Source organism: Vipera ursinii (genome assembly GCF_947247035.1).
Source record: "Vipera ursinii genome assembly, chromosome: 1".
Taxonomy (NCBI): Eukaryota; Metazoa; Chordata; class Lepidosauria; order Squamata; family Viperidae; genus Vipera; species Vipera ursinii.
In genome coordinates, this window is record NC_139512.1 from 328,835,459 (window position 1) to 328,951,924 (window position 116,466).

Genomic DNA, 116,466 nt, shown 5'->3' on the forward strand with positions numbered 1-116,466 from the left:
CAGCCACCATAGTTCAATCAAAGCTCCAACTGGTTCACTTAGATGTTTGCATCTGCCATATTGACTTTTTTTATCACACTCTGAGATACTCTTAGTAAGGCCCTTTCATATGCCAACAAACTGCTAATCTGACATTGGCACCTCACCCCACCCTTGTGTGTCCCCATGATAATCTCGTGGCCCCCAGGGGGAGCTCCTTCTCTGTGGGCGCCCCGGAGCTATGGAACCAGTTACCGGTTGAGCTCCGGACGGCACCCGATCTGCGCTCCTTTCGCCGCGATCTGAAAACATACTTGTTCGAGCAAGCCGGCCTGGCCTGAGGGGGGATTGGTGGGTTTTTGGTTTTTTTATCATTTTTATTGGGGTTTTTACTATGTATCAATTGTATTTTAATCGGGCATGCATTTAATTATCTTTTAATTTTTGTACATTTCTGTGTTTTATTCTTGCCCTGTACACCGCCCTGAGTCCTCAGGGAGAAGGGCGGTATAGAAATATTAATAAATTAAATTAAATTAAAATAATACAGTGTTCCAAGTTATTTTGGAAAAACAAGCTGACAACTTTACAAGTTGACTGGCTCCACCTCTGCTCATTCTTCTGGGTGGATAAAGGGGCTACTACTTGGTAGGAACTCGAGCCTTGTTCTGCCACTTGCATTTTCTACCTCTTACCCTAAAATTCTCAGCTGACCAGAGATGCAGGTTAGCTACTTCCATAGCAGTGGTTGGCTTCACTGGCTCCACTCCCTCCCTCCGAAAACACCCCCCCGCCGTTTTCCTTGCTGCAAATACAACCTGTTAAGCAACCAGAATGAATTAGGAAAACTCCTGAAACAGCCAGTGCTGTCCCAATCACCCTCCCAAGTTCCAATATGGTTGTGGGCACCCTTCATACTAACTCTGGACAGGGATAATAAATATGATTTCACAACACTGAGTTTGCTAGAAGTACTTTTATTCTCAAATACACACTGGGCAAGGTATTGGCAGGTCTCCCAGGTGCACATCTGCCTGCCTCCCATATTCACCAACACATGGGTTATGTGGGATCTCCTTATGAGCCCCCACAAACCACAGATGACCAGACAGGGGCATGACTCTGGCAGTCTGCCACATATCACCACCACAAAATGTGCCTCAGTACCAAAATGGCCAGTTTGGAATTGGCAGAAAAACAATAAACATATTTGTTTGCCATATTGATAAACTGGATTAGGACATTGGAAGGCAAACAACACAACTGATATACAAAGAGAAAAGCAAAATATAAGGTCCAAACAATTGGGAATGAAATAGGGAAGAGGCCAAATGGTAGCTGGTTTTAACTTTAGCACTTTTAACTTGCTTAAATACAAGGCAACATCCTCACTTTGGAGGTTCCAATGAATAGAGGCCATCCCAAGAAGGCCTGTGCCCCCCACCCCCACCTCATAAGCCTGGCAGAATGTGGAGGTCAACCTTTAGGTGTTCATACTGGCCAGACAGATTCTATCTTGGTAGGGAATTGCCCGATAAAACTGGGTGAAGCCACTTTCAGATGATAACTCATACTTTGAATTGGGTCCAGAAGCCTGCCAGCAGCAGACACATGAAGTGTAGGATGGATGAAATTCGGCTCTAACAGTCGTCCTTTGACGAACATTGCTGCTGCCGCTTGAACCGGCTGTACCTTCTCAGTCATCCTCAAAGGCTGCTTGAATGTAGAGCACATTCAAGCAGTCTAATTGTGCGGTGATCAGGGCATGAGTTGCCATCACTGAAGCATCCTGGTCAAGGTAGAATCATAACTGGCATAGCAGCTGAAGCTGAGCAACACTGCCCCGTCCCCAAAGCCATGACTTTCCTTAGAGGAGTTTCTCATCAACTGAGAAATGGCAAAACCTTGTGGGAGGAATGCTATCCTAACAAGGACAACCAATATTCAGCTTTGGCAGGGCTTAGCCGGAGCTTATTTCATCCCTGCCAGATCCTAAGCACCCCCAGGAAACAATTCAGGACTTCCAATGCTTCAGCTCAGGCAATAGGATGGCAAGAATGGATACCACGCAGAGTTTACACCAGTCTTGTTCCTTGAAGTTTCTGCAGTTGTGTCGGGCCCAACTCTCCACCAGCATGGACACTAGAACGGAAAAAAAAAAGACTGGTTTGTCTAAACGACGAGATTCAGGTTGAGGGACGATGGTTGTTAGTTTTGCGAAACATTATCTCCCAAAACCTTCGTCATAGATTTACGAATCAGTAGCTGACCCACAAGAAGAGGAAAAGAGCCGAGAAGACAACGGAAGTCTGCAAGTGGACCGCTGTTATACCAGGCCTCACCAGCGGAGGGCGCTGTTGCTTCTGTATCGTGGCGAGTGCTCCTCCCTCCCTATATAGGAGACCGAGAGAGGAGGCGGTGGTTGAATGCAGGTGTTGCGTGCGTTGAAGGCGGTCAATGCATGCAGAGCTCATGCTGGCGGTGGGCATGAAGGAGACGTGCGGGTAAGGGGGGGGGGGGGCGGAGACTTACCACGTCACCTCACGAAAGGGCAGCCTGGGAGGCGCTGGGCTCTTCTTCGCTTGAGGAAAGCGAGGTGGACGCGTGTGACCCGCTGCGGTCGCTGCTGACGCTTTCTCCCCTTCCCACGCTCAGCTCAGAATTTCCATTGGCTTTATGGAAACCTAACTCACTCTAGAGCTCTTTGGATAAATGCGACCGCTAGAAGCAAAACCGTAAAAAACCCGAGGCATGTTTCTTGGGGGATAAGGCAGTGAAAAAGTGTTGTACTCCAAATGTATTGCACGGCAGCCCCGTCATCCCCAATGCGCGTGGAAATTTGGGGAGGTTGGCGTACTTTGAATGGCTTTAGTATCAGTTGGCAAGGACTCATACACACGCGCAGAAATATACCGAAGAGAGACAGAAGAAAAAGTATCTTGCATTTCGTTTTCTTTTGAGATCCCTGTGGTTTATCTTCTCCTCCCCCCCTCCCCGTACTTTGTGTCTGAAAGCAAGCATCCACACTTACACCCTCAAGCTAATTCTTATGTCTGAGGCAGTAGATGTTAGTCCATTAAAATTATGGCGAAGTATAGTAAGTAAAAGTTTCAAGGTACTGAAAACTGTTATGCCTTTTTTTTTTACAGAGAACTAGGTTGCCCAATTTCTGCAGTTTTTTTTAGAAATGGAGCTAGGAAGTCTCAGTATATCTACCCTTTCCTGTTACTCCAGGATGCCATGTAGTTAGCTTGTGTCACTGCTCCCCCTCCCCAGCTGTTGATGAGCATACTTATTCTACACCTGCAGAGAATGAGATAGTGGGCCCTAAAGTGGTACATACATTGAATCATTTCTGCCAAGTTATTACATTTTTGAAAGGCCATTTTTTCAGAGGTTCCCAATATAAGGCAGGTGAATGCATTGTCCCCTTGTTTATTCTACATTTAATTTGGTGTATGTAGTTAGGCTCCTGGGTATAGAGAGTGGCCCTGTTTACTATGGAACATTATGATCCATCTTAATTCATTATTGTCACTTATCCCCTCTGGGGCTGTTTGCTTGCTTCTCTGGTAGCAAGGTAACCCTGGTCAAGCATTAGATTTCCTGAAGGACAGTGTTAACAATAAAAGGTGAAGAGGAAAGTTGAGATAGCTTCCTGTTCTGTTCTAGGATGAGTGTTTTACTTGCTAGATTAGCAACTAAAAATAAGGTAGTATCCGTCAGAGGACTCAACATGATTAGGTACATGGCCAAAGTCAGTGAATGTGTTGACTTGTTTACCCTTTTCTAGTTAAGTAATGTGCTGTAGATTTTGGAGGGGGGAAACCATCTCTGGTGAAGGATAAAACAAGAATTCTTTTGGGCATAGTCCACTCCTTTTGCCACCTTGTTCTTTACTGTGCGACCTCAGATGTTTTACTTGAAATTGAGTCCCACTTATTTAGGTTGGGTTTAGATTACTGAGACCTGTGGCTGCAATTCCAACCTTGTAACCAATGACCTCCCCTGTAGATGTTTTTTGGTCTCTGGTTTTATAACAAGTTTTCCAACCTAGTTGGTTTCCTCATGATTTAATCCTAGATGGGCTGGTTTTAAGCTCTCCTTACATACAATATAGATCCCTTTACCCCCACAGATGTTTAACTATTAGATAGTTGATAGCAATCAGGTGCACAATATCAAGGGAGAAAAGATACAATCTTGTTTTCCTCTTATTTCTCCTGGTCATTAACACTTTTGTTGCATTCTGACTTAAGTTCTTTCTCATGAACCCAAACCTCAATCCAATGGTCTTATCCAGGGGTCTTCAAATTCGGCCCTTTTATGACTCATGGACTTCAACTCCCAGAATTCTTCAGCCAGCATGCCTGGCTGAAGAATTCTGGGAGTTGAAATCCATGAGTCATAAAAGGGCCGAATTTGAAGACCCCTGGTCTTATCAGGGAATGTGTCTATAATGTAGGACAGTCTTCCTCAATCTGAGCACTCTCCAGATGTATGGAATCTAGCTAATAGAATTCCTCAGGAGGTGTGGCCATTGCTGAGAATTTTGGGGGATTGAGCATCTGGAGGATGTCAGGAAGGTTAATATAGATACATGGCTAGGCCAAGAAATTATTCATGAACAAGGGGAAGACATTGACACTGGAAGGGAGAGAGATTATGGAATTCCTTTCCAAAATTATATGTAAGCAGGGGTGAGTTCCTGAGTCAATAATTGCTTTGCCTTTCATAATAATCCAGATAGGTCATAGGCCATCTTGGTCATTTTTTGGAAAGGAAGGGTGGGACTTCTTTTGAAAGTGCCTTCTGGTATATCTTGTTGCTGCCCAAATCTTTGTTGTGCTCAGTTTCACTGCTGGAGAAGAGATTGCTTGGTTGTAGAGCATTTGCTTTCCACATAGAAGAGCCTGGGTCTTCTCTCTATCCACTAGTCAAAAGGGATTAGGGATCAGATAATGCGACAGATTTGTGTCCCTGAAACCTACTGCCACAATCAATAGTATTAAGTTAGACAAACAATTTCCCTTCCTTATATGAAAGCATTTCTGCTCTCTGATTATTTGAGATTAACAGTAGATAAAAGGTGGAGTAAACTATTGGTTGATCAGTGTGATTTACAGCAAAAATTTCAGAGTGATGTTTGACAGATGAATAGTTGGAAGAACGAAATTGTGCTGCTGAAATTTTAAAATAGCTAAAAAGAAAATAAGAAATGCCTGATGGTTTGAAGGGATTGTGAACTCAATTCTGGGAATTTCTTGGTTTGGGAAATGAATTGAGTGTGTCTGTTTCACTTTGTTTGATACACTTCAGGATTGTAGTGAGGAAGAAATCTGTTCATTGCTGCTGCTTAATTTTAAAATCCAATGTCTCAAATATAACACACACACACACACACACACACACACACACACACACACACCAAGAGCCCTTAGAAAATTCTGCATACCGTATTTCATCATAATTCCATTCACTGTAGGCTCTTTGCTGATGAAGAACCATATGGATACCACAACATTCAAAAGTTGCCCACTCCTGTCCTAATCACACAGGAATATGATTTAGGATGCTTAAATAAAAGACAAAAAAGCAACTAACTAGAATTTTGAAATGGAGATTATCAGTAGATAATGATGCTGGAAAGTAATGCTAATGTTCCCTCTATAAGCATGACTTACTTATGAATGAATATGTGAAAATATTGTACAGTAAAATAGAAAGAAGTTGGTTAAGGGGATGAGGGTCTGCTTCAGACATTCCTGTATTTGCAGTGATCTGTTTCATACAGTAATGTGCCAAACTCTAGGAGGGGCAACTATCTACTTAGCACTTCAGTCATTCTTAGATGTTGTATTTTCTATAATTAATTGATTCTGAGTCAAACATATCAAAATATTTTAAAAACTACATTGAAAGTTATTAGTTTAATTTATATTTATAATACAATGAAAAAATGGGTGGGATCCTTATTAGTGAACACAATGCAAAACTTACAAATCATTTTATATTTGTAAAAGGCATGCAATAGTGGACTTACAAATAAATGTACTGCAATAATCAAGCCAGGATAGACTGATCTTTAACTGTGTATCTACGCACTAAAGTCTGTAATACTAGGAAAACTGTTAAGAAGATATACATTTCTAAAATTTCAACTAACAGCAAAGCGATGCTGCTTTCTGTGTAAAAACCTATCCTTTTTTTGCCTTAAGATGCAAGCTATCTTGAAAATTGAATTGACATTAGTAGAAACCTTCGTTTTTAATATTATGGAAACTTGCCTTTGCTTGAACTGTAGAATTTCACTTCAGATATGAGACTATTTCCTATAATAGCTTTTTTCCTGCAAATTCTGGACTTTAAATAAGATAAATTACTTCATATGCAATGGGGATGTGAAGAAAGGAGTTGGTTGTGATGGAGAAAAATAAACTCCTTAGTCTTGATTTATGTAAATTTTCTGTACAGAAAGTTTTTGGAGAACCAGCTGGAAAGGCACTACGGAATTACTTCTCCCATTAGTTTGGCACCACCAAGGGAAATAGATTATATCTATTCACAGAAATTGATTGAAGCCCTGAAGCCTTTTGGTGTATTTGAAGAGGAAGAAGAGCTGAATTGCAGGTAAAAGGGAGTACATGTAGTAACTACTGGTCTTAAATGAACATTTTCTAATAAAATAATAATAAATAAATAAATTACCAAAGTCCTAATAGTGAGTTTCTCTTGGTGGAATTACAATAGGATAAACCCCTTGGCACCAATTTTTAGCACTACTTTTAAATGTTTTGTTTATGTTAAATATTTCATCACTGCAGGTTAGCTGTTCTTGACAAACTAAATAACTTGGTTAAAGACTGGATTGCAGAAGTTGCTGAAAGTAAGGTAAGAGGCCTGTCAAAGCTTGACTCCTCCAGACTATTTATCTTGTTTTCAGCTAGAATTCTGTTGGGAGTAATAGAGAGTTAGCTGTTATCTGAGAGACGTTTGTTGTCAAGCTATAGGTACCCTGCCATATATCAGAAGACCAATTGTTCCCTCCATGGAGCTCTTCATCTCCCACTTTCCCTTCCTTCCTGCCAGCCCTATTTTGGTGGCAATTGGGATAATCTTTGAAGCCACAAGACTTGCAGCAAATGATACTTGATTGCTCTGGAAAGCTCATGACCTATCATTGTTGTTAAATCATTGATAGAGTCAAACTTTAACAAAAGCTCTCTTTGCAAAATTTCCTTTCCAAGGTGGAGGCAGGCAAGGCTGAGGACAAGATGTCAACTTGAGTTTTTTTAGTTAGCGAGTGTTTGCTCAAAGATTGGTGAATAAGCTACAATTGACTTGGCACACAGAATGCATTAAATCATAAGTTATGGCTTGAAAATTTCACTGGCTGAAATTACAAAACATAAAACTGAGCAAAAACTACAGTACATTATAGCTAAGCATAATGCCAGAATATGCCAGTCTGTTGTATAATTTCCGTAAATGCACTCAGAGTGGTTCATAGCAGTTGATAAATTGGTTTACAGTTAAGTAGATGTGCTATAAGTGGGGAAAAGAAGGAAAAAGATTAAGCAAATTTTAAAAATACTAGTTGCATCAGAAAGTTCTGGGAAGAGGAAACAGCTTTAGTTAAGACTATTGCCATCTTACCAGTGACGGCAAAACATGGGAATAATGACTATAATTGAAATACTTCTGGAATAGGAGGATTGATGAAAATGTTAAAAAATTGAAGATAGTGGAAACACTGTTGTACCTCTGTGTGTGCACATGTTAAATATAATTGTATACATTATTGGAATCACTTATTTTTTCAAAGTAAAACTTCTTCCTACTTTCCTGTAGAACTTGCCATCTTCAATCTCATCCAGAGCTGGTGGCAAAATATTCACTTTTGGTTCCTATCGTCTTGGAGTCCACACCAAAGGTAAGATCTACCAGATACATTGGACTGCAGCTGTTTACTTAATTTGCAGCTGGCATGGATAGACTATCTGATTGGGAAAGGCTGTTATAAACAGTCTTGAACTGTGAACATATTCATCTTGATCAACTAATTGTTATGACTGTTTTTCGGTAGGTGCTGACATAGATGCGCTTTGTGTAGCCCCTAGACACATAGAAAGATCAGACTTCTTCCAGTCATTTTTTGAAAAGTTAAAAATCCAAAATGGCATCAGAAATCTGAGAGTAAGTCCCTTTGTCTTTCTTTAACCATCTCGGTTGTGCATGTCATTCACTTGATGGTTGGGCAGCACTGTGTGAAAATGGTTTATTAACAAGCCTTGAGAGGTTCAGAAAGGCTGCACTGAAGTGATACAAAATTTGTAAACATGTTTTATTTTGTATTAATTGAAGTTTAGATTCGTTCAGGTTTATGCCCCAAATTAATATTTCTCAACTTTCTTTCCTGCTAGCTGGAAAATTCTGGGAGTTTGAAGTCCACTTATCTTAAAGTTTTAAAAACACCGCTCTAAATGTCCCCCCCCCCTCTGGGAAAACATTTAGATCTGGGAGCTCTTCTGGGTCTTGGAGGGACATATAATGAAGGCAGCAAAGGCAGACAGTCAATTTAAAATAAGTCATTAGTATGTTTATTTCCTATTTATTCATTTTCGTTCTATTGCATCAACAATTACAACTTTGAATTATGGGATGCACACAGGAGGTCTGCCACAATATGAAAGCTTTATTTCTTATCCCCTCTTGTTTCCTTAGCTTTGGGAAGATCCCAAGTACAGAAGCACTGATGTATGAGTAAGAGAAGGAAAAATATTGCTTTATCTAAGCTATTTTACAGAAAGGCTGCCTGTATTTGTCAGTTAAGTTTTTTTTTGAAGATGAATTCGTCAGGATTATTTTTTTGAAGATCCAGAGATACTGGGCCATTCAAGAGTAGTTAATAATAAGGGTAGTTAATTAATAAGGGGTGACCTGATAGCAGTGTTCCAATATTTGAGGGCTGCCACAAAGAAGAGGGGGGGAAAACCTATTCTCCAAAGCACCTGAAGGCAGGACAAGAAGCAACCTAGAACTAAGGAGAAATTTCCTGACAGTGAGAACAATTAATCAGTGGAACCACTTGCCTCCAGAGGTTATGGGTGCACCAACACTAGAAGTTTTTAAGAAGAGACTGGACAGCCATTTGTCTGTAATGATATAGGGTTTCCTGCCTGAGCAGGGGGTTGGACTAGATGACCTCCAAGATCCCTTCCAACTCTTATTCTATTATTCTGTTAATTGTTAGAATTAGGCTTTCTTACACCTTGTCTGGGATGTAGAACCTAGGATTATTATAAACTTTTATAATCTGAACCCTGATATGGGGTACTGGTATAACTTAAATTTTGTTTTAGTAAAAACAAACTTGCTATTTTAAAAGTATGTGATAGATTCTCCTTTTTATTGAGTTATTTAAAGGTTATGTCTTTGGGGACACTGAGATATCTGAGCCCTCTATTTTACTTTAGGAAAAGTTACATTGTGATTGTGTTGCATATCTTCATTCTGGAAGTAGTGAAATAATTCAAAACTACTTCAAGAATATGTTTTTCATTCCCTCCTACAGGCAGTAGAAGATGCATATGTACCAGTAATAAAGTTTGAATTTGATGGTATTGAGGTAAATATAGTTTTTGTCATTATCAGTGGTGGGATTCAGCCGGTTCCCACCACTTCAGCAGAACCAGTAGCTAATTTTTGGTTGCCCAGGCCCAGAATGGACTTCTGGAAGGGGCATCCACACAGAGAACTGGTTGTTCACATATTTGAATCCCACCACTGCCTATTATGTACTGTAGACAGCTTCTGCTTGAAATTTGAATTTGATGATACCGGTTCTCCTTTTTAAGAGCGGAACTTGTTCTTAAAGTGATGTTTGGATAAGTAGACAGGTGCCTATATATATTTTCTCCAAGTGTGAATTAAGAGATGTAATAAACAGCTGAGATTAGGAATGGTTTGGCACTTAGCTTGTGAACTGAAGTAACAGAATTTTGCCAGATCCGCCTGGGAGCAAATTTGGACTAGGTTTCCATTGGTCTTCATAGTGACATAATTGCTAGCATAAAAAAAATTCAGCTAACGTTTATCTTTCCTGGTGAGTAATCAAAAAGAAAAGCATTGGAAAATAAACAATACTAATAATACAATAAAGTGGCAAGCAAATGAAAAATAGCTCTCATTGGAAATTGGAAATAAGGCATTTCTGTGTCAATATATAAAAATAAAGTGATTTTTATTTATTAAACACATTTATTAAAAGACACTTGTGTACTGTAACATATATGTAAATTAAAGGAAGATATATACAAGATCATGTCATGTTAGCAGACTGAGAAGCAAACTTTTAAACACCTTACTAATGAAAATACTGAAATAGAGAAGATATTTACTAATTCACACAGCCTTGGGTTCAGCTAATAAATCTTGAGGATATGGGGAATATAGAAGTAGGTCCTGCAAAAATGAAGTCTGACTATACTAAGTGTAATGAGCATGCAGCAGTTTGTCATGGTGGCTGACATTATGCAGCTTTTTTTTTACAGTTCCAGAAGAGTTGTGTATGAATTGCAAGATTGATTCAGTACAGTATTACACAGGCTATGTGTATGGAATTTTGTGAGATGTTTCTTCTACCTTCTGAGCAGGATACATAAATCAAACCAGAATGTCTGCTACTTGGTAGCACATTGTTAGAGTTACTGCTGAGATACCATTTTCATTTCTTACATTTTAGATTGATCTTGTCTTTGCAAGACTACCCCTGCCAAGCCTTTCAGATAGCCTGGACCTTAGGGATGATGCACATTTGAGAAGCCTTGATATCAGATGCATTCGGAGTTTAAATGGTAATTTAAAAGCTTTCCGTAGTCTGGTATCTTCATGCAGTTTTATAACTTGGCTTGAGGATTCAGGCTAAGAATAACTGTCTTGTCTTCTCAAAGCAGAAAAAGTGGCTGGATGGTGATGTTCAAATGTGTGCATTATCGTGTGATAATCGATGGAATGGATCCATCCATTAATTTCCATTCATAAGCAATGGATGGAAACTGAGAGAAGCAACCTAGAACTAAGGAGAAATTTCCTGACAGTTAGAACAATTAATCAGTGGAATGACTTGGCTCCAGAAGCTGTGAACGCTCCAACACTGGAAGTTTTTAATAAGAGACTGGACAACTATTATCTGTATAGGGTTTCCTGCTTGAGCAGGAAGTTGGATTTAGAAGGCCTCCAAGGTCGCTTCCAACTCTGTTATTCTGTTATAATTCTTAAAGCTTACTGTACGCATGGTTGCATGAATCTTCAACTTCTGAAATTCAGTTTGCTTAAAACATGATTGAATTCTCATACACAGGTGTAAATAGCATGTAACACTTTTCAGCATTCAAAAAAAATGCTTCAGTTCTTGCAAAAAATAGTTTTGCAACAAATGTTCTTCCAAAACCTGAGGCGCTGTGACAGAGAAGAGGGGGTCGACCTATTTTCCAAAGCACCTGAGAGCAGGTCAAGAAGCAATGGGTGGAAAACATTAAAAAGAGCTCCAACCTAGAATTAAGAGAAATCTCCTGCAGTGAGAACAATTAAATCAGTGGAACGGCTTGCCTCCAGAAGTTGTGGATGCTCCATTCCTGGAGGTTTTCAAAAAGACATTGGACAACCATTTGGTCAGAATGATATAGGATATCCTGCTCCAGCAGGAGGTTGAAGTAAAAGACTTTCAATGTCCCTCCCAATCCTATTATTCTATATTCTAAAATCCTATTGGATAAGTTAGGAAGATCATAGTGTTATTGTTGACACGATATGACCAGATTAACACAAAGACAAATTCTACCAGATCTTCACCAAAACAAAACTAGGCATTGGTTTTTAATATTGCTGTCCCAATCCTGCACTGGGCCAATTGCTCAGTGTACCCACACTCAGTGTACCCACTGAATACACCTAGGTGGAAATTTTAAAGAATCTTTATTCTGCTGAAGAAAATGACACAGGATCATCTGTCTCAAAGCCTCTCAAATGTCTTCTGGTGAGGTTTAACCAGCATTTACCACAAGTTACAGCATCCATATGTCACCGGGTCACAAGATATTTTTTCCATGTTCCTTTAAAGTAAATCCTGTATTTTTAACATTTCAGCATTGCACATATACATAATACAATACTCAACAAAGTTACATAAGTTAACTAATGCTACATGTTCCCTACCACAACTTTTCCAGCAAACTTCTCTTTTCAACATTCATATTTAGCCATAATATTTGCAACTCTCTCCTGTTTGCCTTTTGCCTTATCCCATAATACACTTGGGGTTGCAGTTTAGCAAGCTAAATATTCTTAGGATTTTATTGAGCTTTTATCAAAACTTTATTGGGAATTTGGGGTTTTCTCTTTTAATATTCCTGTTCTTAAAACAATTTGGCCATCTGCTGATAGAAATATGATGTATAAAATCTTTATTAATTAATATGCTGTCTATGCATTTAATAAGTTCATGTGTTAAAAGGCTAGTTACTTCAGGAATAAATCCTAGAAAATCTGGAGAGTTTGTATCCATTTCCCCAATTGGAAAGAAAAAACAAAAAATTAAGCTACAGTATTAATGTTGTAGGGATGCGGTGGCTCAGTGGGTTAGGACGCTGAGCTTGTCGATCAGAAGGTCGGCAGTTTGGCGGGTTGAATCCCGAGTGCCGCGTAGCAGAGTGAGCGCCTCTTATTTGTCCCAGCTTCTGCCAACCTAGCAGTTCAAAAGCACGTAAAAATGCAAGTAGAAAAATAGGGACCACTACGGTGGGAAGGTAAGAGCGTTCCGTGCGCCTTTGGCATCTAGTCATGCCGGCCACATGACCACAGAGACATCCTCGGACAAGCGCTGGCTCTTCAGCTTTGAAACGGAGATGAACACCGGCCCCTAGAGTCGGAAACGACTAGCACGCATGTGTGGGGGAACCTTTACCTTTACCTTATTAATATTGAGAGCTAGATTGGCATCAGGCTAGAAATCAGGACATTGAGTTCTGGTTCTGCTTTAGGCACAAAACTAGCTGGGTGATTTTGGGCCATTGCCCTCTCTTAGTCCTAGAAAGCAGGCAATGGCAAAAAACATATTGATGTTGCATGATTGTTATAGTAGCTAGATTTCAGGAACTAGCATTTAGAATAATCCTTGGATATAGAAAAATATGGTAAAATGCTCTGGGTATGAGTAAATCATCTTTTCCAAAAAAAAATCTTTTTTATGTGGGATAACATAAAGACCAGTTTTCGTCATTTTTTTCAGGATGACTTAAGCAAAACAAAGACCTTTGTCCAACCTGGAATGTTTCAGATATGTTAAATTACATTCCACTTACTGAATATGGCTGGGAATTCTTGCCAGTGTGATGTACTGAATCTGGATAGCAGGGTGCTGAGGAATGCTGCTGTAAACCATTGCTTGCCCTTATTGGTGCTTTGTCTATTTAACTTGAAACTTTAATGTTTGTCGGCAGGTTGCAGAGTCACTGATGAAATACTTCATTTGGTACCAAACAAGGAGAACTTCAGGCTGACACTCAGAGCAATTAAACTGTGGGCTAAGCGTAAGTACTTAATACATCAAATTTTGCGCTATCAGCTGCACAACTTAATAGTCCTTGAAATGACTCTCTAGGTTAAGCCAAGTGAGTTTGTCATATATGAATGTTTTCTGCAAATCTTCATAATGGCAGTTGGACTACAAATTTAGTGGATCCTGAAACAAATTTACATGTGTGTACTGTTTGCAAAGCAGCATCTGGATATGTGTTTGCCATTCCTGTTAAATGCTCAAAACCTACTTTAAGCCATAGCAAATAATTAAGCATTGGTATTTGAGGTGGACATTATCCAGATTGTATAAGTGACAGAACAATTAATCAGTGGAACAGCTTGTTTTCAGAAGTTCTGGGTGCTCCATCCAAAAGAGACTGGACAACTACTTGTCTGAAATGGTACAGGGTCTTCTGCTCAAGCAGGGGGTTGAACTAAAAGATCTCCAACTTCCCCTTCAACTCTTGTTATTCTGTTACCAGAATTCAGTCCTATGTAAGAACAAGAATAGGGACGCGGTGGCTCAGTGGGTTAGGACGCTGAGCTAGTTGATCAGAAGGCCGGCAATTTGGCAGGTCGAATCCCGAGTGCTGCATAACAGAGTGAGCGCCTGTTATTCGTCCCAGCTTCTGCCAACCTAGCAGTTTGAAAGCACATCAAAATGCAAGTAGAAAAATAGGGACCACTACAGTGGGAAGGTAACAGCGTTCCGTGCGCCTCTGGCGTCTAGTCATGCCGGCCACATGACCACGGAGACGTCCTCGGACAAGCGCTGGCTCTTCGGCTTTGAAACGGAGATGAGCACCGGCCCCTAGAGTCGGAAACAACTAGCACGTGTGTGCAGGGGAACCTTTACCTTTAACTTTAAGAACAAGAATAGGTATATTGCAGTTGTCTTATTACTACGTCACCTAAAAGCCTCTTCTGGGCCTGGCAAGTAGCACTAAGGTTCCTGTGAGAATTAAGAAACTAGTTTCTTCAATAGTATAACCAAGAAAATATGATGAGCTGTTCCTCATTGGAAATTAGATTTGCACTCACTTTGTTATAAAAATTACGTACAAATTATATCCTGTACTCTGCTGTAATTCCTAATTCATATTGCCAAAAAAGTTCAATCCAAATATTGAAGTCACAGTTCCTTTCTCATTCTTATCAGTTATGAAGGTGCGTTATTGGAACATACATATAATAGCAGACATGACTACTCTTAGCATTTTCTGAAGTTATCCTTAGCTACAGGGGGAAAAAATGATTTGCTTCTGGACACTGAAAGACATTGTTATTTTCCAGCGAGAGTGGAGTAGTTCGTTCTTTTTTAGAGAATCTTTATAATCAAAATGTCAGCTCAATCAAGGGATTGAAACACATGACCTTTTAAACCAATATCTGTGTTTCTTTGCACATGCTAGAGGAGGCTGCCTATGGTTTAAGCATACTGCTGTCTACCAAACATTTTAGGAAGAGGTTTTCTACCTCATGTTAATTAAATGTATGCTTGTTCTAGAGATGTATCCTTCCGATTATATTATTTAGAGTCTAAATGTTTACTGCTTTTCTATATATCACATTCCTATTCGTTTACAATAATCAGAACAAGAACTATTTTTTAAAAGTGTCCTACTTTTCAAGTGGTCAGCTAGCCTCTCTCAGCCTCAGCCTGTCCCTTGTCCAGTCCACCTAGCTGAGGCTGCTGCATCAGGCTATCATTGACTGAGCCCAATCCTGATCAATAGTCCAGTCCATACTTTCCTCTGAAGACTCAAACTCCTCCTCCTCCTCCTCTGAACTGGCATCTGGAGAGGGGTGGGGGGAATATGTGCACTGGGTGTTCTATGCATTGTATGGTTCCTGATTGTGTGGAGCTTTTAGTTGTTAATTAGGATGTTGATGGCTGGCTATTAAGTCATTGATTGTTGTTTCCTTGTGCTGCTGCACCCTCGATTCCTAAGTACCTGATAGGCTGGTAATAAATCAGCACTCCTATTGACTGACAAGGGCCCTATTTTTCATTCTAATTTTAAGTCTGTTCTCTAGCCTTTGCTGAAACAAAGCTTTGAAATAATCACTTGTGTATTGCGAGGCATTTGTCAGCCACCCAGAGCTTTTACAGCACGTGGTTCTGGTCAGACTTCAGACTGCTGCATGTTCAGTGCAATAAATGCTATGATGCTACTAGAGCTGAAGTCTAGGGACCCAAATGACAGGGAGAGATGGGGGATAAATCGGTGGAAGGGTGCTGAGACTGACAGTAATCACTGCAACCTCTTTCCTATTATTAAAAATATTTTATTGCCAAGCTTGGCTGGATATACCTGCTAATTTTAAAAATATTTTTTCAATGTCTTATTCCTTTAAAAAAACACTTATTACTAAGCAAAAGGGGCTTATTATCAAGTTAATCTTGCATTTGACAACAAAAGTAAAGAAGCTTTTGTAAGGGCATTGAATAAACTATTGTAAAATGCATATATAATTCAGGTAGGTAACCTATCTATAAGCTTGAATTACAACCCAGCACATCATCCCTATCAAGCTGGTGGGCTGTGGACAGTGAGACCATAGGCTGAATCTGTTTTCCTAGGCTGGGTTGTCAAATTACACCTGCTCATCTGCTATCCTTAAAGGGAAGTGAGGCAAATCAGCAGTACAGAGATATCTAGTTATCTAACTCAGGTTTGCAGAAAACAGGAGAAGTGCCTTTTAAATTCAACCCTTTCCATTCTTGCCTGGCTTATAACATATAAATGGCCACAAGGTGGAATACTTTCAAAAGGAAAGTGATTGCTAGAATCAAAGTCTCAATGAGAAATATACAGCAAATTGTTGCTGGGGAGCTGAAAATTACCGTAAATGTTAGTTAATGCAGTCTTTGGGCTGATGTGCAAGCTTCTGCTTCTCTTTCAGAATTTTTTAGTGTTTTGGCTTTTCTGAGTGTTGTGCCATGTTAGATTCAAGAGATCTGCCATCAGATTTCATAGTCTGAATTAGTTAAAGGACGTGAAATGGTTCTATATTTGGAAGTATTGCTGATGCTCATGTTTTTCCACTTCTTTGCATTGTGCTCATGTTCTAAATTTCTTTCCTATACCCAAAATGCTGCTTATTCAGTGGTGATAAAAGTAGTAGAAAATTCAATCATCTATTTCTTCCATCTCTTTTAACCTTCCTGGCTTAGAAAAGAAAATGAATTAACTTAAATCAGACTGAATGATTGTGGTCTAGTTTTCTTTTGTCCTGATGTTTTACCAGAATTTGTGGCAGGACAAAAGAATACTAGAACAGACATTCAGCCCAAAAACTCATCACTGCTTCATTGATGCCAGCCATGATAGCCTACACCAGTATAATGAGTAAGACTTTGAAATACTGAGTCACATCTGGGTACCAAATATCTGTCTTTAGGGCGTGGAATTTATTCCAACATGCTGGGATTCCTTGGTGGTGTTTCTTGGGCCATGCTGGTGGCAAGGACCTGTCAGCTGTACCCAAATGCTTTGGCATCAACACTTGTTCACAGATTCTTCTTAATTTTTTCAAAGTGGTAAGATAGATTTATTTATTTATTTATTTATTTATTTATTTATTTATTTATTTATTTACTTACTTACTTACTTACTTACTTACTTACTTACTTACTTACTTAGTAAATGTATAGACAACCCATCCCACTACCAAAGCAACTTTTGATTAATGTATGGGCCTCTACTGTGTAATCAGTGCAGGCTATTTTATAGACTAATAAAACATTATACTAAGCTAGGATTGGCAAGCCAAGGGGCTTGAAATCATGTCTCTTCCTGATAGGTATTCATCCTAGAAAGTTGAAGGTGTATTGTGCAAAGGGATTTGCCTTCTGCTATCCAAACTGGTTTACTAAAGACATTCATCTGCCATAGAATTTCTTCTGAGGAATTCAATTCAAAATTGCCTAAATTCTGGATGGTAGATTGTCTCAGAAAGACAACTATTACTAATAAAGTAAACATGCTCCTTAAAGAATGATGAAAGAATATCATTTTTAAATACCACTCCTGTTAGCTTTCTCCTGCTTCTAATAGGACAAAGTTGCTAGTAGAAGCCAATGCTAGAGTCCTTCTAGGAGTTGCCTGAAATAGAATTCTTAGAATGACACAAGAGAAAAAATACTTAAAGGTTGCTGTGTGATAGCTGCATTTAGTTTAAATTAAATTTAAATATAAGAAAATTTTCCTCGCCATCTTCTTTTTGGAGTACAGCACTGATATTGCTTATAGGCCATCATGGGCCTCAGTCTTATAGTGTGAGTTCCAAAAAATTGTCCCTTAGTGGAACTGCTAAAACGATTTATATTGGGATGTTTTAACTCTTATGTCTCCATAGGTGACCTTGGGCTTATTCACTTTTTGAATTTTTACCCTCCCTTTGTATTAGTTCTCACAAGAATTTTTTGGGGATTACAGAATCTTGCAGGATTCAATCTGGGTCAGTCACCAGAACCAGAGGTTTAGTTCATTACAGTATCTGGTTATACGCCACACAATTAATCTCCCTTGCATTTATTATTTGTTGGCATTAGTATAAAATACGCTTTCCTAACCTGGTAACCTCTAGAGCAGGGCTATACAACCTTGGCAACTTTAAAACTTTGTTGAGCTCAGCTCCCAGAATTCTCCAGTCGGCCATGCTGGGGAAACCCCTGCTCTAGACATTACTGACATACAGTAGGACCCACTTTTGACTAGCATGGCAGTGTTGGTGGGAAGTTATAGTTGTTGTAGTCCTGGAGGGTGGCATATTGGGGAAGGCAGGTATATTTTGTGTTTCTACTGTTTGTAATATAGAATGTGTAGTTCACGTTTTGTCAGATTGCCTTTACATACAATGTTAGCATTGTGTGGAGATTAATATAATGGACAGAGCAAATTCTAAGGCCATCTACAGTGTATGCGTTGGAAACGAATGAAAGAAGTTTAACTGGATTGCCTTCTCTCCAGAATTACCACTTATCTCTCTTACTTGCAGGGAATGGCCCAATCCTGTCTTGCTGAAACAACCTGAAGAAAGCAATCTTAACTTGCCTGTCTGGGACCCCAGGGTTTGTAAAGCACACCACTTTGAGATGACAACAGTACCCATTCTTGTTGGAGGATTTTTCAGTAGCCATTCCTCTTCTAAGAGATTATCTGTTCTGTGAGGGTCTTTGAGTTGTGTGGGGCAACATGGGAGGAGAGGAAATGTTCACAGAGGAGAACAACTAATGTTTGGAACAAAATCCACTTCTAAGCTGAATGTCCCTGTCTCATTTCAAGACAAAACACAGGCAGGGCATTGTGACATTGTGTAATATCCTTTGTAATCAGTTTTGCAGTTATGCTACCACCTTGATTCATACTTTAATCTGAGTTATCTTTTAAATTGCTTTAGAATTATTGGCTGCTTTGGAATTGTCTATTCTGAGTGGAGAAAGGATGTTCCCTTACAAGTAAAGATGTTTTCTCTGCATTTTCTATTGAATGCTAAACTTTAGTTAGCAGCTATAAAGCACTTTCTGGACGTGTACAAAATAGGCTGCCTGGATTATTTTTGGTATAATGACAACAGTCACTGTAAAACAGATTGGTGTTATATTCCCCTGTTTCAAATGGAGGTGAAGGTTTACACTTATATTGGGTTTTCTAAAGGCCAGCTGATGAATTGTTGGCTGGTGAGATTTTTGGTTCATATTCTGAAGATTAGTTCTTCATAGAATCACCCATTCATCTGTGACAGGTAAATCCAGCTGACCGGTATCATCTGATGCCCATTATCACTCCAGCCTATCCACAGCAGAACTCCACATATAATGTCTCCACATCAACCCGAGCAATCATGGTGGAAGAATTCAAATATGGTAAGCCATTTCCATTGCTTCTATATTTCGCATAGCAGAGTAAGAACAGTTTATTATTTGCTGGATAATCTGTTTGAAGAGTTTTGCATTTTCCTCTTCTGAATAGATAAAAAGAAATGCTCTGGATCAGGGGTCCCCAACTTCTGGACCGCAGACCGGTACTGGGCCCTGGCATGCCAGAAACCAGGCCGCACAAACAAGTGAAACCCCATCTGCAGAATGTAGGCAGCACACAAAACCATGCCCCCTCTGATCCATGGAAAAACTTTTCTCCACAGAACCGATTCCTGGTGCCCAAAAAGTTGGGGGGCACTGCTCTGGATCATTTTGTGTTCACTGGCAATCTTGTAGGAATGAATTTTCATTGATCAATATTGTTATTTTCGCAAAGATGGGTGTCTAGTGATAAGTTTCATTTATTTTTCTATTTATTATAATACCACTTCAATCAAAATGAATCTGTGCCACTTACAGAAGCAATTAATGCCAACTAGCTATAGAAAGGGATGCGGTGGCTCAGTGAGTTAGGACGTGGAGCTTGTCGATCAGAAGGTCGGCAGTTTGGCGGGTTGAATCCCAAGTGCCGCGTAGCAGTGTGAGCTCGTCCCAGCTTCTGCCAACCTAGCAGTTCGAAAGCACGTAAAAATGCAAGTAGAAAAATAGGGACCACTAGTGGGAAGATAACAGTGTTCCGTGCGCCTTTGCCATCTAGTCATGCCGGCCACATGACCACGGAGACGTCCTCGGACAAGCGCTGGCTCTTCGGCTTTGAAACGGAGATGAGCACCGGTCCCTAGAGTCGGAAACGACTAGCACGCATGTGCGGGGGAACCTTTACCTTTACTTTTACCTTTAGCCACAGAAAAATACATAAAACTATCCTATGAATGAAGTTATTTCTGTATTAATATCTGGTTGTTACAGATATTTCTTAAAAGGACAAAGGAGACTTTGTCCCAACATTCTTCCCCCGTCTCACCTCATCAGAATTTAGGGAAGAAGGGCATTCTTTGGGAGAGAGGAGAAATTTCTCCTTGAATGTTTCAGGGCTGGAGGGATTTATTAGTGGGGGTAGGAAGATTGACTTCATTCTCCCTTTCCTGCCAGGGGTATCTTTACTGATGTCAGAAACAACAGCAGCATTCAAATGATTGTTGCTGGTTTTTCTTGGTCCTATTCCTATCATTCTAGCATTTTAAGGGAAACAATGGCCTTCTTAAAAATGGCAGCAGAATTGCTCTTTGGACAGGAGAGAATAGGGAGAAAAAAATTCACAGAGAAGTCTGTCTTTTAGTCATCTCTTGTTTCAAGGATTGTAGAAATGTGGCACTGGGAGTCTTGAATTCAATGTGTGGATGGGCAGAGCTATTATTCCCCTTCTCTCTTTTCATATTCATCTCTTATTTCTGATAATATCCATTTATCACTACTGACTATCCAAGATGAGATACACAAAGTGTTCCCATGCAATATGGGATAGGATGCCAGTCCCCAAAATAGAAAGGATTGAGGTGGTAAAGCTGCACCATAGACCCCAATGGGAAGAGTAGTAGAATGGGTGCAGCTGGAAAAAAACAATGGGATAGTGGAGCTTAAGGAAAGTTTTCGATGAGGTCTGTTAAGATTTAGAATTCTTATAATTCTTAGCCTCAATGGCCCTTTGGGGATTGACACTTCTGCATTTATAACTGTTTATTGTAAAGCACTTACCGTAGGTATGCTATCTTTAAACAGGTCTCATGGTTACAGATGAAATTCTTCAAGGAAAATCGGATTGGTCAAAGCTGCTTGAGCCACCCAACTTTTTTCAAAAGTATAAGTATGTGAGATCACTAAAGATTTCAGAATTCACATTTCAGCAACTAAATATTCTGTATTTTAGTTAACGATGCATCCTAAGCATCTTATGGGTATAGGCATATATTAAAATAACAATAGTGGAAATATGGCATATTTAAAAACTAAGTGTCGGGTCAAAGAAATCTGGATGCAATAATAACGTAGCTAGTGATAGCTGGGCAGGGTAGAGAATGCAGTATTGTTAGGAAATATATTTGCAATAGTGACTTGTTAATTTTAATATTTATTTGTTATTTTTGAAATGTATTATCCTGTAGTCAGCTCATGATATGGTACCATGTTACCAAAGTTAGAGAAGTTAATTTGCGCCCAAATAGTTTAACTAATCTTGGCAATAGAACTGCAAATAGCTGCACCTTATCATTACATAAAGTAAGGCAATTCTTCGAGCAACAAATATTGGATGGTTGTGGCAGTGGCATGTTGGCTAATAGACCAGGCTGCTCTTTTCAAATAGAGTGCAGAATATTATCCTGAATATTAATCTAATAGTATCTAATAGTATCTCCCCCGGAGGACCCGGGAGCAAAGGTGCGCCCCCTCCCATGCTAAGGCTGGTCTACCTGAATGCAAGGTCCGTAGCTAACAAAGCCCACCTCATTCGTGACCTAGTGGAGAGCGAGCATGCGGACCTGGCTTGCATCACGGAAACCTGGCTGGGCCCAGAGGGTGGTGTTCCTCTGGTTGACCTCTGCCCGCCAGGTTTCCAGGTGCTGCACCAGCCTCGGGCTCATGGGAGGGGTGGGGGAGTGGCAGTTATCATCAGGGAATCCCTTAGCCCGCGAGAGACCACCGTCCCTCAGATGGTCGGGTGTGAGTCTCTCCTACTGAGATACGGCCCAGGGGCGCAGTTGGGCCTGCTGCTGGCGTACCTACCACCTAATCGTGCAGCGGCGGCCCTGCCCGAGCTACTCGATGCCCTCTCAGGGTTGGTGGTTGAATTCCCAAGACTCATGGTCTTGGGCGACTTTAATCTACCGTCCCTGGGAGGATCGTCAGAACTGGCTCGGGAGTTCATGGCTTCCATGGCGGCCATGGACCTGTCGCAAATAATTTCTGGACCGACTCATGAGAGAGGCCACACCCCAGACTTGGTGTTCTTGTCTGGACGGTGGCGTGATGATATCGGTGGGGGCACCACAACTGTTACGCCCCTGTCATGGACCGATCACCACCTCCTGCGGCTAGACTTCCCCCTTGCCACCCCCCACCGTGGGTGCACGGTGCCAGTCAGATGGTACCGCCCTAGGCACCTAATGGACCCTGATAAGTTCCAGGCAGCGCTTAGGGACACGCATGCACTCCCTGCTCACAGCTCGGCGGATGCCTTAGTGGAAGCCTGGGAAAAGGCAGCCACGGAGGCTCTGGACCGAGTTGTACCCTTGCGGCCTCTGACCCGGCGCAGATCCCAGCGAGCCCCATGGTTCACCGAGGAGCTCCGGGGGATGAAGCGTCGGAGACGGGGCCTAGAGAGCCGTTGGAGATCCAGCCGATCCGAATCCGACCGATTGCGACTAAGAATCCTCACCAGGTCTTATCTCGCTGCGATAAGGGTGGCAAAATCCAACTATTTTTCCACCCTCATCGCATCCGCAGATAATCGCCCGGCTGCCTTGTTCAGGGTGACTCGCTCCCTATTAAACCAAGAGGTGAGGGAGGAACCCTTGCAGGGTCGAGCCGAGGAATTCGGTCAATATCTGCTGGATAAAATTGCTCGGATTCGAACTGGCCTGGACTCCAACTGGGCTGAGATGGAAGAACAAGACATGGACAGTCTTGTCGACGTCATCTGGGATGAATTTGATCCTGTAACTCCTAAGGAAGTGGACAGGATTATGAGAAGGTTGAGCTCCTCCACATGCTTACTGGACCCGTGCCCTTCCTGGCTGGCCTATGCAGCTCGAGAGGGGACACGTGGATGGTTCCTAGCGGTCATCTCTGCTTCTCTGAGTGAGGGTCACTTCCCCACCGCCTTGAAGGAGGCGGTGGTGAGACCTCTCCTCAAGAAGCCCACCTTGGACCCATCCTCTTTAAATAACTTTCGTCCAGTCTCCAATCTTCGCTTCCTTGCGAAGGTTGTTGAGAGCGTGGTGGCGCACCAACTTCCTCAGATCCTGGATGAAGCGGTTTATCTAGACCCGTACCAATCGGGTTTCAGGCCGGGCTACAGCACGGAGACGGCATTGGTCGCTCTGATGAATGATCTCTGGAGAGCCCGGGACAGGGGCTATTCCTCTGTCCTAGTCTTATTAGACCTCTCGGCGGCTTTCGATACCATCGACCATGGTATCTTGCTGCGACGCCTCAGGGGACTGGGAGTGGGAGGCACGGTTCTGCGTTGGTTCTCCTCCTTTCTCCAGGGTCGCTCGCAGTCGGTGCTGACAGGGGGACAGAGGTCGACCCCGAGGCCTCTCGCTTGCGGAGTCCCTCAGGGGTCGGTCCTCTCGCCTCTCCTGTTCAACATCTACATGAAACCGCTGGGTGAGATCATTCGCAGTTTTGGAGTAGGGTTCCATCAGTATGCTGATGACACCCAGCTTTTTATCTCAACTCCAAACAATATCAGTGATGCCCTAGACGTGATGTCCCGCTGCCTGAAAGCGGTCCGGGAATGGATGGGGAGGAACAGGCTTCAACTGAACCCGGACAAGACTGAATGGCTGTACGTTCCGGCAAACCAGGATATTCAGAATGTCCCATTGCTTAACATCGGGGACATGTTACTACGCCCTGTTGATAGGGCCCACAACCTGGGTGTCCTCCTAGACTCGCAGCTCTCCCTAGAAGACCACATAGGAGCTGTGACCAAGGGGGCCTTCTCCCGGGTTCGACTAGTTCGCCAACTACGGCCTTATCTAGACCTGGATTCCTTACGTACAGTCACCCATGCCCTTGTGACCTCTCGCCTAGACTATTGTAACGCTCTCTACATGGGGCTGCCCTTGAGATCCACTCGGAAGCTTCAGCTGGTGCAAAGTGCGGCGGCACGGACACTCTTGGGAGCCTCCCGATACTCCCATATCACACCTCTCCTCCGTGCGCTGCACTGGCTTCCGGTTGCCTTCCGAGTGAAGTTCAAGGTGCTAACAATGACATACAAAGCCCTACATGGCATCGGTCCGGACTACCTACGGGAGCACCTTCTGCCGATGTCAGCACCCCACCGTCCTGTGCGCTCCCACAGAGAGGGCCTCCTCAGGGTGCCACCGCTCAAGGAATGTCGGCTGGTGGCCCCCAGGGGGAGGGCATTCTCAGTGGGTGCGCCGGCCCTCTGGAACAGTTTACCAACCGAAATCCGGATGGCCCCCGACCTCCGTACCTTCCGTCGCGACTTAAAAACTTTCCTGTTCCAGCAGTCCGGCCTGGCATGATAGCGTTAATTGGGGTCCCAGTTTGTTTTCACTATTGTTTTTATTACTTTTTATTGTTCATCTGTATACCTTCCTTCCTCTGTACACCGCCCCGAGTCCCTCGGGAGAAGGGCGGTTTATAAAAACTAATAATAAATAAATAATAAATAATAATAATAATACTGCTAATGCATGGTAAACAAGAAGGAACATATTGATTTTCTGTTTGAAAATGTGTAGATTTTTTTTCATTGTGTAGATTTATGTTATATATTTTGAAATCAGCAAAATATGTTAAGCACTGCATAGGAATTTTAGAGACAGAACAACATACCATATTTATTTAACCCATCTTGTAGAACAAAGATGGCCTTTATATAACTAAGTACCCCATTTTGTGCAGCTCTGTAAATTATAATGAACACTTTCAGTGTTTTTGGAAATATTATTTGGATTCTTGAATGATGCTGAAGCCTCCTTAGCCTTGATGTGGGAAAAGTGTATCAGTACAGTTCAAGGTTAAGGAAGATTTTAGAGGAGACTGTTATAAATAAAGTTAACAATAACTGAAGATTGAGTAGTAGAGATTTAAATAGTTTTAACAATAGTTTTAATAGTTTAATTTTAAAACTAAAACTATTAAAATGTATTACATTTTAGTTCTCTATTTTTCCAGACACTATATTGTATTGACTGCTGTTTCTTCAACTGAAGAACATCATTTGGAATGGTAAGCCTATTTTTTAAATGCTGATAATAATCCTAATATAAAAATCAAAAGAATTTCAGATGGGAATTGAGGGAAAACTGTCTCTTCCTCATAGACTTCAATAGGAGCAGTAAGATTTATTTTCCAAATCGACTGAACATTTTACATTCAAGTATCTACATTAAAAATATGCTATATCATTTACAATGTATGAGAAGAAAAATCAACGTAATCTCATATATTCTGTATAAATTGTTCTGCAAGTTATTCAGGTTATTCTGTTTAGGATTTCTATTTATTTAACCACCTGCTCTGACCTCTGTATTTTGACAAGTTTTAACCACATGATTTCAGATGTGTCTACATGCATGAAGGGATAAAAACACTGAAAAAATTAAAATTCTCAGTCCTAAATTCTCTGCACACAACCACATCAAAAGAGTTGCAGAATCTACTCATTCTAGGCCCACCCATCATGTAATTACTGTCTAATATCAGGTCAGTCCAATTTCTAACCATTTATCGGTTTTATGATTATACTCTACTAAGCCATAATGTAGTTTGTTTGCTTTGGCTTAACATATTGTTTGAAACGATCCATTATGGTTCATAAGTCATAATTCATGGCCAAGCCAATTATGATTTATTTAACAAACTATGGCTTTGCCTAGTATATAAACACAGTGTGCATTTGCTAAAAGAAAATCAGAATTGTTACAAGTCATAATAAAGTTTAGCTTCCAATAAATAAATACAAACAATTGGAGAACACATTTAAATAAAGATAGATGCTTTTTTTGCTGGACCAAGATCCTGATGCCTAGGACAAATGTCTCCATTTTGATTGTCTCCACTGAGAACCGATAACTCTTCCAGAGGATTCCAATGATGTCTCTGATCTTGATCATCATCTTTATTCATCTTTCTCTTCTTTTCTTCAATCATAATAGTCATTTTTAATAGTCTATCATATGTACACATTGCATGCCTCAAATATGAGTTTCTGTTTATACATAATCTCAAGGGAGTAACCAATGGTTAATTAGCCCAGGATGGATTGATTGATTCCTCTTGCTGTCAGTGGTTATTGTGGTCTTGTCTGAATCCCTGACTCAGAAACTAAAGAGACAGACCAGCAGCTTGAGGCATCAAAAAGTAATTAGCACCCACGGCACTTTTGGGAGACAATGAGCCTTAACAAGGGAGACCCAGGGCCAGGTTCTGGTAGGATGCCTCCCTCAAGAACAAGTGGCAGCTGCAAAGGACTGAGCAAAGGCAAATATGGTAGCATGCCTCCTTGAGAGGAGAGGGTACTAACATTGCTAATCCAGCCACATTGGCTGGATCTGGGTCTATATAAGAACTCCATTGGAAAAAAGTCATATACTGGAAAAACTTCACCTGCATTCCTGTCACCCTTGCTCTGCATTTGGACTCTTTCAGACTGGCTCCTGGAATTCTCTAGTGATCAAACAGTGGACTGTTACAGTCAACTCTTGTAGCTCTGCCTTTCTTTGTTCCTGCTGGCAGATTGTTATGGTTCAACTTAATGGATTCTTTGAACTTTTCAAGGTGTAAGTGCTCTTTGGCTTTATTTATTGGTTTATTCAATTCATTCATCCTGATTCTTACCAGAAAAATTATGACAGAGCAACAAAATCCTGCATATTTCTATGTCCCTGGCATTTATTTTTGCTTTAGTGCAGGGGTGTCAAACTGCTGGTCCATGGGTCGGATGCGCCCACCCCATTGCTGGCAATGAAAAAAAAGCTGCAATATGTCGCAACATGTCACGTGATGTTGCGAGTTTGACGCCCCTGCTTTAGCGGATCCAGATACTGTTGTGACTCAGGGCCAGCCTGTGGGTCCGACAGCCGGCTCCGATGTATCGGATGACTCAGATGAGGGGGAGGAGGGAGACGAACCGGCTGATGATGGTTTGGAGGCTTTGCAGAGCCCTCAGCCGGGGACCTCTTCTCAGCTGCGTGAGCCCGATAGTGCGGAGGATGATGACCCACAGCTGGCCCTGTTCAAGGACACCCGACGCAGGAGGCAGTCGAGCAGGAACAAACAAAGAAAGGCTGTGGGACTCCTCGGGAGGAGGCACAGGGAGACCACGCCCTGAGCTCTCAATAAAAGGAGTGTTTGGGGAGGGGCTGGTTGCTGAAAGCAACTCTTCTGCTTGAGGAGACAAGCTCTAGTGTTTTTGTTAATTGAGTAATAAAACTTGGCAGACGCCTTTTAGCCTTGGACGCTCTCCAGTCTCTTCTATCTGAATAGGGGTTTGCCTTACTACAAGGCCAGAAGAGGGCTGGTTCAGAACAGTTTGCTTTCAGCCTCCCACCCCTTACTACTACGATGGATCAGCTTCTTGCCGAGAATGCTCAGCTCACCCAGCAACTCACTTTGCTGGCAGCTCAGGTGGCTCAACTGCAAGCTCAGGTACATGCTGCACCCCCACCCAGGAGGAAATGTCAAATAGCTATGCCGGATAAATTTGCTGGCAATCCAGAACTGTTTCCTGCCTTCCTGGGACAATGCCAGCTTTTTATCAGCGTGAGAGCAGCTGATTTCCCCACTGACCGAGATAAGGTGGGATTCGTGTTGAGCCTTCTGTCGGGAGATGCAGCTCGTTGGGGCACGCCTCTGTTGGCACAGCCTAGCCCTTTGTTGGATAACTTTGGGGGGTTTTGTGACCATATGCGCCTCATGTACGAGGACCCGATTAAGGCGCAGACTGCCACCCGACGTCTGAAAGCTTTGAGGCAGGGTCAGCGCCCCCTACAGGCCTATATCAGCGATTTCCGGCTGCTTAGCCAGGATTCCGCCTGGAATGAGGCTGCGCTCGTGGATGCCTTTCAGGATGGCTTGTCAGAGGAGATGTTGGATGAGCTGGCCCGCGTGGACATTCCCTCAGACCTGAATGGGCTGATCCATCTTTGTCTGCGGATCGATGCCCGGCTGCAGCAGCGAAAGAGTCGCCGTGCCACCCCACAGACCCCTGCTGCTCCTGTTGAGCGTGTGCCCCCAGTCCAGAGGGAGGAGCCAATGGAGCTGGGTGCCGCCAGGTCCCGTCTATCGGTGACGGAAATGGACAGACGACGATCGGAGGGGTTGTGTTTTTACTGTGGGGACCCTGGACATTTGGCTGCTTCTTGTCCAAAGAAGCGTCAGCGGGCATCAGTGACCAAGCCGGCCCCGAGAAAGTCCCCTGCTTTGCTGTCGGGAAACGGCCCGAGCCCGATCTAGACGGCGTGATAGATCGGACGACCCACCACGACCACGCCGAGCGACGCCATTCCGACGGTGCCTGTGAACCTCCACGGCATTTGATTTTGGAGGCACGACTGATCCTTCCTGGCAAGCCAGAGGGGATTCCGGTCCATGCCTTAATTGACTCTGGGGCTACCACTAACTTTATGGACTCGGCCTTCGTGGCCAAATGGGCTGTTCCCCAGTGTCCGGTGGATCCGCCCATGCTAGTGGAGACTATTGATGGTCGAGTGCTCCTGTCCAGGCCTATTACGGCCGCCATGCAACCAGTGTGTATGGCCATCAGTTCCCATGTGGAGGCCATTCAGTTCTACATCACTTCGGATCTGCACTTCCCCGTGGTCCTGGGACTGGCGTGGCTCCGGGCGCATGATCCACAGATCTATTGGTCTCAGAACTTGGTCACCTTCCCAAGTTTGCAGTGCGTGGACCACACCCGCCATATCTGTGCCGGCCAGGTGGAGGGTTCCTCAGGGGTTTCTTTGCCTCCCGAACTGTCCGACTTTGCTGATGTGTTCAGCGAGTCAGAGGCGGACCAATTACCCCCGCACAGGCCCTATGACTGTTCCATTGATCTAGTTCCTGATGCGCCTCTCCCAGTGGGGCGCTTGTATTCCATGTCGGAGCCCGAGTTGGCTGCATTGCGGGACTTCCTGACAAAGAATTTGGCTCGTGGTTTCATCCGGCCCTCGTCCTCGCCAGTGTCTGCGCCCGTGCTCTTCGTCAAAAAGAAGTCGGGCGAGTTACGGCTCTGCTGTGACTACCGGAAACTCAACGCCATCACGGTGCGTAACCGCTACCCGCTGCCCCTCATCCCCGAGCTCTTGGACCGACTCCGGGAGGCTAAGATCTTCACGAAACTGGACCTGCGTGGAGCTTACAACCTCGTCAGGGTTCGGCCGGGTGATGAGTGGAAGACGGCGTTTGGTACTCGCTATGGACATTTCGAGTACACGGTGATGCCGTTTGGCCTGACCAACGCCCCCGCTGTGTTTCAGCATTTTATGAACGACATCTTTCGAGATCTGTTGGACCAGTTTGTCGTGATTTACCTGGACGACATCCTGATTTACTCCCCGTCGCGTGAAGCGCATCATCAGCATCTCCGTCAGGTCCTGCAGCGCCTCCGGAAACATCGGCTGTTTGCCAAGTTGGAGAAGTGCCAGTTCTACCAGGTGACCATCGATTTCTTGGGTCACCGCATTTCTCCTGAGGGCATCGCCATGGAACCGAGTAAAGTTGAGTCGTTGCAGAGTTGGCAACCCCCGCGTCGCGTGAAGGATGTTCAGCGACTTCTTGGATTTGCCAACTACTATCGAACATTCATCCCTGGCTTTGCTGCCTTGACAGCCCCCCTTACCCGGCTCCTGCAGAAGAAGACTCGGTTCCAGTGGAACGCCCCCGAACAACAGGCGTTCCAAGCTTTGAAGGACGCCTTCATGAAGGAGCCCATCTTGAAGCATCCTGACCCGCAACGGCCGTTTGTCGTGGAGGCGGACGCCTCCGACATTGCCATTGGGGCCGTGTTACTCCAGGCAGCGACGCCCAACGGTACCCTTTTCCCTTGCGCGTATCACTCTCGGAAATTGAACCCCTCGGAGCGCAACTATACCATCTGGGAGAAGGAGCTGCTGGCCATCAAGGCGGCGTTCGAGGCTTGGAGGCATCATCTGGAGGGGGCGCGGCATCAAATCGAGGTCCGGACGGACCACAAGAATCTGGAAAGCCTGCAGACCGCTCGGAATTTGAACCAACGCCAGATCCGGTGGTCCCTCTTCTTTGCGAGGTTTGACTTCCGGGTGCGGTACATACCAAGCGGGCACAACCAGAGAGTGGATGCTCTGTCCAGGAAGCCCGAGTACACCCGAGTGGAAGACAAGCTTCCGCCCAGGACAGTGATCCCCGTCGAGTCTTTTGCTGCGGTGCGGGAGCCGGTGGATATACGGGCTCGGATCCGGGAGGCGCAGCAGCAGGAGGCGTGGGTGGCTCAGCGGAAGGAAGAGGTGGGGCCAGATTCGCCTTGGTCGGTCACGGATGGACTCCTGTATTATCGTGACCGGCTCTATGTTCCAGGAGGGCCACTCAGGGGACTCGTCCTCAGCCAGTGTCATGATAACCCGGCTGCGGGGCATTTTGGCCTGTTCAAGACTCTGAACCTGGTCTCCCGTACCTTCTGGTGGCCCCGAGTCCAACACGATGTCCAGTCTTATATCACCTCCTGCGTCCCATGCAGGCAGGCCAAGTCAGCGACAGGGGCCCCGCCTGGTTTACTGCAGCCATTGCCAACGCCCAAGAGACCCTGGGGGGCTGTGTCCATGGACTTTCTGACGGATCTACCCCCATCCTCCGGCTTCACGACAGTGTTTGTGGTGGTGGACATGTTGACCAAGATGGCGCACTTCATCCCCTGTCGCGGCTTACCGTCAGCTCGCGCCACTAGTCGCATGTTCATCCAACAGGTGTTCCGGCTGCACGGCCTTCCCGATAGGGTCGTCTCCGATAGGGGGGCCCAGTTTACAGCCCGCTTCTGGCAGGAGTTGATGCGGGCGTTGGACATTAAGGTTTGCCTCTCGTCCGCGCATCATCCTCAGACCGACGGGGGTACCGAGAAGGTCATCGGCATCTTAGAGCAGTATCTGCGCTGCTACGTTAACCTGCAGCAGGACAATTGGGTGGACTATTTGGCCATAGCCGAGTTTGCCTTTAACAACTCGCAGCACACCTCCACACAGATGACACCGTTCTTGGCCAACGTGGGTTATCACCCCAGGTTTTTCCCCCTTTCTCCCGTGGACTCACCGGAGCCGGCAGCGAACGAATTCATGGCGGAATTACAGGCGATCCATCGGTTGGTGCGACGGCAGCTGGAGAAGGCCAAGGCCGACTACAAGAGGTTCGCCGATCGGTCGAGAAGGGATACGCCTCCATTATCGGTGGGGGATCGGGTCTGGCTGTCCACCAGGAACCTACCATCCACTCGGCCGGCGAGGAAGCTGGACCACCGTTACCTTGGACCGTTCCCAGTCGAGGCCGTCATCAACCCGGTCGCCTATCGTTTAACTCTGCCACGTTCCCTGCGCGTGCACCCCGTCTTCCATCGGTCCTTGTTGGTCCCCGAACAACCGGCTTGTCCACTTCGCCAAGCGGAACCTCCCCCATCAGGACCTCGTGATGGCGACAGCACCCCCGAGTACGAGGTCGCCAGCATCAGGGATTCCCGCTGGCTGAAAGGTCGCTTCCAGTACCTGATCGAGTGGAAAGGGTACGGGCCGGAGGACTTCACATGGGAAGACGCGACCGCCGTTCATGCCCCTGCGTTGGTGACTGCTTTTCACGAACAGTTCCCTTCCCGACCGCATCCGGATCGGCAGACCCGGGGGAAGGGCCCTGCGGTGCGGGATAGTGTTGTGACTCAGGGCCAGCCTGTGGGTCCGACAGCCGGCTCCGATGTATCGGATGACTCAGATGAGGGGGAGGAGGGAGACGAACCGGCTGATGATGGTTTGGAGGCTTTGCAGAGCCCTCAGCCGGGGACCTCTTCTCAGCTGCGTGAGCCCGATAGTGCGGAGGATGATGACCCACAGCTGGCCCTGTTCAAGGACGCCCGACGCAGGAGGCAGTCGAGCAGGAACAAACAAAGAAAGGCTGTGGGACTCCTCGGGAGGAGGCACAGGGAGACCACGCCCTGAGCTCTCAATAAAAGGAGTGTTTGGGGAGGGGCTGGTTGCTGAAAGCAACTCTTCCGCTTGAGGAGACAAGCTCTAGTGTTTTTGTTAATTGAGTAATAAAACTTGGCAGACGCCTTTTAGCCTTGGACGCTCTCCAGTCTCTTCTATCTGAATAGGGGTTTGCCTTACTACAAGGCCAGAAGAGGGCTGGTTCAGAACAGATACTAACATTCTTAGTTAACATCTCCAGATCTACGATTCCAAGGTGTGAACTTTTTTCACTGTTCAGCTTTCACAGATATGCATCACCATTGAGAAGAACCTTGCTTTAAACATTCTGATCTTCATCTTAAGAATATCGTAATCCTTCCTGATCTTGTTTAATAGTGCATCCTACAATTAACATGTTATTTATTTTTCTGTTAACTTTCCAACTATCATTTTAAGTCAAAGAAAATAAAACTATATACCACGATCACTTTTTCATTTTCAATTGTAAATTCACTAATGCTAATTGATGCTGTCATCTTAATAATTGCACTAATCCACATTTTTCATTTCATAACAAGCTCTTTACATTCAGCTAACAAACTGGTATTGTCTATGTATCTCAGACTATTAAGAGTTTCAATTTCCAGTTTTGGTTCCAATTGTCATCTTTAAAATCTTGTCATTCTTATATTTGTTAAGACAGTTAGATTATATTCATCCTTATTTTACTTCCTTCCGTATACTGAGATGCTGTGTTTCCAAAGTCACTACTCATAGTAGCTTCTTGTTAATTGTAAATGTTCCTCAGAGGAATAATCAGATGTTCTGACGCACCATGAGTTCCACATTCTGGCATGAACTTCTTAGTCAAAGTGCTTGCTGTAGTTAATAATACAGAGTTCTTATATTTTCTTGTTCTCATTGTGAAAACATAAAAGCAACATGAAAATTTTCCTATTCCTGGAACTTTCTCCCTTCAGAGTTGAGGTTGACCCAACTTGTTGTCCTTTGATAGGGCTTGGATGACTTGGCTTTATGTCCTGGTTTGGGGCTCTAAGTGTATAAAGGACTTAGAGCCCCAGGTATTATATTGACATTTATGATAACATTTTTTACTCAGCTGCCACACATCTTTAACTTTGTAGTATATTGTAATTGTTTTTAATTGTTTTATGACTGTTCACTGCCCATAATCACTTGTCTGAGATGGGCAGTTTAGAAAACAAACAAACAGACAAACAAACAGTAAAACAAAGGAGCATAAAATAAAATATGTTCACAAAGGAAAATGCACAACATAGATTTTAAAAAAGCTTAGCGCATATGGGAAATTTAAACTGGAAATAACTGAAAACAAATGGATACCAAACCTCACTGAGAAGGCCTTCAAGTCAGTGGATCATTTGAGGAAGAGATTAAAATATTCAGTTTGATTCTTGTGGGAGAAGATCATTTTGCAAGTACTGCGCTGTTACCTGATTCCTGATACCCTTTAAAAATGAAAAACAGTTTTTAAGTTCCACCCACAACACACTGGAAGCTGGAAGTAGCACATGCATATTAAGGTCAAATGACTCCAGAGCAATCATCAATAAAAAACTTTTCTGCAATTTGTAAATAATTTTATTATATGCATTATTATTTTATTGTTTATAAATATTAAATATAGAAAAATGCAAAAGCTACTTGGAAAAGTAGATACTTTTTCTGTTCTTTATACTCCAACTGATTTGCAATATTTGTAAACATTTAGACCTTTTCAGAAACCATACATTTTGCAGCCCAAGAGAATTATCATTATCATTATTTGGTTGATTATGTTTTATGATCTCAACCTGAAGAAAGGCAATGCTGATCCAAAGGCTACTCTGATGGATAGTATATAAACTTAATCCTTTAAAAAAGGAGATGATGTTACCTCATAAATCAGTGTCAGCCTTTTCTCCCAAAGCCTAATTTAAATATAGCTGCTATATGACATGGAGGGTTTTGTTGTGCTAATTATCTGGTGCTTTTTAATTTATTGCTTTTTATACCTGTGTGTTTCAAACTTGTGGTGGATATTTTTATTTCTGAATAAGCATTCATTCTATGGATGTAAAGAATTCTAAATGTTGAAAATAATATTTTCCAATATTAAATCTCTTGTGTTTCATGCATTGCTCCCTCAAATTGCATAGTGCCATGTTTCCAAAGGGAGTTGGGAGTTCTTGGCATTCTGACACATTGCTAACGGAGGCTGATTTTCTCTCTGTAGGATTGGCTTGGTAGAGTCTAAAATCCGTGTGCTTGTTGGACACTTGGAGAGAAATGAATTTATTACTCTTGCCCATGTAAATCCACAATCCTTCAGTGGGAACAGGGATCAGTACAAAGAGTGAGTTAATGTCAACACTATTGTATTGTGTTGAATTGATGTCTGCTTTTGAAGAGAGGCTAACATTGCTAGTTAGAAAGCCTTGTATAGCTTCTGTCTTTCCATTCTCAATTGTTTCCTTGGATAACAAGACAAAGCAAGCAATGGGAAAATATGGGAAGCACATAATTATCTTGCTTAATCTATAGGCACCTTTAGTCCCTTGTAGCACAAAGTTGATTTGTGTCACAATTGATTTGAAACCTTTAAGGTACACCATTGTTAACAGTTGGATTTTATATTTTGTCAAATAGTTGTATGTCTGGAAATTCTCAGTCATCCAAGTCATGATTGTCCCAAAAGTACTTTTCAAAAGGCAACTGGACTTTCTTTGGGAGTTTTTTTTTCCTTGAAGACATTTCACTTCTCATCCAAGTAGCTTCTTTAGTTCTAAAGAAAGTTTGGTTGCCTTTTGAAAAGCACCTTTGGTCAAATAATTTCTCACTCTCTTTTGTCCAGTTATGTGTGAATTGAGATGAATGTGCGCATGTAGATATATGTGTATGCAGTTGGTATGCATGTCCAGCCTAGTTGAGCACGCCATAAAGTCCACTGTTCTCAACACATAGTTTCCTCTTCATTAGAATAATAAAATTCTGCATTGCAAAGTCCATAATTCCTTTATAACATATAATTTTGTTCTTTGTTATGTTGACATCTGAATCTCTGCAAGGAAATCAGTCTAATGCAGAAGTAATTTGCATTTAGCTCTTACCCAGAACACTTCTGGCATTGGAGCATTTGGTAATATTTTGTTTTGTGTCTCCCTCTAGAAATGATTATGTGTCAATGTGGTTTCTGGGAATAATTTTTAAGAAACTGGAGAATGCAGAGAGTGTAAGCGTTGACTTAACCTATGATATCCAGTCATTCACAGATACAGGTAAACTTTTCTCTCCTTAAAAGTCCTGTTCTGAGTAGACCAATATTATTTTAGATGGATGTCTCATTTTAGTGTATGATAGTGCCTTTGACATCTTGGCAACCAAGTGAAATGTCATCCATAATGAGGTGGCTTATCAAAATGAGAAAAGGAATATTTACATATTAAATTTCTATACTGCCCATCACACCTGTGACTATGGGTGGCTTACAACATTACGCCAATATGGCCACAGAGAAGATTTGAAAATGAAGCATAATCCATGCTGAAGTAAATTTCTCCTTTAAATATTTTTTCCAAAGATTTACTATTTTTTAAATATCTTGAATATCTATATTGAACTTACTTTTAGATGAATTTGTTCCCTATAGCCTTGGAATTATTGGCAATAGTGTTAAGTTCACTATAATCAATGGGAGTTTCTCTTAACTATGCATTTATCTTTCCAAGCAGTGTTCTTGGAATTTAATTAGATTCTGTAGTGGGTTTTGCCATTAGAATTAATAGTTGTTTTACAATGGACTCCCCTGGATACATTTTCGCACAAGTCCAATTAGGACTTGTCCTTCCCCAGAGGAAGAAAAATAGGCTTACTTTTCAAAATGTATGAGGGTTTTATTTAGAGATGAAAAGTGCCTTGTGAAATGTAGTTAGTCAGCCTAGAAAATTCTGCAGAAGCTATTTTTGAAAGCTGAACATTGCTGTAAGCAACTTAGGTGTTTATTCATTGGAAAGAAAGAAAAAGCCAAAACTCATGATCATATGTTTTCCAAAGGGAAGCCCTCTGCCCAATAATGTGTTGGAGCTTACTTATACCAGTTTTCCAACTGCTGATTGTAAAATTTTCTGGAATTTTTGCGAGCCACTTGAGAGCAAAGATGAGCCTCCAACCTGACACACTGATCAGCTGTTCAGTGACTATCAATGTGGCAGTAGCAATGGAGCCGGCAGAGTCAATTATTAAACCCTATCAGCATGCCACTGCCTCTGCCTCTATACAGAAACTAGGAAAATTATTTCTTTATATAAAAATATAAACAGTCCTCAACCTATGGTCACAACTGAGCCTGGAATTTTGGTTATATTTCATTGCAGTCATAAATCAAATCACCACATGACCAGACTAGATTTTATAGTTGTTTTTATGATAGTCGTTGAGTGAATCACATTGTTGTAAGTCCAAATCTAGCTCATCGAAAGGGTGCTTTTGCCATTTTTTTTACCAGAAAATAAGAAAAAAACATTACAAAACATGATCATGTAACCATGGGATGCTGCAACTGGTTATAAATGCAAGTCGGTTGTGCCCAAATGCCCAAAATGCAATCATGTGACTACAGGAATTATGTAGCAATCATAACTTTAAGGATGGGTCATAAATAACTTTTTCGAATCTGTTGTAACTTTGAATGGTTGATAAGCAACAGAGGGCGTAAGCTAAGGACTACCTTCAAGATTTATTCAATATATTGGCATGAATCTCCTAGAGTAGAAATGTATCCTATAAACCAGGTAATATAATACATTGGATACAAGGGTATACACATATATACTATTCTAACTATATAAGCTAGATTTCTGTAGGGAGGGAGATCAGTCCCTTCCCCTTTTATTAATTTATTTTTTTCTTTGACAAAATCTGGTTTTAAGTTATGTAAGCCCTTTGTTAGAAAACATGTAACAATTTTATATTAGTTTAATGGAAACAAACCAGCTGGCAGTTGTTGTGTTATAAAATCTAGTTTCTTTTTTTATATATATAAATATTTTATTAATTTTCTATTTTTACAAACAAGTGCTTAATAGACAATGTGTTGACTGGGTCCATTAGTAATCCCATGGTATATATAAGCTTCTTCAAACTAAATCCAATATTACATCATCCAATACATCTCTTTGGGGGGAAAAAACTTATCTAGGCTTTCACTTCAGAAAGGATAGTACCGATTAAGAATCAGATTAAGAATCATTCCAGGAGGAAAAAAGATTGTGGTTGTATCCCTAGGTTCCCTGCTTGTAAAATTAAGTCTACCAGTAAGACAGGACCATTAGACAACCTAAGAGTCTTCAGGAACTGAGATATCAGGACTCATAATGCATATGCATTGCAAAAATAAACTGGATTAGATAATTTTCTTTATTTCTGTTCACTGATCATGTGGCAGAACTCAATGGCTTCATTTTATTACCTGAAGATAGAATAATATTGTAGTAACCAATCTGACATATGCTTTATGGACTGAGAAGTTTGTTCCAGCAGCAGCAGAACAGCAAGTTAAAGGCTGGCCAAAGCTGCTTGAGTTGTTAGATAACTTCTTGACTTTGTCATCTTTGATCTTAGTTTATAGGCAGGCAAACAATATCAACATGTTGAAAGAAGGCATGAAGATTGAAGCTACTCATGTGAGGAAGAAACAACTCCACTTTTATTTGCCAGCAGATGTCTTGCAGAAGAGGAAAAAGGTTGGCCCAAATTTTGGTTTTTCTGACACTGCTTCATTTAAAGTTCTGAATATTTAAACTAAAATTATCTCAACAGAGCGTGCCTGATCTTGGTGGACATGCTTGTGGGGTCATGTTGAAGAAGACAATGGAAAATAATAGTGGTTTGGACACTTACAGCAGTGCAGAAGTTACCACACAGTGCAATACTGTTCCCTCATTCAACAACATGGTGGAATATTGCAGTAAACATTTTTCAAAAGGGATAGAAAGGTAGGTGTTGTGTGGCTGTGTCAAGTGTGTGTCATATGGGTGACATCAGTGTTAGTTTTAAGATGTGAGAATACAAAGTACTCCTGTATATGAGAACTTGGCACTCAGACCACTGCCTTTTCCAAGGTTCACTTCTTGATACAGAGTGGCATGGTTGAGATTCTCACAACTCTGTTCTTCACTGCTCTAACTACATGAAATGGGAAGAATGGCAGTTCTTGAACTGGAAGGATGAGAGTTTAAGTCAGCAATGAGTAATTTGTATGGGTATTTGTATGATTTTATTAGGCCTTGGAAGGCCAGAAAGATATGATATATACCACCAAAATAGGAGGAAAAAATATTCAGCCTGTTCTTTGTTCTTTGAGGGATTTAGTAGGACTTAAGGGACAGGAAGGCCTGGAGGAACATTGTCCATAGGGTCGCGATGGGTCGGACATGACTTCGCAGCTAACTACAACAACAAGGGACAAAAGGAGTGCACTCATAAGAGATTTAAAATACCTGTATTTTGCAAAAATAGGGGAGGCGAAAAATCTGCTGTGTAAAATCATGGTCCCACAAAGTATGATTTGTCCATTCCTGAGCCAGCTTATGTTGTGTTGGTAACAAAGCAGAATAGGTTTCCCAGAGGCTTACTAAACCTGGTCCGCTCATCCATTGCCTTCAATAAAACCACACTACATTTCCCAAACTTTTGTTCACGATTACTTCTTGCATCTTTTTGGTCAAATTTCTGTCAGACACTCTGGCAGTCCCACTTTAAAAAATTATCCCAGGTAATTCTTGTGTTTACTTTTGTTACTTTTACTTTTGAAGAGAGCACAGTTTCTCATATAGATCTCTGAAATGCTTCTTCCAACATTTCCTCACTTTGTTCCATTAATATACTCACTTAATAGTCTCGTTACTTTTATTTTTAGTTCTGGTCACTATGTTGGAAGCTCCTTGTTTAGCTCTCGTCACTCACCCAAGCAATTTGTTTCCATCAAAATCATTAAGCATTTTTCTTTTTCTTTTAATTTTAGCTACCTGAGGTCATTTTGATTTCATTCTTTTCAACCATTTTTTTCCCTGTAGACATTATCTCTCTTTATCCTTATTTTGCAGTAATTCATTTTCCTCACAGCCTCTTTCCCATCATCATTCTACCAAGCATCCCTTTACATGTTTTCATTAATAACTCCGGAGACTTTTTATGACACATATAGCATAATACTTTTGTCTCTTTTTCAAGCGGCTTCCAAATTTTCTTTCCTTAAATCATACAGAATTTCCCTAATCAATTCCCTCACTTTCTCATCATAAATAATCAGATCACTTATGTTTCCTTATTCACTCTTCTTTTTTATGTGTGCTTATGAATAGACTTATTCTTAAACCGTGTATCTCAAATAGACTTTTTCTAAACAGATAAATCCCAGTTGTCATTCTCCTCAATTTCCATCTATTCGTTGTCATTCTCATCCATTTTCCCATGTTATTATGGAAGGCTTTTATCATAATGTCTCCTCATCTCCATGAAATGTTTCTTAACCAGAGCTGCTTTTCACAGATCCGATGTCCTTCAAAAACCTTCCATATCTGAAAGGCAAGAGAAACCATGGACCATCAGTCAGTCAGCGATGTCTGTGACAGGTACTGGCTCTTGTGTATACTAACTTCAAAATTAGCTAGTTTTCTTTTTAGGACCATTAAATTAAAACTTAACATTATTCCAATTTGCAGATTTGAATCTTACAGCTTCAGCAGACACAACTCTGCCTTTAAGTTCCAGTAATGTCTCCATGGCCATAGAGCAAAATATAATTCCTCCAACTATCACCCTTGCTTCTACTCATTCCCAGGAACACCTAGATGGCATAAGTTCTATTAAAAATAACTATGCACATAAGAGAGATCACTCACCAATCTCTGAAGATTGTTTTAAGCGTCTGAAAGATGTAGACAAGGTAAGTGCATAAGTGCCAATGCAGCATGAGTATTAAAATTGATTGTCATAGAGGACACAGTTACATGACTGATAACAAAACTCTGCTGAGGACTACAGCTTCAAACTAAGTGAAAGTTATTTTTGGAGTAACTATAAATAGAGATTCTGATCTCTTGGGAAAAACACCCAAATTGGTCAGACTTTAATAAGGGTGAAGATGTTAGTAGTAATAGCTCTGTAATGGGAACAAGAAATGTTCCTTATCTTCCCCCTCATCTTCTGTGGGGGTTTACAGCTAATTTAACTGATTGTATAATTTATATCAAACAAAAAGATTTTGTTTCCTGGCAATACATACAGGAGACATTCCTACCTTTCGAATTATTATCTTAGCTTAGAAGCTGGGGAAGTGAAGTAAAGAATGAATGAAAAACCAGAATGATGTGTTGTGTGACAAGATGATTGTTTATATTTGATGAGTCTTTGAAGTGTGGAAATGAAGAGCTAAACCTGGCTTTACATAATCTTCAATAATTTGGTGTATTTTATCCAAATTCAGCTGTTATAATATCAAGCTAGACATTGGTGTCAAAACTCAGAGATAGGAAGTAAGGGAAACACTACATTACCTTGTCAGAGTAAATGGTGAAATAAATTGAATGTTGCAATTCAGGACATCATTTGTGTAATGACATCATGATGTATGTGATGTCAGTATGGCTTGTACCTGCTGTCTGTGGCCCACTAATCCTTGCATTTTGGCCATGAACTTATGTTTTTCTTCCTTTTAGCACAGCCTTAAAGACACCCTGACTCTTCCAACCTTTGATGCACAAAGATCACAGGTATTAAGTCAATGTTTGTATTTGGAACAAATATGGAGATGATAACTGATGTCTGAAGACCTTAATATTTATGTGGCTTTCATTTTATTTTTATGTTCTGTAATACACCTATATGCTTTGTAATTTGCTCTCACTGAAATGACACTGCATATAACAGGACTGTGCAGTAACTTAGATTTGAGTGAGAAGAGGTGTTTTGGGGTACACAGCACCTGTCTCTGAGTTACTAAAACAGCCGTGTCTGATCTCAGGATTATGAGGCTGCAGCAGATAGCTCACAGCTCATGTGCTTTCTTTCATCAAATTTGAAGTATTGCCCACACTTAATATATAATTTGTACATTATTCTAATTTTTAGGGGTTGCCATCCATTGCAACGACTCCCAGATTTGTTTATAAGTTAAAAGCTTTAACTCAACCATCTCCTTTCAGTAGCAGTAACAAAAGCTGAGCAGCTGGAGATGACACACCTCTTAGCAGTAGGATTGATGCCAGATGTTGCTTTGATCTAAGCTTGTACTCATATCTCTGGAATCTTGCTTCCCTCATCTGATTTTAGTTTTCATTTGCAGAGGCTTTCTAGTAAAGAATTGCCAGATTCATCTTCTCCAATTCCAGCAAGTGGTATGGTTCGTGTTGTTAAAAACTCCATCAGACTAACTCTTAATCGATAGCAGTGCCTTACCAGGTAATAGTAAATACATTGTGTTTTAATTACTATTGCTTACTTCTTTATTTCAGTTGTTACCCTTACGCTCATGCTTCTCTTTTGAACTTTGACATGCCTGCAACCACTTATAAACTTTTTTAACTCACAGAAAAGATGCCCTGATCCACTCCAGCTTTCTATCAGAACAATTATCTAGTACTAGAATTAGTTCCCCTTTTTGTCTTGTAGGGCTTATTTGATTTTTTTCCAACTCATCTACAAAGATTGATGGGGTTGGATGAGAAAGAAAAAATTCTATCGTGTATGCAAAATTCCAGCTACACTGTGCTATACTGAGTGGAATCCTGATTATACTGAACTGAAATGTTTATAGATACCCAGCACAGTTGTTAAACTTTGGAACATAATTTCTTTAAATCAGATGTCTCACTTAATATTCACCAAATGTGTACAGAAAATAATTCCCAAAATTTCTAAATGATGTCCTGGAAGGCGCTAAATTAGGAAAAGAGAGTGTAGCAACAATGATCAACAAATGTATTCTTGCCTTCTCCTTTGAGAATAAATCTAACAATATGCAAATCTTATAATTTAAAAAGAAAATAATAAGTTTCTGTTTAAAATGCCTAATTTTGAAATATTGACTCAAAAGAAAAAAGATTTTCATTAATGGTACTGTAAGATATTCTTGTATTAAAAGGCATCCTAAAGTTGCTGTATCCATACTATTGAAATAGAAAACAGCACGCAAAGAATGAAGACAGAGACTGCATCTAAAGGATACAGCCTATGATTTGCTTATCGGTCTGTGTCAACTCATAACAGAGCTGGAAAACTCATCTGCCCGACTTCCTGGATAACTGATCCAAGCTGGTGTCAAGGCAATGCTAAGTGGACCAATATTGGCATTATGCATTGTATCCATCCTTGTTTATAATGGCTTAATCTTCTGTAGATTTTTCTCTGCAGGTGATACACTGTCATAATTGTTGTAAAAATTTCAAACTACTATTCTTCCAAAATATGTGGTATGTGGGTATTCTTATAGTGTAAGGTTTATTCCCTTGGATTGGACCTTTATTTTCACTGTGCAAATGCATAGCTTTATTTTAAGTCTTGTATTCTTCTTTCAGCAGAAATGTCTTTGTTATGAAAAACCCAAAAAAAAAATATTTCTCGCCTTTATTTTTCCTAAAGGGGTTGGCATGCAGAGTACTTCGCCCTGGTGTATTTCTATTGTTATCAATGTTATTATAGTACAGGGGTGCAGGTAGTCTGAAGCTCTCTCTTAAATATATTGTTAACACTGTTGTTTTAACCCAAAAATCCACATCCAGTCTCGGTGGTATGCAATGCTGGCCGGTGATCTGCATAGCGGGTTGCCATAGGGGTTCGTGTAAAGTGGAATAATGCACAGGAGTATGTGTGTATATATTGGAGGTGCTTCTACTTTAAAAAAAACCCAATCCATTTGGGATATATGTAGATGTCCGTAAAAAAACTGCTTCCCCTGGAGACTCACAAAAGGAAAACTAGAGCACAATTTCAGTCATTGTTCAGTTGCATTAAAGCCCTAAAATAGTGAGAAATAAATTTAACTTTGATGCTTCTCTCTACACATCCAACACTTCAATTTCAAACCAATGGGAATGAAATATACTTCAGTGTTTAGCCGGATTGCATGCTAATCTATAAATAAAAACTTAAAGAGACTCGTATCTTCAACAATACTGGAATGCAAGCAAAGTAGTTTATTACTTGAATTTCAGAATTGTTAGAGGGCCTTGTAAAACCATAACTCGCAATCCAATCCATTTTCTCTTTCATGTTGAAAGTTCTGAAAATTATTTTCCCTATTTTGGCCCACCTTGTGAATGAGTGTTCTTTAATCTTCTGTGAACTGGGATTAGTAATGTTGGGGAAGAATCATGAGTTTTACTCAAGTTTGAATTCTGTAGTTTTCTGAACAACTTCACTAGAATCAATGTCACCCCCTAGAAGATCACTTGACTCTTCTAGACCCATGTTTCCTTCAGAGCCCATGACCTGCCTGATATGCCAGAAGTAAATACTGTTTTCAAATCTTAAATTTTGTAATATCTGCTTTTGTAAAAAATTATAATCGAAACAAAAAAGTGTATGCAGAATATTTTTGTATGTACTGTAAAAATATTTTTCAAAAAAATGTAAATCCTAGTCTCATCTGCTTTATTTATGGAATACTTAGGAAACACTTTGCTTCTAGGACAAAATAATGGAGGTAACAGGTTTTTATTCTGATAAAATTTGGATTGGTTATTCCCTCAGGAGATGTCTATGGAGATTCTCAGTCATCCAGGTCATGGTTGTCCCAAAGATGCTTTTTCAGGAGGCAACTGGACTTTCTTGTTTTTCTCATCCAAGAAGTTTCTTCAGCTCTGACTGGATGGTGGGGAATGGAAGGATTTATATTTCTGGGAGACAGCTGGTCATTTGCATTCTTTTAGAGAGTCATTGAGCCACTGGGAGGTTTATCTGTTTCCTCAGGGTCATCTGAGTAGTGCAAATAGGTGTGGAGCCTTTTTGTAACTACTGAAAGGACTGTGTTGTATAATTCCCTGAGGAGATGCAAATTGCATTTTGGAAGGATTTAAAACTTGAAGGTTGCAACTTGCTTTGGACCAAATTCAATATTAATTTAATTTTCCTAAATTGCAACAAGCTGATGTAAATCTGAAAAATGGTATGCTGTATTCTATTTAAAATTCAGACCAGAGGTAGTTGACAGTAGAACATAATTCCAACAAGATTCCTGTTTGATGTTATGAGCAGCTATAGTTTCTATTAATTTATATGGTATGATTAGATTGCTTGCCTGGAAATTATTCTTTTGTCTTAGGTCATCATGACAGTTTCAGTTTCAAACAGGGGGCTTAGTCATCTTGCACAAATAATAGACTGCTCAAACTTAGCTGGAAATTACATCATTCTGGAAGATTTAATGAATAATTTTAATAATTTTAATAATAATAATTTTAATAATAAGAATAAGAATACAGCTGGAAGAGCATCTTTGTTAGCAATAGCTAAGGTCCAGCACACTAGCTCCACTCCAATAGTTTTCACAAATTAGAAAGGACATGGGTTCATAATACATCTAGTAGGCACTATTCCAGCAATGATGATACATACATCCATGGTTCACATAAAATATCTGTAAGAACAGCTTGCAAACATCTATTACCAGCCAAAATTAATCTGCCTGAAAATATGAAAATATTTCATTAGTAACCTCAGTACTTAGAGGTTATAGAAAGATGTTGATCTCTAATTCAAACTTCCTCAATCAGGTGCCCTCTGGGTATGGTGGCTAAAAGATCCATAATGCCTTGGAGAAAGTTTAATTCTACCTAAGTTCTAAATCAACATTTCCCAATTTTACAAAGCTTCACTTGTTGATTTTGGTTAAGACACAATTTAAGTGAAAAGTGAAACTCCTGCTATTATTATCTGGGCTTGATACTCTTCTCTGCTTTTACACATATGTTGCTGGGTAGAATAGTACTTCATTACTCTCTCTGTAATATCTGTGGAGATTCTCAGTCATCCATATCATGGTTGTCCCAAAGATGCTTTTTCCAAAAGGCAAATGGACTTTCTTGTTTTTTTTATTTGAAAACATTTCACTTCTTCATCCAAAAAGCTTCTTGGATGAGAAGCAAAATGTTTTCAAATTAAAAATCAAGGAAGTCCAGTTTCCTTTTGGAAAAAGCACCTTTGGGTTTTCTATAATACCATTTGTACCACTGTTATTCCACAGGAATATAAGTTTCTGTTGGCTCAGGGGCTGCACTGGATTTTCTGTGATGTGGAAATACTCCAGAAATGAGTAAAACCAAGACCTGGTTTAGAAGGTAGTTTCAAGAATTTTTACTGATGAAACTGGTGCCTTATGCATCAACATTTTGTCTGCTAAATTTGTCAAAAAATGAAAAATGTTCACATTTTTCTGGGGGATGCTAAGGGGAGGGGGTTTACTTTTTGTTACCCTGCCCTGTAGTCTGGAAATAAATTATTTAAATCAGTTCGACCAATCTTGAAGATTCTACACCTACTCTTAGTTGTGTCTTGTTGGATATACTCTGTGTGGAGTTGCCTTGACAAATTGGCCAAAAGCCTGTTAGATCTAAAAATAACATAGCAATAGCACTTAGATTTATGTACCACCGCATACTGCTTTACAGCATTCTCTGGTTTACAATATCACCATATTGCCCCCAACATTTTGGGTGTCAAGCTATGAAACCATTGCTTGCTGTTAGGACTGCCATAGTGCTTCTAGCCTGCCTACAGTTGCACAGGGGAAGGGAAGAGCTTGGGATCCACAGGAGTTCCCTATTGGTGTGAGATCCAAAGCAGCTGAAGAGATGTTTTGGCAAACCGAAGTTTTCTTCTCATAACAATTGCTGGAAGATTTATTGGACGATGTGACCTAAACTGTTGAAGGGAAAGGCAAAGTTTCACTCTTTAAATTATCTGTTTCCCACCATATTGCCAGAGCTAGCTTTCCTTCTATCACACCAGCATGTTATACCTAATAAAGTTTACATTAGAGATTGTCATGCCTCCAATGTTTTACTTCATCGGGTTTTTCCATCTGGAACCTGACATTGAGTCCCCATTTTACCGACCTTGGAAGTATGGAAAGCTGAGTTAAACTTGAGTCCAGTATCAAACTCCAAGCTGTGGGCAGAATTTGCCTACAATACTACATTCTAAACACTGCACTGCCAGGGCTTCTTTCTGAAGATAGCTGGGATTTGCTGGTAAATTTGGCTGTCCTGGCTTTCAGTTTTTATTTTAGGCACAAAGAACTTATTGTGATAATGGTGATGGCAAAGTTCATTGCATCTTAGAGCATAAGGATTTCCTTTTGTCAGGTGAAGCTGCCTGTAGATTAACCCACAAGGATCTGCTTCAATGATATTCTCTCCTCTTCCCTTATGAAGGAAAAATGGAGAGAGAGTGAATGCTGCTCGTTTGTAATTTTACCAGGAGTCCCTTGCTAGCACGGTTTTGGGGGCTTTTCACATGTTCTGGTATGTTCATTAGGGTGGAATGCAATAAAATAAAAGCATAGTTATGCAGACATAGACTCTTTTTTTCATGACCTATTCTGAAAAGGTTCCTGCAGTTTCCATGGAAAGTTTTTTTCCAAAAGTGGTTTGCCATTGCTTCCTTCTTAGGGCTGAGAGAAAATGACTGGTCCAAGGTCATTCAGCTGGCTTTGTGCCTAAGGTGGGACTAGAACTCATGGTCTTTAGCCTGATGTCTTAACCGCTAGGTCAAACTGGCTCTCAAATATAGAGCTAGCCCCTCCCAATTAGGTAAATAAGTCCACAGCATCCACTGCCAAACAATGGGAACTGCTGGAGAATTCTACCATTAGTATCTCTCCAAAGCTCCCCTGGAAGTCTGGGAGACCTGTTGTCACCAAACTGGGAACCAAGGGGAGGACAGATAAGAGCTTTACTAACCATAGTTTTCTTTTCGAAAATAAAAAAACCTAATGGACTCTTTTAAGTTTTCAGTGAATGTAATACCTTGGGTAGGGAAAGACTAGAAAAAATGTGAGAAAATAATCTATGGCAGAGGTCCCCAACCTTTGGGGCACCAGGAACCAGTTCCGTGGAGAAAGGTTTTTCTATGGACCTGAGAGTGTGATTTTGTGTGCTGCCTACATCCTACGAATGAGGCTTTGCTTGTTTGTGCAGACCGGTTGCTGGCATGCCGTGGCCCGGTACCAGTCCCCTGATTTATGGTACTGGGGAAGGAGCTCTTCATTGATCCCAAGGACAGCAAGTGGTCTGAGCAGCAATTATGCTGATCTAGCATCAATTTCTCTGCCAACCTGGATCAGCCAGGAAGCACAAGATCTACTACTACTTGCTACTGCATCCTTAATTATTTTAAAAATACAGGTAGTCCTTGATTTACTATCACAACTAGGACTAGAATTTTGATTGAAAGTCATTGCATTGGTATATTGAGGTACTATGCAACTCAATTTTACAATGATTTTATGCTTATTAAGTGAATCCATTCTTCTGATTGTGTGTTTTTGCTGGACGACAGTAAAAAAAGTCACAAGTTACAGTTACATGACCATGGATGCAACCAGTTGTAAATGCAAGTTAGTTGCCAAGTGCACAAAATGTAATCACATGACCACAGGGGTGGGGCAGAAGTAACTTCGAAGACAGGTTGTAAGTAGCTTTTTAAGTTCATTGTAACTTTGAACAATTGTTGGATGACTGGACAAAAGGACTATCTTTACAATATTAGGAGACAGCCAGTTTTTCCTGTACACAATTTCTGTACACTTGCTTTACATTTTTCTTTTTAAATACATTGCTATTTTCTATTACAGGGTTGTGTTTAAGCCCAAAGGCCAGCCCATTCCAGCCCCTCATTAATACTTATTAAGTCTAGATCTAAAATATATGTAGCTGCATCATTGAAAACTAACAACTTTACTTGTTTTTCTGTGGAGAAAGAGATGTGCCTTTGGAAAATAAACATCCAAGGCCACACTCGCAACATCCAAAGCCTACTTTCACCAGCTTTCCAAGATTTTTAGAAACTTTCACTACAACTTTTAGCAAATTGGTTCCTCTATTGTCAAAGTTTCTTTCTTGGTATCTGTCATTTGTTTTTATTCTTTTATGCCACTTTCCCACTCTCTTAAAGAATTTAGGTTTCTTTCTCATATTTTCAACAATACATTTTCTTCTCCATTTCCTATGTATAAGGATTTGTTTTCTTATTTGCTTGGTCACTATCTGGTTTGGAATCCTAGAAGTTGAATAATATATTTCAGATACCTTGTCACCCCCCTCTAATAATACCACTGTTAAGATGTTTTCAAAAGGAAAATAAATACCAACTAAGCTATTGATTTTATTTGAAGCATTTGTCCCCTTTCTTCCAGAATGGCTTATATAGATGTTATAACCTTGTAGACAACATGAAATGAAAAATAATATAAAAAACCAAGAGCAACACCAGTTCTTACTGTTCCATTGATCTTATAATAAGCAGCTTTGATGCAGTTGTAAGGCTGTAATTGTGAAATAATTTTCTGCTAATGAATGCCACTGATTAATGTTCCTCTTGAAAGCATTGAAATCCCCTCCTTGATTCTTCTTCTCTAATGGGTATATATTAACCTTGTGAAAGATTTTCCATGAGGTAGCTATTTCTCCAGCTGACAAAATGGCTGCTGGACTAGCCTCATTTTTCTTTAGCAGCCAGAGTAGAAATAGTCATTAAGAATCAGAGTCCCATAGACCAATGAAAGAGATGGTCCTGCAGCAGGCTAAAGTACAGCATATTGTCAACTTCCCTCAGACAACTCCATATGACATATACCAGGGGTGTCAAACTCAATTTCATTGAGGACCGCATCAGCATTGCGGTTGCCCTCGGGGGGGGGGCAGGGGTGTGGCCAGGGTGGGCAGGGCCTACTGGGTGGGCATGGCTGGAGTGGGTGTGGCCTACTGGGTGGGCATGGCCAGCTCTACATCATTTGTGTCAAGGGTGCCTATGGGGATCTGGGCAGGAGTGGGACAAATCTGAGGGTCTCTGGCAGAAGGGGGTAGGACCAGGGTAAGTGCCAAGGCATGGTTCACTGGAGGAGCCTCACTGTTCCTCTCAGACCATGCGGGGGTGGGGGGAGCTGGACAGTGGCGCAGAGGTCAAATGCCCAGCCCGGCCTTCAAGCATCTGCAGCACTAAGCCCAGCCCCACTTCCCCAAGGGGGTGCCCAGCTGTACTTACCTCCTCCTCAAGGCTGCTGCTGCTGTGCTTGCTCTCCTTAGCCAGGTTGCTCATGATGGGTATGAGGGCAAAGTCAGAGGGAGGCCCACTCCCTCTCCATGTGAGGAGACCTGGGTTTGTATCCAAGCTTCCTTAGCAATAGGATGGGAGACCCCCCAGGATAGGCCAAGAGCAGGGGGCAAGGGGATGGTGAAAGTGCAGCAGGGAAGGACTAAGGCAGGACTTCCCTCAGACCCTCCCTCCCTCCTCCTTCCTTCCTTCCTTCCTTCCTTCCTTCCTTCCTTCCTTCCTTCCTAAGAGTGGTGGGAAAATATTTGAGATGAGGGAGGGAGAAAAACAGGCAAGAAACGCAGCTGGGGAAGTGTCATCCTTTGTGAAGAATGAAGAAATGCACCATCACCTGGAAGTGGCCAGCACATGGCCCTTGCCTACTTCACATATCCGGCTTGGTGGGTTCTCGGGAGGGGATGCCATGAGCAGCATGAGTCAATGTTACTTGCGCAACACTGCCAAGCCCCTAGCCTGCCCGAAGTAGGCAGGGCCATGTGCTGGCCACTTCCAGGTGATGGTGCATTTCTTCATTCCTCACAAAGGGAGAGACCTCCCCAGCGTGCGCCCAGTGGGCTGGGCCGACACGGCAGGCGCCAGTCCCTCACTGTTTCCAGATGGCCTTGTGGAATTAAGACTGAATGTGTTTCAGCATAGATGGCCACCATGAAATTGTACATTGGCTCCCGGCCGGCCGGGGCCAGGGCCAAGGCCAAGGCACGGGGGCCGTTCCCTCACTGTTTCCAGGATGGCTTCGTGGGCCACATGAAACCACTTCACTGGCCTTGTGTTTGACATGTCTGACATATACTATTGATCAGTGCTTTTTTTCTAAAAAAAAAAAAGGCCAGAATTCACACACTTCATACAACCCGCCTTGCCTACCCTACAAGGTTCCATCCAAAAAAGGTGCCGGAACTCCGTTCTGGGTGTTCTATGACAAAAAAAGTCCTGCTATTGATGTAGGAAATGTTGTTCCCTTCTCCAATAGAAAACTCTGCTTTCCTGCCAGATCAAGTAGATCAACTTCAGGCTGCCTCTGAATAGAGACTCCAAATGGTGAGCAAGCTGGAGCTATATGTTCAAGAAAGAATACATGAGGGTAGACATTGATCACATGTCTCATTAAAACCCAAGACTGTGGTCTGAATTGTAGTAGATTCAAGACAGATAAAGAATATTTTACTAACAGCTGCCCATTTGGATGGTGCAGAAGGGGTATTGGACAAATTTATGGAGTATATCTGTGGCTACTAATGGATCCTCACAATATCTGTTTGACTACTATAGAAATAAATGCTGAATTAAATTAAAATTTGCTTATTTGTCTCATTTCTTTAAAGCATGATCCATGTTCTAGGGCCAGTACAAGGATCTAGCATCTTTGATCAGTGCCTCAGCATTCCACTTGGGATAAGCACAATATCCCAATGCTCTACATCAGAGGTCTTCATACTTGGCCCTTTTATGACTTGTGGACTTCAACTCCCAGAATTCCTCAGCCAGGCATGCTGGCTGAGGAATTCTGAGAGTTGAAGTCCACAAGTCATAAAAGGGTCAAGTATGAAGACCCTTGCTCTACATAGTGCATGGCTCCATGTAGCTGTCATTTAAATTTCTCACTGCCCTGAATCAGTATTATGTGATACAGGTAGTCCTTGACTTACAGAAGTTCATTTAGTGACCGTTCAAAGTTACAACAGCACTGAAAAAAGGAACTTAATGAGCATTTTCAGTTACAGCCTTTGCAGCTTCCCCATGGTGATGTGATTAAAATTCAGATGTTTGGCAACTGGTTCATATTTATGATGGTTGCAGTGTCCCAGGTTCATGTGATCACCTTTTATGACTTTCTGATAAGCCAGATTCACTTAACAACCATGTTGTTAACAACTTCAGTGATTCAATTAACAGTGGCAAGGCAGGTCGTAAAATAGGGCAAAACTCAATTAATAAATGTCTCACTCAACAACAGGAATTTTGGGCTCAATTGTGGGCATAAGTCAAGGACTACCTACATTATGGAGCCATGGGGGCACAGTGGTTAGAATCCAGTATTGCAGGCTGATTCAGCTCACTGCCAGGAATTTTATCCTCACTGGCTCAAGGTTGACCCAGCCTTCCATCCTTCCAAAGTCAGTAAAATGAGGATCCAGATTGTTGGAGGCAATATGCTGATTCTGTAAACAGCTTAGAGAGAGCTGTAAAGCACTGTGAAGTGATATATAAGTCTAAGTGCTATTGCTGTTGCTAAGTGCTAAGTGCTATTGCTGTTGCTATGGAAAATGTAAATAGCAGCTTGATCCCAAGCACTCCTTATAGCATTGCTGTCAATGCTGTGCTACGCACAGTCACCCATGCGCTCATGACCTCCTGGCTAGACTACTGCAATGCTCTCTACATGGGGCTGCCCTTGAGGACCACTCGGAGGCTTCAACTGGTGCAGAATGCAGCCGCGCGAGTTGTGATGGGAGTTTCCCGATACTCCTGTGTAACACCTCTTCTCCGTGAGCTGCATTGGCTTCCGGTTGCCCTCCGGGTGAGATTCAAGGTGCTAGTAATGACCTATAAAGCTCTAAATGGCTTGGGTCTGGATTATCTAAAGGAACACCTGCTGCTAGCATCAACTTCCCATCGTCCTGTGCGCTCCCACAGGGAGGACCTTCTCAGGGTACTGCCGGTTAAGGAATGCCGGCGGGTTATTCCCAGGGAAAGAGCATTCTCTGTGGGCACGCCAGCCCTATGGAACCAACTTCCCACGGAACTTAGGACTGCCCCCAACCTTCGTTCATTTCGCCGGGACCTGAAAACTTGGCTCTTCGAGCTGTCTGGCCCAGACTGAGGGGTTTTAATTTTTAATTGGGTTTTAGTTTTAAATTTCGGGGACTTGAATTAATTCATTGTTTTAACTGATTTTAATTTTTGTATGTTATGCTTTTAATTTTCCCTGTAAACCGCCCTGAGTCCTATGGGAATAGGGCGGTATATAAATTTAAATAAATAAATAAATAAATAAATAAATAAATAAATAAATAAATAAATAAATAAATAAGTCCATCAAAACTTTTTGAAGAACTCGGTGGACTTCACCAAAATAAAACCCATTTTCAGGATATTGGAAGGGAGACTGAACAAATAATACTGATTTAAATGTTGCTTTTTATGATTTTTTGGTAGCTATTTTAAAAGCTACTTTTATTTCCTTAATACATGTGGCATGCACATTGTAGAAAGAAAATAAAAAATATTTTTTTACTCCAGGATGGCAAATTTTAGGCTTGTGGAATTTACTTCTTCTTTCTTTTTTTACCAGAACCCTTAGGTCCACCAAACTGAGGTAGATGCAAACTAGTGGCTCAAGAAGCAAATACTCACTAAAAAGGAAGATAGTATCTTTAAGCGCATATCCTGCTTCAAAATTAGCACTCAGTAATGGAACAAATTTCACAATTCTTTTCACACAAAAATCTATTCTAGTCCCATTTGGTTGTTGGGTGAAAAGTTTTGTAATTATTTAACTATAAAAGTTATTAAATAACTTTTGCACTGCCAGAGTTGTTTGCAAGATGGGTGGCCATATAAACATTTTAAAATCAATGGATAAATTATTGTTTTGGTTGCAGTGCTGGATCAAGAAAATACACTCCCAATGTACAATCCATTCCCTACCTCCATCTCAAATCACAAGATTCGCTGTGAAAGACAGTCACACTATTTTGGCATCTGAACTAAAATTTAGAAAGCTATCAAAGTATCTCTTTCTCCTCTTAGCCTTTAAATAACTCCTTAGAATACTTTTTGTATTTCTCAAAATTAATTTCATAAGATAACCGGTTCATTCAGCTTAATGGTTGGGCTGGCCTTTTACTAACAGATCTCAATCTACCTTCCTAAGAAACAGCAACCAAGGGTTATGCATCCTCCCTGTTCTTCAGGTGATTTCTTACATAAGGCCAAATGCAGACAAAGGGGGAGATTGATGTCTATATAGTAACCTCTAACTCTTCAGGGAAATGGGGGGAAATTATTTTTTTAATCAGAAATGTCCTACTTGTAGTTGCTCAAGGACCATGTAAAGCAGGGGTGTCAAACTCATCACGTGACATGTCATGATGTATCATTGACTTTTTCCCTATTGCCGGAACTGGGGTGGGTGCGGTTTTGGCATGACGCATCAAGCCAGCGGGCCGGCAGTTTGGCACCCCTTATGTAAACCTTAAGTGGCATGACAAAGGCTGTGCTCTAAAAATGGGCGGGGATGTTAGGAAATAGGGGCTGCCTTGAGCATCTGCAAAACTTGAAGCATCCATTCTGTCTCTCTAGATCCGCCATGTGCAAAACAAAGCCCCAAATGTTTGCCCCCTAACCTAATTTAAATGGAAATGTAATATAGGTAGTCTTCAACGTACAATCACAATTGAGTGCAAAATTTCTGTTGCTAAGCAAAGCAGTTGTTAAATGATTTTGCCCCATTTTATGACCTTTTTGCCACAGATGCTAAGCAAATCATTGCAGCCAAGCGAATCCGGCTTCCCCCATTGAGTTTGTTGGAAGCCGGCTGAGAAGATCACAAATGAAGATCACATGACCCTGGGAGGCTTCAACTGTTCTAAATATTGCCAAGTGCCCAAATTTTGATTGTGTGACTGGGGGGATGGCATGAGTATGAAAAAAAGGTCATAGATGCTTTTTTCAGTGCCTTTCAGTGTCATAGACGCTTTTTTTCAGTGACTTTGAATGGTCAATGAATGGCTGAAAGGGACGCGGTGGCTCAGTGGGTTAGGACGTTGAGCTTGTTGATCAGAAGGTCGGCAGTTTGGCAGGTCGAATCCCGAGTGCCGCGTAACAGAGTGAGCGCCTGTTACTCATCCCAGCTTCTGCCAACCTAGCAGTTCGAAAGCACGTAAAAATGCAAGTAGAAAAATAGGGACCACTACGGTGGGAAGGTAACAGCGTTCTGTGCGCCTTTGGCGTCTAGTCATGCTTGCCACATGACCACGGAGACGTCCTCGGACAAGCGCTGGCTCTTCGGCTTTGAAACGGAGATGAGCACCAGCTCCTAGAGTCAGAAACGACTAGCATGCATGTGCGGGGGAACCTTTACCTTTACCTTTTTAAATGAATGGCTATAAGTCAAGGACTATTGTACATCTCAACACAGTAACTAGAGTGCTGCTCTATGCCTGTGCTCCTTAGCCTGCTTCCCATCTCAAAGCGAGATGGGAGGCAAACAAATAAAACAAACAAATTAATAATTTCTTGCTTTTTCTTCTTGTGGCCTTTTCTGCATAAAATGAACTTGTCCTGGGAAGCTCTTCAAAAGGAGACTTTCCTATCTGCAGATAATCCTTGACTTAAAACAATTTATTTAGTGATGGTTCAAAGTTACAACAGCACTGAAAAAAGTGACTTATGACCATTTTTCACACTTACGACTGTTGCAGAATCCCTGAGGTCACATGATCAAAATCTGGACGCTTGGCAACTGACTCATATTTATGACAGTTGAAGTGTCCTGGAACCATGTGATCACATATTGCAACCTTCTGATAAGCAAAATCAGTGGGGAATCCAGAATCACTTAGCAACAATGTTACTAGCTTAACAACTACAGAGACTTAAGTGTGGCAAGAAAGGTCATAAAATGGAACAAAATTCAGCTTATAACTGTTTCGCTTCAGAACAGAAATTTTGGGCTCAGTTGTGGTTGTAAGTCAAGGACTACTTATAAATAAGTAAGAGCTATACTCTTCACTGTTGTCCATATTTTCCTACATTACATTAGACTGGCAAGACTAAAAAACAACAAGTAGGCAACATGATGCTAATGAGCAATGTTTGGGGTTTGCCAGTGTTAATATCCCCAGTTGAGCTGTTAGTAGCACCTAGCACCATCTTTATTTGCAAGAAAATATTATCCACTCCCAGATTTCTTTACAATAATTGCTATAATTGGATGTAGCCAGACATTTGAAAATGAGTAAATAAAATTTGATATATAAATATAAATAAATTGTAGTCCCATGTCCCAAGGAAAGATAAGCAAGGATAGCAAAAAGTGTCTTGAGATGCTAGAGCAACTCAGCAAAGCAGGATTACTACTGGTAAGTGACTATTTTGTGACATAACAGGCTCATAGCAAAAATATTTTTAAAAAACCTATTAAAACTTAATTCTCACTGGATCTGTGACTAATAGGGCGGGGCAGGGTGGGAGCATAGCTAATTAGAATCAAATCTCCATATTCAAAAAATAAGGAGAATTTGATTCAGAAATGAAATTTATTTTGGAAATGAAACACCTTGATGCCCAAACAATCTACTTTCTCAATTTCTGAATGGTGGTTGTGTACATTACTGAATCCTCCCTACAGCTGGGAAGTCTGTGTACTTAAAGTCCCATTTGGATTGTCACCCTTGGTGTCTGAAAGTCTAAACCTTCCTCCTCTAGGAAAAAAAGGTTTGCATGGTTGTCCTTCACAGTCTTTTTAAACTTGAAGGAAGCCTCTGTATTCTCTAATTTGGCTTTTACAAAGGAAGTCCAAAAAACAGACAGAAATGCTGGAGAGAAGTACATAGTAAATAGCTTCAAATGGCAAATATGTGGGAGCATCGTCTCCAACCTTGGGAACTTTCAGATTTTTGGACTTCAACTCCTAGAATTCTTCAGCCAGTATAGTGGAATGCATATACAGAGACACATTTCTCTTATAATGTTTCTTTGCATTGGTAGTTCCATTTCTTCTGAGGAAATAGAAATTCAAAGACAGATCACATGTTATGCATGCAGAAATTATGAATTCCACTTTCATCATCTCTCGTTTAAAAGATCTCAGGAAACAGGATAAGGAAACTGCTCTGATAATTTACTGCTAAGATTTTCTTGGAGGGATTTTGATTGGCACCCCCAGATTAGCTTGGAAATATACACTTGATCGATCAAGTGATACAAAATGATGATGACCTAATGGGAAGTGGCCTATTATATTGTTTTTCACGTACCAGTATGATTTGCAACTTCTGTTCTTCATTTCAGCCAGCTTCCTCAGAAATAGGTTTTCCATTATATTCTAAAAAGATTGTATGTGTATTTATACAGTATTATATAATTCTTTCTCACATCCCTCCAGACAACTTGTACCAAAAAGGCAATGTTTTGTTAAGATTTTCAGGAGATCAGATTGTTGATCAAAGTAAGAATTCATATTCCATCCTATACCCTTCTTTCAGAGAGTTAAAGAAGCTGGACATTATGTAGAGAGCCTCTAACTCAGAGCTCCTGCATTCAATAATCAGACTAATAGCCTAAAATGGCCTCTTTCAGCTCACTGATCCCATGAACTGTATAATCATACTCTTTTCTTTTCATCCTCATAATCACATTGCAGAACAGATGCGGCTCTGGGCTGAAAGATCTGAACTTAGGCCATTTTAGCTTCCCAAGACTTAATAACGATCTGTGATTAATAGCCTTTCCTCTTCTGAGTCTGTCTCATCTTTCTAAGCTCTAGCAATGTACAGTTTGGAGAACATCCTTGTTTAGCAACCTTTGTTTTTCTTTCCTCTCCATTGGAATGAATACCAACAGTGCATGTCTCTGTGTAAAGAAGCAAACTGTTTGGGTCTCACCACTGACAGACCAGCTAGCCTATGGACCAGAATTTGGCCTTCCATTGCCAGCTTGATCAGGGTTCCTGGCATCAGAAAGGAAATAATTCTTTCTGTGTCCATTTTGTGATCAAAATAAATCTACATCACTTTAGCAATTGTCACTCTGTGCCTCAGCACTCTCCAAAAACTTGTGCCCAACCAAATCAGAAGTACTGTATAGGTAGATTTGATTATGAAAGAGAAGCCACAGCTATAGTAGCAAAAAACCTCAAACACAGCAGCTGATGGATGTCCCTTTGCGTACAAAGAAGAGATATGATAGTGCTAACAGATGAGACTAGTAATTCAGATTCATCACTTCCTCTTACTACTATGTCTTAAGCAGGAATTCAGCCCACAAGGTTTAAAGGCCATGAAGATCACATACCCAGGGATCACTTTTGCCTCAAAACCTCAAAGGGCAAGCAACCCCTTCTGCAGACAGACATCCTGAGTAAAGAAAGTCCACAAAAGATATGGCTTTATCCCAACTCCTAGCCATGACTTGATTAGCCAGGAGACAGCAAGTTGCTATCATTGCTTATATCTAGGTTGCTTTACTGCAAGTATTGTGTTCGAATCTACGTTGGTGTGAACTATAATGAAATACATATTGCAGAGATTGAAGCTATTTCCAACAGTAAAGCCTAGACTGAACTGTGTGCCACCCTAAGGAGAAATGGCATTTCACTCCTAGTGCAGTTGAATCTGGCTTCTCCTCTTTCCACGGATGAAAAAACAACATCAGAAAATGAAATTTATTTGGGGTGGGCCCTCTGATACCTTTCAAACACAGCAAGGGATTCAAGAATCTTCTGTAATATTGTCAACTTTGATCTTTTACAATAAGAAATCAGGTGGACTATCATTTTGGGGGAGTCCAACCTAAAATGTGCCTTTTCCTTTTTAAAAAAATCTGTGTACTATATATTGTATTCATAGTAATGAATCTGTAGCAATACTATAATATTTAAAATAGATTGAAAATGAAAGTTTCACTTCTGATTCTTTCTCTTACATAGCAATCTGTATCTTAAATGCTAAAGCTACAGTCTGTGGTTTCTCTTGTTAACGTCATGTAAAGGGTATTTGAACTACCATAGAGTGACCCTTCTATAAACTTTGTCAAATTTAACCATTTTTTAAGGTTAACCTGATACCTGAAAGGATTGAGGTTTTGAGATAAGTTTAAAGCTAGAGATTGCCAGCTCTGTCCAGCTTCTGCACTCTTTAATAGCAACTTAATCTATTGCCTTTTGCAAATATTTGTTTCTTTTCATACCATTAAACTCTTTTCATTGGAGATACTGTATCTGCAAACTAAGGTGCAATAATATCTTTTAAGTGAGTGCCATCTCAAGATGGGAAAGTAGAACTGACAAAACATTAAGCTTAGGACTAACCTAAGACTCACTGATTTCTATGAGTCTGCTCTACAAATGAAAAAAATCTGGATTCATTTCATTGAGACGTTCAAAATATTTTCTAGTCTGCCTATAGAATTCTCCATCAACTGGCACATCTTGCTTCTTTGTTCCCCCCAGCATCTTCCAAATGTTAAAAAAGGGGTTTTTTTGGGGGGGGATTTCACATTACTGACATTGCATCATCATACCCCTCACCAGCATGCCTAATTGCCCTGTTTTTGTTCCTATCTTTCATTTCTATCTGCTGAACCAGGGCTTGAAAATACATGGAATAAATCTTCTTTTTCTCACTCCATAGATGTTTTTACATTCATAAAGCTTCCAACATTCTAAAATTTGCATATGCATAATTTTAAATCATCTTTTTTCATTTCTCATTCTCACAATCCCATTCTGCTCAGAATTGCATCTTTAAAGTAGATTAGCATCATGTATCCAATCTGCAATCTCTTAGAAGAACTGCAGGTTTGGTGGTGTTTTACTATACTATTTTAATTGCCACAGGTTTTACCCATGTTGTTTAAAAATTGTAGTGCAATATGATATCTGTAAAGAGATGCTTCCAGGGGCAACAGCACTTATTGATGTTATTTCACCAACAATCTTCCTTCACTACTATCTCTCTTACAACTACCAGCAGCCTTTTAGGGTTTTGTTCTTTTGGTTGTTCTTTTACAAATTCAAGGAGAAATATGAACAAATACATAGAACACTGAAGACTACTAACAAGTTATTTTATTTAATTATTTATTTTTATATTACAATATTTCAAGGTTGATAAGGCCACCCAGCTCACTCAGTGTGATTCTGGGTGGCATACAACATAAACACAAGCAATAATAATAATAATAATAATAATAATAATAATAATAATAATAATAATAATAATAATAATAATAATAATAAAAATATGAGTAGCAATAGATGTGCTATATGAATAGACTTATATACCACTTCATAGTGCTTCACAGCCCTTTCTAAGCGGTTTACAGAGTCAGCATATTGCTCCCAACAATCTGGGTCCTCACTTTATCAACCTCAGAAGACTGGAAGGCTGAATCAACCTCAACCAGTCAGGATCGAACTGCTGGCAGTCAACAGAATTAGCCTACAATACTACATTCTAACCACTGTGCCAGCACAGCTGTTGCAAAAGTAAAATTCAAAATGGCAACCAACTCAGAGAAGGGACTCTCACTCAGCTGACTCCTATTGCAGTAAGGCAGTAAGGCCTATATAAAGTGATACAAATCTATATTTTAACAAAGCTTTAACATTTTTAAAATATTAAATTAATATTTTCTCCTTTTCTAGTTCCTGCATTTCTGACACGAGACTAGATGAGGTATTTCTTAAAGGCAAGAAGAGTTGTGGCCTGTTGTATACTGAAGAAAGAAGAAAGATCATTCCAGAGAGAATGGACAACATTGCTGGTTGAGAAATTCTGGTAGTTGAAGTCTACGCATTTTAAAGTTGCCAAGTTTGAAAAACACTACTTAGAACTGAGGAGAAATTTCCTGACAGTGAAAACAATTAATCAATGGAACAGCTTGCCTTCAGAAGTTGTGGGTGCTTCATCATTTGAGGCTTTTAAAGAGACCCTACCATTTCAGACAACCATTTTTCTGAAATGGTATAGGGTCTCCTGTTTGAGTCGGGGGTTGGACTAGAAGACCTCCAATGTCCCCTCAAACTCTGTTATTCTATGAATGAATGAACCTTTATTGTCAAAGTACAACCATGTATACATTGAGATTGGCTGAGCCTCCCTTCGTGTCCCCACCCCCAATTTATTAGACGATGGTTACTAGTTACTTATAACAAGACCCTGTCTTGAATTTTCAAAGGAAAGGCAGAATGTAAAGGCAACAAAATAAAGCAAAAGTCACCAATATTTTTTTTAAAAAAATAACATGTCAGTGGGCAGAAATGAAAAGAAATTTGTTCATGATTAAAACAAAATGACAGATCATCTTTGCCATCGATCATATGGAGAAAAGGGGGTAAGCCAAATTTAACTATCAAAGAAATGAGACCCAGAGCACAGGCTTGAGAAAATCTGACCTATAATAATAAATTCTAAGTATGCAAAGATCTCCATTCTATAATTATATATCATAATCATGTCCACAATTTAATCTCAGTAATTGGGAAGCAAAATTTCTGAACAATTCATCAATGGGAATTCTTAGCTCATCCTTCGGTTTCTTGCCAAATTCCTGACCAAGCGGAGGTTCAATAAGTAGCAGTAAAGTATTTTTATAAGATGATGTATCATTGGTATTTAATACCTTATAAATTGTCAAATACATGTGTTAAATATATGCAATCGGTCCAAAGGTAGCGATTTGGTGGATATGTAACAAAGCTAAGAATTATTGGAATCATATACTGTAAGTGCTTTAATTTAGAGAATTATTAAAACAAGTGTACAATGGAAACCAGAGGTTTTTCTTTTAGGTTTGATGGACAAGCAGTTTGAGAAAAAACATGAGATTTTGTATCTGTGTATGATAACAACAAATCTTCTCTATTGTGAAGTTAATAGAATTAATTGAGATGGCGAAACTACTACTTTGATTAAAGAAAACACTTTGTCTAGTTTTATTTCTATACACGACAATCACTTAAAGAAATGAAATTTTTATTTTGAAATTTGACAATTAACTTTATGATTATAGAAATACTGTGCATTATTGAATTTTAGAGCCAATATTTGTACTGAAGAAAGTTGGAAGTTATTTTCTTTTTTTCTCCCTATTTCTTGTTCTCCCCCCATTTGTTTCCCTTACCAATTCTTTATTTTTTTATAGTTTATGTTTTGTAGAAAATTAATAAATTGTATACAATAAAAAAATAGTAGCAGTAAGGTTTCCTTTTAGTCAACTTAGTGTCCTTGGGACTTGACAGATATTCCTTGCAGTTATCCTGGCAACAGGAAGAAAAGGCTCCCCTTTTTCCGGGATTTTTTTTCCCCCAATTTCCCTGTCTAGGGCGCAGCCCGGGCCTCTCCTGGTAGTCTCCCACTCCAAACTCCAGCCAGGTCTGACCATTTTCTTTTACAGGTCTGACCAAGCCAAACACATGTTGCCCCTTCCTGAGAGAGAAGCTGAGAAGATGAGAAGTGAGCAAATAGAGGGACACCGACCACAGCTCAGTTTGACTGTGAATTGCAGTGAGGCAACCCCCTGTCACCCACGAAAAGGAGGGACGCGCTCGCCGCGATCTGGCGATTGGCCTAACCTCACCCACCGATACAACTCAGCCTCCTCACGTTAAGCGTTTGCCGCCCAAGTGTAAAGGCGCAGGTAGGCTTGGAAACCGGGCAGGAGGCGGGAGGCGGTCCCTCCCTTGACATTTAAGAAAGAAAGTTATAAGTGACTGAGAGACATCAGGGAAGTATTTTGCCTACGTCTCGGGAAATTCCCTGACGGTAACGAATAAGCGCACAGGGAGGAAGATCCTAGCTGCCGGACCCAGACGAGCGGCGCTCAGACGCGGAACAGAAATATCTCCAGACAAGACGGAGGCTGCCGCCTCAACAAGAAGCAGCTCCGCAGACGCGAGCCTCCCTTGGACGCAACCTCAGCGGGAGGAGGTCCCACCATGGCCGGTAAGTGCTCGCATCGCGCGGACTGGCTGTCTCGGATCGAGGTTAGCAAGACGGCCCCGCGACGCTTGCTCGTCACGATTCGTTGGAAAGCGGGGCAGAAATCAAGGCGCGGCGGCCTCACGACGTCTGCGTTTTGGTGTGGTGTTCGTGTATTAACAGTTGCTCCGCAGTCACTTTGGCTTGAGTCCCTGGGACCAAGGAAAGTATTTTCTTTCTTGTTAGTTGGACAGAAAACCACAACTGGAGAGAATTTGCTTATAAGATACAGGGGTCATAGAGTATCGGCAAATACTTTGCTTACTTCTTGATCCTTTCCCTTTTTTGCAGGCTAGGGGGAAATCATTTGAATTTTTGCCTGGTGTGAAAGTAAAAGCAGCTTTTGATGGTATGAGGCCAGGTTTTTGTAAACCATCTCAATGCAGGAAAACTAAAAACAAAATTACACAGACAAAATCCACTGATGGGGTGCTCAATGTCAGGGGTGGCTTAGGGGTTAAAAGAGAAATCCCCAAAACCATGTCACTTGTCCTCTTGTGTTTTTTTAAAAGTTTTTATTTAATTTTCCTTAATTTTCAATTGTTCTTTATTACCTTTTAATCTTTGTATTATGCTGTTCTAGTGAGAGGAGCAATATATAAATTTAATAAATAAATAAAAAGGAGGACCTCTAGGTAGCCATTGAAGATTTGAATTTCTGTTCTGAAGAGCAATGAAGAGCCTTCAGTTCTATTTTTAATTTGGTCTTTAATAGGGTACAGATATTCTGTAATTGATGACATACTAGAAACAATATAGTACTGATTAAGTCAGTTGATATGTGCTATCTGAGAAGGACCCATACTATTTTGTAGCAGTGAGTCTTGTGGCATCTTCAGATCTATTATAGCAAAATTTTGTATTTTTCAAAAGCTGGTCTTTAAAGTCTCACAAAGTCGCTTTGTTTTGCTATTTCGATTGTTAGAACACTTCTAGTTTGCAACTGACGTTTTTTGTCTCCACTATAATAGCTGACTTTGAGGTATTAAAGTTATTTTCTCACTGGCAGTATCAACTTTTCTGAATAAAAACAGCTTTAAATAAATGTGCTTAAACAATCATGTAAAAATGAGGTAGAGAGGAATTGGAAAGACACAGACACTATTCTAATTCATATTCAGTGTAGGCTTTTTTTTAAAAAAAAGAATTATAATGAGTACTTATTGACATATCACTTACTGTCATTCAACTTTGGAACTTGCTGAATGTTGTCTTGTTGCATTGGTATTGAAAACTGAACTGGTGCCTCCAAACCATGGAGATACCTTGTAGTTACTGCTTGATTTCAGCTGAATTGAATTACCCCTTTTATCTGCAGTATAGCCTAAAATATGAAGGGAAGAAACAGTAAAGATTGGGGAAGTGGACAAAATTCATCTCAGTTTTGTATGTTTGTTCAAATACCCATCACTGATTCCAAGTTGATTTATTTCCACATAAGACCTGTAAGTATTTCTTTCTGAGCAGAGGTGAAAATTGCATAGAAGATTTCCATCTACATTTCTAATGGAGAGCCATAGCTAGGCTTCATTTTGTTTTTAAGGAGTGAACTGGGCCCTGTTTCTAAAAATTAAAATCTTCCATTTATCAGTATTATCCTTTATAACATTTTTGCTGGAAAAAAATATTAATGACATATTTTGAAACTGTGTTTTTTAAACATTATTAAACTACATCAAGTTTTCTTTATCTACCATGCTGACTTTAATGTTATTTGAAAGTTACAAAAAGTTTATAATTATTCTAATATATTATGGTTGATCATTAGAATTTAGACATGTTATCAGTTATTATATTTTAAATGATTGAAATGTAGGTGTGGTGTATAGTACAGTACCATTTTTATCAGTAAATAGAAGTAGTTGGTGGAAGAGCTTTCTATTGTGAGAATATTTAGGTGATGAATACAACATTATTCAGAAACTTTTACCCCTTACAATATTTTGCATATGAAATGTACAGTATACAGTATTTCATTCTATATGATTTGAGACATAAACAAATCTGCATTTAAGCCTTGTATCATTTTAATCAATGCATTTAGAATTTCACTTAATGTGGAACATACCTTTTAAATTTCTGTTGCCAGCATGATTTTGTGAGATTATTTTTACAGTGAAATATTGATTTCAAGACCTTTCGGTTTTGATATGAAATAAAAACTTCAAGTATATTATAAAACATACTACACTGGGAAAGTTCATACTATTATATTTCTGCTTCATATACGAAGCCATGAATGAACCTTTCACTTACAGACTTTTACTTCTCTCTTTTCTTGAGCAAACAAAAAACAAGGAAGTCTTCAGTTAAATACAATTTCCTGTTTTGTCCAAGTTGGTGACACAATTTTCTTTATTTAAATATTTAATATTCTCTCAATAGATTTCAAGGCAGAATGTAATCAATAAAACAGTGCAATGATTTGTTAATACTCTTTAAATATAATCAAACGATTGGCCAAATTACCCTGCCTTCACTTGACATTGAAATTAAAGTATTGGCATCATCCATGTATTGGGCATTTTCAATTATATTTGTTAAAAGACATGATTTGTAGATGCAACATTTCAGTAACAAAATATATTTTAATATGTAGGAGAAAGGAAAAATGCTGTACTTTTTTTCCTGCATTCTCTGAACTTGCATATGTGGACATTTCTTTAATGGGAAAACCACAAAGGAGAGAAAGATTATATCATTTTACATAAGGTACTAAGCTTTCTCTCTGTAGAGTACCATGGATTTCCCTGGGCAAAGGCAACACATGAAAAAAAAGGGGGGGGAGCTTCTAGGCCTGAGATTATGGGCTTAGGAGTCTGTTGGTTTGAGGAATGAAAGGAATGCCTCACTAAAGGGAGTAGACTTTTGAGTTAATTACAGGCTAATGTCAATAAAAATAAAAGACTCACTGGCATGTGAAGAAATACCAAATATCTGACTTTTTTTGTTGCAGGCAGGTGCCTTTTGGATAGCCAAGTCATGCCCTCTTTATAACATCAAGATCTGCAACGCTCTCTACATGGGGCTTCCCTTGAGGACCACCCGGAGGCTCCAACTGGTACAGAATGCAGCCGCGAGAGTTGTGTTGGGAGTCTCCCGATACTCCCATGTCACACCTCTGCTCCGTGAGCTGCATTGGTTACCAGTTGTCTTCCGGGTGAGATTCAAGGTGCTAGTAATGGTGTTTAAAGCCCTACATGGCAGGGGTCCGGAGTACCTTAGGGAACACCTGCTGCCGGCGTCTACTTCCCTCCGCCCTGTGCATTCCCACAGAGAGGGCCTCCTCAGGGTGCCACCGGTCAGAGAATGTCGACTGGTGGCCCCCAGGGGGAGATCCTTCTCTGTGGGCGCCCCGGAGCTATGGAACCAGTTACCGGTTGAGCTCCGGACGGCGCCCGATCTTCGCTCCTTTCACTGCGATCTGAAAACATACTTGTTCGAGCAAGCTAGCCTGGCCTGAGGGGGGATTGGTGGGGTTTTTTACTATTTTTATTGGGTTTTTTTTACTATGTATTAACTGTATTTTTAATCAGGCATGTATTTAATTACCTTTTATTTTTTGTAAATCTCTGTGTTTTATTCTTGCCCTGTACACCGCCCTGAGTCCTTCGGGAGAAGGGCAGTATAGAAATATTAATAAATTAAATTAAATTAAATCTTTCTGGAGGTACAGTTTCCTTTAAAGCGGAAGCTGTACAGCTGAATTAATTTTAATCACAGGTGTACCTTCTGTCCTAAGCAGCTGCATTTCTTTTCTCTTGCCTTTTATACATTTTTTAATCTGTTCCATTTTTATTCAGACTTTTCTATGGGAGCTTGGCAAACTATATGGGGATCAGATTTTGCCCATAGTAGCCATATGACGTAGGTAGGGTTGGGTGATAGTGGCTGGCCTAAAATCACTAACTGAGCTCTATAATCAACATAGTGGACATGGCACTATGTAATATAGATACTGAGACTCTTAGGCTTGGTTTTATTAAAAATAAGAGATGGGGAGGAAAAGAACTACAACAAATACATAAGCATATACAAAAGAGAAATATCATAGGTATTCTTTAGTTATTTGCAGTTTATAGTCAATGAAGCAGTGATATTTGGTGAGAATCTCTAGATGGCCTGTAGTTCCTGTGTTAAATGAAAAATAATAATATGCAAACGTTGAATAATAACTAAAATCTCACAGGATGGCCAAATCTTTCTTATGACCATTTTTAATTTCTTCCTTGTTTAACTTGAGTGTCTTGAGGAAACTATTTGGGAGGATTTATGTGTATAATGGCATTCACAGACTCTGGTTGGCTTACCACAAAGAAGCTATCTGCAGAAGCTTCCCGTCACCATGTAAATAATATGCATAAATAAATATTTGGGGAACTGCTTTTAAATAATTTGCTCTAAACCAGGGGTACACTATCTGCAATATCTCAGAGGTCCAGAAGTTTAAATCACTTGACCCCAGGACACTGCAACCATCATAAATATGAATCAATTCCCAAGCACCTGAATTTTGATTATGTGCCCATGAGGATGTTACAAGAGTCGTAAGTGTGAAAAATGGTCATATAAGTCACTTTTTCAATCCCATTGTAAGTTCAAATGGTCACTAAATGAACTGTTGTACGTCGAGGACTACCCGTAGTCTTGTGTAGAGCAAGAATTCTGTGTGTAATGATGAATTTTCATAGGAACCTTGTAGAATAAGAGGAAGAATCCATGCTGGCTTACGTTACAGTTGATGAAGCCAGTTTCATATACATAAAGTCAGGGTTTTGGGAGGGTTCCTTTTACTTTTTAAATGTATTACATCCAGTTCTGCTCTAGATATAGCATTTGAAATATTTTAACACTTGATACAGGGTTTGTCTAATGCAACACCTTTCGAGAACATAGAAAAGTTGAAGTGAAAATTGAGAATTGGAAAAAATTTTCCAATCTTCTATAGAAAAGAACTGTCAAGAGATCATTCCAGCTGGGCACATTCAGAATGCTTAAAACGTGACTAATCTGTTTCTTAAATGGGCAACTAAGTTATTGCATCACATACTGTATGTTGAATTTTTGAAGATTTTTTTTTCCTGTGAAGAACATGTAACTTTGGAGTCAAATGTAAAGAACCATATGCTAGCCACATGCAGATGAAAGACAGCCTGGTCCAAAGTGAGCATGACAACCCTTGTTCTGTTTATGCTCGATAACTTGCATAGGAGGCTCTAGTTGCTTGTTAGATTAACTTGAGCACTTGATCAAGTCAACTTGATGAGTTTTTGAAATTGCTAATTGAAATTTGAATCTAAAGTTTGACTGTAAATTCACTCCCATTTCTGTGGTAGGATCTTCAAAGTCTAAGAAACAATATTGCTCTTTTTAATGAGCTAGGTATCATCTGAAACTACCTTAGCTTAAACTCAAACCATTTGTCCATTTAGCTCTGTATTGTCTATTTTGGTTGACAGGGGCACTCGAAAATCTCCAAAACATTTAATTGAATATTCCAGAATCTTTGGCAAACCAATCATGTGTTTTACCATTGGCCTAATTATATGTTCATACTTTTTTCTTACAATTTTATTTTTCCAGGTTTTGATAGTTTGGATAAATATAACATTGCTTTCATTTGTTTTATTTTTAATTGCTCATGGTTTGGAATCTGACATAGGGAGAAGCTCTTCATTTAGTGAATTGGGATAGCGGTACATTTTTTCTTCCAAAAAACAGGAAAATGTTACAAATTGAGTTCATACCTCTGGAAATTATAATAAATGGACTTCAGTGTAAACCACTTATTTTTTCAAACATATATCAGTACATTCAGATACGGAGTTTTGTATCTACAAATCCTAGTATTAAAAGGTTAATCTTTAGGTCCCAGTAAAATAAGTGTAAATATGTTTAGAAATCTATCACAGAATATTATGTAGCATATTTCATTACAGCCTGACCTTTTAGCTGTACCGTTTTGGGTTATGGTATTACTTAGCAATTTGCTGTGAAGGAAATCCAAAAATGAAATCAGACCTGTAAACTTGTTCAATAAACAGCTTTGTGTTGATTCTGTTTATTCAAGTATTCAAGTAAGTGAGTCCCATGATCTCCTAGTAGACAATGTACAGGTAGTCATCAACCTATGACAATAATTGGGATCAGATACTTGTAACATTCCACACCCACCTATTTGCCTTGGTAGATAGAGTCTGTCAATATTTCTGTTGTTAAGTGATGCAGTTGTTAAATAAGTCATGCCCAATTTTACAACCTTTTTGCTACAGTCAAATCATGCAGTTGTTAAGTCACAGGTGTCAAACTCGCCATGTCACATGACGTGTTGTGATGTATCGTGACTCTTTTTGCATTGCCAGAAATGGGGTGGGTGCAGCTTCGGTATGATGAAACTGGCCTGCGGGCCAGCAGTTTGACACCCCTGTGTTAAGTGAAAGCAGCTTCTTCTATTGACTTTGCTTGTTGAAAGCCCCCCCTCCCCAGGAATGTCACACATGATAATCACCTGATTCTGGGATGCTTCAACTTTTGCACATGCCCACCTGAATTTTTATCACAGGACTATAAGAATGCTGCAACAGGCATAAGTTCAAAGCCAGTCATAAGTAACTTTTTTAAGGGCCATCATATGTTTGAATGGTCACAAAACAAATAATCATAAGTTGAAAATTATCTGCATTTTCAGCTTGATATCTAAAAGAAAGCTGTAAATGGTCCTCATGTGTTTATTAAACTAGAAGTTTCTAATTTCCTAGTGAATGCATATGTATGTTTCCAATTAATCTTTTGCCTGTAAATGATCAAATTCAAAATGAAGCAAAAGACTCTAAAATAGCACTACTTCATAGAGTTTAGTGTTAGGACAATGTAAAAATAGACACTTTTAAGAGTCACTTTCATAAAAAAAACCTGGATTCCAAACTGTATTATCCTAATCGTTACAACTGAAGTACTGTATTGTATAAATGTAGAAGGAAACAACAGCGGTACTGTTATCTCAATTATGGTGCTGATTGTAGAATGGTACTACAAGTCCCAGGCTATTTAGCAGTAGACAAGAAGAACATAGAACATAGAATAACAGAATTGGAAGGTACCCTGGAGGTCATCTAGTCCAACCACCTGCTCTGGCAGAAGACCCTATAACATTCAAATAAATGGCAGTCCAGGCACTTTTTAAAAGTCTCCAGCGATGAAGCATCCACAACTTCATCATTAAAGAAGCACTTCCACTAGTTAATTTCTCACTATTAGGAAATTTCTCCTTAGTTCTAGGTTGCTTCTCTCCTTGATTAGTTTCCAACTATTGTTTCTTGTCTTGACTTCAGGTGCTTTTGAAAATAGTTTGACCACCTAATTTTTGTGACAGCCCTTCAGATATTGGAATACTGCTATTATGTCACCCCTGGTCCTTCTTGTCATACCCAATTCTTGGGTTTTTCACATGTTTTAGCTTCCAGCCCTCTAATCATCCTTGTTGCTCCTCTCTGCATTCTTTCCAGAATCTCAATATCTTTTCATATTGTGGTAACCAAAACTGGATACAATATTCCAAGAAGAAAGACTTAGGAGAGGAGTAGAAAAAGAGCAAATAAAAGAATTGTGAGAATGCTGTGTCTAAATCTATTATGTAATAAAGATCATGTAGAGAGTATGAAAATACTCTATTGAGAGTATGATAGAGCCTTTGTGTGCTAAGGCTAAACCATAAAGTAGTCTGCATGCTTAATCTGACATCAATTATTTGGGTTTATTTAATAAATGAATAACATGAATAACCATGAATAACAATGCTAGATATGTGTTTGGTAAAACACAGGTCCTTATTTCTAAGTGTACTGAAGGAGAATTCTTGTTGATAGCCTTTGAGGTTTCAGGAAAAAAGCATCATGAGATCCATCAAACTTGGGTTTTCCTCTTTATTCCTGATAGTTATTTAGTGCTGGTTTCTGCTCAATGTACAAAGTTGGTCTAAGTAGACTGAAGCTGGCAAGTGCAATCTGTTCAGAAGGTCCCACAGCAATTTGTTTAATTAATGTTACCAGTAAACTAGGAAAACATAATTAAAGATTAGCATTTAGTTCAGTTTGAGATAACTGCATAAGCTAACTTGGAAGCATTTTTCTCTAGTTGGAAATTGTTCCTCCTACAGACATATGCTGTAGATTCGCAGTGTTGAATTAATGCTAAAATAAAGGCAATCTGTGCACAAATATGTAAACTGTGCATATAGATCTTGCATGTTTGATCCTGAGCTTTGAGAATATTTCAAAGTTGAGCCTTGGTGAAGGTACACGTAACCTTTTTTTTAAACAAAGAGCAGAATTTAAAAAGAGAACAACAGTATCAAGAAATATGTAAATGTGGAGTCATCCAGTCTGATGGGAGAGGATGGTCTTCAACAAATTATTGACTCTCCAAATATATAGTAGAATGTTCATATAGAAGGTTTTCTCCTGTTTTCCAGAAAAACACCATTTTTCTGCTTGGTCATTTGGAATTGACTTCAGCCTGCCTGAACATTAGGCTGGCAACGTGATGGCATTTCCTTAGTGAGGACATGTATTCAAGAAATGATAAATGAGCTGTCTCAAAGCCAGGATAAGGTGGCTATATGGATGAGTCTCAAGAGAACAAGAAAGATAGTACAGGAATAAGTGTTGTTTTGATGTCTTGAGTTAAGCCTTTGAAGCTTTGTACAGCAGAGTAACTTACTTTCAACTGTGGCCATAAAATCATCAGCAGAATTTTGTTTCAATTTTTCCCAATAATAATGCCATTTCTGCCACAGAACGGAAAGTTTTATGGGCAATGCAGCTAGAGGTGATAAACTAACATCAGTAGAAACTGTGAATGTTTTATCCTAAAGGTGCTTTTTCAAAAGGCAACTGGACTTTCTTTGTTTTTTGCTTGAAGACGTTTCACTTCTCATCTAAGAAACTTCTTCAGTACTGATTGAATAGTAGAGAAGGAAGGATTTATATTTCTTGCAGAATATACTGAAGAAGCTTCTTGGATGAGAAGTGAAACGTCTTCAAGCAAAAAGCAAAAAACAAAGGAAGTCCAGTTGCCTTTTGAAAAACCACCTTTGGGACATCCATGACCTGAATGACTGAGAATCTCCAGAGACATGTGAATGTTTTACATGACTTTTCTTATCTGCTTTCTAGATCATCTTCACTTTTAAAAGCCAGTTTCTAGCTGTCATTTAACTAACACAACATATGTTTTAAATTATGTTTATAATTGTTTCTTTCCTTTTAAAGGTGGTCATGAGCCATATATTGAAATACATGAGCAACCTAGACAGAGAGGTATGCGTTTTCGATACAAATGTGAAGGAAGATCAGCAGGCAGTATTCCGGGTGAACACAGTACTGATATCAACCGGACGTTCCCATCTATACAGGTATACCTATTACTGTGTCTGCTTGCTCTTTCACCCCAAACTTCTTTTAAAATTGGGGGTGATGATTGTTTTGCTCCAAAGTCAAGGATTGTGCAATACAATACATTGTTTAAGGTTCTCTTTCTTCAGGCAGAATGTGTTGGAAAGCTGCTGGGAAGATTAGATTTGCTTTCTCATTTGTCCTGCTCTTATGTTATGAAATTAAAATTATACAACAATCCCATAAATACAAATAACATTGTAAAAAACTATGCTAAAACAATGAGCCTCAGAATGATATTGAAAAAAGACTTGTTGTAAAGGGACTGTTCTATAGCTTTTTTTGCAACGTAACAAAAGCAGAAAAATTTGCATTTCTGCAGGGACTATGGTCATGAAAATTGTGCTAAGCCATGATTTGTTTAACCATAATTTACTGAATAAAACATGGTCACACCATGAACTAGTCCATGTTTCTCAATCTTGGCAACTTTAAAATATGTGGTCTTTAATTCCCAGAATTCCCCAGTTAACACATGTGGAGTTAGCTGGGGAATTGAAGTCCACACTTCTTAAAATACTCAAAGTTAAGAAACATTGCACAATTTTAATGAACAGGCACCATATAAGTAGCAGTAGTAGTAGTAGTAATAGCAACAACAGCAACAGCAACATAAATGATAGCAATAGCACTTAGACTTATATACCGCTTCATAGTGTTTTACAGCCCTCTCTAACCAATTTACAGAGTTAGCATATTGCCCCCAATAATCTGGGTCCTCATTTTACCGACCTCAGAAGGATGGAAGGATGGGTAAGGATTGAACTCCTGGTAGTCAGCAGAATTAGCCTGCAATACTGTATTCTAACCACTGTATCACAATGAATAACTGAAGTAAACCACAATTTTCATTATGATTCTTGTTTGGCATGAACTCAATAATAAAGAAGAATTATCCTTCAAGTATACTGCTCTGGCACTATGAGGATTTAAAGATTACATTGAGCCTTTTGAAGCAAACCTAGAAAAGGATTGAGAAATCCTCTCTCTCTCTCACTCTGGACCAATTAAAATAGAATATAGAATCATTTATCCAAGTAGGTGAATCCAGAAGATAAATCCAAGAACCACTCATCAGGTGCAGACGGAAAAGTCTAGCAGTGCCAACAATTGCCAGTCAGGATGTTGGCATAGTTCCAGGACTATTTCCTTATAGGCACATCAAGGAAGGAAAGTCACCGTCATTTAACTTAAACAGCAGAATGTTTCATAGCTTTGACTGGAAGGAAAAAAACTCATTCAGAAACATTTGAATTTCTGATGAAAGTCCTGATTAGCCAGCTTCCACACTATTGCTCCTAGGCTACCCTCCAACTATCAATCCTTCTTGTCCATCCCTGGATCTTACCAGCAGAAAAATAAAATGGAGAAACAATGTCCATTCCAGCTGCACCTGGGCTATCTCTGTAGCCATAATATTTGTAATGATTTGTACGGCCCCTAATTCTCTAGATGAGGTGGACTTCAGTGTCCATAATTCAGCTACTGTATGGCTAGGCTAGGTGCAGAATGCTGGGAGTGTAAACCTATTTATGTGTTGCCTAGGTTGGAGAATGCCACTGTACAGGTTGTACCACACACTTTCCAATAATCTCAGTTTATCAGGTAACTGAGTCAGGAAGAAATTCTGATCTTTGTGTTGTGGAATTTTGCCAAAGTAAGGAGCATGTCTATCAGGAGAAAAAACTATGTTTATTGCAGTGATCATTGGGTGCTTCCTTTACAAGAAAGGGGAACCCTGAACAAAGAAAAGCAAAGATTTTTATAGGGAATTAGCAAAGATGGCAAAACTGACTACTTTGATGAAAGACACAATGCTATTTAGTTGTGTTTCTGTTTGGAGACCATTTTTGGACTTCTTCCTCGAAAAAGAAAAATGAAGTTTTGATTTTAGGATTTGATGACTAAATTTGTTCTAATTATGTATAGAAATATTGTGTATTTTTATTCTTATTAATAGATATGTATATTGCATTTTATGCTTATATTTTAACTTAGAATAATAGGGTTTTTAATATAATTTTAATGTTATTTTTATGGTTTAATCTGTATATTTTTATATGATTTTGTGTTACTTTAAGAGATTACTTTATTATATATTTGTACCAGTACTGAAGAAAGGTAGAAGTCAATTCCCCTTTTCTCTTCGTCACTTTTTAACTTTTTTCCCTTTTTAATACTTCCTTCCCCAGTTTTTCGCTTTTTGTTATTTTGTATTTTATATGATTTTTTAAATTTAATAAAGTTGATTTTAAAAATACATATACAGTAATCCTAAAAAAATGTGGGATACAAGGCAGGACCCGAAAATAGTGACTCTTAAGGCAGAGGTCCCCAACTTTTTGAGCACCAGGGACCAATTCTGTGGAGAGAGGTTTTTCTGTGGACCGGAAGAGGCGTGGTTTCATGTACTGCCTGCATCTCAAGGATGGGGCTTTGCTTGTTTGCATGGACCTATTTCTGGTATGTCGCGGCCCGGTGCTGGTTCACAACCCGGGGTTTGGGGACCCCTTTTTTAAGGATTTCAGGCAGAGAAAATTCAGAGAAATAATATCTACCTATTGGTTCAGTTTCTTTCTAGCCAAGTCTTTCCTGCATTAAAACATGTACTCTGTTACTAAGCTTGGTGCTTCCCTGATAAGTTTTTATCGAGAAAAATATGCAGTTCAATAAACTTTATTCTCAGATATGTGAGCATAGAATTATATCTTCAGGCCCTAATTCTATGTCCACTTGCCTGTGAGTACTGTAAGGTCCGCTAATTTAAATGGGACTGTTTTCAGAGAATGGGTTATGTGGTAAATTAATTGATGAAATAAGATAGGAACCACATCTCACACCACACTATGGTTTACTGAATAAAGTACCCTGGATTTACAGAGAACACCTCATTGTAAAACATAAGGACTGATTAAAACGAAATTAAGCAAACTACATTGTTTGGCTCAACATTGAAATTAAAAGGTTGTAGGATTTTGGAAAATATGGAAGATCTTAGAATCATAGAATTGAAACAGGTCATTAAAATATTAAGTGTGACTGTATTTCTTGGTCAATGCAGGATACCTGATCAAAGTGTTTCATTTGAGCACATCCAGATAAAGGGAGCCCATTATTTCACTTGTTAATTGTATTAGCATTCAGTACTTTTGCTTTCCTTAACTTAAAGCCATTATATTATGTCTTGCATTCTGAGTTTACACTGTATATGACACCTCTTCATATATTTGCAAACTTCTATCGTATTTTCTCTCAAGTCATTACTGTCTCTCCACAAGCACAGTCCCTGTATGCTTTATGCACACTGATACTTGTTTACATCAGATATTTACTTGTAAGTAAAAGCAGATTGACATCATTTTGAAATCTGTCCAGAATGTTATTTCTTTCCCTATATAGTTTTCTATTGTAATCACTTCTACTTCTAAGATTTGGGAAGCCTTAATGTTTTTATGTTCCACCATTGTGGAACATTGTAAAAAATGAATTGTTACATTATCTCTTTTCATTTTAAGCTAAAGTTTGATTTTCTTTCTCTTTTGTGAAATTGAGTGATCTAACTCCCCACAAAGAATGGGACTTATTTCCGAATGCATATCATTCAAAGTTATAAAGTCAGGACTTGATGTTCTAGAATTTATTTCAATTTTTTATCTTTTATATCTGGTAGCAAAACATATAAACTATGGAAGCATTGTCCTTCTTGTAAACCATCATTAGCAAGAATATTATCAAAATAGGTGGTGGCAACAAGAATTAACTCAGCAGATACAAAGCTAGGGTCTGTAGACCCAGAAGGATTCTGAGAAAGTGTGACATTTAATCCTATGAGCTTAATTATATCACTATACTTATGCTTTGTGTTTCATTTCTTTTTAGATCCTGAACTACTTTGGGAAAGTAAAAATCAGAATAACATTGGTAACTAAGAATGAACCCTATAGGCCGCATCCTCACCAGTTGGTTGGAAAGGATTGTGAAAATGGTTACTATGAAGCTGAATTTGGGCCAGAGCGTAGAGTTTTGAGGTAAGTAAGTGGGTGTTGTTATATGAAACAGAACTAACATTTTTTTTCAATGTGAGAATTGTTGTAAGTTCTTACATGTTATATTGAGTGGTTCCATAACAATAGGCAAGATCAATACCCATTTGGAAGGTGAGATACAAACTTCAACTTTCTTCAAGGCATAGGAAAGCCCCATATTGTTTCCTAACTCACTCCCAAAATTCAAAAAATGTTTTAAAATGTGCAAAACTTTTATTCCACAGTTCTGAGGATTTCAGAAAGAATGCTGATGGAACACACTTTTTGTAGCCCTGTTTTAAGTAAAGATATCCATGGGGAAGTAGGGACACGGTGGTTAGGATGCTGAGCTTGTCGATCAGAAGGTTGGCAGTTTGGTGAGTCAAATCCCGAGTGCCGCGTAACAGAGTGAGCACCTGTTACTCGTCCCAGCTTCTGCCCACCTAGCAGTTCGAAAGCACGTAAAAATGCAAGTAGAAAAATAGGGACCACTACGGTGGGAAGGTAACAGCTTTTCGTGCGCCTTTGGTGTCTAGTCATGCCGGCCACATGACCACGGAGACGTCCTCAGACAAGCGCTGGCTCTTCGGCTTTGAAACGGAGATGAGCACCGGCCCCTAGAGTTGGAAACAACTAGCACGCATGTGCGGGGGAACCTTTACCTTTACCTTTTTATCCATGGGGAACTGAGTACTAGTTGAAGTATTGCAGCCCTTTTCTTTCCTTGATTTCTTAATAAATACTTATTTAATTACTATTAACTTCTATTTCTCCAGTTGGAGAAAATTAACAAACATCCCAAAGTTTGGCAGACTTAAAGTATGCCTGTGTCTTGAGGCTAACTTTTACGATTCGGTTGTACTTATATGCAAAGGCTGAAATATCCTGCCTGAAATATCTTGGGTTTTTTTTCATTTTTGTGCGTTTTCTTACAATATTTATATATAATATAGTATTTGCTCATGATATTTAAATATGTTTGATTTTATGTAAGAGAAAGAGTACAGACACTGGAACCACAGAGTTGTTGTTATTTTAAAAGTGGTATACTAAAGTAGACATTGGGGTCCCCAATTACAATCAGCTTTTTTAAAAAAATAAATTTATTCCGGAGGAAAACCTTTTGCAATGTTGTTGCCCAAAGTCAAGTGTAAGAACCATCCAGCCTTGAGATCACCCAAGTTGATGTACATTCCCACTTGATTGGTGGCCTTCCCTCATGTTGCTCCTTTACAATCTTCTTTATGTTCCTTTATGCTTAATGAGAAGGATACCTTTAGCCTCAACGTACTCATACCGCCAGAGGAGGGGGGAAAAGCAATATATTTGAAGACTGCTGTACTTCCTTGGTGGCCAGGGAGGAAAAGGTTTCTATTTCACTCCCTCCTGCCCCTTCCCAGTAGAGAAATATAGAAAGGATGGTATACTCTAAGCATCAACCCAGGTTGCCGAATGCATCTGAAACAGCAACTTTTGAAGTTTTTTCTCATAATAGGAAGAGAAAAGTGAAGAAAGCTTATTCTTCAAAAGCTGAAGGACTAATAATAGATTGGAAGGGTTAGAAGAGATCTTGGGGGTTATTTAGTTTAACTCCTGGCAGTACTGCAATCCACAATTACTTTGTTTCTACTTGATGGCTATCCATGTTTAAATACTTATAGCAAAGGCAATTCTATCATCTTCTGAGGCAACACGTTCCACTGCTGAACAGTTTCTCATTAGAAAATTATTTCTAATGCCCAAATGAAATCTTCTTTCTTCACATTTAAACCCATTCTTTCTTATCTTCTGTTTGGTAGCCCTTCAGATACTTGAAAGCAGCTGTCATAGCTCCCTATGGTCTTCTCTTCTTTAAGCTAAACATATCCAGTGCCTCAGACTATTTCTCATAAGTTTTTTTTAACTCTAAGGTAAAGGTAAAGGTTCCCCCGCACATGCGTGCTAGTCGTTTCCGACTCTAGGGGCCGGTGCTATCTCCATTTCAAAGCCGAAGAGCCAGCGCTTGTCCAAGGACGTCTCCGTGGTCATGTGGCCGGCATAACTAGATGCCAAAGGCGCACGGAACGCTGTTACCTTCCCACCGTAGTGGTCCCTATTTTTCTACTTGCATTTTTACGTGCTTTCGAACTGCTAGGTGGGCAGAAGCTGGGACGAGTAACAGTCACTCACTCTGCTACGCGGCACTCGGGATTCGACCCACCAAACTGCCGACCTTCTGATCGACAAGCTCAGTGTCCTAACCCACTGAGCCACCGCGTCCCTTTTTAACTCTAGGCATCTTATTATCTTGGTTGCTATCCTTTGGACATGTTCCAGTTTGCCAGTGCCCTTCGTAAAGGTGCCAAGCCCAGTACTGGATACAATATTGTAGGTTGGTCTGACCAATACCAATTACAGTATAAATAATGACTCCTCTTCATCCTGACCTCTGTACTTCGGTTGATGTTATCTTGAATTGCATTCATTTTTTCACAGTGAATCATATTGTTCATATCTTCCTTTTGATCCACCAAAATTCTCAGAACTTTCTGCCATACTGTATATAGTTGCTCTGTAAGATTGTCTATTCATGTCTTAGATTTTATTATCCAAATGAAGGACTTTGTATTTCTTCCTGTTGAAATCTTGTTGGTTTCTACTCATTTTTTCAGCTCATCATAATCCTCCTGAATACTAATACTTTTTCTGAGGTGCTGACTTTTCCTCCTGCCTTTGTACTGTCGGCAAACTTGATCATTGTGTTTTTAAACCCCTCATCCAAGGCACTCATAAATATGAACAATGCAGGGCCTTCTGTGTAGATTGCAGCCCAGTGGTATGGCATTTGTTACTGCTGTTCTAAATGTTTACTCAAGTGTGTTATTAATAAAAAGTTTTACTCAGAGATATCACAAACATCACTAGTGGTTGTTTACTTTTTTCCCCTTGTGTTCAAATGTACATGGGATGAAAGGAAAGTTGTGTAAAGTTGTGGAACACTAAGGCAGAATTGAAATCACACTTCTAGAATTGAACAATCTGGGATTTGTTTCTGAGTATACAAATGTATCTCTTGTGGTAGATTAATCAGATGTTTATAAATCATTTGCTCTGAGGGACTTCTTTTGCTGTATCTCCAGGCAAAATGACATTTACCAATCCTCAGGAATATCAGCACTTGGGGAGCCTGTGTGCAAGACTTTGGCTCTTCTGTAATCTGTTCTAATTTCTCATATAGCAATTATCTGGTATTAATTCCTATTTTGCATCTTCCCTGGGCTGAAGTGATGTCATGGGTTTTCCATGTGGGAAAGAATCAGCTTGCTGGAGTAGGTGGGGAGAGTCCCTTAAAGAAGCTGCCTTGTGACCTGATACCATTACATGCAAATTAGGAAGCTGATGCTATTGTTGCTACTATTCAGAATCTCAACAAGTGGCCTGGCTATAGTAACTTTTTCTCATGTTTTCTAATGTTTTATTAGTTTATAATATACGATACAATGGAAATACAAAAGTAAATAGCGGAAAAGATGGGGAAGGAAAAAGGGAATAGAGAAGTGAGGTAAGGGAGGAAAAAAAGAAAAAAAGGCATTGACTTCTGACTTCCTTTGATGCAACAGAATATCAGCTTCAAAACTCAACTTTTTACTTATACAAAATAATATAAACAAGCCATTTTAATAACATCAAGTCTATCTAATTGGTAAAAACCCAAAATCAAAATTTCATTTTTTTCCACCTCAAACACAAAGTCTAGAAGTGGTGTCCACGTAGCAATAAACGTATTCATATTTTTTCTTTAATTGGTACAGACAGTTTAGCCATCTCTGCTAGCTCCATCACTTTTTGTAACCATTCCTCCATTGTAGGAATCAATGTAGTCTTCTATTTCTGAGCATAGAGTAATCTTGCTGCTGTCAACATATATAACATCAAAGTTCCATATATTTTTTTCCAGGTCTTTGTCCATTAGCCCCAAGAGAAAAGTCTCTGGTTTTCTTTCTATATTTACTTTAAGAATTTTCTGTTTTAATATATGAATCCTACTCCAATATTTTCTTGTTTTATCACACGTCCACCATAAATGGTAAAAAGTCCCCTCTTTACCTTTACATTTCCAACATTTATTTGAAATACCTTTATACATTTTTGATAACTTGTCTGATGTTAAGTACCAATGGTACATCATCTTGTAAAAATTTTCTTTTAAATTATAATTTAATGTAAATTTAAATCCTTTATTCCACATATTTTTCCATTGTTCAAGCATTATAACTTTTTCTCATGACCACATGATTCAAAATGGCTCCTCCCCTTCTGCCAGAAAAAAAACAAATTTGAACTAATTCTTGGTGTTGGGGGGGTTAAGAAAAAATCAGGGATTCCTGGTGATAAATGAACAGCTACACTCTTTGTTAGAAACTTAGAGGAGAAATATACTTCTCTCTGTGGAAATATATAAAATACCATACCTCTCTAGACCTACTATGATAATGTTCCTTTTTCCTCTTAAAATGAGGAGAGGTATCTAAAATCCAGAACTGCAATTCTATGGATGCTTATTTTAGAAAAGAAGTTTCATCAAATTATAGGGGACTTTCTCCTAAACAAATATGCACGAAATACAAATTTTAGGGATTGAAGGTTTTTATGGTGTAATCCTCTACATATCTATTAAGAACCTGCTTTGCTCACTGCATATTCAAACAATGAAATATTGAATTCAGTCTCAATCAGCCAAATCTCTGGCTTTTGGTAAATTTTACCACTTACTTCTACCTGTATGCATCCAGTAATGTTCCTGGAATTTACTCCCAGGCAGATATGTATAATAATGTAGCCTCTTTCTCTTTAATCAGAAGATGAATCATCTAATTGAAGAACAATTTAAATATACCGTATGTGTGTAATTGAAGGGTGTTTTTTAAGAGGCTATTCTGCAATGTTACTAAGATAGAAAAGAGAAATGTGAAAGATAGCATTGTCTCTGAAAAAGTAAGTTCTTGTTAAGTAAAATTTTGATTATGTCCCATAAAGTCAGTATCAAATTTTATTGACCACGTAGATTTTCTCCAGGAGGATCTTTTCCCAACCTGTTCTTTAAAGTCTTCCACTGTTATGGCTGTTTCCTTTTACCTTTTCCAACATTATAGATTTATTCAGATAGCTATATATTTGCATTATGTATCACAAGTAGGATAATTTGAGTCTGCGTATTGTGTCTCAAGTGAGAAATCTAGGTTAATTCATTTGATGATCCATTGTTTGTTTTCTTGATATTGGCAAAATATATATTTGTGCTGCTTGAAAACATTGTTTTCAGATGATGACAATATGTTAATATTTAATATTTAATTGAATCAAGTACACATGCTAATTAAATACAGCTGTCTTTAAACACTTGATATCTCTATTTTCAAACCAGCATCCAGTCTATTTAGATTATATATTAATCTGCCTCAAGGATCCCCCAAAAGTATATTTTTCAGTGTATACTACTAAAACTCTCATTGTATTTATTTGTTTGTCTATTTGTATTCTCAGATTAGCCCAAACAATTCATTATACCACAACCTAAAATCTGCTAATTTAAATAATACACTAAAAATCTGGGACCCATTACTCCTGTTGAATTAAAATTCCCATGATGTTCAGACCAGTTCTACAGGTAGTCCTCAACTATGACAACTGGGACCAGAATTTCGGTGCTAAGCAGTGCAGTTGCTAAATATACTGGACCAATTTTAGAACTATTTTTATTGTGATCATTAAGCAAATCATATGGCCATTAAGTGAATTATGTGGCTGTTAAGCAAATCTGGCTTTCCAGATGAACAGAAAAATAGAAAAACAGAGTTGAAAAGGACCTAGGAGATCTTCTAGTCCAATCTCCTGCTCAAGCAAGAAAGCATATACATTTCAGACAAATAGCTGTCCAATTTCTTCTTTAAAACCTCCGGTGTTGAGTGCCCACAACTTCTGGAGAGAAGTCATTCCACTGGTTAATTGCTCTAGCTATGGTGGCACAGTGGTTAGAATGCAGTACTGCAGGCTAACACACTGCTCATTCAAGGAGTTCGATTCTGAATGGCTCAAGATTCCAAGGTCAGTAAAATGAGGACTCAGATTGTTGGGGGCAATATGCTGACTCAGTAAACGGCTTACAGAGGGCTGTAAAGCATATGAAGTAGTATATAAGTTTAAGTGCTATTGCTAACTGTCAGGAAATTTCTCGTTAGTTCTAGGCTGGTTCTCTCCTTGATTAGTTTCCATCCATTGCTTTTTTGTCTATCTTCTGGTGCTTTGAAGAATAAGATGACACCCCCCTTTTTCGTGAGAGTCTCTTAGATATTGGAACTGCTATCATGTCACCCCTAGTCCTTCCTTTGATTAAACTACAGTAGACAAACCCAATTCTTGCAACCATTCTTCATATGTTTTAGCCTCCAGTCCCCTATTCATCTTTGTTACTCATCTCTGTACTCTTTCTAGAATCTCAACATCTTTTTTATATTGTGTGACCAAAACTGGATGCAATATTCCAAGTATGGCCTTACCAAGGCATTATGAAATATTTGATTCCATCCCTCAGTTAATGCAGCCTAGGGCTGTGTTAGCTTTTTTGGAAGTTGCAGCACAATGCTGGCTAACATTTAAGTGATTGTCCTTTTAAATTGCTGTTACTATTATTGAGCCAGTTACCACCTATTCTAGATAGATAACCTTTATTGTCATTTTTTACTCTGGGCATACTGGCACACTTTAAAAATGAAATTCTGTTAGCTGTGCATTTGATTTTCCTTGCCTAAATGTAGAGCATTACTTTTCTCACCACTGAATTTCATTTTGTTAGATGGGGCCCAATGCTCAAGTCTGTCAAGATCCTTCTGTATCTTGAGCCTATCTTCTGGAGTGTTGGCTATTCCTGGCAGCTTGGTGCATCTGCAAATTTGATGAGATCCCCATATATCCCCTCATCTAAATCATTGATGAAGTTATTGAAGAGTACTGGGCCTAAGACAGAGCCTTGGGGCACCCCACTGCATAATTCCCTCCATGTAGCTGCAGCTCCATTAAGAACTACACGTTGAATGTGGCTGGCCAGTCAGATATGAATCCATCTGATGGTGATGCTGTCTAAGCCACATTTTTCTATCATATCAATTAGTAGGTTGTGGTCTTCTTTATCAAATGCCTTACTGAAGCCAAAATAAATTATATCCACAGTATTTCTCCGGTCCACCAATTTTGTCACATTGTCAAAGATTGCAGTAAGATTGTCTGGCATGATCTGTTTTTTGACAAACCCATTTTGGCTTCTGTTTATGACTTTGTTTGCTTTTAAGTGTTCACAGATTTGTTGTTTGATTATCTTTTTCCGGAATCTTCCCAGGTATTAATGTCAGGCTGCTAGGTTTGTAGTTTCCTGGATCCATTTTTTCCCTTTTTTGAAGATGGAAACTACATCAATCCTTTTCTAGTCATCTGGTAGTTGCCCAGTAGTCCAGGGTCCTTGAAAAATATGGTTCAATGTTTCTAGATCACATTTGCCAATTCCCTCTGGTGTAAACCATCTGATCCTATTGTTTTGAACTCATCTAGAGCAGATTGGTATTCTCTTACCATTTTCTTGCTTATTTTGACTTGGATTCCTAATCTGCATTTTACAGTATTTTTGCTTGTTGTAAGTCAAATGGTTACAAATTGGGTTCACATGACCGCAAGACACTGCAAGTATTATAAATGTGAGCTGGTTGCTAAGCACCCAAATTGTGATTACATGTCGATGGAGGTGGTGTGATGGTCATAACCTTAGGCCAACACCAGCCAAAGTGACAGTGAGGTAAAATAACTCCACTCAGGAAGCTAAGTTTTGGGAATGCCCAAACCCAGTCAGTTGCTGCATTATGATTGAGAATTTTTTCACATTCCCACTGGCAACTTGTCTTTTACCTTCTGTACAATAGTCATATCGTGGAAGGTGTGGTCCTGGAAAGGGATCAGTGGAGCAGATGCTTTATGAACGGAAGACATCTGTTTCCCCTGACTTATTGCATTCAGAAATTGAAAGACATGTTTGCATTGTACCAATACTTTTGTGCTTTCTTCCACATAGAATGGTGAGAATTACTTTACAAATTTCATTGACCCTGGGGGAAAATATAAATAACTTGGAATGGTGGCAGTGGTCATTCAGTTTTTACTATCCCAAGCTGCAAAAGAAATTACAGGTAGTCCTTGTTTAGTAACTGTCTTGTTTAGTTACCATTCACAATTATAACAATGATGAAAAAGTAACTTTACAACCAATCCTGACATTTATGACCTTTACAGGTCTGTAAAGAAAAAAAAAGAATGAAGTACAATTATAAGCACAGTCATAATTTCACATCAACCAAATTGTTAGTCCTACTTATGGTCACTAAATAAGAACTACATACAGTATATCTACAAGTCAATATTTGGGTTTTGAACAAAACAGTGGAAAGAAAGAAAAGAAAAGCATGCCTTTTCATTAAGTAAATGATATGCTGCCAAATGCCAGTTTCATTTTATTTCTTAAGTTTTTCTTCCTAAAGAATGTAAGGGCTTGGTGGGGTTCACATAAGGCAGGGGTCTCAAACTTGGCCCTTTTATGACTTGTGGACTTCAACTCCCAGAATTCCTCAGCCATCATGCCTGGCTGAGGAATTCTGGGAGTTGAAGTCCACAAGTCATAAAAGGGCCAAGTTTGAAGACCCCTGACATAAGGAGACATGGGCATTTGATTTTATGCAACACACCTGAGCGTTTTCCTCTTCACAGCCCATCTGATTCTTCCAGAAAATCAGGCTAATTTGTGGTGCTGAGTTTGATCTTTAAAACCTTTGAGGCTGGATTATCTGAGGGACCATCTCTTCCTGATCACATCTGCCTGTCCCACCCTAACCCCCCCCACCCCCGAAGCCAACTCCTTCTTATTTTCCAGAAGTTCCTCAAGATATGGGGGAGTCAGGGGACTGATGAGATTTTCAGGTGGCTCCCTTGGTGATTGAATCTTGTGTGTGTTTAATATGACTATGTTTGACATGTTTATTATTTATATCTTAGTTATACACTGCCCAGAATCACTTCTTGTGTAATGGCTGGCTGTATAAATAAATATTTTGAGTGAGACACTTTAATCTCAAATGCTTTTTGAGGGCTTTTGCTGATTTTTATCACAAACAGATGTTTACTCTCCTATCCTTTACTAGATGGACTTTTGATATAATTTAGTATAGCTGTTGTTATGGCTGCGTTGGTTCTTGTTCTTTGTCACTTATTTAAAAAGGAAAATTATGCGTCTCTTTCCCTGTGGCATTTAGATGTTTGAAAGTGGGTAATAAAAAGCAAATTACTATCATGACATCTATCTTAGTTTTATGCAGGATCTCATAAAATCTTTTTAATATAAAGTATTTGTCAGAATTAAAATTCCACAATGATTCATTTTGCTACCATTATGGTAGAGTCCCTATAGTTGTATCATTCTTATATTTATTTTAAGCATCTAACTCTCAAATGTATATGCTATAGTTTTCAGAATCTGGGCATTCAGTGTGTGAAAAAGAGAGAACTCAAGGAATCCATCATTTCACGAATTGCTAAGAAGATCAATCCATTCAATGGTAAGTAACCACTGATTATTAATTGCATTAATGACTGTTGAGACTCCCTGTTGTTGTTGTTGTTAGTTGCAAAGTCATGTCTGACCCATCGCGACCCCATGGACAACATTCCTCTAGGCCTTCCTGTCCTCTACCATCTTCTGGAGTCCATTTAGGCTCACACCTACTGCTTCAGTGACTCCATCCAGCCACCTCATTCTCTGTCGTCCCCTTCTTCTCTTGTCCTCAACCTTTCCCAGCATTAGGCTCTTCTCCAGTGAGTCCTTCCTTCTCATTAGATGGCCAAAGTATTTGAGTTTTAGCTTCAGGATCTGGCCTTCTAAAGAGCAGTCAGGGTTGATCTCCTCTAAGACTGACCGGTTTGATAGCCTTGCAGTCCAAGGGACTCGCAGGAGTCTTCTCCAGCACCATAGTTCAAAGGCTTCAATTCTTTGGGACTCAGCCTTTCTTATGGTCCAACTTTCACACCCATACATTGCAACTGGGAAGACCATAGCCTTGACTATACGCACTTTTATTGCCAGGGTGATGTCTCTGCTTTTTAGTGTGCTGTCTAGATTTGCCATGGCTTTCCTCCCCAGGAGCAAGCGTCTTTTAATTTCTTGGCTGCAGTCCCCATCTGTGGTGATCTTGGAGCCCAGGAAAATAAAATCTGTCACTACCTCCATTTCTTCCCCAGCTATTTGCCAGGAACTGAGAGGGCCGGAATAAATTTTATTTTTACCTATTGCTATACTCATAAGTCTTTGTGAACCATGCAACTCACCATGTGAAAATATAGATCTTTACAGCAAGTCATGGTGGATCATATACAAATGCCTTATAGCAAGTCATTTCTCTAAGTATCTAGTAATATGTGGGTAGTTCTCAACATCCATTTGTTCAGTGATTGTTTGAAGTTATGATGGTACTGAAATAAATGGACTTGTGACCAGTCCTTGAGCTTACAACCATGGCTTTCCTCCCCAGGAGCATATAAGTTAAATAGGCAGGGTGACAGTATACAGCCTTGCTGGACTCCTTTCCCAATTTTGAACCAATCGGTGGTTCTGTGTCCAGTTCTCACTGTTGCTTCTTGACCTGCATATAGGTTTCTCAAGAGACAAATAAGATGGTCTGGTACTCCCATCTCTCTAAGAACTTGCCACAGTTTGTTGTGATCCACACAATCAAATGCTTTAGCATAGTCAATGAAGCAGAAGTAGATGTTTTTCTGGAACTCCCTAGCTTTCTCCATGATCCAGTGTATGTTGGCAATTTGATCTCTACTTCCTCTGCCTCTTCAAAATCCTGCCTGTACTTCTGGTAGTTCTCAATCCACATACTGCTGGAGTCTAGCTTGTAGGATTTTAAGCATAACTTTACTAGCATGTGAAATGAGTGCAATGGTGCGATAGTTTGAACATTCTTTGGCACTGCCTTTCTTTGGAATTGGAATGTAAACTGATCTTTTCCAATCCTGTGGCCACTGTTGAGTTTTCCAAATTTGCTGGCAAATTGAGTGTAGCACTTTTACTGCATTGTCTTTTAAGATTTTGAATAGCTCAGCTGGAATAGTTTCACCTCCACTAGCTTTGTTGTTGCTCAGCTTTCCTAAGGCCCATTTCAGTTCACATTCTAGGCTGTATGGCTTGAGGTCAGTGACCACCTCATCGTGGTTATCAGGGACGTTAAGCTCGTTCTTGTATAGTTCTTCTGTGTAATTTTGCCACCTCTTCTTAATCTCTTCTGCCTCTGTTAGGTCCCTGCCATTTTGGTCCTTTTTCATGCCCATTTTTGCATGAAATATTCCCTTCATCTCTCCAATTTTCTTGAAAAGATCTCTGGTCCTCCCTATTCTATTGTTTTCTTCCATTTCTTTGCACTGTTCATTTAAGAAGGCATTCTTATCTCTTCTAGCTATTCTCTGGAATTCTGCATTCAATTGGGCGTATCTTTCTTTTTCTCCCTTGTCTTTCACTCCCCTCCAGTCCTCAGCTATTTGCAAAGCTTCCTCAGACAGCCATTTTGCTTTCTTGCATTTCTTTTTCTTTGGGATGGTTTTAGTTGCTACTTCTTGTACAATGTTGTGAACCTCCATCCATAGTTCTTCAGGCACTCTGTCTATCAGATCTAATTCCTTAAATCTATTTGTTACCTCTACTGTATATTCATCAGGGATATGATTTAGTTCATACCTGAGTGGCCTAGTGCTTTTCCCTACTTTCTTCAGTTTAAGCCTAAATTTTGCAACGAGAAGCTCATGGTCTGAGCCACAGTCAGCTCCTGGTCTTGTTTTTACTGACTGTATAGAACTTCTCCATCTTTGGCTGCAGAGCACATAGTCAATCTGATTTCTGTGTTGACCATCTGGTGATGTCCATGTGTAGAGCCGTCTCTTGGGTTGTTGGAAAAGAGTGTTCGCTATGACCATCATATTCTCTTAACAAAATTCTATCAGCCTGTGCTCTGCTTCATTCTGTACACCAAGGTCAAACTTGTCTGTTATTCTGGTTATCTTTTGGCTTCCTACTTTAGCATTCCAATCCCCCATGATGATAAGGACATCATTTTTTGGTGTTAGTTCTATAAGGTGCTGCAGGGCTTCATAGAACCAGTCAATTTCATCCTCTTCAGCCCCGGTGGTTGGGGCATAGACTTGGACTACTGTGATATTGAATGGTTTGCCTTGGATTCAAACTGAAATCATTCTGTCATTTTGGGGATTGTATCCCAGTATTGCTTTTCCTACTCTTTTATTGACTATGAAGGCTACTCCATTTCTTCTGAGGGATTCTTGCCCGCAGCAGTATACCTGATGGTCATCTGAATTCACCCATTCCTGTCCATTTTAGTTCACTGATTCATAAGATGTCGATGTTCAGTCTTGTCATCTCTTGTTTGACCATGTCCAGCTTGCCTTGATTCATGGATCTTACATTCCAGGTTCCTATGGAGAAAAAATCTTTACAGCATCATACTTTCCTTTCACCACCAGATACATCCACAGCTGAGCGTCCTTTTGGCTTTGGCCCAGTCGTTTCATTCTTTCTGGCACTACTAGTACTAGCCCTCTGCTCTTTCCCAGTAGCATATTGGACCTGAGGGGCTCATCTTCCAGCATCATATATTTTTACCTTTTGGTACTGTCCATGGGGTTTTCATGGCAATGATACTGGAGTGGGTTGCCATTTCCTTCTCCAGTAGATCACATTTTGTCAGAACTCTCTGCTATGACCTGTCCGTCTTGGGTGGCCCTGCACGGCATAGCTCATAGCTTCATTGAATTACGCAAGTCCCTTCGCCACAACAAGGCAGTAATCCATGAAGTGGTTGAGACTCCCTAATCATTTGCTTTTCAAACATTTTTGAAATTTTACCCAGTAAAGTATTTAAGTCTACCCATAAAAATGTACGCTATAATGAAAGTCAGAACGAATTATACTATTGGCCACATGTAACTCAAGTAATAAACTAGGGGGAATAAATTTTATTTTTACCTATTGCTATACTCATAAGTCTTTGTGAACCATGCAACTCACCATGTGAAAATATAGATCTTTACAGCAAGTCGCGGTGGATCATATACAAATGCCTTATAGCAAGTCATTTCTCTAAGTATCTAGTAATATGTGGGTATCCATTTGTTCAGTGATTGTTTGAAGTTATGATGGTGCTGAAATAAATGGACTTGTGACCAGTCCTTGAACTTACAACCATTGCAGCACCCCTGCAGTCATGTAATAAAAATTTGACCCAGTCTGTATTTACAACTGCCAACCCTACACCCCTCCTCTCCTGAAATAACCTTCATTTTCCTTTGCCTTCCCTCTGCTGAGCTTACCATCCAGGCTACATGTGGGGAGACACCATGGATTTGGGGTTTCTTGGTGCACTGCAGCTCTAGGGCTTTTTGCACCCTTGTACACCTTCCCCACCTGATAGCAGCCAGACCCACCATGCCTCAATAGCCACTTGTTAGACCCTCACATACACACCCAGCCCTGCTGCACTCAGTCTATACCTCAGAATCACTCACACACCATCCTACATTCTCCCCCAGTCCCACTGCACACAGCCCATACCTTGCCAGCCACCCCCCCCCACTGTGTTTGAGTATGTGTCATGCCTCACTGGCCAGCACATATCTTTGTGCATCTTCCCCCAGCCCTTCTGTGCTCACGGAGTGCCTTGCTACCACCTGCGCACCCCTGAACAGTAAAAGCAAGAATGAAAAGAGAAATGTGTGTGGGGAGGGGGTACATGTATATGGTTTAAAGATCAAAGTTTAATACAGTAATTTAATATCTGATCAGTTCTATCTTTATTTAGCCATATCAGAAAGCCATTGAATAACTTCAGTTCAGGTTTATATGAAAATGATACCTTTGACACACACTGTAATCCTCCCACAGTTCAGTTATTCCACTGAAACTGATACGTCATGGGGAAGTTGTGGTCATGAGAAAGAAACACTCTCTTTGATGGGCTTAAGCATTGTTTCATATCATTGGCAAAGGGATGTAGCATTTAAGGGTATAGATAATTCAGCAGTACTACTATTAAAACCACAAAGTTTGTTAAAGCAAGGTTGCATCTAAGCTCAGTATGATTTGTGGACACAAATTGGGTGCCATCAGGCTCTGGCTAAGCAGCAAATAAAATTATCTTGAGATGCAAGCACAGACTAGCTCACCATATCTATATTGTGATCTTGGCCTAGAGCTTAGTGATTTCATCTGGTACTGTTCACAGTTGTATGATACTTCTCTTAGCTTATATTTTATCAGATCTTTTATTTCTGGAAACTAGAAAAACTGATTCTTCAAGCAAAGCCTGCAGAGAATGACAATTAAACCAAATTTAATTGAAAAGCTGTATAGCATCGCTCTATAAGCACACAGGAATAAAATTTAACAGATCAGCTCAGAATATCAGAACATTGAACAGTTATGGTTAGTAAGGATAAACACATCTATCTGGGATTTCAATCAATAAGAATTATAGAATTGGATTAAGTAAGGCTTTGAGAATTCTGCATAATTTTTTTTCCAAGGAGTGGCATACAGATTTTTAAAATGAACATAGGTTTCCTTTTATAGACCCTGCACTAGTAAAGCCTAAAACTAGCTAATACTTCTTTAATCTTGATTCTATACAGTATCAAAGAAAGAAAAAAATATAAAGGAATTGGGTTTAAGGGTTAGATTTTAATTGCATTTATAAGCATTACTAGGCAACAAAACAAAAAGGGATGATAGTTAAAAGTATCGTAAGGTAAATGAGCAGAATTCTGAACCAAGCAAGCCTATAAGAAATAGTACAGTCTTAAAGAATTAAGAAAACTACAAAAAAAGGTAAAACATTTAGAGAAGTTGAAAAAAATAATACAAAGCACCTGGATTTGGGAAAATATCCTGCGCTAATATGAAAAAGAGAACACAAAAAACAAGTCCTCAATCCAAATAACAATATTCAAGGCAAAAAAAAAGAATGGCCAAGTAGGAGAAGGAAAACAAGTCTTGCTTCTTACGTTATTTTTCTAACCAGGCAGAGTCTTATTGGTCCAAATAAAAGGGGCTCTATCAAGCTAAACATCTCTGACCGTAACTCTAAATGACTAAATTTTAGTCATTATTCCACATTTTATTATTGAGCGACTTTAGTAAGGCATGTAGTCCTGAGCAAAACCTTTACCAGACCCAGCCTTATTTTACATATTCAGACCATTGCAAGAAAAATACAAGTACTGAAGACAAAAGGCCATAGCAAAGGAGATGGTTGTCCCTAGCCAAAAGTGCCCCAAAGTGCAAAGCAATCTAGGGCAGAAAAATAAAGGGAGATGAGAAAAGTACACTAAAATGACCCAAGCCACACTCCAGGATATTAGCAGACAGGCAACAGATACCATAGGCATTCTCAAAAGTCTATGCTAGACATTCAGAAAGTGCTCCCAAATAACCCTTTCTGAAGAATTTTTTTGGGAGCATGTGAGAAAGTGAATGTTTTTGGAGTTTTGGTGAGAGAAGCTGCTCTTTTCCTCAAAAAAAATTAAAAAATTTTTGAGTTATTATTGGTTGTGTATGCTGAGAGATCATGGCTAGGTTGGCATCTGCAGGCCATCAGTGCTAGTTAGGCATGTTTAAATGTCTGCCAAGGTTATGACAACATGTTCTGTTATGGCTTTTGTAACTGCTGGAAAGCTTGGAGGATTGAGTAGTCAAAAATAGGATAATTATCCCAGTTTTGTGAAAGATATGATGTTCATATGACATGGAATTTTAATTCAGAGAAAAATGCTGGGCTGTTATTAAAACTATTCCTTCTAACTGCATGGCAAGTTCTCATGATACAGTAGAACCCCATAGTGTTCTTATGATACATTAAATCTGGCATGATTGGCATTGTGTAAAAATAGCTTCTGAATTACTGACTGTATTTTCTGATTAAAGATGATAAACTTTGAGAAAGTGTGCAGCTATCGTATGAAGTTGACTTGACCTTTGTTATTTGCAACATGATTTCTAATCTATATTTGTTTTGTAAATAAATGTGAAGATAGCAGGACAGCAAAGAGGTAGGAGTCTGGATCCAAATGAGGACTTTATGTATAGGTGACTGTTTACTTTGTGAGTCACAGCATGGTGAAGTGTATAAGTAGATGAGGAAATGTGATTGGTGTTTGGGGCGGTAATTGAGTGGGTGATACAGAAAATGTTTAATGGGTAGAAAGGGGCTCATATTTCTGACCACGTGTGAACATAGAGCGAATTGAAAGTAGGTGGTGTTTCCTCACTGTGGTCATGGAGCTGAGAAAGGTAGAATCATGAGATACAGCACTTAGTCACTTTTCAAGTCTGACATTATCACAAATATCATGAACTTGCTTATTTTTATTACAATTTATTTTATTTATTTATTTATTTATTTATTTATTTTATTTGGATTTATATACTGCCCTTCTCCCGGAGGACTCGAGGCGGTGTACAGGGCAGTTAAAACACAATATACAAAGTTAAAAATAAATTAAATTAGCCCCAACATTTTATTTTTTATATATTTCAATCAAAAGCTCTTATTCAGAATCTCTAATATGTTAGAAGTGGTTTTCCAACTTAAAATATTATGTAATGCAGTAGAACTAACCTACACAAAGAATGTTGCTACTTTTGCACTGTTTGCCTCTTTCCAGAGTTGGCTTTAGATTAGATTTCATTCTGCCTGAGAATCTTCCAGTCAACACCTGAAAGGTGTCCGGGCTGGAGAAGACTGTGTTACTGTGTGGTGAGTTCAGTTCCATGTTAGGCATGAATTCCAAGTGGAGAGGTCACTGTTGGGGCCTAAAATCCTTGAATTTTAAAGTGAATTGACCAAACCATGTGAAATTCAGAAATGCACAAGGCAAGGCTGTCCTTTGTTACCACTGTTGTTTATTTAAATTTTAGAGGTTTGAGTAGAGACATTAGTCAAGACAACAAAATTAGGGGTGTAAACATTACAAAAGAGACTTATTTAACTAAGAGCTTTGACAGATGACTTGATTATTTTATTTGCAACATCCAAAGAATAATATGGAACATTTGATGAAGAACTAAAATGACTTTGGAATTTTGGCTGATTTTAAAATAAAACAAAAATTGATGTTGTTTGTTCAATGTACCTTTGCATGTAACTTATTTTGATTGCTCTACAAGGAAAAACTGATTAAGTTTGTCTTACCAATAAGCTTCATTTTGAAGTCCAAATAACTGGTATTCCTGAAATTTCTGAGGCTAGATTTCATGTTGTAGAAGTCATGTACCTAGTTGGAAAGTAAGAATCATCTATTATAAAGAGCAATAGAAGTCATGCGTCTCTGCAGAGGAGGACAGCAAAATATTCTTCTGGACCATTATGAGTTCACAATACTGTATTTCTCAGTGGATTTAATTGCTGCGTAACTGTGGTGGTTTTTGCTTCAATGGCCTTTCTTTCAAAAGAGGAAGTTGGGAGAAATAGCTAGCTCCGCTTGCTGTGGCACTGTAGTTTCAGCATCTTACACAGCATCACACCAATTATAATAGACAGCAGCTGTCACTGCAATTAACATTGGTTAGTAATTCATCTGAGGATTTATTGCACAAAGAGTATTCTCCTTTACAACTCTCATCATTTGCAATGTATAAAACCATTATTTTAGTTGGTAATTGATAGATTTTATTGTAAACTATGTTAAAGTTTCTGTGGCAATAAATACAGCAGAGAAATTATTTTAGTAAATAATTGCTTTAGTTATTACCTTTAAAATATTAAATGAAGTCTCTCTAATTTTGAACCATGACAACCAGGAAGCACAAGTATGATAAAGACTGTCATAAATGGTCTGGCACAGGAAAGTGAACACATGCAGGGCTCCTTAATATTCTTTGTTTTGCTTTGCAAAACAAAAGCAGCAGAGAGAACAGATTGTGGAAAAGAATTATCCAATCACAATTTAAGTTCCATCCCTGCACACTCACACCATTTGAAATTAAGACTTTTTAAATTAAGCTAGTTTGATGGTATTGGTTAAGGTACTGCCCTTGAAACCAGGAGACTGTGAGTTCTAGTCCTACCTTATACATGAAAACAGGTTGGCTTTGGGTCAGTCACTCTCTCAGTCCAACCCACCCATTTGGCAGAAGAATTAGGTACTGTATAGTGAATGTTTTGAATTGAAATAAATAAAAGATAAAATACTAATATGGCTCTGGGGTTTGTATGCTCCAAGGAGGATGAGACTTATGTCAGAGGTTCAACCATATTGGACAGGTCTTATCAGAGGAGTCAAATGAAGAGTCATTCTCCCAAAACAATATAATAAGATGTAATTTACAAAAAACTTACACCAGATTGCTTTTCACCTGGGTCAGCAAGGACCATGCTAGGTGTTAGGTCTCCTGGTCATCTCCTGGAGTGTTGGCTGAGCAACCCTGCCCAGCAACTGCAGGACTACTTATGGGAAGAAAAAATGTTAACCGATTGCAAAAAGCTTTCAAGAAACTGAGGCAAAGTGACCATTTGGATACAATGGGCTATTAATTATTTACTAGCTTTTGGTAACATAGCAAAATTTGTGCTCTGGGGACTTTAAGAAAACAGGGACCAAAACTACATGCAACTGGAAGCCATAGACAACTCATCCCTATCACATATTATCTGTTGTTATTTATCTGTTTATCTGTTATTTATCTGTTCTTATTGTTCATAGCAATAGTAGCATTGATTAAATTTTTATATTGCTAAATCATTCAGGCCCCTGGTAGATTGCAATAACAGAAGATACAATACAGTGCCCAAGGAAGAAACAATCAAACATCCACACTAAGAAAAATAAACATATCTAATAACCTAAATAACATTAAACAGGAAAAAAACTCATAAAGTGAAAAACAACAGAAACATATTGATATCCCCCAAAAGTCCTCCAGAAATGGTCAGATTTCACTAGCTTCTAAAAGACCATCATCAAGGTACACAGCTTATTCTAGAGCATTGTTGCCTTAAAAAAATCCTTTCTGATTTCTACCACCTTTACCTTATGGAAACTCTGCAGCTACTTTGGTGCTAAACTGCACAAAGCCCTATAAGTCAAAACTAACACTTTGAACTGCACCTAGCTTTTTGTTATAAGCAATAAAGAACCTTCAAAATAGATGTAGTGATCATAGTGATTCATGCCAGTCAGCAAATGAGTCATTGCCTTTTCAGCAACCCTAATTCAAGGGGCAACAAGGGAGTTACTATCAGACTGATCTCTTCTCCCCTATTACCATTGCATGGAACTGCTTACTGAGGTAGGAATTGAACACTGAAAATAGTTGCACCAGTTTCCAACTCTTACAGGCAAACCAAAACGATACCATGGCCAGGGGTATCAAATGCCTAGATATCTAAAGGGATCAGTGTTCTACCTCCATCAAAGTCCCAACAAAGTCATCCACTACTATCCAATTTATCTCCAGAAAACCCATCCCCTAACTATAATGAAGCTGAAAGGAAGCAGTTTTCAGTAATTCCAAAAATTTCCTGTTCTTTATTGTGGTTTTATTTTGTGTGTGAAATGATTTCCGGGACAAACTGTGTTAATGGCTGGATAATGAGCAATAAACCCTTTTATTAGTTAGAAAATGTTAATCTTTTCTCAATTCCCATCTTCCAATCTACAAATTTCACTCCCAAACTCAAAGAAAGAAAACTCAAATTCTACCAAGAGAGTTTGATGAACTGATACAATTTTATGATTGTTTCCACACTGCTGCTACTGCCTGGTGTTCCTCAAGTATATAGATTAAGGCTAAATATCTGTGGAGATTCTCAGTCTTCCAGGTCATAGTTATCCCAATGATGCTTTTTCAGGAGGCAACTGGGCTTTCTTGTTTTTCTTTGAAGACATTTTGCTTCTCTTCCAAGAAGTTTCTTCAGCTCTGATTGGATGGTGGGGAATGGAAGGATTTATACTCCTTGCAGACACCTGGACATCTGCATTCTTTTAGAGAGTCCTTGAGGCCACTTGGAGGTTTATCTGTGTCATCTGAATAGTGCAAATGGGTGTGGCACTTCCTTGGAACTGCTGAAAGGACTGTGTTGTAAATTGAAGATAGATGATGTCATATCCCTCCCCCTCTGTTGAGAGAAGGAGGTTCAGTTTTGACATAGATGGCCTCTATGGACTTTTTGGACAGAGGGGACCACTGGTTTGAAAGAAGGGTCAAAAGGGCCATCTATGTCAAAATTGAACAGCCCTGTCTCAACAGAGGAGGAGGGATACAACATCATCTACCTAGCTGCACACACTCTATGTTATAGAAAGTATGTGGGCTTCTGCAGTGTGGTCAAGGTTGCGTCTCCCCTTTTCCAGCCAAGCTTATACCTTGTGAAAGCTAATGAAAGTACAAAGAAAACGTTATCTCAAGGTAAAGTATTGTATCAATAAGATTACAATGAGATAAAGGTAATAACATACTGTAAGATACTGGGGACTGACGTTGTTAACATCTGTTGTTCTCTTTTAGGCTTGTGATTTTTAATTTGTTTAAATAATACATTTTTTAATATGTTAACTTTTTATAGTCTTGTTGTACATTGCCCAGAGTCACCTTTTCATGAGATAGGTGGCTATATACAATTGATAAATAAATTAATGTTGCCATGACCAGTTTTACAAGATATGTTCCTTAAGATGTGCATTAAATGCAGAGGTGAGTTATGCAGAGTTTGTACCATTGATGCTTTCTTCTTAAGTCAACTTCTCAATTGCTTAATGCTTGGGCTTGCTTCCAATGGACCAGAGCAAAAAATGTTGACAATCATGGTGATACTAACATGAAAAGTTTTGATAACGAGAAAGTACAGTCTAGCGGTTAAGAACTGTTAGCTGAAACACCGGAAACACCTGTTTGAACTGTGACCTTTGGAAAAACATCCTATAAAGTTGCTTCGAAAAGGAAGCACCTTTTAAAAGGAGGAAATGTGCAGCAGTTGCCCCTGGAGAATATAATGTGCAAGATCAGATGTGGCTTTCTGATCTTTCCTTCACAAATCATGGGTAGACTTAAGTCATCCAGGCTTTGCCCTACAGACATGTACAGCAGTGATATATTGCCTGTGAATAGAGATGGAGGTGGTGGTCATTTTACATTCACCAATAAAAGAATGTGTGGGACGCCCGTGATATACAAATCGCCACAAATTCCATCATACTCTGGATGCCTTTGAAGATTAGCTTCTTTTTGGGTTGGTCTGTTTGTCTACAGAATTTGCTTCCTTTTGTAACACTTCAAGGAAACTTTTATCATTTTTCCTTCCTATCAACTACCAATTCCCCTCTTTTGATCAGCACCCCTTGTTGTTCCTCAGTTCTCTTTCATTTTCTTCCCAGAGCAGTTCCCCTTTTCTTTTTACCCCATTATTCTTTTCCTCCTTTGCTCTTTCTGCTAGGAGGAGGTACAGGACTGTATGCATATTTATAAGTTTCTGGGCGTGAGAATACTTGTAGTATTAATTAATATATGCAGGCGGGATATTTTGTAATGGGTGACTAATTGAAGTAATATGTAATGGGTGACTAATTGAAGTAATATGTATTTACTTTATAACCTGGCCTGGCCTTTGGGGGGGGGGCATGGCGTGTAGCAAGTATACATGATATACACAAATCCATTTCCTGCAGTGCTGGGAGGCAGGCTATCTTTATTAGCATTTAGAAAACACTTTTTAAAACTGGCTTTTAAGTATTAGTTAATTGCTTATTGTTATTATTAGCTTTATGTCTATTGGTTTTAATTGCTCTTTTGTTTTAGTGGATTGGCGTCCATTTATTTTATCGTAAACTGTGAAGAGATTAAGTATTTATCTGTCTAGTTTGATATAAAAAACATTGAAGGGATCTGCAAGCCTGGTTTGAGCCATAGAAAAACAAGATGGAGAATTTGGGCACTGCACACCGAATTTTTCCCTGTGCTTATAATATTGTTGTTAACTCTTCTCTGGGGTGAAGATGATCTCAAATTCAGGGTCTTCATAAATATATTAATAGCACTGACCTACCTTAATGCTTTTAAAGGTTACTCAGTTTGTTCATGTTAAGTGCCTATCAATATTATCAGAATGGTAGCAAAGGAAAACATGAGTATTTACAGTGTTCTATTTTATACTTGTAATAGGAAATGGATTTTAAAAATAGCTCAAGACCAATGCACTTCCTCTTTTTGCACTCCAGATTGAAAAAAAAAAATCATTATTCATATTAAGGATGTAATGAAAAAATTTCCATCATGTGCAGAATGTATATTACAACTTACGTGTACTATAACATTACATAACACAAACTTACATCAAATACACACATACATAGAATCTTACCCAACAATTTTGCCTAGACATAAGCTGTGTTATATTCCAAAGAAACATGGAAAGGATACTCTAAATGTAATACTCTAAATGTAATACTCTAAATGTATGTCTGTTAGGTTGGTATTACCATCTTTTGTATGTAATTATCTTTGGGGTTTTTTGCATTTTTATTTTCATCATACAAAAGATTGGCTAATTATACTAGGAGCTGATTATATAAAAGCACCTCTAAATGTACCATGAACTATGGAAATATTTATTTTTGAAATAAATAAAATGTCTTTCCTGAATGTGTATATGTAAAGAACAATTATGTAAAGATTATAAAATCAGTACATAAAGAATTGATTTTGAAACACCAATATCTTAGAACCAAGATAGATAAGCTGCTGCACAGTGGCTATAGCACAGTGGAATCTATATGCTTTCTCTTTCAGCTACCCTTATCAATTCACAGTGTGTACTATAGTTTCCTTCCTTCCTCCTCCTCCTCCTCCTCTTCCTCCTCCTCCAGTAAGGTATAAAACCATAGTGGGAGAAGTGCCACATCCCTTGTGGTATGTAAGTAGGACTGCAATTATGATGGAAGCAATATTTTACTATTTTGTAACATTTGAGTTTATCACCACAGTGTGGGTGGCATTTCCATTTTAAATTTCATTCATGCTGCCTTCTCTAACAAAATAGCAATTGAGAGATAAATGGGAACATTGGTTATATATGATGCTGAAAATGTAATTCCACAGTTGGCAACAAAAACTTAAGGACAGTGAGAACTCCCAGGAAGAATAAAAGATTGTGAATTGTCTCTCCTATGGTAGGATGCTAAATTCTACCATAGGATTAGAAGCTTCCAGTTTACCCACCAGATTACCATTCTGACCCAAGTCTGATAGTGATTTTTTGTAACATTGGGCTAGCAACTGCAACTTCCATCATCTCAAACCAATCTCAGAAAAATGCCATGGGAGCATTGCTGGGATTCAGCCAGTTCGCACCAGTTCAGCAGAACTGGTAGCTAATTTTCTTTGCCCAGGCTCAGAATGGACTTCCGGAAGCGGCATCCACACAGAGAACCAGTTGTTCACATATTTGAATCCCACCACTGCATGGGAGAATGAGGTTTAGGATTTTGATCCACCTTCTTGCAATGACATCATCTGGGCTCTGAAATAGGGGTTCATTGTATGACTACTACTGGTTATCTCTTTTACAGTTTACAGTATATTTAACAATTAATTAATAGGATATGACTTCTAGATAGGTTTAATCTACTTTTATTATTATAGTTGGTCACATAGCCAGATGTTCAAACTGAATTTGCTATTTTTGTCCATATCGAGCTTCCCAAGGACCTGGAATAGATAGATATTGTTATTTAAATGTATTGTCACAAGATTTACCTGTTCCAAATAAATCTGCCTTTGCAAATGACTGATGGGGATTTTGTCAATGCCAATGGCATTCATACTTCAGATGTTTTGGGATTGCACCAAGGGTGCCTGTTACTATTACTATTACTACTATTACTATCTTTGCTTTCTTTTGCCATAGTTGTTCTACTTCTATTTGCAGGTCTTTATATTTTTTGTTTTCTCCAGTTCTTTCTTTTATATCCTGTTATCTCAAGGTATTGTAATGTTAACTATCCAAATTTTCCCCTTTCTTTTCAATAATTTTTAAATCTGGTATTTCAAAAACATTGCAATTTCTAAATAGCTATATAACTATTATAATAGAGCCTTGGTGGAGCAGTGGGCTGATGCCTCCTTAAGTAACACCAGCTGCCTGCAATTAGTGCAGGTTCGCATCCCACCAGGCTCAAGGTTGACTCAGCCTTCCATCCTTCCGAGGTAGGTAAAATGAGGACCCAGATTGTTGGGGGCAATTAAGCTGACTTTGTAATAATGCCGCTTGGGGTGTGTGTGAAAGCCCTAATAAGCCGGCATATACATAGAATGAAGGCTACTGCTAAGCTTGTAAGCCGCCCTGAGTCTTCGGAGAAGGGCGGGATATAAATGTAATAAAAATAATAAATAAATAAATAAATAAATAAATAAAATATAAAATATAGTTATGAATCTAGCATTTTATAAAAAGCTATTTGATGATAAGAAAAAAAACTAAAAATCCTATAGTAAACTACACAGAGAGAGAAAAGGGGGGAAAGACCAAGAAAACATCAGCTGGTGGGGAGGGAGGGAAAGAGAGGGAGAAACAAAACAACAACTAAGTAAAACTAAACTAAACTAAACTATGTATTTACATTAGATAAAATTTAAATGAAAGATAGATAGATAGATAGATAGATAGATAGATAGATAGACAGACAGACAGACAGACAGACAGACAGACAGACAGACAGATAGTTCTGTAAACATACACACACACACTGTTAAATTTAGATATAGAGATTCCAGTATGTTATTTGTTTATCAAATTTAGAGACCGCCATCTCATTCACCGTGCAACTTTATTAAGATTATATAATTAAATCTAAGCCCTACAGAATCGTATGCTCCAGTCTCACCTCTCCTTTGGTACATAGCTGATTCAAAAGTTAGAACCTGACTAAATTTCATTTAACCAACATTCTTCCATGTCCTTATTACTCCCAATTTAAATACAATATCCCATGCTTATTATTTTTGTTTTTATAGTTTCTGAAGAACAACTGTTGACAGTTGAAGAATATGACCTCAATGTGGTGAGACTCTGTTTCCAAGCATTCATCTCTGATGATCATGGCAACTGCACACAGCCTATATCCCCAGTTATCTCCAACCCCATTTATGATAACCGTAAGTACCTAAGAACAGGACTTATTTCATGTCAAGTTTCTTCTGCTGTGTTCCCTGCATGCTCTTTAGCCTCATTTGTTCTCTATGGAGCTGCTTCATCCCTCTTCTTCCCAAAAGACAAAATGCAGAAGATAACTGAGAGCATCTTTGGCAGACACATAATTTTTGAATATTCAGATAATTCAGGTTGAATATATATGTTCTCCATCTGAAATATGTTTTCAGACTTATTGACACATTGTATTATATTTCAGTACATATCGCCGTTGTCATCATCATCATCATCCTAGCTACTGTATATATGACCGAGATTTTGGCCATTTTCCCACTGCTTATTTAAAGCCCAATCTCTCTCTGCAAGGAAAAAAACATTCTACCAATAAAGGAGAAATTCATAACTCAGGGCTGAAATGAGAAGTCCTTGTTGCTTTCTGAACTTGGTTGATTTCTTGCACTGATTATGTTGCCTTATGAAACATCTTTAAAAAAAACAACCAAGCTCAGAGAACAGCAAGGACCCCTCAAAAATCATTGTGATCATAATTTGCTCTTCTGCTATCTTCCCCCAAGGGAAGCAGAAATTAATTAGATTAAGGTGCCCTAAGGAAGAAAATGGGATTCTTGATTTCCTTTGGTGCTATTTCAGCCTTGCACCAATTCAGTTTTTTGAAAATTCACTTCTGCCCCTCCCCTGTTCCTGGTATGATTTTAAAGGCTGGTGGCATGTTATTTGGCACTGAAAAACTAGAATCTTGGGTAGAAGGCAAAATTGACTAGAATGTAGACGGTGAAGCCCTTGAAATTGCCAGAGATATTTTGGATATTTGAAACTGTTATTTTTTTCCTTTGTGAGTTCCACAACTTTATACCTCATCACTTTATAAAAAGCACTCCTTTTCTTCAACATCTTTTACTAGATTGTTTGGTTTTGTGTAACAAGTGAACAGGGCAGGCAAGAAAGAAAGGTTGAATATATTTTTACCTTTTATACAGCTAAAGATTGATTTTTAAAAAGGTGGGGAGGCAGCAAATATTTATTGAGATCTTGTCCTATTTGAGAAGGCAAACATTGGGGGGAAAAATAGTGGTGGCAGAAGCTGGCCAACCCCCAAACAGAAAGGAAGATGATCACTTCTTTGGTTAAGCCCACTCGTGACAACACTCAGAAACCAACCCCCTGATTAATTACCCTACCCTACCGGTACAGGGCCCTGTTTTTGAGCAACAAAATGGATACCTAATTCAGAATTCAAAATTACAACAGAAAACTGATTAAATTGTGTGCTAAGACAAGGATGGTGGGATAATGTCATTTAAAATGCTGATGGGAAAAGGTGGCTTTATGGATGCTTGAAATGTATCTATTACTTTCTCTGCTTTACTTATCTTCAGATAAAGATTTTCTTGCAGAACTTTCTCCCCCCCCTTCTCTTTTTAGACATATGTAACCATAATAGCTCCTTTTTACTCTTCTCTCCCTCAGTCATTAATTCCCTTTTCTGTTTAGGTGCACCCAATTCAGCTGAATTGAGAATCTGTCGTGTGAACAAGAACTGTGGAACAGTGAAAGGAGGAGATGAAATTTTCCTCTTGTGTGACAAAGTCCAGAAAGGTGATAGGAAACTGGAATACCATATATACCATAAACTTTAACTTTAGCTATCTAAGAATGAAATATAAAGAAGCAACCAATTTTATATGCATATATGTACTGGAAAGTGGAAGTGGTTAAACTAAATGCCAGATATCCGCCAAATTGAATTATGACATGTAATCTAGCAAAACATTGTAATATTTGATATATAACTTGGGTGGTGGAATGGTGCAACTAAAAAAGTCTAGTTTGATTCAAATTCCATCCAAACATTATATAGTCCATTGATTTATATAGATCTATAAAACAATGTATGCACTAGTTTTGAACTCAGAATCATTTTCCTGTCCTCACCATTCTCATCCTCAGAATGCCCAGAACTGCCCATTACTCTCAAGCAATACTCCTTTCAGCTGATCAAGGAGGAAATGCAAAACTTGGCATCTCAGTATTAATATGTAATATGTTTGTTTTTGTGCAAGGAAGAACAAAAACTGATTATTGTAAAGGAAAGCTGCAAAACTGTCCTGCTGTTTAATTTAAAGAGTCCAATGAAATGGGAGCAACTCTTCCAGAGAGCTAGGGAAATGGGGCAAGGCAAGAGTCCTTGCCAATGGGAATCAGCCAGTCCTGCAGCCACAGTGTTAAAGATACAAAACTGCCTTCCAAGCATTTCCCAGGCTGCAGCTAACTCTATGCAGTATAGGTATATGTACTGCAGCAGAGGTCTACGTGATGTTTCACATGTTACAGAATAATCAGCACTGGCACTCAAAACGCAAGCTTTAGCTAGCTTAGGTTGTAAACCAGATCCCCCCATCAGTGGCCATCCAGATGTCTTATGCCCAGTCAATATGGCTGCTACCTATGGATGATGGGAGCTAGAGACTGTCAATTTCAGTAAGTGCTAAATTTAGAAGAGCTACTCCATATTCATTAGCTAGAATGACCAGTGATGAAATGATGTGGAGATAAGATTTAATTAATAAGTTGCTGAATCAAGTCTACTTGGTCAGTGTTTTTTAATCTTAGCAACTCTGAAACATGGGCTTCACTATGCTGGTTAGGGAATTCTGGGAGTTGATGCCCACGCATCTTAAAACTGCCAAAGTTGAAAAACACCACACTAGATAAAAGAAATCTGCTCAGGTAAAAAATCATCAGTTCCATGTTAAACTCAAGACTTTTATGATCTTGGTCTTAATAACATATAAAAGCTGACTAAACTGGGCTATTTCTAAGTGCTATTCTTTCCCAAATATGTGTGTGCCAGATGTATTGCCATGACATTTCCAATTGTATAAAAAGCAGAACTGATCCTTTTTGGTGTTTTATGCTAAAAAATTACTCTTTGAACCATTGTTTATTTTTTTATTCCTAATATTAAGTGTGATATTTATATCTTTCTAATGAACAGATGATATAGAAGTGAGATTTTTCATGAATGACTGGGAAGCCAAGGGGATTTTTTCACAAGCTGATGTTCATCGTCAAGTAGCCATTGTCTTCAAGACGCCCCCATTTTTCAAAGATATCACAGATCCTGCCACCGTGAAGATGCAATTGCGAAGGCCCTCAGATCAGGAAGTCAGCGACCCTATGGACTTTAGATATTTACCAGAGGAAAAAGGTACATTCTTATACACATTTGTGGAGGTAGAACTAAGTTACTTCTTTCAAATCAGGGCCCATGCTAATTTAGAGAAGAACTTACAGATTTCTGATGGGAGAACAGTTTCTTTTTCTATCAGTATTATGATATTACTGTGGCCCAGTCTCCCCCAGCTTAGTGTTCTGTAAACATTATGGAGCATCAATTACAGAATTCCCAGTCAGCATGGCCTTGTGCCAACTGGAAATGCTGAGAGTTAAGGTGCAGCATACTTCAGGCTGAAGAGGATTGCTTTAAGACAAAAAGGAAGAAGTCATTTTAAAAGCTGCTGCCATAATCTATCTTTGCCTGTGCTTGAGAAACAAGGCTGGCGGTATCGACTGCCCGCACAGCAGGCCTGTCCACAGAGAAACATTTGACTCCTTGTAGACATTGAGAATTGTGGTGGGAAAAGCTTTTGGAAACAAACTTTTGCAAAGACAAAAATAAAGCAAATAAAATAGGCTTTAGTCAGCCACATTGAGGTATTGAAGCATGAGATGGTTGGTGGCCTGTCTGGTTCCAGACATACAGTGCATTCTTTTAGGTGTGTGGCATCATTGCAAGCCTCAGTCTCACTGGGCTGCAACCTTCTTGCTTTGGGGATCTGGCTGGCTGGGGAATTCTGGGAATTAAGTCCACACATCTTAAAGTTGCCAAGTTGGCACACGTGGGAAAAGCTTAGAAGTGAGAACCCTAAATCCGCTTAATTCCGGAGATTTCCCTCACACCCTGAATGTTGGGGAATAGGACACTAGTTTGGGTAACGAAACATCTGCAAGAAAATAAACAAGCTCAGAGAACACCAAGGATCCCTCACAGCATTTACAGTTGCCTCACTTACAGTGTGCTTGTTTTGTGTTCAACATTGGCCATTCTAAATATTTACTCTCCTAAAAAAGAAAATACATTATGACAGGAATTCTTCATTTAGATCTCTGCAAGATTAGTTAATTTGGAAAACCTTAGGGCTAATGAAAAAAAATGCCTTAAGACAGAAGAGATTTACAGGAACTTTTCATTTTAAGAATATTACCAAATTCTTTGGGAGGAATGAGCATATGTTAATATATTTAACTTGAAAGTTTATGAAGCAAGAAGCAGCAGAGCAGAAAACCCTAGAATCAAAAACAAGGTAGCAAATTGTGGGGAAGAGCTTAACCCATGACCTAGTAAAGTTATTTTCTAGATATACTGGGCTGGTGGGAAGGCAATCCAATGTAAGACAATCTTCTATATTTTATTGCATATGGTAATCGAACAGAACAAAGAATTAAACCTTTCCTTTGCAGCAAACATTCCCAACATCATCATATGTATAAATGCTGTTATTTTTCCCTCCTGTTTTAGACCCTTATGGTCATAAGGCAAAAAGGCAGAGGTCACCAATGGCTTTACAAAAGCTCATTCAAGATTCTGGTAAGAGTAAAACTCTTCCCATCTTATTTTGTTCTTCTAATATGAAACCCCTCTCTCTCAAACGGGGACTTATCCTTGAGGCTTCCTAGTGTCATTTGGGTTGAGAATATTTTGAGACAGAAGTCCTGCCTAAAGAGATAGAAGTTTGTGCTTTACAAAACTGTTATGAGTTTCTTTCAGTAAAAGCTGCACAATGCCATGCCATACCATACTTAAGTCAAAGCTTTTGATGCTGTAGTTTATTCTGTCTCTGCAATTGATAGCATCTATTCACTTGTTTGGGAGTAACAAGAATGCCATTGTATCACTCATTAGGGTCTAAGTTCTCTCCTTATGTGCCTGAGTCCAGTAAACTGAATTACAATAAAATGTAGAGGACAGAGAATTGGAGGCTGGCTCAAATATATATAAATGGATGAGACTTCACTGCTGATCTGCTGCAAGAAGGCCTCTCTGCTTTCTCTTCTTGTTCTTGTTCTTCTTAATTTAAATGAGCTTGGCTCTCACTGGCTGTCTTATTAATATTTTGCATTCTTGGCTTGGATTTATACTTTATGGGGGAGGAATTACAAACTAGGGACTTCCAAAACTATGTTGATGCTTCCTTCTTATTTTCCTTGACCCCATTTCTCTTGGCTGGATTTAGACACTTTAGGCTAAAATTGAGCTGGATAATTGGGGATACAGTATATTTGGGAATATAGACTTCATTATATTGGGTAAATCTGATCAATATCCTTATAGGATTGATTTGCTTTAGGATAACAACTATTCCTACCATAGGTCCCTATGAGAGGTCTAATGCTGCTCTGTTCCAGACTGCTACGAGTGAAGAAAAAATCATTAAGAAAGGTAGATTTTTTTAAAAATGCCTTCTTTGTTCTGGCTCTTTGACTGTCTTTCTTCCTCTCTCTTCCATGACAGTGTTTTAATGGTATAGATTAAAATGGAATCCATTACTGCACTGCCCTGTTCCAAGCAGCTCTAAGCATGGGTATCCCACTGATCCATCTATTCCCTCTTCCCTACTCTTGGCCTTCTCTCCATTGCCTCACTCAAAGTATTCCAATGCAGCATATCCCACCAGCCTTCTTCCTCACCTGCTGATTTGTTTTATTTCTTTTATCAAATGTATATAGCCAGCCATATCAATGAAGCTTTTTTTCCACATAGCTGTCCTTGTCTCAATTTTCTTAGCACTTTCCCTCCTTTTTCCCAGCTACCTGCTGTCCCAAACTGACAATATGATTTTTTTTCTTAGTTCCCATGAGAGTCTGGAATTTTCCTTGCCATTGGGATCATTTTGGATTAAAAGGCAGGAGACAAATTAAAATTAAAAATAGCCTATTTTTTTAAACAAAAATTCCTTCAGGGAATACACATCTTTCTTTTTTCCATGAACAATGTCATATAGAAAGGAGAGAAAAAGTAGAATAAATACTATGCAGGAGCCATCTCCTGATATAATGGCCTCCAGGTGTATTGGATTAACAGTTCTTACAGTTGTAAGATGCCATGACTGTTCTGGCTTGGAATTATAAGAATGTGGGCTACCAGGTTAAGCAGAATACAGCTGTATGGTCCTGAGTACTTTGTGTGTGTAATGGCGATTGATTTTTAAGGAGACCTTTCTGTGTCCTCATGGTGAACTGTCAAAACTCTGCAAACAGGAAGATCCAGGTTCAGTTTGTAGCATCTGCAAGTTGGGATAGAAAGATGTAGTTCTGAAATGTATTGAGCAGCACCAACAGTGCTTTGCTAGATAGACCAAAAATTCTGATAAAAGTATAATGCAGCTTCCATTCTAAGTCTAGAATATATGCAAAAATAGTGTGGAAAATGTTCAAGAATTTTGTAGTAAAACTTTTCTAATCAATGATTACTTTTTTCACAGAATCAAATATATATTGCTCACCAATTGAAACAGCCATTCCACTGCAGAAAACATCTGCAAGCATGCCTTCATTGCAGCCATATTATTCCCCTCCTTTAAACCACTTAAGTTCCAATGGACATCCTGGTCCACCTTTTCAAATGACAGAGTCCATTAAGCAGGATGGGGCTCTGCCATCTTGCTGGCATTCCTCTCTTTCACCTTTAAGTGTTTTGCTGCAACATAGAAACTTGGGTGATGTGTTGCATCCTACAATGCAGAATGGTAGCTCTCCATGTCTTGGACAGGAAAAGAGTCTGAACTGGGCCAGTCAAAAAGAGGGGAACATTTATCAAGGGTTCTTTGCAACAATGAATGACCATGAGTCAACAATGTCATCATCATCACCTTCACCATCAGTATCTCAGCAGGATATGCAGAATGTCTCCAGCACTATCACCAGCCAGTCTATTCATCCAGTAAATGTGGCAGTGTCCAATGGCATTAGCATGGAGATGGAAGACTCCAGATGCTCAGATGTTAACTTGGAAAAGTCATCTTTTGTTCAAGCTTTAAATCCAAGCAATCACAGGAAGAAAGTCCAACCATTGCTGCCTCCTGCCAGCACTTCTAGCTTATCTTTGACCTCTATGTCCAATATTTTTGAGACACCAACTTTTCCTTATCTGGCTAGCCTTAATGAATCAGGATTGCCCAACAATCCAAACACCATAAATATATCAAATTTTGATACTTATAGCACCCAAGATGATGAGTTCCTAAATTCCATTGGAAGCAATTTTGATAGTATACTTTAAACAAGGTATTGTAAAGTGGTATTAATACTTCACATGATCTTGATTCTATCCCTCTGTTAATGGAGCTTAGTACTGTATTGCAGCTGAAGGACATTGCTGGCTCATATTTAAATGATTGTCCAGTAGGACTCCGAGATCCCTCTCACAGTTACTACTACTGAGCAAGGTACCACCTATAGCTCCAAAATCATTTAATTTCTTCATCTAGTATTATATATCAGATTTTGAGTCTTGCAGAAATATAACTAAATCATCAGCAAAAGCTTTCAATTAATAAATTTCCTTTATAATTTTTATGCAGTACCAATATAAAGAATAAAGGAGATAAGGGATATTCTTGTCTCATGTCCTTTTGAATTTCACATGGTTTAATTCAATCAATTAGAATAGACCTGGAAGGGACTTTGGAGGTCTTCTAGTCCAACCCCCTGCTCAAACAGGAGACCCTATACCATTTCAGACAGGTAGCTGTCCAGTCTTTTCTTAAAAACCTTGATGAAGGCAAGCTGTTCCACTGGTTAATTGTCCTCACTGTTACTGGTAGGAAGTATCTCCTTAATTTCAGGTTGCTTCTCTCCTTGGTTAGTTTCCGTCCATTGTTTCTTGTTTCTTCTTGCCAGGACTGCCTCTATCTCCAATTTATCATCTGATGTGAATATGCCCTATCTAACAATAGGGCATATTCATATCCTTACAGTGCATCTGTTGCAGGTAAGAAGATCTAGGATGTCTATGGAGATTCACAATCATCCAGGTCATGCTTGTCTCAAAGGTGCTTTTTCAAGAGGCAACTGGTCTTTCTTTGTTTCTCTTTGAAAGCATTTTGCTTCTCATCCAGGAAGCTTCATCGCTTCTGACTGGATAGTGTGTGCAGGGGAATGGAAGAATCAATTATGTCAAAACTAATCCTTCCATCCTCTCCACCATCCAATCAGAACTGATGTAGCTTCTTAGGTGAGAAGTGAAAAGTCTTCAAGGAAAAACAAAGTCCAGTTGCCTTTTGAAAAAGCACCTTTGAGATAAATCCTAGGATCTTCAGTATTACGCTTGAGGACAAGAGCAAACAAACTAAGAAACAAAAAAGTTGCCAAATAGAGTAATTAATATAGGAATAGTAGCACTTGTCATACTTTTGACATGAAAGAATTGATATGAGATGATTACAAAGACAACACCCAAGCATACTAGAAATTAGGGGATTAAGTGTTTGGGTAAAGCACTGTCATGTGATCAAAAGGTAAGTAGCCATGTTTGAAACTTTTGTTTCATGATCTATTTAGAACAGAGCAAGTTCCTTTTATCTGCAAGGTTTCCAGTTGATAATGTTATTTAAGTTGCAATATTTACACTGCTCTCCTGTATAGGCTGCCTTAGAAGAAAGTTGCAATATTTACATTTGTCTCCTGTATAGGCTGCCTTAGAGAAAGTCCCACTGAATTCATTGAAGTTGCTTTACAAAAAGATATGCATGAAATTTCAGTATTAGTTTTATGCATATACAACAATGTATATAAGGTGTCCTTAATTAAGTGAATCTCTCCTGTTTAATTGACTAAGATTCTTTTCATTGCACATGTTACCTTGTGCATACAGAGAGGAAGAGAAGTATATTGGATTGTAATTGTAACCACAGGGCTCTAGGAATAAGTCACAACGGGTCTTAGTTCCAAGAAAAAAAAATAATGGGATTGCAAGACTGATGAGCTGTTTCTCTTATATGAAACATCTCTGATGTGATGTATAGTTAAATTCATTTATCTAGTGTTACCTTTCAATGTTTTTCAGCTTCTTTGCATTCCAAAAATTGATTTAAACACCGATGTTTGACCATAATTATGTATGTTTTGTTTGCATTTAGGCAAATCTGTTTTTCAGTAATGACTATGTCATTGTGAATATTTTTTTAAAAATAAAGAAAAAAGACAGCCTTAAAAGGTATTGAAATAATTTTTAGAATTGAAATTTCCAGAGTTCTCACATTGAGGAAAAGACTTATAATTAATGTGGGGTGCTATTTTTCTATCTATCTATCTATCTATCTATCTATCTATCTATCTATCTATCTATCTATCTATCGTACTATGAAGATCCAGACTAATGGCTACCCTCAACCATGGACATTTGCAGAATGAATTTATATCTATCATAGTGTCTAAACCCAGAATTCAAGCAGGGAATTTTGTGCATAGTCTTCCAGGAAAGATAGGGAATAAATTTTACAAAGAAACAAATGAAAATAATTTGTATCTGTTCAGTCAGGTCATCACTCTAAATAACGTTCATGTATTTTAAAGCTTAAATTTGTCATGCTAGTAATTTGCTGTTAAAGTTGAAAAAATGTATGGCAATTTCTTTTTGTCTTAAATTGTAAATAAAAAAATGTTTTGCCAAAAAGTTATGGCTATTTTATTATTGTACTTAATCTAAATCTCCATTGAGATCTAATCATGAAAGCAGATGCTATCCGCTTATCAACCCCCTAAACCTCTGAGGTTTCCAAAACTGTTTGGAAGAATTGAAGATGCTTCAGGATAACATAGGCAGAAGAATGTATAAAATTGCAAGGGAAGGAGGGCAAGTCAGTGAAAATTATCATCCCTTCCATCTGTGGAAAGCCTCTGGGTCAAAACAACCTCTTTGCAATCATTATTTCTTACTTTTCTGGTAATACAACCAAAATAGCTTTTCAAAGAGTATCATCAGTCAAAACAATCAAAATTTACAGTATTTAAGAATGAAGTTCAACAATTTTCAATAGGGGAGCCTTCCTGATAGGTTCATCCTATCGTATTCAGTTATCTGGTTGGGGATAAGGGAACTGTGGTCAACGTAGCAATAGGCACCAAGATGGAAAAAATTCCAGGGAATGCAGAATAATCAAAGGAATGAAAGTGAGGGCTTTTTTGCAGAATTGCTGGGTATCAGAATATTGTAAAAGACAAGGTGATCTTTTCCTCTATTTGTAAGTTACAGTTCTTGTTTTCACAGAACAATTGATCTGGAGGAAAAAGTAAAAAAAACTGCAGTGCCATTCAGCTGATAGTTGATAAGTATCATCCATCCACCTATTTCCCTTCAAAAACCCTTCCTTACAGTTTAAGCAGTAACCAAAAGGGGTCATGTGATCCTCTAATGTGACCTTCTGACAAGCAAAGTCAATTGGGAAGCTAGATTCAGTTAACAACCATGCTACAAACTGAAAAACTGCAGTGATTCACTTAAAACTGTGTCAGGAAAGGTCATAAAATGGGGCAAAACTCACTTAACAACTGTCGCATTTAGCAAAACAAATTTTGGGCTCAATTGTGGGCTCAATTGTGGACTGCCTGTATATTTTCTCAGTCTGAGAAATGTTAAATTTCTTTGTCATGTAACCACTGCTTTGTTTATCCCATTTTTATAGGCTGAGTAATACCGGTAAGTTATTGGTCTGCTGGTTAGTCATAGGGCATTTTCCCTTCACTGACATCCCTCCTTGAGTAGATGGCAAGCATCAGTATAAAATTTGTTGTCCCAGCTACCCAACCCTATTCTTCCTCCCTCATACCTGCTTTGAGTCATTGCTGAATGGCTCTGTCCTGATTAGATATGAACATAACGATAAACAAAACGATTGATTGAGTCCTCTAGCTTTGCTTCCTTTTTCAACATATCACCAGACATTGAGAAAAACATCTCCCAATTAACACCACTGATGATATAGTCTAGCACTAATTGGGCAATTCTGACTGCTCAAACTAAGTGGAAGACAGCAAATTGTTTCATTAGTGAGTATAAGGCAAACAATCAGATTCCAAGCAGGAGTGTTTTAAGAAATATCTTAACATTTATCCATTGTGGGATGAAAAGAGTCAACAGAACCTATATTGATTATATTTTCCAGGGTGCCTAAAGAGAGGGTAAGAAAAGGAGGAGAGAAAAACTAATTTGAAAATCCCAGGATGACAAGCTATCCTAAATAAATAAATGTGGAAAAGTTATCAGAGGTGTCTAAGAAGTTCTTTTCTTCCCTGAAGGAAAAAAATAATATTGCATCAGAAAATTTCTTCTAATCCTGTCAAGGAAGATGAAACAGCCAAGGAGACCTTTTGAACAGTCTCTGCTTAGCAAACAGTTTGGATGCTGCCATTTTCTATTAGCCATTTCTGTGAACAGCAGTACAAATAACTAAATAATCTACACGTAAAAAGGTAAAGGTTCCCCCGCACACGCGTGCTAGTTGTTTCCAACTCTAGGGGCCGGTGCTCATCTCCGTTTCAAAGCCGAAGAGCCAGTGCTTGTCCGAGGACGTCTCCGTGGTCATGTGGCCAGCATGACTAGACGCCAAAGGCTCACAGAACGCTGTTACCTTCTCACCATAGTGGTCCCTATTTTTCTACTTGCATTTTTACGTGCTTTCGAACTGCTAGGTTGGCAAAAGCTGGGACGAGTAACAGGCGCTCACTCTGTTATGTGGCACTCGGGATTTGACCCGCCAAACTGCCGACCTTCTGATCGACTACATTTCAATTAAAATGTCTTCCCAAAGAAAATAACTAAAAATGTTCACTTGGCTGGGGAAAGCAGACTTTCAAAATCACGCCAGTCTTAAGAAGCCAAAAAAATTCCCCTGATCTGCAAATGCATCAGAAGGAATCATAGAGCTCAATTGGGAATTCATTTAAGCAGGACCGTATTGGAGACTGGGATAATCATTATCCTTCTGGGCATGAAAGGTCCTAGTTTTCTTTATAATTGTGTCTGTAATTGGTATATACAGTTAATCTTCTTTTCTTATGCTGTCAGACCAGATCGCTACAGATCTTATGATATGTCCTGCCCTCATGTAGGAGGCTTTACAGAAATTCCACCCACTCAATCCCTTGTGGGAGGGAAGGATTTCTGTGCTTTTACACAGCATAAACCAGTTGGGGGAGGTTGAAGTCATGTAAAACCTCCTATATGAGGGCAGGATGTCATTCTCAAGCTGTAGTATATAAAAACTTGAGCCTTTTAATAAAACTTACCGGTAGTTTCAAAAGGTGCTACCAGACTCCTGATTTTAGGCTGTCTTCTTACACTACCTATATAGATGGTAATTATCCTTGTAGCATAGAACAGGCCTACAGTGACATCTACAGGTGCTATTCATAACCTGTAGTTACAGTCAACCATTTTTAAATTAGATACAATAACTGGTTTTTTGTTAGGTGTGGATAAATGAGAGTCCCCAAATGAATATTACAACATACATTTTTGCTGGTCTGTTACCATGATCACAAAAGCATCTGTTCAAGTGATATCCTCAGTCTCCTAGAGAAAAAGTTCTTCAGATGCTTATCAATTGGTAAAGAACAAGAAAAACTGGATTTACCATGTCAGAAACAACGTTCAGAATCTTCATCAAGCCAATCCCTTTACTGGGTCATTTGAAAATTACAAAAGCATTTGTTGAGTTTCTACAACCTTCTCATTAAGTAAGCTTGCTAAATCATGATAAAGGCATGTGCCTTAACACAGAGCACAGGAATGGTGGTGTGCAGTATCCCTAATTCAAGTCCCAAGTACTATTTAGAGGAAATAAAAAGAATTGATCTATGCTTGGCAAATAAGTATCTATCTAACCAGATATCTTGGCCTATAGTGGTCATCTATTTTCTGTCAAAAGTATACATCACTATGACTACACAGCTAAACTTTGTCCCGGTCATGTTGCTTCTAGATAATGGACATTATTGGGAGGATACAATTGGAGCTGCACCACAAGTTTTCTGTCTTAGATGCCTCCACTTTGCTGAAATAGTGAGGTAATCAGTGGCTGGAGGAAGTGTCACTACAAATCTATAATAAAATATGAGCTTCATCCAGCTTACATTGTGCTGATATTAAAAACTTAATTTCCAGTGAGGGACTTTTGGAAGCAGAAGCAGGAACTATATAGTATTATCATCCTAACCTAACATTTGTAATTATTGAATAGTTCTAAAAAAATGAGAGATTTGAGACAGCTGATTTGTGGGTTTTATTGTCTTATTGTCCTATTCATTTTTTTTTAAATTTACATACCTTTTCAAAACTGGAGTTAAGGCAAGGGAAGAGGTATAACAAATTCCTGGTTTAGAATAATCATATATACATACATTTGTGTGTGTATGTGTATGTGTATAAATTTGTTAAATTTATGTGAGTGTGTGTGTGTATATATATACACACACACACTCACATACACAGACACACAACAGTCTGTGTGTATTTCATCCTACACAATTTCTCTTTCATCTTTTCTTTTTCTGAAGAAAGGAGAAAGAAACTAGCAAGCTAGCAGTTAAGGCCAGATAAATTTTTATGCTTAATCCTAACACTACTAATTGACCCATAAGCCAATTACTGTATTTTTTCTTCATTTTTCCATATTTGTATTTATTTTTTCATTATAAACTCAGCATCTTCAAATGCCACTGAAACTTGTTTTTAATTGTTCCCCATAGTTAAAATTATTTCCAATTCTGTTATTAGTTCCTAATGTTCATTTCTCAAGAACTGGATAATCCATGACTTTAGTAGTCTCTTGGCTGTGATTCACTTATTTCAAAATTGCCGCACATCTTTATTAGAAATGCTATAATTTTTGTTTTCTAAACTATCTCAGAAATGCAAATATTATTTTCAATGTATTTGTCTGCCTTACTAAACTGTTCATGTTTACTATTAATTTATTTTTCATTCTTCTACTAACTCCCTCAAAGTATAATTCCAATTTCACTTATTTGTATCTGGAACTTTTATCACTTGTTTAATGAATACATTCCTATTTTTCAGAATGTTGTCTATGGTCTTTTGGAGTGTGAAATTTTACTTACATCGCCATGGCTTAATCCTGTATATTAATGAGAATATCTGTGGCAATAATTTGTGACTACTGACTTCACTTTGAAATTCTATATGCAAGATAGCTGTTTTCATTTGCGCTCCCCATTTCCCTAAGTTCTTTTTATAACCAGCTATTCGAATCCCAAGTGCCGCGTAACAGAGTGAGCGCCTGTTACTCGTCCCAGCTTCTGCCAACCTAGCAGTTCGAAAGCACATAAAAATGCAAGTAGAAAAATAGGGACCACTATGGTGGGAAGGTAACAGCGTTCCATGCGCCTTTGGCGTCTAGTCATGCCGGCCACATGACCACGGAGATGTCCTTGGACAAATGCTGGCTCTTCGGCTTTGAAATGGAGATGAACACCGGCCCCTAGAGTTGGAAACGACTAGCATGCATGTGCGGGGGAACCTTTACCTTTATTGTTTTCAAAGTGGATTTCTCCTCATATGCAAGGCTGCATATAAATGAACTACTACTACTCTTGACTCAAGATTGCCATAAGGTGTATTAAGTAGGGCAATACATTGCTCACATTTGAAAATAAAATAGTGCTTCAATCAGCAATTTTTCAAACAAAATATGTATTTTTTTTAAGATTGCAACCCTGCACTGGAGCACAGACATGTAGCTTACAGAAAAGTGGCTTAAAGGGGTTGCACTAAGAAATGATGTGTGCAGGTTCTATTATGGTCATAAATCAGGGACTACTTGCCTACTGCACAGATTAAATCCACGAACTAACATTTGGTTTACAGGCCATTTTTAAGTTTCTTTTTAGTTTGGTGAATTTTCAAGCCTTGATTTATATTGCTTATTTGCAACTAATGAATATATGTGTGCATCTGAGAAACACAACAGCAAGCAAGGTTTTGAAAGAAAAACAATTTATTTTCTTATTAAAGTTCTGGACATTTTTGGTTCAAAATCTTTTACTTCATATCAGAACTTTCTTTGTACTTTACATGATCTCGGGGATGGGGGGGAGCTGTAACCTTAATGCTGACATTACTCCTTGAAAACCTCAAAGAAGTATTATGGAACATTAGCATTAATACTGAAAAAGGTAAACACATCTTTCTTTAGGGGGATGTATTTTTTAAAGGCTGTGTCCATACTGGTGTGTGACTGCATGTGTATGAGCAATCCTATGTATCATTGGGAAAACAATA

General features: G+C 39.2%; 2 protein-coding genes and 1 long non-coding RNA gene across 3 annotated transcripts; 2 read left to right on the forward strand and 1 right to left on the reverse strand.

The window, feature by feature from the left end:
* Window positions 1-2,436: 2,436 nt before the first annotated feature.
* PAPOLG (poly(A) polymerase gamma) lies at window positions 2,437-41,746 on the forward strand (the record flags this gene model as incomplete). The annotated part of the gene is made up of 21 exons (XM_083348436.1): window positions 2,437-2,483; window positions 6,454-6,609; window positions 6,804-6,870; window positions 7,831-7,912; window positions 8,066-8,175; window positions 9,554-9,607; window positions 10,724-10,835; window positions 13,479-13,568; window positions 16,963-17,101; window positions 18,562-18,634; window positions 19,309-19,429; window positions 21,164-21,248; window positions 25,316-25,369; window positions 34,538-34,657; window positions 35,470-35,579; window positions 37,921-38,042; window positions 38,119-38,294; window positions 39,850-39,932; window positions 40,023-40,246; window positions 41,019-41,072; window positions 41,645-41,746. The coding sequence occupies 21 exons, from the start codon at window positions 2,437-2,439 to the stop codon at window positions 41,744-41,746; spliced, it is 2,181 nt and encodes a 726-aa protein (XP_083204562.1).
* Window positions 41,747-62,080: 20,334 nt separating this feature from the next.
* On the forward strand, window positions 62,081-108,460 carry REL (REL proto-oncogene, NF-kB subunit). The gene is made up of 10 exons (XM_083348437.1): window positions 62,081-62,297; window positions 71,603-71,745; window positions 75,665-75,813; window positions 85,348-85,439; window positions 100,952-101,092; window positions 102,600-102,704; window positions 104,104-104,316; window positions 105,688-105,756; window positions 106,540-106,608; window positions 107,651-108,460. Exons 1-10 carry the CDS (start codon window positions 62,291-62,293, stop codon window positions 108,445-108,447), a joined length of 1,785 nt encoding a protein of 594 aa, XP_083204563.1. The 5' UTR covers window positions 62,081-62,290; the 3' UTR covers window positions 108,448-108,460.
* LOC310631774 lies at window positions 104,169-105,202 on the reverse strand. Its single transcript, XR_014490695.1, has 3 exons — window positions 105,182-105,202; window positions 104,401-104,589; window positions 104,169-104,283 (listed from the first exon to the last, which is right to left on the reverse strand). It is a non-coding gene; the product is annotated as an uncharacterized lncRNA (long non-coding RNA).
* Window positions 108,461-116,466: the final 8,006 nt, after the last annotated feature.

Bases quoted from the DNA above. Each gene is read 5' to 3' on its own strand.
- REL (XM_083348437.1), top strand. The intron at 85,440-100,951 runs GTAAGTAACCAC...TTGTTTTTATAG, and splicing joins GAAGATCAATCCATTCAATG to TTTCTGAAGAACAACTGTTG. The intron at 101,093-102,599 runs GTAAGTACCTAA...TTTTCTGTTTAG, and splicing joins CAACCCCATTTATGATAACC to GTGCACCCAATTCAGCTGAA.